General features: G+C 45.4%; 2 protein-coding genes across 2 annotated transcripts; both read left to right on the top strand.

Annotated features, from left to right (window-relative positions):
* The first annotated feature begins 33,252 nt into the window (after positions 1 to 33,252).
* On the top strand, positions 33,253 to 95,418 carry mettl1 (methyltransferase 1, tRNA methylguanosine). Its single transcript, XM_028798656.1, has 6 exons — positions 33,253 to 33,419; positions 62,256 to 62,419; positions 62,516 to 62,700; positions 92,869 to 92,982; positions 94,667 to 94,768; positions 94,859 to 95,418. Exons 1-6 carry the CDS (start codon positions 33,268 to 33,270, stop codon positions 95,003 to 95,005), a joined length of 864 nt encoding a protein of 287 aa, XP_028654489.1. The 5' UTR covers positions 33,253 to 33,267; the 3' UTR covers positions 95,006 to 95,418.
* A 2,711-nt stretch (positions 95,419 to 98,129) lies between these two features.
* Positions 98,130 to 111,982, top strand: LOC114649177 (25-hydroxyvitamin D-1 alpha hydroxylase, mitochondrial). The gene is made up of 9 exons (XM_028798646.2): positions 98,130 to 99,534; positions 101,925 to 102,115; positions 102,343 to 102,539; positions 103,119 to 103,319; positions 103,485 to 103,648; positions 104,914 to 105,080; positions 105,173 to 105,254; positions 105,337 to 105,534; positions 111,507 to 111,982. The coding sequence occupies exons 1-9, from the start codon at positions 99,226 to 99,228 to the stop codon at positions 111,618 to 111,620; spliced, it is 1,623 nt and encodes a 540-aa protein (XP_028654479.1). The 5' UTR covers positions 98,130 to 99,225; the 3' UTR covers positions 111,621 to 111,982.
* The last annotated feature ends 25,890 nt before the right edge of the window (positions 111,983 to 137,872 follow it).

Raw genomic sequence — 137,872 nt, 5'->3', positions numbered from 1 at the left:
AAATGTGAAGGTTGTATAGTGCCCCCTATCCTGGTATAACAATAAGCCAAAAACTTAAAGGTGCTATAGCGGTGGGTCCAGGGCCTCCAGGGTGGTCACTGAATGTGAAGGCTCTGTAGCGCCCTCTAGCCTTGTATAATATTAAGCACATTGCTCCCTAGGCTGGCAATTCAAAAGTAATTCTGTATAGAGCCCCCCAGCCTGTTACATAAAACCTAAGTGTGCTATAATGGTGGGCCCAAGGCCTCTGGGCATCAGCATGCCTGGTACATTAATGAACATATTGCTGTGTGGGCTGGCAATTTAAAATATGGCAATTTATAGCGCCCCCTAGCCTGATGTAATAACGAGCACAGAGCCCAAAGGTATTCAGGCCCCTGGGTTGGCAATTCAATGTAAGGGTGGTATGCCTCCTCCAGGCCGGGTACAGAAATGAGCACATAGGCCCCTAGGCTGGTAAGTCACTATAAGTCCTGTAGAGCGCCCCCTAGCTTGACATAAGAGCATGTGTACAACGTAATGGGTGCTTTACTGGAGGGTCCAAGGTAAAGGTTGTATAATGCCAACCGGCCTGGTATAAAATGAGTATGATGTCCACCTGGCACACTCTGATAGTCGATCCAGGGTTCTAAAGATATATAGCGCCTCTAGACCACCATACTACTCAATCAAGCATTTATGAGTTCAAGTTTAAATGTTAGGGATGTGTGCCAACCCACTGCAGTTCTGTCCTAGTAATGAGGAATGGTAATAAGCACACTGTCCCCGCAAGGCACTGTTATGGTGGTCCGGTTCCTCTGGGCAGATATTTCAATGCTAATGCTGTATAGCCCCCCCAAAGCAATTATGTTGCTGGGTCTCAAATTCCTGTTCCTTTAGAAAGGTTGTGTAGCATCCACCTGTCCTGGTAAAATAACCGGAACACCACCTATATCACCAAGGTGCTATAATAGGGGGTCCAGCTCCCTGGGCAGAGAAGGCGGTCTGCCATAGTAAAGAGCACATCACACTCTATGAGACCCTGGGCTGGAAGCCAATTGTAAAGCTGTATATAGCGCCCCCTAGCCTGATGTAACAATGAGCACACAACCCAAAGGTGCTAAACTGGCGGGCCCAAGGCCTCTGGTCTGGTCTGTGTGAAGGCTGTATAGCGCCTGCAGGCCTGGTACAACAGGGAGCACATTGTAAATCCTATATAGCGCCCTCTAGCCTGGCATAGCAATGAGGATACAACCTCAGGGGGGCTGATCTGGTGGGCCCAAAGACTCAAGTCTAGTAGTTTAACATCAAGGCTGTATGGCGCCTGCAAGCCCAGTGCAAAAATGAGCCAACTGCTCCCTAGGCTGGTAAGTCAAACTAAAGTCTGTATAGCGCCCTCTAGCCTGGCATAACAATAAGAACATGACCCACAGCCACAGAAATGTTGACTCCAGGGATGCTGGGTTAGTAATTTGATGTAAAGACTGTAGAGCAGGGGTGTTGAACTCCGATCCTGGACGGCCACAGTGGCTGCAGGTTTTCATTCTAACCATCTTCTTAATTAGTAACCAGTTTTTGATGCTAATTAACTTCTTTAGTCTTAGTTTTAATTAGCTTGACTCAGCCCCCTTAGTATTTTTTTCCTTAATTAGCAGCCAGACAGTAATGAGACACAAAACAAGCCTCCACATGACCAGCTCACCTGTACCCATCAAACAAAATGTGAAAATAAAGAAAGGTGAAGGTCTCAGTAAGGCTGATCTCTCAGGTCACCAAGAAAATAGTAGAATAGCAACAGTTTGGGAAATGTCTGCTGTGACAGAATGAGAGCAGCAACAAGCCATGGAATTGAATAACGGGTTTAATTAACAGCAACAACCAGCTTCTCATTAAGGAATTGTTTGGAGTGAAATTAACAGGAGTGTGAAGCTCAAATTTAGCTGGTCATTTGTTGGCTTGTTTCACATCTCATTTCTGTTTAGCTGTCATTTAATGGAGAAAAGAAACAATTCTGAACACTTAATCATTAAAAACAGGGCTATTAAAATAGAGGGAAAAGAAGTTAATTAGCAGTGAAAACTGGACATTGATTAGGAAAAGGGTTAGAAAGAAAACCTGTAGATAGATAGATAGATAGATAGATAGATAGATAGATAGATAGATAGATAGATAGATAGATAGATAGATAGATAGATGAGCACTATATGATAGATAGATAGATATGAAAGGCACTATATAACTGATAGATAGATAGATAGATAGATAGATAGATAGATAGATAGATAGATAGATAGATAGATGAGCACTATATCATAGATAGATATGAAAGGCACTATATAACTGATAGATAGATAGATAGATAGATAGATAGATAGATAGATAGATAGATAGATAGATAGATAGATAGATAGATAGATAAGCACTATATGATAGATAGATATGAAAGGCACTATATAACTGATAGATAGATAGATAGATAGATAGATAGATAGATAGATAGATAGATAGATAGATAGATAGATGAGCACTATATGATAGATAGATATGAAAGGCACTATATAACTGATAGATAGATAGATAGATAGATAGATAGATAGATAGATAGATAGATAGATAGATAGATAGATAGATAGATAGATAGATAGATAGATAGATCTTTATTGTCATTGTCACTTTTACAAAGGAACAATGAAATTAAAGGTGCACTCGACTCAGTGTGAGGCATAAAAACCAAACTCTGAGTCGGAGAGCACACAGCCGCAGCATCTAAGCGCGCCACCATTTTAATGATAGTGAGCACACTGCTTTCTGGGCTGATAATTCAATGTAAAAATTGTATAGCGCCCCCTAGCGTGGTGTGACAATGAGCACACAATTCAAAGGTGCTGAGCTGGAGGACCCAAGACCTCTGGTCTGGTAATCATCAGCATGTGTTCACCCTGGCGTGACCTAATAGCTCAATGTAAAGGTTAAATAGCGCCCCCTACTGGGTACCTATTATACTGGGTCCAGAAGTCCTCCACAGGTATTTAAATATCTGAGTTTTACAGTGAGCACGTTTTCCCCCCAAGTGTGCTCTGATAGTGGATCCAGGGTTCTAAATAAACCTAAAGGTTATATAGCGCCCCCTAGGCTTCTGTAATATTGCATGCAGAGTTCCTGAGTTCATGTTTAAACATTACGGTTGTGTAGCACCCAATATTCTGGTAAAATCATGGGCACACCATCCACATAAGGTGCTATACCAGGGGACCCCTAGGCAGATAATTCAAGGCAAATGTTATATATCGCCCCCAAAGCAACTTTAACAATAATAATAATAATAATTCATTACATTTATATAGCGCTTTTCTCAGTACTCAAAGCGCTAATAGTGGTTCTCAAATCCCCAAGCAGGTATTTTAATGCAAAAGGTTGTAAAGCACCCGATGTTCTGATAAAATCGTGGGCACACCATCCCTTAAATGTGCTATAATAAAAAAAATCGAATAATTCAATGCCAAGGTGGTAAAGTGCCAACTGCTCTGCCATGGTAAAGAGCACATCTGAAGTGCTTTAATGCTGCAATCAGAGTGGCAGGGCAGGGGCAGTAATGGAATGCAAAGCTGTATAGCGCCCCCTAGCCTGGTATAATAATCAGCACACACCCCAAAGGTGCTATAATACTGGGTCCAGGGGTCCTAAAGCAGGTGCTTAAATATTCTATTTGTATTGCAGCCATTGTTCTGATAAAATAATGGGCATTAAGTCCCCACAAGGTGCTATAAAGGGGGTGGGGGTGCAGGACCCCTTGGGCAAGTAGCTTAATATAAATGCCATATAGCACCCCCAAGCACTTATAATACTGGGTCTTGAACCCCTGAGCAGGTACTTCAGTGTAATTGTTGTACTGCACCCCCTCATCCCCCAATTATGGTAAAGTATTGGCTGCAATGCTCCTGAAAGGCGCTATAATAGAGGGTCCAGTACCCCAAGCAGATAATTCAACTTAAAGGTGGTAAAGCGCCACCTTTGCCATAGTAAGGAGCACATCTGAAGTGCTTTAATGCTGGGCAGGTATTTAAAGTCAAAGACTACATAGCGCCCCCTAGCCTGGTTTAACAACGCACACACAATCCAGGGAGGTCACTGATTCTTTGTAAAGACTCTATAGCGCTCCTCCTGGTATGGCAAATAATAAGCAGAACACCCCCTTAAGCTGGTATACCAATCAGAACAGAAACCCTCGGGGATCATTAATGGGGGGTCCAGAGCCTCTGGGCTGGTAAATCAACTGAAAAGGTATACAGTATAGTGCCAACCAGACTGGTATAACAGTGGGCATGGTGAGCTCTAATATAGTGGATTCCTGGCCCTGGGGCTGATAGTTCACCCCAAAATGCAATAATACCAGGTCCAGAGTTTCTGAGCACATTTATAAATGTGGTAGGTGGTCTAACATAATAACGAGCCCACCACCATCTGAGGAGTTATAACAGTGAGTGCAAAGTCTCCGGGTGACTAATTCAATGTAACGGCTGTATAGCGCCCCATAGTCTGGAATGACAATCAGCACACAACCCAAGGATGGTGGGTCCGGGACCTCTGGGTGGATAATGTGATACAAACTGGTATAAGAAAAAGGTAAAAGCCTAAAGGCGCTCTAATGGCGGGTCCAGGACCCCTGGGCTGGTAATAATAATAATACTTTGCATTTATATAGCAATTTTCTCACTACTTAAAGCGCTCAGCAATTGCAGGTTAAGGTAATTCAATGTAAAAGCTGTATAGCGCCCCCTAGCGGGTATAAGTTGGAGCACAAAACATAGAGGCGCTATAACGGTGGGTTCAGGGTCTCTGAGCTGGTCATTCAATATAAACGTTGTATAGCGCCCCCTAGCTGGTATAGCAATAATCTCATTGTCCTTATTCTGGGAATTCAATGGAAAAGCTGCATAGAGCCCCCAAGCTGGTATAAGTTGGAGCACAAAACATAAAGGCGCTATAATGGTGGGTTCAGGGCCTCTGGGCTGGTCATTCAATATAAACGTTGTATAGCGCCCCCTAGCTGGTATAGCAATAATCACATTGTCCTTATCCTGGGAATTCAATGGAAAAGCTGTATAGCGACCCCTAGCTGGTATAAGTTGGAGCACAAAACATAAAGGCACTATAACAGTGGGTTAAGGGACTCTGGATTGGTCATTCAATATAAATGTTGTATAGCGCCCCCTAGCTGGTATAAGTTGGAGAATAATAGATAGATAGATAGATAGATAGATAGATAGATAGATAGATAGATAGATAGATAGATAGATAGATAGATAGATAGATAGATACTTTATTAATCCCAGGGGGAAATTCACATACTCCAGCAGCAAAAAATATTAAATTAAAGAGTAATAAAAAATGCAGGTAAAAAACAGACAATAACTTGAATAATGTTCAACGTTTACCCCCTCTGGTGGAATTGAAGAGTCGCATAGTTGATAATAATAACAAACCGAATAGTAATAAATATACAAATTGCACTTGTTGACTTAAGGTCTATATTGCACATTGGGAGAGTGATATGGAGCAGTTTTATTCTGAGTTCAGGGCCATGATTGTTTTCGGATAAAAGCTGTTTTTAAGGCGGTTTCTCCTGGTTTTCATAGCTCTGTATCTCTTGCCCGATGGCAAAAGCTGGCAGAGGCAATGACCGGGATGTGATGAGTCCTGTGAAATGTCCATTGCTTTTTTGCGGCTTCGGGAGGTGTAGATTTGTTCCAGAGTGGGGAGGGTACGACCAATTGTTCTCTCCGCTATCCTGACGACCCTGTGTAGCGCTTTCTTTTCTGAGGAAGTGCAACTGCCGTACCACACACACAGTCCGTACGTGAGCACACTCTCGATGGAACAATGATAAAAAGCAAGGAGCAGATTTTTTGGGAGGTGGTTCTTTCTGAGAATTCTCAGAAAATACAGTCTCTGCTGCGCCTTCTTTAGCAGCTCCTTGGTGTTGGCACTCCAGGTCAGGTCATCCTCCAGCTCCATACCCAGAAACCTGAACACCGGGACCCTCTCCTCACAGGCCCGGCAATGATGAGTGGCTGGATGTCAGTTTTGTTTTTCCTAGAGTCAATAACAAGCTCCTTCGTTTTTTTGTTGTTGAGGAGCAGGTTATTGACTGTGCACCACTCTGACAGCCGCTCCACCTCGTCCCTGTATGCCAGCTCACCCTCCTTGCCGAGATGAGTCTGACCACCGTTGTGTCATCCGTAAACTTTATAATCTTGTTGCTATGGTGAGTGAGGACACAGTCATATGTGTAGAGGGTGTAGAGGAGCAGGCTGAGCACACAACCCTGCGGCGTCCCAGTATTGAGGCTGAGAGCAGTGGATGTGTGGAGACCCAGCCTGACCCTCTGGGAGCGACCAGACAGGAAGTCCAGTATCCAACTGCAGGTGAGTGATGGAAGTCCCAGCTCTGCCAGTTTGGACACCAGTCGTTGTGGGAGGATGGTGTTAAACAACGAGCTGAAGTCTACAAAGAGCAGTCTGGCATAACTCCCCTGCTGCTCCAGGTGGGTCAGGGCAGCATGAAGGGCTGTGGCCACAGCATCCTCCGTGGATCTCTTTGCTTTGTAAGCAAACTGAAATGGGTCCAGGTCTGCTGGCAGGCAGGCGATGATATGACTCCGCACCAGTTTCTCAAAGCACTTCATGATGACAGATGTGAGTGCCACTGGGCGGAAATCATTCAGACTGTTCATGTTGGATTTTTTCGGCAGCGGAACAATGATTGAGGACTTGAGGCAGGATGGAACAGTGGCCTGGGACAGGGACTGGTTGAAAACAGTGAAAACAGTGGCCTGGGACAGGGACTGGGACTGGGACAGGACATAAAGGCGCTATAACAGTGGGTTCAGGGCCTCTGGGCTGGTCATTCAATATAAACGTTGTATAGCGCCCCCTACCTGGTATAGCAATAATCACATTGTCCTTAGTCTGGGAATGCAATGTAAGAGTTGTATAGCGCCCCCTGGCTGGTATAAGTTGGAGCACAAGACATAAAGGCACTGTAAGTGTGGGTTCAGGGCCTCTGGGCTGGTCATTCAATATAAATGTTGCATAGCGCCCCCTAGCTGGTATAAGTTGGAGAATAAAACATAATGGTGGGTTCAGGGTTCAGGAAGTAGGAATGGAGTAGGAATGGGAGCTGTGCCCAAAGGAAGCTGCCAACTAGCGTATTGGGGGGAATAAACAGCCCCCCAGAGACAGTCCTGGCCCTGACTTTCAAGAAAGGTACTGACAGCACATCTATCCGGGATGCCTGTCCATCTACCTGGGGTCTCCCATCTGGGTAAGGAACCCACTTTATAACAACAGGAGTTGAACCCCAATATGCTCTACAAACCACAAACCAGGCAACACAATAAAGTAAGAATTTAAATAGCAATAAATAAAAACAAAGGACAGGCCATTTTAAAATCAGGATTGGGACGGGGGGACAAACAACACCTAAGCTGAGTTAAAAGCCAGGGATTAAAAGCGAAATTTAAGGCGTGATTTAAAAACAGGCCAGCCTAACATTCTGGGGTACATCATCACACACTTTCAGAGCCAGGACAGAGCCAGAAACAGATGAGTGGACCTGAGAGACCATCGCTGGGGTGTTCAGAATAATCAGGTCATTAAGTTAGGGGGGCCCAATCCTTTGATAGCTTTGAAAGTTAAAATAAGGACCCTAAACTGTACTGGAAGACAGTGGAGGGATGCGAGTGTTGGGGTGATATGGTCAGGCTTCTCACGCTTTCTGTGCCAGCTGAAGGTGGGAGAGGACCCCCAGAATGCTGGGCACGACAGTGATCGACCCCCCATAAGATAACAGCACAGACACCTTTCTCAGATTCATCAAATGATAAAAAAAAAGGGCTTGACTTTATCACCGAGTGAATTCGATTGTCCATTTTAATATTCATCCTCCATTTTCACACTCAGATTCCTTGTGGAGGACGTGGCATTGGCATAACAACAAGCCCCCGCACTCCAATATAGAAACAGACGCACTTCCACTTTGGCTCATAAAGCAGTTGGCAGGCTACGAGAAGCCCACCTCCTTCTGGGCTGGTATGGTAGCCATCATTGCACAAGAGGTCTCCCACCACTACTACAAAGACCGACACACGATGTGGACCTTAACATCCATCGTGCAATGGACGCTGAAATTACAGCCCATGGGATTATGGAATGAGAATGAAACACGGGAGACCCCCCCCCCCCCCAAACATAATGAAACCCACCGATGCAACACAGGCACCAACCGAAAAAAAAATGACAGCTAAGGAAAACTTAAAGCCAAGGTGCATTTTGATATTTTGAAAAAAAAAAATGAAAAAGGAAGTGATGCCCAATGAAAGAGGTGCCAGTCACCTGTTGGTACCATCTGTTCCTTTATGAACCTTTTTTTAAATTTCTTGCATGGCATAAAACAGAGCCAGGAGGAATGGCATCAGGGGTTCCTGATGGGGTATAGTAATGGGAAGGCATAGATGGGCAATGTGAAGACCCACAAAGTGGAAGGTGACACGACACACGGACCCCTTGGCAGCATGTGGCAGGGCACGAGTATGACCAACAGAAACGTCCCGCCATGTCTGCTCCCACTAAACTGGTGCAGGAGCTACCAAGACTGTCTGAAGACTTGGCATACAATGCGAGGGCCTACATTTTGTGCCCTGTGGTGGACACAATAAAGCGTTTGAGGTGCCAGGCACTGGGCTGCTACCTAACTGGGCCCCCACCGTGGTTTAAATGGGAATGCTGGTTTGCATTTGTGTCAAGGGGGGAGCAGCAGAAAGTGCTTCACTTGTCATGAACTTATTAAGGAGTGTACTGGCAAATATAAGATTCACCACAAGAGGGCGCTGGATCACAAAGTGAAAACCTCTGCTCAGGCCACTGGAGGGCCGAAATAATAAAAATGGAGCAATGGAAACTGTTGGTGTGTCCCAGTAGTGAAGAGATTTCTGCCCTCTCACACCTTCATGGAGTGAATGCGGGGTCCGGTCTGGCCTGCTCTGACCCATTGAGTCTCTGGTCCCTCTACAGCTCCCTGTCACACTGTCACACTCACTGCCATGTCATCAGATAGCCATATTCTAGGAAACGTGGACCCTGTGCGACTCAAAGCACATAAATCCCAAAATGTCACCGGCATGCTCACTAGTGCTGGATCGGTACTCAGATTTTTACTTTTTGGTATTGATACCATCAGTTCCAAGTCCAAAGAGACCCCCAAACCCCCCCATCTTACTCCAGCTCCCCCTGGTGTGCCAAGATTCGTTTTCAGTGTGGAGATCCAATCTGATGTGGTCATCCGAGGGAATGACAGGCAGCTGATATACACGTTGTCACAAAAATGACGCCAAGAAGTCATAAACAAGGTTTGGGGCAGCCACCCGTATATTGTCCCTGCCTGCGAAATGGGTTATTGTACTGATGTGCACAAGTCAGAGTCCAACACAGAACCAATCCTCTGGATTTAAGATGGCGGCTTTAAAGGCCAAAACAGGATATGACATCATCAAAAGGGCCGGAATCAGAACGATCTTCCTCCATAGGCTCGGACCCGGAAGTGACGTCATCAAAAGGGCCACAATCGGAAGGGTCTTCTTTCATAGGCTTGGACCCAGAAGTGACGTCATCAAAAGGGTCGGAACTGGAAGGGTCTTCTTCCATAGGTTCGGACCCAGAAGTGACATCATCAAAAGGGCCGCAATCGGAAAGGATCTTCTTCCATAGGCTCGGATCCGGAAGTGACATCATCAAAAGGGTCGGAACTGGAAGGGTCTTCTTCCATAGGTTCGGACCCGGAAGTGATATCATCAAAAGGGCCAGAAATGGAAGGGTCTACTTCCATAGGTTCGGACCTGGAAGTGACGTCATCAAAAGGGCCGGAACTGGAAGGGTCCTCCTCCTATGGATTTGGGACCAGAAGTGACATCATCAAAAGTGCACCAGGAACCAGAAATGAGACATCAGGGCCAGGTGGGATTTCCCGTGAACGGTCTGCAGGAAAGTGAGAAAATGAGTCAGCGCTCTCTGCCACCCCCTGGTCCGGCATGGGATTACTCTCTTTCAGGCCCTTTAGCTGCCTCCCATGCGCACGTGTGTGACAACAGATACATTTTGGGGCACCAACCTGGCCGTTCTCGTTTGTAACAAAGAACAAAGAAACACAAATTCCTGCCCCCAAAATAATGTGCCAATCACCATAAAGACTGCCAAGAGGTAAGACTGGAGCTCCTTTGCTGGGGTCGCTTTGGCTAAGAAGTGCCGCCTCCTTTTAAATGCCCAGGCACTGGAAGGGGCGGAGTCAGTTGCCCTGATTGGGTGATTTCTCTACACTGCGGAAGAAGCAAAAGAAGACAAGTGAGTTAGCAGCAGTGCCCCCTTCTTGGTCCAGGGTGGTATCACACACCTGAGGGGAACTCGGAGGGAGACCCTCTGACACGCATGTGTGACACGGATTACTGGGGGGCAAACCAAACCCTCCCTCTAGCAACAATAATGAAGTAAGCAGCAACAGTCTGACGCTGAAGAAGCCATTGAAGGCATCCACTTACTCCAATGGCTGACAGGTTTTGAGTTTTAACTGTTGTCACTTTATCACCCTGGGGACACTGAATGTGGCTTGATTATATGATTGTAGCACAAGGCCATAACATAAGAAATTGTGAATGAGTGAAAAGGATGAAGACTTACTGAATCCACCGCAGCTGTTCTCCTCTATGCAGTGATGTGCAGTCAGACTGCTAAATGCCCGGGTATATTTACAGAATGGGTGAAGGAAAGAAAGCAGAGGTTTATGTGTTTTTTAAATGGCGCCTCCTGTTGGTGCTGCTGGCTGTCGCATCCACCATCCACACTGCCTCTCTGTCATTGTCCCTGCTCTTGTGAGTTGACAATTTCTACTTTTTGGGGGTCCTATTGAATTTCTAGAAGTGTGGTTGACTCCTTGCTGGGTTGCAATCATGAATACTGTCCTTGTATTTCAAAGTGGACAGTTCAGGGTGCTTAAAGTACGAAGAAAAGCCAACAAAGGAGGCGTTCAACCTCCAACACTCTCAATCAAAGCCCACCTAACACCCCCCCCCCACCAACATCGCAAAATCACACGATACTCATTTTTATATTAAAGTAGATAGCAGCACACAGGAAAACAAAAAATAGAACTGGGACCCCCAGGGTCAAAAGTTGGGGTTCTCATCTGTATGGTCACAGAGAGCAACTATGCCAGATTTGCTCCAGATTGGTCAAAGGGTGTAAGAGTGTAATACAGTATGCAATCTGTAGCACACAGCAATAACAAAAACACACTGGGACCCCCAGGGTCAAAAGATGGGGTTCCAAAATGTGGTCTACCTTGTCTTAATGCTCCTAGAGAGGAACAATACCAAGTTTCATTTAGATCCGTCAAAGAGTTTAGGAATGCAATACTTGATCTGAGCCAGCGGGTGGCACTGGTGTGCATACTGCAACACATAGGGAAAAAACCCACTGGGACCCCCAGAGATACAAGTTTGGGAGCCAAAGTAATATTTCTCATCTGTTAGGTCACAGAGAGCAACAATGTCAAATTTGCTGCAGATCGGTCAAAGGGTATAAGATTGTAATACTTGCTCTGAGCCAGCAGGTGGCACCAGTATGCAAATTGTAGCACACAGTAATAACAAAATCACACTGGGACCCCCAGGGCCAAAAGTTGGGGTTCCAATGTGGTCTATCTTGTCTTAATCCTCCTAGAGAGGAACAATACCAAATTTCATTTAGATCCGTCAAAGGATTTAGGATTGCAATACTTGATCTGAGCCAGCAGGTGGCACTGGTGTGGAAACTGTAGCACACAGCAATAGCAAAATCACACTGGGACCCCCAGGGTCAAAAGATGGGGTTCCAAAATGTGGTCTATCTTGTCTTCATGCTCCTAGAGAGTAACAATACCAAATTTCATTTAGATTTGTCAAAGGGTTTAGGATTGCAATACTTGATCTGAGCCAGCAGGTGGCACTGGTGTGCAAACTGCAACACATAGGAGAAAAACAAAAGTCCACTGGGAGCCCCGAGATATAATTTTGGGTTCCAGATATAATATTTCTTGTCTGTATGGTCACAGAGAGCAACTATGCCAAATTTGCTGCAGATTGGTCAAAGAGTATAAGATTGTAATACTTGCTCTGAGCCAGCAGGTGGCACCAGTATGCAAATTGTAGCACACAGTAATAACAAAATCACACTGGGACCCCCGGGGCCAAAAGCTGGGGTTCCAATGTGTTCTATCTTGTCTTAATACTCCTAGAGAGGAACAATACCAAGTTTCATTTACATCAAAGGGTTTAGGATTGTAATAACTGCTCTGAGCCAGCAGGTGGCACTGGTGTGCAAACTGTAGCACATAGGAGAAAAACAAAAACCCACTGGGACCCCTAGGAATACAGTTTTGGGTTCCAAATATAATATTTCTTGTCTGTACGGTCACAGAGAGCAACTATGCCAAATTTGCTCCAGATTGGTCAAAGGGTGTAAGATCTAGTGCCATCTAGTGTTACAATAGAGACGAAATCACGTGGAAAACCAACAAGTACGTGAATAGGCAGCCGTGTAGCCCGATGCACTGCCCCTTGGTGGCCTGTGTGGAGGACAATCTTCCTGCCTGGTTGTTCACCGTGTAGTAACTGGTGAAGCCAATTCTTTCCACTCCTGCAGCCCAAGTGAGCAGCGAGCGCGATGTCAGCTCAACAGGTTGTGCTCCACCATCGTGACGCAGCTCGCCGAGTCCTAGTACAGTGGACTCAACAACAACAGGTTATTTCTAGAGTAAATCCTCAAGAGGCGGGTGGACAAACAAAAAGCCACCAATTCTGATTATGCAAGAATGGGCGGCGGCCATCAGTCAGGATTGGGCCCAGAAGTTGATTGACAGCCTGCCAGGGCGAATCACAGAGGTCTTGAAAAAGAAAGAAGGGCCAACACTGCAGATATGGACACTCTGTGCATCAACTTCATGTCATTGTCAATCAAAAGTGAGAAGTGAGTGGCTTGGGGATCAAATCGACATTTGGGGTCCATGGCCAGGAAACTCCCCATTTGAGGATTTGGGGTCAATCCTCAAGAGGCCAGGGCTGTCTTAACGCATGGGTACGCTGGGCAGTTGCCGGGGGTCCCATGCTAATCTATGAATGTTGTGACTTGCTGAGTGGTTGTGTAGGTAGGGGGCACAGTGTACTGCTTTGCCCGGGGGGGGAGGTTTGGGGGCCTATAATGCTGTTAAGATGGCCATGCAAGATGCGGATGGACAAACAAAAACCCACCAATTCTGACTTTGCAAGAATGGGCGGCGGCCATCAGTCAGGATTGGGCCCAGAAGTTGATTGACAGCCTGCCAGGGCGAATCACAGAGGTCTTGGAAAAGAAAGAAGGGCCAACACTGCAGATATGGACACTCTGTGCATCAACTTCATGTCATTGTCAATCAAAGCCTTTGAAACGTCTGAACTGCTTGTCATTCTGCTTCAGTATCTCATCTGATACAAAGATCTAAAAACACTGAAGCAGCAGACTTTGTGAAAACCAACACTGGGGTCATTCTCAAAATGTCTGGCCACGACTGTACAGCTGTCAGGTCTCAGTTTCCCTGGCAGTCCTCTCTCTCAGCTGAATTCCATGGATTTGTGACATAAAAGCCATTGGCCCAAATAATCTTCTTACTACAGAAGGCCTGCCTCACAATCTCCATTGCAGTTAATCCCAAAGGTGTTAGATGGGCTCTGTGCTCACACATCCCACCATATCTTTATGGACCTCACTTTGTGCATGGGGGCACAGTCCTGCTGGAATAGACAAAGGCCTTCCCCAAACTGTTGGCACAAGGCTGGCAGGATGGCGTTGTCCAAAATGTCTTGGTATGCTGAAGCCCTTCACTGGAAGCCCAAACTCTGATAAAGAGACCCCCACCATCATCCCTCCTCCACCAAACTTCACAGTTGGCACAGTGTGGTCAGGCGGGTAACGTTCATCCTCAGACTCGCCCAATCTGACTGCCTGACTCATCACTCCATAGAATATGATTCCACCACTCCATCCGACGCTTGGTGAGGCTGGCATGCAGCTGCTTGGGCACGTAAACCAACTCCATGAAGCTCCCGCCACACAGTTCGTGTCAGTGAAATCAGCAGAGCGCTGGTGACTTTTATGCACCCTGCACCTTAGCAGTCGATGACCCCACTCTGTGACTTTAGGTGGTCTTCAGCTTTGTGGCTGAGTTGCTGTTGCTCCTAAGCATTTCCACTTTCCATTAATCCCACTTACAGTTGAATGTAGAATGTCCAGCAGGGATGACATCTCACAAAGCGTCTTATTGCAAAGGTGGCATCCTATCTCTGTACCACACTTGGAGTCATTGAGCTCCTCAGAACGACCTGTTTGGTTTCACAGATGTCTGGAAATGGAGACTGCAGGGCTGATTTTATACACCTGTGGCAATGCGTCTGATTGAAACACCTCAGTTCTAGGAAGAGTCCCGGTGGTTTCGAACTTCTTCCACTTCTTCCATGGATGATGGAGGCCACTGTGCTCATTGGGACCTTCAAAGCAGCAGAAATGTTTCTGTAACCTTCCCCAGATTTGTACCTCGAGACAATCCTGTCTCGGAGGTCTACAGACAATTCCTTTTGACATCATGCTTGGTTTGTGCTCTGACATGAACTGTCAACTGTGGGACCTTCTATAGACAGGTGTGTACCTTTCCAAATCATGTCCAACCAACTGAATTTACCACAGGTGGACTCCAATGAAGCTGCAGAAACATCTCAAGGATGATCAGGGGAAACAGGAGGCACCTGAGTTCAATTTGGAGCTTCATGGGAAAGGCTGTGAATACTTATGGACATGTGCTCTTTCTCCGTGTTTTTTTATTTTAATAAATTTGCAAAAACCTCAAGTAAACTTTTTTCACGTTGTCATTATGGGGTGTTGTGTGTAGAATTCTGAGGAAAAAAATGAATTTAATCCATTTTGGAATAAGGCTGTAAGATAACAAAATGTGGAAAAAGTGATGCGCTGGGAATACTTTCCGGATGCACTGTAATCCTCAATACAATATATTTTTTTAGTAAAATAAAAATATTACAAGTACAGAGCAGAGTTCAACAGTAGATGATATCACACAATCACATGGACCCCGTGATCATCAGAGGTGACTGTGTGCAGATGGTGCAGACCTACAAATACCTGGGAGTGCAGCTGGATGATAAATTGGACTGGACTGCCAATACTGATGCTCTGTGTAAGAGAGGACAGAGCCGGTTATACTTCCTTAGAAGGCTGGCGTTCTTCAACATCTGCAATAAGATGCTGCAGATGTTCTATCAGACGGTTGTGGCAAGCGCCCTCTTCTACGCTGTGGTGTGCTGGGGAGGCAGCATTAAGAAGAAAGACGCCTCACACCTGGACAAACTGGTGAGGAAGGCAGGCTCTATTGTTGGCATGGAGCTGGACAGTTTGACATCTGTGGCAGAGTGACGGGCGCTGAGCAGACTCCTGTCAATCATGGAGAATCCACTGCATCCACTAAACAGGATCATCTCCAGACAGAGGAGCAGCTTCAGTGACAGACTGCTGTCACCGTCCTGCTCCACTGACAGACTGAGGAGATCGGTCCTCCCCCAAACTATGCGACTCTTCAATTCCACTCGGGGGGGTAAACGTTAACATTATAAAAAGTTATTGTCTGTTTTTACCTGCATTATTATCAATCTTTAATTTAATATTGTTTTTTTGGATCAGTATGCTGCTGCTGGAGTATGTGAATTTCCCCTTGGGATTAATAAAGTATCTATCTATCTATCTATCTATCTATCTATCTATCTATCTATCTATCTATCTATCTATCTATCTATCTATCTATCTATCTATCTATCTACAATATGATTCAGATTTGTTCAACAAGCCAACAAGCCACACCCCCTACTGGTCATTCCACAGCACTGGGCCAGCCAATCAGATGAAAGGACCCCTCTACCTGACGATCAGCGAAAGGTGGGGATGACAAATAAAAGACTTGTGTTTGAAGCCTGAACTGCATTGAGTGAAATTGTGTCTGAGGTTTGGGGCTCAGTGACACCCCCTTGTGGTCACAGCTGATACAAATAATGTGATGAAGAGGCTTAGAAGTCCAGAACGATAAAAAAAATAAAAGAGTTAAATCTTAAAAGACAACATAAAGAAAACAAATTCATCACAGAGTAAAACGCATACATTTACTAAACCCGGATTGTGATTTCTCCAATGAAGCAAATAAAGGTATAAACTGCGTAATAACAGCTGGCTTAATGGAGGGCTTTGTGGGCAGCAATGCAGGGTTAGGGTCCACCATTGCCCTGGAACAGTGAATTGGATCGAGTCGGGTTGAGAATATTTGACTTTATACGCTGCCACTGAGAGTCCAGTTGTCCTCTTCGGCACATTACCTGGACAATGAGAAGCGGCGATGACTTCAGTCGTGCCAAAGGCCATGGCTTAGATGACCGCATTGAGCAGTTTGTAAGTTCACCCCACAGAAGCCCAGCGCGAGAAGGCTGTCAGAGGTGAGGGTCGCGACTGTCCTATTTGCAGACTTTTAAACATGACACAGCACACGGCTGGACTTTGGGCACCAAACACAGCTGCCGCCAGCTTCTTATCAATTTTCCAAAAACAGGTCTTTTCAGTGTAAAGTAAGAGTGGGCACGCAAAGCACAAGGCCACCTGAGGTTAGTTTGGTGCCCCATGGGGGAAGGGTAGGGACTGGGGGGGGGTTAGGGGAGGGTTGAAAAATTCCGAAGCCACACTCAGAAGGCTGGCACATGACCCACGGCTTTGGGAGCTGTGCAGGGGGCCAAGCTCACTGTGCGTTGGTCTTCTGCTTCTTCTGCTCTCTCACAGCAGACTGTGATTAACTGTATTACTGCCAATTACTGAACTAAAGAGCATATTCCTTTGTAAGATCAGTTTGAAAATATTTGTATCTTCATATTTCTCTCAAAAAGTTGTTTGTTTAAGAACATTCTAGACAAGAACAGGCCACTCAGCCAAACAAAACCTGCCAGTCCTGTCCACTTAATTCTGCCAAAATGACATCGAGTTCAGTTTTGAAGGTCCCTAATGTCCTACTGTCTACTTGGTCACTTATTCCATGTGGCTGTGGTTCTCTGTATGAAGAACAATTTCCTAATTTTTGTTTTTTGTTCTTTATTTCGCCTTATACAATATCTTGTATTAGGAATTTGTTAGTTTTCGGGTCAGAGCGCAGGGTCAGCCATTGTACAGCACCCCAGGACAATTACAGGTTAAGGGTCTTTCTCAAGGGCCCAGCACAGTAGGATCTCTTTTGGCAGTGATGGGGATTCAAACCGGCAACCTTCTGGATACCAGCACAGATCCTTAGCCTCAGAGCCACCACTCCACCCCAATTTGTGCAAAATGTATCCTTTACTGCCCAGCTATGTCCCCGTGTTCTTGATGACCTCGTTATAAAGTCACCGTCTGATCCACTGCATTAATTCCCTTCCTCATTTTAAACACGTCAGTCAGGTCTCCTCTTCATCACTGTAAAGGCTCAGCTGTTTTAATCTTCATAACTCACCCCCTGTAGCCCCTCAATCAGCCTCGTCGCTCTTCTTGGACTTCCTCCAGTGCTGCTGTGTCTTTATGGAGTCATAAACTGACCACAGGACTCCAGATGAGGCCTCACCAGTGTGTTATAAAGCTTGAGCAGAACCTCCTGTGACTTGTACTCCACACATCAAGGCGCTATATAACCAAACCTGCTATCAGAACATTAGAACACACTGGACGAGAACAGGCCATTCAGCCAAACAAAGCTCGCCAGTCCTGTCCACTTCCAAAAAAACATCAAGTCAAGTTTTGAAAGTTTCTAAAGTCCTGCTGTCCTACGCACTACTAGGTCTCTTATTCCAAGTGTCTGTGGCTCTCTGTGTGAAGATTAACTTCCTAATGTTTGTGTGACATTCGCCCTTCACAAGTTTCCAGCTGTGTCCCCGTGTTCTTGATGAACTCATTTTATTGTCCCCGTCTCGACCCACTGCACTGATTCCCTTCCTCATTTTAAACCCTTCAGTCAGGTCTCCTCTTCATCACTGTAAAGGCTCAGCTCTTTTAATCTTCATAACTCACCCCCTGTAGCCCTCAATCAGCCTCGTCGCTCTTCTCTGGACTTTCTCCAGTGCTGCTGTGTCTTTATGGAGTCATAAACTGACCACAGGACTCCAGATGAGGTCTCACTGGTGTGTTATAAAGACTTGAGCAGAAACTCCTTGGACCATGAGGACTGATTGAGATCATTTAGGTTAGGTAGAATGCCTAGTGGGGGCTGGGTGGTCTCATGGCCTTGGTACCCCTGCAGATTTTTTTTTTTTCTCCAGTCCCTGGAGTTTATTTTTTTCTGTCCTCCTGGCCATTAGACCTTACTTTATTTTTGTTACTTAGTATTGCCTAATCCTATTTTTCTTTTTTCTTTCTTCATCTTGTAAAGCACTTTGAGGTCCATCATTTGTATGAAAATGTCCTAGTAAGTAAAAACTGTCTGGAAGTTGATAGCGCTGAGTCCACTACGACTCCTAAATGCTTCTCATGAGGTTGTCCGCTCATACAGGTCACCCAGCCCCACCTCGCTCCATGTTCCCAGGGTCATAGGTAACACACATGACACACTGTCCTCGGGGTCTGAGCCAATCCAAGGGCAGGGTCTGCCTCTGAGGCCAATGGGCTTTTAGCAGCTGGGAAGTGCTCTCTAAGTGCTGTGTCTGCACCCCCACCACACCCATTGCTCACTGGGGCTGTTTTACTGCTAGCTTCTCCAGGTATTTCCACCCTCTCAGACAAGTCTCAACCACCTGAGGATCATGTCCCTCTCATATCCAGACCCAGGGGTGCTACACTGATCCCTCTTTTTAAGCTCTTGCTCCTCGGGTTACAAGGTGATTTGGTCAAGAGCTTGATCAAGGAGTCATCAGTGCTAAACCAGTCCTCCATCTAGGGAGCCCTTAGCCTGTTCTCCTCCCAACCACTGGTACCAGTGTAACAACCCGAGGTACAGTGGGAGGAAGGGCTGTCACCACAGACACAAGTAGCTTGAAAACCTTGAAAGGACCTTAAGTTAGCCTTAGGAAACTCTGATCATCCTCTTCAAGGAGGATTGCTGTCGTCACGAGCATTCACACTCCCTTGGACTGGTCTCACCCACCTGAGGAGGTTTCTCCCACTTTCATTTGGACCCAGGGGTGCTACAGTGTTCCCTTTTTTTTACTGATATGCAGATGTAAATAACATAGAAGCTGTTACTTACCATTTAGTAGCGGGGTGTTGGATTGCCATGGAGTATTACAGCATTGTGAATCGCACACACATGAATGAGGACAGGGGGTCCCCCGTGGAGTTTTGGGAGTCACCGGTGCACGGTCCTTCCAGAGTGGGTAAGTGAGTGGGTGCACAGCTGTGTGGCACCCAGCAGTAGGGAACCAAGACTACGATATACATGGGCGCCGGATACAATCTGGGAAAAGAGTTACATTACAACACTTTATAATGTACTAGCCAACCCGTGGCGTAGCATACGCCGCATAATTATGTATTGATGGGTGAACACTTCCTGAATGACACAGTTGTTCAAATGGCGTGGGTTTGGGGATACGACTGTGAGTGAATGAAAAGACAGACCTCTGGAGAGAGCAACTTATAATTGTCCGTGACTGAAAGCGGGATCGTCTGTGATGAAGAAGGCATGCTGGTGAAAGTTACTTCGTCAGTAGGGATAAGTGTCAGTACTTGTAGATTAAGGTGTAGCGAGTCTTCATTGTTGACGCTTAATATGGCTTGTATACTGAGATGTTCCGGAGTCACAGTTGAGAAACACTTTTTTAATGTCTTTTAAGCACAGGGGAAAAAATGAACATGTGGAACATCTGTAATGTAATAAGCCACCATGAAAAGTAACAACAATGCTATCTACGACCCGATCGCTGTAAACAGAAGTGAAAACAAAATCGAGCCTGGTGCCTTCTTTAACTGCCTTGTGGCGCTGTAGTAGTGCTGCTGCTTTGCAGTAAGGAGACTGTGGAAGATTTTGGGTTCGCTTCCCGGTTCCTCCCTGTGTGGATAGCGCTTTGAATACTGAGAACACCGCTATATCAATGTAATGAAGTATTATTATTCTTATGTGTCCAGCGCTCTGTCGCTCTCTCGCGCGTGCCTGTGTGTGTGTGTGTGTCGTTCGCTCGCTGCACGTGTTCCTGCAGGCATACCAGTAAGTGAATGAAAAGATGGAACTCTGGAGAGAGCAACATACAACTGTCCGTGACTGAAAACTGGTTTTGGCAGATACACACACATCTTTTTGAAAGTTTAGCCCTGTGCCTTTTTAATTGTCATCGCAAAGGCAAATCTAACAGGAAAGTGTCTTCGTATTAAAGTAAAAGGCAAATTATCCGCGGCAAACTGTTTCACACGCTGCATACCAACTACGCCGCATAATCACGCCGCTTTTTAAATGTTTTTTAAGCAGAGGGAAAAAAAATTAACATTTGCAAAATCCGTAACGCTGCTTTCAGTAAGTACAATGCACACGCGTTTAATTTGTCGGCCACTTTTTGCCAGCCGTCTTTTCTGGTTTGGGCTGCTTTTACAGTGTTATCGCTTGTGCATATTAAATCTTGAAATCCTTCAAGTAACAAATTAATTAACTAACACCCACCAACACACCAACTCATCTTGTGTGAAAAAAATGCGCCCGTTCTTTCATCATTTTGTTGCAGCCTATCAAAGACTTGCTGATCATGTTTTCTAGACTTAATATACATATGGCTTTTCACTCAGCGTGGGGGCGGGCATTCATCTCGGATTATTACATCCTGCTAAACTAATCTGCTACACGGCTGCGTTTGAAAAACCGACTTATCCTGGATGAGTTTCACCGGCATTAATGATTAGGAATCTGGTTGGAACAAAACCCTGCATCCACAGGGGTTCACCAGGACCGAGTTTGGGAAACACTGCTGAACAGAGACGAAACCGACTCAGGTGAGGAGTTGGGGCAGGCAAAGTAGTTGCAGCTATTGATTATTCAGTGTGTTCAATGGGATCAGAAATAAAAGGAAAACAATGTGAAGGCAATGTCACAGGTGATCCTGTGGTATAGCAGGTCCACAGCTCCCCTTCAGAAGGCCATTTTTAAATAAATAATCATCGCACTCATAGCGTAGCGAGGGGCGTGGAAGTGTGGCTGAAACGGTTTCTGGGTGGAGTCGTGCTGCAGGCATTTCTCCCCTGTGCAGTGTGTGAGCGAGTGAGTGAGGAGAGAGAGAAAGCCGGTACGTTAGAGTGAGCGAGAGCAGGCTCGAAGGCAATGTGTTCCTGTGGTGTAGCGGGTCCATAGCTCCCCTTCAAAAGGCCATTTTTAATCAGGCGACTGACAGTAGTGGAGTCAGGCACAGAGAAGGTCAGCTGCTGAGAGAGCGTCTCGACTGTTGCAGGGCCTGAAGCAGGTGAGACGCTAATGAAAAAGAGGCACAGGGCTTATTGGTTTTTAAAGACTGCTTCCTTCATTGTGTTTTAACCTCAGTTTTAAAGGATTGTTTAAAGGATCCCATGGGATACCCCTCGCAAACTGTTTTACATGCTGCATACAGCGATTCACATCCGCGAGAAACATGCCTTTATGAACAGTCAACGTGGCTCAGAGGAGCATGTGGACTCCAGCACAGATGAATATAAATGACACCGTTTTTTCTGTGTTGTCGCGTCCGAGTTGGTGGGCGTGGCTCTGCGAGTTGTCGTCGTATCCAATGGTCTTAGAGTTGCTGGGCGTGGCTCCGTCCTGCATGCTTCCGTGGGTGTCTTGCTTGCTCTGGCGGCGGCTTTGTGAATTATTATTAAATAGATAGTAAAAAGTTTAGGAATGAACAGCTGAAACTAACAGATTAATTCATTGAAAAAGGAAAGCCTTCCATTCATTTTAGTTGTGTTGTCAAGATAACTACTGTATAGAGAACAGATTTTTATCAAGATCATTTATGATGCGTTTAAATGATACAGGAAAATATTAGGGAGGCTAAAAGGCAGAGAGGAACATAGCAGATAAGGTAAAAGACGAACCAAAGAGATTCTTTCATTATTTTAGTAGTAAAAGAACAGTCAAGGAGGAGGTGAAGTGCATCAGAAATAGTAAAGGGGAATTAAAAGATACAGACAGTGAAATAGCGGACACCATAAACTCACATTTTTCACAAGTGAAGAAGTGAATAACCTCAGAGCAGTAACAGGGACTACTAAGGAGCTACTGAGTGAGAAACTGTAGAGGGAGAAGAGCTGCTCAGATTAAATAGGCTGACATCAAACAAATCACCAGGGGCCTTATGTATAACGCCATACGTAGAACTCACACTAAAACATAGCATAAGCACAAAAGCGGAAATGTTCATATGCACAAAAAAATCCAGATGCATAAATCTGTGCGAACTGCCACTTCCACGTTCTTCCACTCCATAAATCCCGGTCAGTGTGAAAAGTAACACACATGCATGCGCCTGCTGTCCTGCCCCATCTCCTCCCAGAATTACGCCTCTGTGAATATGCAAATCAATATAAATAGCCTGTAAGCTCAGCCTTCTGAGAAAAGACAATGGCAAAAGCACGAGGGAAAATAGAAGAATTTCAGCAAATACCAAGTGGAGGCAAAGAAAAATGTACAATTTGTTGGTTTAAACAGTGGAATAAACAACAAAAGGAAGTTGATCGAGGGACATAAAGTGTCGGAGAAACTCGAAAGCTCAAGTTCACAAAGTCGCATAGTGCCCGAAATAAAAAAGTTGTCAGATATCAAAGTCGCTGTGAAAAGGCGAGACATAGCCCACCATCTGAGTGTCATATGAAAGCTTATTAGGGTACAGAGAAAAAAAAAATAGGCACACAGTGGGGAAAAAAGCACGAAATGTCAACTTTAATCTCGAAATTTCCACTTTAATCAAGTAGTTTATTTTGTCATTAAAGTAGAACATCATAAACTTCATCTTAAAATCGCTTAATTTACTAGTTTCTCAAATCCCATCGTAACTAAAGTAGGACGTTAAATGCTTTGTTTTGTATTTGATTTTCTATGTGCTCTATGTGTGTGAATCACTACCTGCTTCTTAAACGGACTTTCTCTTTCTCCTACAGGACACAGAATCCATTACATTCGTGATATTACAGCTCTCTGAATAATTTAAATACTGAGATGTAAATGTGATATCATTTTCATGATGATAGGAATGAAAGCATGTTATTAAACATGGGAACTTGGTGGCGCAGTGCTTGTTCATGTCTCACGCGAGAGGATTGCTGCGCCATACGCGACGTTCGATGAAATACTTTACTGCAGCAGTACTGTCTCTTTCAAACGTACTAACCTCCAATTCCTGTCCTTCCTTTTCTTTCTCCAAATACCTAATCGCTACACAATCAGCTCTGTAATAGACGTGAAGCCATCTGTAAGCTTAGAACACCGATTCTTCAAAACTTTTAAGGAACATTGAAATATCTTCGTAGTACGTGTTTAATTATTCTATCCGTCTATCCTTCCAGTGTCGCGTCAGCACCAGCAATAATACAGCGTGAGGCAGGAACAATCCGTGAACTAGCCGTGTGCCACCATGTCCTCACATGTTTAATTATTAACAATATAGATTATTTAAATGAAGTTAAAGTTTTATCTGTATAATATAATAAACATATTTTGCTGCATTTCATCTTAAAAATGATATCATCATCATATGTAAATACGCGCTTTATAAAGTGGCGCAGGTTGTGCAATATTATAACTGTATCGCAAGTTTACAGTGAGGTAACTGTACTTATAAGTACTAACAGGTCTACAAGGAGCACTTGATGGACTGATTGAGTGTGTTTAGAGCTCTTGGGATGAAACTGTTTGTGAACCGCGAGGTCCGAACAGGAAAGGCTGTGAAGTGTTTGTCATATGAGAGCAGTTCAAATAGCGAATGGCTGAGGCAGCGTGTGCTTGATGCTGTATCCCAATAATTCTCTTTCCGATCAGCTGCTGTAGAGCTGTGATTCACACTCAGATACAGTGATATAAATACACGAGTGGTGCAGTGAGAGTAATATGGAAAAAGATGATCCGCTGTGGCAACACCTAACGGGAGCAGCTGAAAGAAGAAGAAGAAGGTGCAGTGAGAGTAACAACGCTAAAGCAGCTATTGTATTTAGAATACTTTGGCCATTCTGTGGACCATTATATTGTTATAGGTTAATTACAATCAGATGCCTTAAACTAATAAACAATATGCAGTTAGTTTCAGAGTATTTGATAAAGCTGGGTCAGGGATGTGGATCTATAAAAGAAAGAATAACCACACAGAAACAGTAGCACTGCTTTGACACTGGGTGCTGCCAGTCTGCAAAACCGAGCGGAGAACTTGCGTGTGCCAGGGTGGGAGCTACCGTGAAAATGTGTGTGGCTTTACACCAAGTTTAGGTTTTATACATCGCGATTTGAGCATGGAAAGGTTCTTACGCAACATTATTGTGCGTACGCATCGTTTATACATGAGGCCCCAGGAGCGGATCAGATTTACCACAGAGTGCTGAAGGAGGTCAGCGGGTACAGATACAAACCTGCTTATTTTTGGGAAGTCACTGCACACCGGGAAAACTCCAAAGGACTGGAAAATGGCAAATATATCATCCCGTCTATAAAAAGGGTGACAGGGCAGATCCAAGCAACTATAGGCCAGTAAGCTTACCGGGCATCATGGGAAAATGAATGGAAGGAATTATTAAGGAGAAGATTGAGCAACACCTGGCAAGGACAGGAGTTTAACTGAACAGTCAGCCCATTTTTAAAAGATGGAATTTGTGTTTTGCTAACAGACCACCTTGGCCAAAGGGTGACCCTTAATGAGCTTGATGGCTGAGGGCAGACATGACCTAACACGGCACTCATAGGAGTTGTCTCAGTCTATTAGTAAATATCACAGAAAGACCTGCCCTACGGAAGATAACCAAGGAAGGAACGCTAGCAAGGACGATAAAGAATCACTCAAAGGTGTTAATACAATAATAGCCTGTATGCTGTGTTCTGAATCAGAAAGACGACGTCACTAGGTTGACATGTCCATTTATTTTAGTTCAGTACTTGAAAAGCTGCAGGTACGGTATGATGAAACTGGAAGAGGAGCCGATACCATGTACTGGAGCATTGATTCTAGGGACTCTAAGGGCCCTCGATAAAAATCTCCATGGGACCCCCTAAGTCTCAACACGGTAGAATTTCTTAACACTACTTTAGTGCAAAGTCTAAATAATAAGATAAGGTCATCAGGGAGAAATTAACAAACACAAATCCTTTAATTTTGTGAGAAACAGATTCATAAGTTAGGACATCTTGCCTGAAGAAGGGGCCTGAGTTGCCTCGAAAGCTTGCATATTGTAATCTTTTTAGTTAGCCAATAAATGGGGTCATTATGCTCGACTTCTCACTAAAACACAACAATAAATACATTTGTAGAGAAATCAGAAAAACAATAATAATACATTTTAAAAATCTAAATGAGTGAAAAAGCCAATAAATGTAAGGTGCACATGGTAATCAAAAAAAAAAAAAACGGATACAAGTTCCATCCAACCCGCTGAATCTAAACACAGGGGTCTGCTGGAGCCAATCCCAGCCAACACAGGGCACAAGGCAGGGTGCCAACCCACCACAGGACACACAAAAACACCAAGCACACACTAGGGCCAGTTTAGAATCACCAATCCTCCTAACCTGCATGTCTTTGGACTGTGGAAGGAAACCCACGCAGACACAGGGAGAACATGCAAACTCCACGCAGGGAGGACCCGGGAAGCGAACCACAGGTCCCCCAACTGTGAGGCAGCAGCGCTACCCACTGCGCCACCGTGCCGCCCATGGATACAAGTTGCACATCCTAATATTTAAAAAAATGAAAGTGCACATAATGGAATTTGTTTCAAATATTGCTCATAAAGGTATTATTTTATCTTTCAAAATCGCTGTTTGCAAGCTTTGGCTACAGCAAATGCAGCCATTATGTCCTCCATGGTCCAAAGACCCTCAAAAATGGAGCTCAATTGAAATTAGAGCTTGAACTGAAAACCTTTCCAGGAACACCTGGTAGATCTCAAGTAAGATTCAAATCCTATGATGGGATGTCATCTCCTGTTGAATTCTGCTCTGTCCTTGTAATATTTCTATTGTATCGTATTGAGGATGACTTGTGTTCTGTTCTGTATATTGTATTATATTGTATTAACCCCTCTCTTTTTGACACCCACTGCACGCCCAACCTACCTTTTTTGGGAGTTTTTCTTGTCTTCTTAGAGAGTCAAGGCTGGGGGGCTGTCAAAAGGCATTGCGGCACTTCTTGTGTGATTTTGGGGTACATTTTGGGGTATTGTATTAAAGGGCTCGGAAAGTGACAATTCCATGTCTGACCAGGGGGTGGCGAGATGCATTGACTTTTTCTCTCCGCAGACCATTCACAGGAAATTCCACAGGGTTCCTGTGCCAGTGATGATGTCACTTCCTGCACAGACGACGTCACTTCTGTTTCCAGTGCCTTTGATGACGTCACTTCCTGCACAGACGACGTCACTTCTGTTTCCAGTGCCTTTGATGACGTCACTTCCGTTGCCTGGTGCCTGTGATGATGTCACTTCCAGTTCTGCCATCCATGATGATGTCACTTCCTGTCCAGACCTTTAAGGCTGCCATCTTTGCCACATGTCATCAGTTCTGTTTTGGACACAACTTCACAAAATCCAACCCTTTTGCAGCCAGGGCATAATAAATTGTATTGTATTGTATTCAATCAGCTTTAAAGATGAACAACATCTCTCACCACAGGCAACAGGAATAGAAATAGTCAGGACTGCTGACGGAGTGCATTTGGAGTTTTTAGCCCCATCAACCACCCACCCCACAGCTAACCATGACTAATGCTCACTTGTGAAAGTTCATTTAACATTTGCTATATACTGAACGTCAAAGTTAGTGTGTACATATCACGCTGAAACAGTGATGGCATCAAGAGGACGCACCACATGCACTCTTCATTTTCATGGCGTTTCATTGGGTGCCTTGATCATTGGTCTGGGCAGCATGGGTGGTGCAGTGGGGTAGCGCTGCTGCCTCGCAGTTAGGAGACCCGGGTTCACTTCCCGGGTCCTCCCTGCGTGGAGTTTGCATGTTCTCCCCGTGTCTGCGTGGGTTTCCTTCGGGTGCTCCGGTTTCCTTCCACAGTCCAAAGACATGCAGGTTAGGTGGACTGGCGATTCTAAATTGTCCGTGGTGTGTGCTTGGTGTGTGGGTGTGTGTGTGTCCTGCGGTGGGTTGGCGCCGTCCCCGGGATTTGTTCCTGCCTTGCGCCCTGTGTTGGCTGGGATTGGCTCCAGCAGACCCCCGTGACCCTGTGTTCGGATTCAGTGGGTTGGAAAATGAATGGATGGATCGTTGGTCTCATACTGACCTTTAAGGATTTTGCACACTGCACTTTGACACTCTTGATATCGTTCTGCTGTGAAACATTCTGACCTGTCATTGTTTACATATGTCTTAAACAACTATTATCATACACTGATCATTTCTGTATTATCTATACTATTTATTTATTATATTACATATTTATTGACTATATTTATGTATCTAGATTGCATAATATCATACATTGCATCAATGTTCACATTGCTCACTACACGTCAATACTGCTGCTACTTCTTTGTCTTGTCTTTGCACAATGTCTCATCTTGTTTGTGTTTTAATTTTACATTTTAATTTAATTCTATTTTTAATTTAATTTTAATTTTTTATTTGCACTTCATGTTGTTACACTGTGGACCCTGAGCTTCGCAATTTCGTCTGTCTGTACACTTGTATATGGTTGAGATGACAATAAAGTTCGCTTTGACTTTGACTTGACAGGGCACTAAGGTTCACTTCTCGCCCCCTCTGTGTATGTTTTCATCAACCCAATCACAGGTGAATGGACATCTTTTTACTTCCTCACATACAAAGTATAGAGAAAGTATAGTAATCATAATAAAATCTGACCTCGAGATTTTTGATAAATCTTAACGTTTTAGTCCTCTGGGAGTCCAAAAATAGCATTTGTGAAATGATGTCCGTGTGTGTGTGTGTGTTGTCACACACGTGCGCATGGGAAACAGCTGAAGGGCCTAAATACTTGTAATTCTACGCCAGGCCAGGGGGTGGCAGAGTGTACTGACTATCTCTCTGAGTCCCTTGCAGACCTTTCCTGGGAAATCCCGCCTCTTGCCGGCCCCAAGGATGACGTCACTTCCAGAGACGAGGACGCCACTCCCAGTTCCTGCAACGCTGATGTCATTTCCTTTCCAACTCTTTAAAACTGCCATCTTGCCTCAGTACAGGCAGTTCTGTTCTGGACTCTGACCTATACACATCGTGTACATAAAAAGAGCAATTTTGCAGCCGAGCATAATATACGGGTGGCTGCCCCAACCCTTTATGATGTCTCCGATTCATTCTTGTGACAGTGTAGACACAATAACTCAAAAACGCAACAAGATAGATGGATGAAATTTGGCATGTGGTTGCTGCACCAAAATTGTAGATCTGTATTAACGTTCGGGCCAAATCCATCAACCGGAAGTGGTTCGTTACCTGAACACATACTTGATTTTTGATGCAGCTGCAGAGTCTGATTTATTCAACTTTACTTTTATAATAATTGTTTAATAAATTATTAATTGGATTTGATTTGTTGTTGATGTACATAAGCTTCTTATGTAATATGCTACCGTGGCTGTCCGTTTGTCTGTCCTGGATTTTTAATCACCTGTAGCTCGCAAACTGTTTGAACTATGCATCCATCCATCCATCCATTATCCAACCCCCTACATCCTAACTACAGGGTCACGGGGGTCTGCTGGAGCCAATCCCAGCCAACACAGGGCGCTGCCCACCGCAGCCGTTTGACCTGCAATTTGGTACACTTATACTACGTGACGTCTACTATCCGCTTCCAGGGTGATGATTGACCTCCAAGGTTATTCCTCTTTTTATTTTTATTTTATTTTATTGTAGAATCAACTCTCAGCAGCGGCCAGCAGGGCAGCACATGCATACGGGCGCCGTTCTCATTCCCTACCACCTTTGCCGTCACTTCCCCTACCTCTTCATATCTTAAATCATTCTTGAGGCAGATTGAAGACTAAAGTGCCAGCTTAAGCGAAAAATTATGAAAAACATACTAAGTAATTGCAACACAAACACTGACTTAATCAATTTTAATTTGAAAAGATGCCGATGGAAGAAGAGAAGAAGCGGGCCGCTAGGGTGGAAAAAAGAAGATCTGCTCAGGAAGCAGCAAGCGCATCAACCTCTGAGCAAACGAATGATAAACGTACAGAGAAAGAGAGAGGAGGAAAACTAGCAATACTCAAGTCAAGGGGATTCACTTCACGTTATCATGCAGAATGCCGTTACTGATATAAAAAATATAATCACTGTATTGCGATTTATTCCTCAAATATCCATCCCCGTATCTGAGTGTGCGAGAAAGTCTAGGGGAGACGACTCCTGATTTTTTTTTTTATGGCAAGCCATTTTAACATTTAATTCCATTAATTTGATATCTTCTTTCAAAACGTTGATGTCATGAGTTTTAAATTTGATATCAGCACTAGGATGTTGTACCGTGTTAGTCAGTCATTGTCCAACCCGCTATATCCTGACACAGGGGGTCCACTGGAGCTAATCCCAGCCAGCACAGGGCACAAGGCAGGAACAAACCCCGGGCAGGGTGCCAGCCCACTGCAGGGCACACACACACACACCAAGGACAATTTAGAATCGGCAATGCACCTAACCTGCATGTCTTTGGACTGTGAGAGGAAAACCACGCTAACACGGGGAGAACATGCAAACTCCAGGGAGGAAGGACCCGGGAAGCGAACCTGGGTCTCCTTACTGCGAGGCCGCAGCGCTACTGTGCAGCCTTCACTACATATCAATACTTGGAAATTTGATATCAAGCTGTTGAAGTTTGATATCGACTCTTATCGCTTTGATGTCTGTTTCTGGAAATTTGATATCAAAACAGAGTGATTAAATGTTAAAATGGCTTGCCACATATTATGACGTTTATTATTTTGATATAAAATGTTGTGCCTTTGATATCAATTTTTTAAAATTATATATCAAGCTTATAAAATTTGATATCAGGTTTTTGACATTTGACAAAGTTTTTAAAATTTGAGATCAAGATTTTGAAATCTGATAACACTGTTCCTAAATTTTATAACGGTTTTAAAAATGGATATCAACATTGTTAATGTTTGATATCAAGCTTTTAAATGAGATGGAGGGTATTAAATATGATACTAACCCTTTCAGATTAAAGATTTTGATATTGCCTTTTAAAAATTAGACATTTCACGATTTAAAAGTAGTACCAGTCTCTGTGATGCAAATAGCATTGCCAGATCATTTTGTGGGGCAGGCTTTTAAAATTTGGTATGGAGCTTTTGAAATTTGATATCCAGTTTGAAGGTGTTGATATCAAATTTCATAAATATGATATCAAAATGAAAAAATAGGATATGAGAGTTTAAAATCAGCAGGTATGTTAGCATTTAAGCTCTCTTTTTTGATACCAAGTTTCAAAGTTTGGACATGTGCTGTGAAGAGATGCTGGGTATATTGGGAGGAGGGTGCTAAGGATAGAGCTGCCAGGTAAAAGGAGAAGAGGAAGGACTAAGCGAAGGGTAATGGATGTGATGAGAGAGGTGAGACATGCTGGTGGGGGGTGTGACAGAGCAAGATGATGAGGACAGGAAGAGATGGAACAAGATGATCCGCTGTGGCAACCCCTAATGGGAGCAGGCAAAAGATGAAGAAGAAACAATGCAGAAGAGATAAGCCTGTAGACGTACTCTGAGATAAACTAACCGCAGCTTATGTTCATATACAGTGGTGTGAAAAACTATTTGCCCCCTTCCTGATTTCTTATTCTTTTGCATGTTTGTCACACAAAATGTTTCTGATCATCAAACACATTTAACCATTAGTCAAATATAACACAAGTAAACACAAAATGCAGTTTTTAAATGATGGTTTTTATAATTTAGGGAGAAAAAAAATCCAAACCTACATGGCCCTGTGTGAAAAGTAATTGCCCCCTTGTTAAAAAATAACCTAACTGTGGTGTATCACACCTGAGTTCAATTTCCGTAGCCACCCCCCAGGCCTGATTACTGCCACACCTGTTTCAATCAAGAAATCACTTAAATAGGAGCTGCCTGACTCAGAGAAGTAGACCAAAAGCACCTCAAAAGCTAGACATCATGCCAAGATCCAAAGAAATTCAGGAACAAATGAGAACAGAAGTAATTGAGATCTATCAGTCTGGTAAAGGTTATAAAGCCATTTCTAAAGCTTTGGGACTCCAGCGAACCACAGTGAGAGCCATTATCCACAAATGGCAAAAACATGGAACAGTGGTGAACCTTCCCAGGAGTGGCCGGCCGACCAAAATTACCCCAAGAGTGCAGAGACGACTCATCCGAGAGGTCACAAAAGACCCCAGGACAACGTCTAAAGAACTGCAGGCCTCACTTGCCTCAATTAAGGTCAGTGTTCATGACTCCACCATAAGAAAGAGACTGGGCAAAAACGGCCTGCATGGCAGATTTCCAAGACGCAAACCACTGTTAAGCAAAAAGAACATTAGGGCTTGTCTCAATTTTGCTAAGAAACATCTCAATGATTGCCAAGACTTTTGGGAAAATACCTTGTGGACTGATGAGTCAAAAGTTGAACTTTTTGGCAGGCAAATGTCCCGTTACATCTGGCATAAAAGGAACACAGCATTTCAGAAAAAGAACATCATACCAACAGTAAAATATGGTGGTGGTAGTGTGATGGTCTGGGGTTGTTTTGCTGCTTCAGGACCTGGAAGGCTTGCTGTGATAGATGGAACCATGAATTCTACTGTCTACCAAAAAATCCTGAAGGAGAATGTCCGGCCATCTGTTCGTCAACTCAAGCTGAAGCGATCTTGGGTGCTGCAACAGGACAATGACCCAAAACACACCAGCAAATCCACCTCTGAATGGCTGAAGAAAAACAAAATGAAGACTTTGGAGTGGCCTAGTCAAAGTCCTGACCTGAATCCAATTGAGATGCTATGGCATGACCTTAAAAAGGCGGTTCATGCTAGAAAACCCTCAAATAAAGCTGAATTACAACAATTTTGCAAAGATGAGTGGGCCAAAATTCCTCCAGAGCGCTGTAAAAGACTCATTGCAAGTTATCGCAAACGCTTGATTGCAGTTATTGCTGCTAAGGGTGGCCCAACCAGTTATTAGGTTCAGGGGGGCAATTACTTTTTCACACAGGGCCATGTAGGTTTGGATTTTTTTTTCTCCCTAAATAATAAAAACCATCATTTAAAAACTGCATTTTGTGTTTACTTGTGTTATATTTGACTAATGGTTAAATGTGTTTGATGATCAGAAACATTTTGTGTGACAAACATGCAAAAGAATAAGAAATCAGGAAGGGGGCAAATAGTTTTTCACACCACTGTATAACCGGGGGGTTAAACGTTAACATTATTCAAAGTTATTGTCTGTTTTTACCTACATTTTTATTACTCTTTAATATTGTTCTTTTTTTTTGTATGAGTATGCTGCTGGAGCATGTGAATTTCCCCTTGGGATTAATAAATCATCTATCTATTGCGATTACTTGTGAGTTAATACTGAACACCATACCGTTAAAAAAGAAATACGAGACGAGCCTCGGTGCCTGCCATCGGCAGAGCCCGTCTTATGGTGTACACACGGGTATTTGAAACGTATTCTTTAGCGCATAAGTTTCAAGTAGAATTCCATTTAATAATTATGGAAAATGCAGCAATACGCAAACACAACTACAGTATTGTCGACCCTCCATAATAAGTTTCTGCCCAATATAGAAACTCTCACTGGGTCATTTACTAACACTTCTGGTTCGCTTGAAAGTTTGCAGTATGAAACGCAACCGTAGAATCTAGAAACTGAAGCATACTAACGAAACATCCCCTGATTCGGAACAAAGCCAACGGGCTTTCATTACTCAAATTTTATTGCGCGCAGGTCTCTCTCTCACTACTTCTTAAAACGGCGCGAGCGCAACTGCTTGCCGATGACGACGATTTAGCGCGCCCAGAGAATGAACGCAGCGTCGCCTTGTTGTGACGTCATTGACAGACCGCTTCCAGTTTTCCACGTGTCGCTCGTCAACATGAGTACCTCTTTACCGCAGAAGAAATATTATCGACAAAGGGCGCATTCCAACCCCATGGCTGATCACTCGTTTGACTAGTAAGTGTTTGTGTCTGTCCGTCCGTCCGTGTCACGTCAGGGTCTGGAAGGCTACGTGTGCCGGTGCACCCGCGTGTTGCTGCTCGGTGAACCTAAGTGTGAAATGAGCGCCGCTGCGTCTGTGACCATCAGGGGATGGCCGAGTTTCGTGTTGCCATCCCGGGGTATGTGACGTGCGTGTGACTGACTAAGCAAGTGTGTTACTCCGTGAAGCGCTGCACGCTCGCGTGTCTGGGAGTTTCTATGAATAAGACACCCACCCTTGGGGAGCCGGGCCAGTCAGCGTCACAATGGATACGTGTGACTGACCTACTCATTTACTTTGACGTTTTACTCTAAAACAGGGATTTTTAAGTTTTGTCCCGAAGGACCACCCTGTAGTGGTTCAAGGGGGGGTTTGGGGGCAAGGGCAAAATCCGCACAGCATCCATTGGACATTCTGCCTAACATAAATGTTCTCAAGTCGTTCTTTATTCAACTGTATAATGTTGCGTTTTAGTCTCCTGCAGCCACCATATAAACGTAACCTCAAGTTTTATTTTATATTATCTCAAACCAAATTTCTACACTCTGGTTCTTTAATGGAACTTTGTGGTTCTTTACTGGGTTGTGTGGTTCCTTATAGAACTGTTGCTTGGCAAAGAACCTTTTCATTCTGGGAAGGCTTCTTTACATAAAAAGTTTATTCTTTGTGCACTGAAAAATTTCCTAGAATCCAGAAGAAACCTACAGTCCTTAATGTATGATAGGCTACCCAGCAGGACACTAACAGATTAGGAAAAATCTGACTGCAAGTCTTGAGTTACTGTGTTCAGCCTGTTATATACAGTACTGTGCAAAAGTTTTAGGCAGGTGTGAAAAAATGCTGTAAACAAAGAATGCTTTCAAAAATGGAAGTGTTAATCATTTATTTTCATCAATCAACAAAATGCAGTGAATGAACAAAAGAGAAATCTATCCATCCACCCATTTTCCAACCCGCTGAATCCGAACACAGGGTCACGGGGGTCTGCTGGAGCCAATCCCAGCCAACACAGGGCACAAGGCAGGGAACCAATCCTGGGCAGGGTGCCAACCCACCGCAGGACACACACAAACACACCCACACACCAAGCACACACTAGGGCCAATTTAGAATCGCCAATCCACCTAACCTGCATGTCTTTGGACTGTGGGAGGAAACCGGAGCGCCCGGAGGAAACCCACGCAGACACGGGGAGAACATGCAAACTCCACGCAGGGAGGACCCGGGAATCGAACCCAGGTCCCCAGGTGTCCCAACTGCGAGGCAGCAGCGCTACCCACTGCGCCACCGTGCCGCCCAAGAGAAATCTAAATCAAATCAATATTTGGTGTGACCACCCTTTGCCTTCAAAACAGCATCAATTCTTCTAGGTACACTTGCACACAGTTTTTGAAGGAACTCGGCTGGTAGGTTGTTCCAAACATCTTGGAGAACTAACCACAGATCTTCTGTGGATGTAGGCTTCCTCACATCCTTCTGTCTCTTCATGTAATCCCAGACACACCTGATGTTGAGATCAGGGCTCTGTGGGGGCCATACCATCACTTCCAGGACTTCTTGTTCTTCTTTACGCTGAAGATAGTTCTTAATGACTTTGGCTGTATGTTTGGGGTCGTTGTCCTGCTGCAGCATAAATTTGGGGCCAATCATATGCCTCCCTGATGGTATTGCATGATGGATAAGTGTCTGCCTGTATTTCTCAGCATTGAGAACACCATTAATCCTGACCAAATCTCCAACTCCATTTGCAGAAATGCAGCCCCAAATGTTCAAGGAACCTCCAGCATGCTTCACAGTTGCCTGCAGACACTCATTATTGTACCGCTCTCCAGCCCTTCGATGAACAAACTGCCTTCTGCTACAGCCAAATATTTCAAATTTGGACTCATCAGTCCAGAGCACCTGCTGCCATTTTTCTGCACCCCAGTTCCTATGTTTTCGTGCATACTTGAGTCGCTTGGCCTTGTTTCCACGTCGGAGGTATGGCTTTTTGGCTGCAACTCCTCCATGAAGAGCACTTTTGGCTGCAACTCCTCCATGAAGAGCACTTTTGGCTGCAACTCCTCCATGAAGAGCACTTCTGGCAAGACTTCTCCAGACAGTAGATGGGTGTACCTGGGTCCCACTGGTTTCTGCCAGTTCTGAGCTGATGGCACTGCTTGAAATCGGAAAAGATGTCCAAGGGTAATAATCTTGATGTGTCTGTCATCTGCTGCACTAAGTTTCCTTGGCCGACCACTGCGTCTACGATTCTCAATGTTGCCCGTTTCTTTGTGCTTCTTCAAAAGAGCTTGAACAGCACATCTTGAAACGCCAGTCTGCTTTGAAATCTTTGTCTGGGAGAGACCTTGCTGATGCAGTAGAACTAACTTGTGTCTTGTTGCTGTGTTCAATCTTGCCATGACATGAAATTGTCTTCCACAACCTCACCTTGGTAGAAGTGTGTGGCTGTTCCTCACCCAGTTTTAAGCCACCCCATTTGGACAGCTGTGTCTTTCAGGAAGTGTTCACCCATCAATACATAATTATGTGGCGTATGCTACGCTGCGGGTTGGCTAGTACTAATTATTTTTTGTGATTTCACCAGTAAATGCAGATGGCCAAATATAGCCTTCTAGATGTTTGTGAGATTGTGAGTCTGGTGTTTCATGTGTAGGGTTTTTGGTGCTGGGTGCCCTTTTGGCCATGTGGTTAATCTGGCCCTGTTGGAAGCAACATTGAGTGCTAAGAGAGGTCTATGAATTCACTGCCATAATTAAAGGAATTAAAGGAATACTCTACCCAAAATTATATATATTTTTAAACGTTACACCATGTAGTTTGTAGTGATGGCCAAGAAAAAAGTTTTTAAGCTCATGTTTTTCGTGGAGAGCTGAGACAACAATTATTTCTGATAGAATGAGAGTCAATGGGGACCAACACTAGATAACTGCAAACCATATTAAAATGTCCATGAAAACATTTCATGTTAAGCCAGGGTCATGTCTGACATGCCCCAAAAGTCATGTAAGTTGCTGACTGCAGTCACTAGACCATGTGAATTTAAATGACTGAAAAACCGATGGGTGTGTCACATTTACCGACAGCCAATAGTGTGATGCCTGACGGAGCTGACGTTGTACAAAAGGTTAACTGGTATGGTGAGTCAGGTCTTAATCTCCGCCCCTCCCTTCTGTCATGGTACGTAAGACATTAGATATCAGATTGACTTAGCAAGGGTCCTTATTCCTTATTGCTTCATTATATGAAGTGTACTTCCAGATGACCATTCATTTGTTGTCCACTCTCTTACACATAGAGCCACCTCTATGACCAAACACAAAATCAAAGGTGAGTCACGGAGTGAGTCGCTGGATACGTCCGTCTGTACAACTGATAGTCACAGGAGCACACTGCCGACTGCCTATGACTTGACAAGATTACATAAATGAAGGCAGCACAACAATTAAAAAAATGCTGGAAAAGTCACATAATTTGACATAACATTTATTGGTGGTACATAAGCCAAATATCAAGTCACTCCAGTCATGTGCTCACAACGTGTAAAATACCTACATTCCTTGCTGAAATATTGTTAAATAAACAGAACACCCATTCACATGGGTGAAGACTGGACACTTAACCAGTGAATGAGCGAGAGGGGGACAGGTGGGTCTTTGGTGCAAAAGCACAACCCCGTGTGAAGGGGCATCCTGTCTCTGGACTACTCTAGTTTTACAGAGGTTATTTATTTAGCCTTGTTTTATTAAAAATATCCATCCATCCACCCATTGTCTCCCGCTTATCCGAGGTCGGGTCGCGGGGGCAGCAGCTTGAGCAGAGATGCCCAGACTTCCCTCTCCCCGGCCACTTCTTCTAGCTCTTCCGGGAGAATCCCAAGGCGTTCCCAGGCCAGTCGAGAGACATAGTCCCTCTAGCGTGTCCTGGGTCTTCCCCGGGGCCTCCTCCCGGTTGGACGTGCCCGGAACACCTCACCAGGGAGGCGTCCAGGAGGCATCCTGATCAGATGCCCGAGCCACCTCATCTGACTCCTCTCGATGCGGAGGAGCAGCGGCTCTACTCTGAGCCCCTCCCGGATGACTGAGCTTCTCACCCTATCTTTAAGGGAAAGCCCAGACACCCTGCGGAGGAAACTCATTTCAGCCGCTTGTATTCGCGATCTCGTTCTTTCGGTCACTACCCATAGCTCATGACCATAGGTGAGGGTAGGAACATAGATCGACTGGTAAATTGAGAGCTTCGCCTTGCGGCTCAGCTTTTTTTCACCACGACAGACCGATGCAATGCCCGCATTACTGCAGATGCCGCACCGATCCGCCTGTCGATCTCACGCTCCATTCTTCCCTCACTCGTGAACAAGACCCCGAGATACTTGAACTCCTCCACTTGGGGCAGGATCTCGCCACCAACCCTGAGAGGGCACTCCACCCTTTTCCGGCTGAGGACCATGGTCTCGGATTTGGAGGTGCTGATTCTCATCCCAGCTGCTTCACACTCGGCTGTGAACCGATCCAGAGAGAGCTGAAGATCACGGCCTGATGAAGCAAACAGGACAACATCATCTGCAAAAAGCAGTGACCCAATCCTGAGCCCACCAAACCGGACCCCCTCAACACCCTGGCTGCGCCTAGAAATTCTGTCCATAAAAGTTATGAACAGAATCGGTGACAAAGGGCAGCCCTGGCGGAGTCCCAACTCTCACTGGAAATGGGTTCGACTTACTTCCGGCAATGCGGACCAAGCTCTGGCACCGATCGTACAGGGACTGAACAGCCCTTATCAGGGGGGCCGGTACCCCATACTCTCGGAGTACCCCCCACAGGATTCCCCGAGGGACACGGTCGAATGCCTTTTCTAAGTCCACAAAACACATGTAGACTGGTTGGGCAAACTCCCATGCACCCTCCAGGACCCTGCTAAGGGTATAGAGCTGGTCCACTGTTCCGCGACCAGGACGAAAACCACACTGTTCCTCCTGAATCCGAGGCTCGACTATCCGACGGACCCTCCTCTCCAGGACCCCTGAATAGACTTTTCCAGGGAGGCTGAGGAGTGTGATCCCTCTGTAGTTGGAACACACCCTCCGATCCCCCTTCTTAAAGAGGGGGACCACCACCCCGGTCTGCCAATCCAGAGGCACTGTCCCTGATGTCCATGCGATGTTGCAGAGGCGTGTCAGCCAAGACAGTCCTACAACATCCAGAGCCTTGAGGAACTCCGGGCGTATCTCATCCACCCCCGGGGCCCTGCCACCAAGGAGTTTTTTGACCACCTCGGTGACCTCAGTCCCAGAGATGGGGGAGCCCACCTCTGAGTCCCCAGGCTCTGCTTCCTCATTGGAAGGCATGTTAATGGGATTGAGGAGGTCTTCGAAGTATTCCCCCCCACCGACCCACAACGTCCCGAGTCGAGGTCAGCAGCGCACCATCCCCACCATATACAGTGTTGACACTGCACTGCTTCCCCTTCCTGAGACGCCGGATGGTGGACCAGAATCTCCTCGAAGCCGTCCGAAAGTCGTTCTCCATGGCCTCCCCAAACTCCTCCCACGCCCGAGTTTTTGCCTCAGCAACCACCAAAGCCGCATTCCGCTTGGCCTGCCGGTACCTGTCAGCTGCCTCCGGGGTCCCACAGGACAAAAGGGTCCCGTAGGACTCCTTCTTCAGCTTGACGGCATCCTTCACCGCCGGTGTCCACCAGCGGGTTCGGGGATTGCCGCCACGACAGGCACCGACCACCTTACGGCCACAGCTCCGGTCAGCTGCCTCAACAATAGAGGCACGGAACATGGCCCATTCGGACTCAATGTCCCCCACCTCCCTCGGGATGTGGTCGAAGTTCTGCCGGAGGTGGGAGTTGAAGCTACTTCTGACAGGGGTCTCTGCCAGACGTTCCCAGCAGACCCTCACAACACGTTTGGGCCTACCACGCCTGACCGGCATCCTCCCCCACCATCAAAGCCAACTCACCACCAGGTGGTGATCAGTTGACAGCTCCGCCCCTCTCTTCACCCGAGTGTCCAACACATGTGGCCACAAGTCCGACGACACGACCACAAAGTCGATCATCGAACTGAGGCCTAGGGTATCCTGGTGCCAGGTGCACATATGAACACCCCTATGCTTGAACATGGTGTTCGTTATGGACAATCCGTGACGAGCACAGAAGTCCAATAACAAAACACCGCTCGGGTTCAGATCAGGGGGGCCATTCCTCCCAATCACGCCCTTCCAGGTCTCACTGTCATTGCCCACGTGAGCATTGAAGTCTCCCAGCAGAACGAGGGAGTCCCCAGAAGGTATGCCCTCTAGCACCCCCTCCAGGGACTCCAAAAAGGGTGGGTACTCCGAACTGCTGTTCGGTGCATACGCACAAACAACAGTTAGGACCCGTCCCCCCACCCGAAGGTGAAGGGAGGCTACCCTCTCGTCTACCGGGGTAAACCCCAATGTACAGGCTCCAAGTTGGGGGGCAATAAGTATACCCACACCTGCTCGGCGCCTCTCACCGGGGGCAACTCCAGAGTGGTACAGAGTCCAGCCCCTCTCAAGGAGATTGGTTCCAGAGTCCAAGCTGTGCGTCGAGGTGAGTCCGACTATATCTAGCCGGAACCTCTCAACTTCGCGCACTAGCTCAGGCTCCTTCCCCTTCAGAGAGGTGACATTCCACGTCCTAAGAGCCAGCTTCTGTAGCCGAGGATCGGACCGCCAAGGTCCCCGCCTTCGGCCACCACCCAACTCACACTGCACCCGACCTCCTTGGCCCCTCCCATAGGTGGTGAGCCCATGGGAAGGGGGACCCACGTTGCCACTTCGGGCTGTGCCCGGCCGAGCCCCATGGGTGCAGGCCCGGCCACCAGGCGCTCGCCATCGAGCCCCACCTCCAGGCCTGGCTCCAGAGTGGGGCCCCGGTGACCCGCGTCCGGGCAAGGGAAAACGCCATCCAAAATTGTTTTTCTTCATAGGAGGTTTGTTTAACCGCTCTTTGTCTCATCCCTCACCTAGGACCAGTTTGCCTTGGGTGGCCCTACCAGGGGCATAAAGCCCCGGACAACAGAGCTCCTAGGATCATTGGGACACGCAAACCCCTCCACCACGATAAGGTGACGGTTAAAGGAGGGGTTATTAAAAATATGAGTTATTAAAATTAATATTTAAAAAAATACATCAATTTTTTCACATTTTCAGCATACAAATGGAGAAAGCCGGACAAGTGGATTATGCACTATGTTTAATGTGAGAGGTTTTTTCCTCATGGACTTTTGCATACTGTTCAGGAGGTCACTGGAAAAGGGGTGTGTGGCGTTTCCAATATCTATGCAAAAGGGCGAAGATCCAAGTCTTTAGAGTCCTGGTGTTTCCTGTTTGTGAGACATGGACGCTATCCAGTGACCTGAGATGAAGACTGGACTCCTTCAGTACTGTCTCTCTCCGGAAAATCCTTGTGTCCCGCTGGTTTGACTTTGTGTTGCTCATGGAGTCCCGAATGAGGCACATGACCTGCATTGTGAGGGAGCATCAGTTACGGCACTATGGCCGTGTGGTGCGTTTCCCAGAGGGTGACCCGGCTCGTAAGATCTTCATTGTTGGGGACCCGAGTGGGTGGACCAGGCCAAGGGGTCGCCCACGTAACACCTGGCTGTGGCAGATAGAGGGTCACTTCCGGAGGGTGGGACTGGACCACGTGGCTGCCTGGGGGGTTGCCAATCGGGATCCTGAGTTGTTTCGTCGTGTAGTGGGTGCAGCAACGTGCTGTACTGGTGCATGCTCCCCAACTCGACTTGACTTGATTTTTTCATATTGTTTGGTGTTGAACACCTTTAACTATCATTCTGTCAGAAATATTCTATCCATTCTCCATGAATACATGAGATTTTTTTTTTCTTGGCCATTACTATAAACTACAAGGGTGACTTGTCACTACATTCATAATGGCTGACACGGTACAACACCCTAGTATTCCTACTAACTACATGGAAGTCCAGAAAAGAGCGACGAGGCTGATTCCAGGGCTACAGGGGTTGAGTTATGAGGAAAGATTAAAAGAGCTGAGCCTTTACAGTTTAAGCAAAAGAAGATTAAGAGGTGACATGATTGAAGTGTTTAAAATGATGAAGGGAATTAGTCCAGTGGATCAGGACTGTTATTTTAAAATGAGTTCATCAAGAACACAGGGACACAGTTGGAAACTTGTTAAGGGCAAATTTCGCACAAACATTAGGAAGTTTTTCTTTACACCAATAATAATAATAATAATAATTCATTCATTACATTTATATAGCGCTTTTCTCAATACTCAAAGTGCTATCCACACAGGGAGGAACCGGAAAGCGAACCCACAATCTTCCACAGTCTCCTTACTGCAAAGCAGCAGCACTACCACTGCGCCACCTGTGAGGACAAAGAACGATAGAAACTTGGAATAAGCTACCAAGTAGTGTGGTAGACAGTAAGACGTTAGGGTCTTTCAAAACTCGACTTGATGTTTTCTTGGAAGAAATAAGTGGATAGTACTGGCGAGCTTTGTTGGGCTGAATGGCCTGTTCTCGTCTAGAGTGTTCTAATGTTCTAAGTAGCATTTTCAGTCATTTTCTAATTCACTTAGGCCTGAACAGAGTCATGTGGGATGCTGGAGCCCATCCCAGCCAGTATAGTGCGTAAGGCAAGAACAAACCCTGGACAAGGTGCCAGTCCACCACGGGGTGAACACACACACACACACAAGGGTCAAATGAGTATCTCCAGTCCATCTAACCTGCGTGTCTTTGGACTGTGGGAAGAAACGAGAACAACCAGAGCAAACCCATGTAGACACTGGGGGATCATGCAAACTCCACGCAGGGAGAAACAGTCTTTAAAAGAATGCTCCACATAAAAATGAAATATCGTTTTTTGGATAGAGTATTTATTTAAGGGAAGTTTCTTAAAAAAGGAACAGAGCAGTGAATTACAGTGGGGGAAATAATTATTATTTAAGTTTGCTCACTTAACAAAGAAATGAACAGTCTCTCTTTTTTATGGTAGTTTCATTTTAATGGACAGAGACGGAATATCAACCAAAAATCCTGAAAAAAAAAAACACACATTAAATGAAAGTTATCAATTGATTTGCATGTCATTGAGTGAAATAAGGATTTGATCCCCTACAACCTAGTCTAGAATTCTGGCTCCCACAGATCCTCCTGATCTCAACTTGTGATGTGTTGTCACAGGAGGACCCTGCCGGGACGCCTGGAAGGACCGGGAGGTGTCTTATACGTTCCCCAGGCCATGAGGGGGCATCCGCCCTGGATAAAGAGGGGACCACGGGGAAGGAATAAGGAGCCTCAAGCCCACTGGTGCCCGTGGACACTGCCAGGGGGCGCCCGAAGCGTCATAGAGCCCGGGAGATCGACACTTCCGCCACACCTGGGAGGGTGGAGGAAGGACCTTCCAGGGACGCCCAGAGTGCTTCCGGGTGCAAGGGCAGCACTTCCGCCACACCAGGAAGTGCTGCCGGAAGAGAGTCAGGAGTGGGAGCAGGACGAAGCTCCTGTGAAGAGAGGAAAGGCGGCCCACGGACAGGGAGAGAAAGGCCCGTGTGCAGGGTGATTGATGCTGGGAGCACCGTGTGCTGTGCGGGACTGTATTTAATTAATAAATGAGTGGTTCTTATAAAGAAACGGTGTTTTTCTGGTGGTGTTCGGACCCGTGTCTCTCAGTGTATAAAGCCCACCTGTCCATAGAATCAATTTCTTCCATTCCCACCTCTCCACCACCATGGGCAACACCAAAGAGCTGTCCATTAGAGACCGTTCATTTCTTTGTAAGTCAGCAAACTTATAAATTCAGCAGGGGATCAAATACTTCTCTCCCCCCACGGTATAGCACTGAAGTCAATGCCCTCCCTTAGCATTCAGTGCTGTCAGATTGCAGATACAACTGAGGGAGACGAGTGTATAGGAAAGGGTGAATTAAAAAGTAAATGGCAAAGAAAACCAAAGCAGTTCAGTGTTTTGCCTAAAAAGACACATTTCAGAATTTCTTAGTATAAGAAGGACTGAACTTAAGAACCACTGTGCTTTAAAGATATTCGAATCGACTTTAACACTTTAGTTTCAAAGCAGTTTTCCAGACGCTTGGTCTTTTTTTTTCACATCTAGTAGTTCTATCAACACGTGAATCAAATGTTTTCCCCAAATTGAAGATGCTACACCAATGACCTGTTCAGTTTTTATTTTATTTGACGTCCTTAAAACTTCTCAGCAGAGTAAATTTTGAAGCGGCATGACAAAGTAAGATCCTTACTTATATGATAGGTGATAAGATAACAAACCAGGCGTTTAGTCATGTTCAGCTGATAGTACGTGGGACTGGAATGGCAGTAAGCGATGACAAAATGGTGCATTTTGGATCAGTAAGGTGGGTACAGCAATTTCATATTGGCGTAGTAGTAGTAGGTGAAGTGTGTGCAGAGTGTTGTGAAATTTCTGAATGGCCAGCTACTGTAACATGCGACACATCGCCACACTTCAGAGTCATGATAGCCAGCATGTAGTGACATCATTTAACTGAAAACACAGATCGGCTTACTCAGTGTTATCCTTACTCCTGACACTTTATAGAGAGAGAAAAAAAACCCTGAGGTAAAAAAATTAAATAAATAAAAATCAAAAAAACAGCCCTAAAGTTGGTTTATCTGATTAAAGTGCAAAAATCTGGTACGTTTTGTGATTTGCTTGTGAACAGTGAATCCTTATGTTCGGACTGAGTAGGTGTAATATGTCACTGTACTCTGTGCAAATATATCTTACTAGTCATTTAGCCCGTTACAATAACGGGCGCTAGAACAGTAGTGCATAAACATTAGGAACAGTGTATATTAAATGGCAAGGGACTTTGACCTCATTCTGTTTGTTGGTCGTATTTTTCTTTCTTTCAGCCTTTCTTTTGTTGATGTTTACTTGCTGAGCTGACCGTTCTTCGTCGGCTGCCGCCGTGTATTGTGTGTCTTTAATTTTCTGTGACAGTAATACTGTCTTGTACGTCCGCTGGCTTATACGTCCGTAATATACCTTTAATTTTCTCTGGGGGTAATACAGGCGTGTGCGTCGGTGATATGCCTTTAATCTCCTCTGACAGTAATACTGGCTTGTATGTGGCTGTAATATGCGTCACTGTATTGTGTACCTTTAATTTCCTCTCGCAGTAATACTGGTTTGTATTTCCGTAAAACGCCTGTAACTTTCTGTGACAGTAATATCGCACATCGCACCGTGCCCCACGCATGCGCACTTCACCAGAAGACATACACACACACACACACACGGACACCTGGACGCACATAGGGATTTTATTAAAGAGGATAAATCTGCCTTTTTCTACTCGCATGCACAGTTGACACAGAGCCAGATTTAGCACAGGGGTTCACCATATTGAACTGCAAGGCAAGCATTATATGACAAGACAGATCGAGACAACTGGGAAATGGGCAGACAGACTGAGGACTGCTGTATACTATTTTTTGTCTGTCATGTCAGCATGAAATTGTATCCCCATTGCCTTGTTTGGAACTGCATGTTCACCTGAGTGGGGGCCTGCACTTGGAAGAAAGAGGATAAAGCCTTGGAACATTGCCCAGCACACCTTTGAAGCCGACGGACAGATGGGAGATAACGTCATCCGATCCTCAAAATCCTTCCAATGCACCAGCGAAAATGGCCGACTCTACATGTCGGGGGGGGCCCCCTCATGCCTGAACTGGGTTTTGCCATTGGCTTCCTTAGTCTGTTATGCAGCGTAAGCCGTCATTAAACAAAACTAAATTATTTCTCCTATGTGATTTCTTACCACCGTATCGCTAAGGGAAGGGTATCGCCTTGTAGTACAGTGGGGCAAAAAGTATTTAGTCAGCCACCAATTGTGTAAGTTCTTCCACTTAAAAAGATGAGAGAGGCCTGTAATTTTCATCATAGGTATATCTCAACTATGAGAGACAAAATGAGAAAAAAAAATCCAGAAAATCACATTGTCTGATTGTTGAAGAATTTATTTGCAAATTAGGGTGGAAAAAAAGTATTTGGTCAATAACAAAAGTTCATCTCAATACTTTGTTATATACCCTTTGTTGGCAATGACAGAGGTCAAACGTTTTCTGTAAGTCTTCACAAGGTTTTCACACACTGTTGCTGGTATTTTGGCCCATTCCTCCTCTAGAGCAGTGATGTTTTGGGGGTGTCGCTGGGCAACACGGACTTTCAACTCCCTCCAAAGATTTTCTATGGGGTTGAGATCTGGAGACTGGCTAAGCCACTCCAGGACCTTGAAATGCTTCTTACGGGGCCACTCCTTCGTTACCCGGGCGGTGTGTTTGGGTCATTGTCATGCTGAAAGACCCAGCCACGTTTCATCTTCAATGCCCTTGCTGATGGAAGGAGGTTTTCACTCAAAATCTGACGATACATGACCCCATTCATTCTTTCCTTTACACGGATCAGTCATCCTGGTCCCGTTGCAGAAAAACAGCCCCAAAGCATGATGTTTCCACCCCCATGCTTTACAGTAGGTATGGTGTTCTTTGGATGCAACTCAGCATTCTTTCTCCTCCAAACACGACGAGTAGAGCTTTTACCAAAAAGTTCTATTTTGGTTTCATTTGACCATATAACATTCTCCCAATCCTCTTCTGGATCATCCAAATGCTCTCTAGCAAACTTCAGATGGGCCTGCACATGTACTGGCTTAAGCAGGGGGACACGTCTGGCACTGCAGGATTTGAGTCCCTGGCGGCGTAGTGTGTTACTGATGGTAGCCTTTGTTACTTTGGTCCCAGCTCTCTGCAGGTCATTCACTAGGTCCCTCCGTGTGGTTCTGAGATTTTTGCTCACCGTTCTTGTGATCATTTTGACCCCACGAGGTGAGATCTTGCGTGGAGCCCCAGATCGAGGGAGATTATCAGTGGTCTTGTATGTCTTCCATTTTCTAATAATTGCTCCCACAGTTGATTTCTTCACACCAAGCTGCTTATCTATTGCAGATTCAGTCTTCCCAGCCTGGTGCAGGTCTACAATTTTGTTCCTTTGACAGCTCTTTGGTCTTGGCCATAGTGGAGTTTGGAGTGTGACTGTTTGAGGTTGTGAACAGGTGTCTTTTATATTGATAACGAGTTCAAACAGGTGCCATTAATACAGGTAACGAGTGGAGGACAGAGGAGCCTCTTACAAAAGAAGTTACAGGTCTGTGAGAGCCAGAAATCTTGCTTGTTTGTAGGTGACCAAATACTTATTTCCCACCATAATTTGCAAATAAATTCTTCAAAAATCAGACATTGTGATTTTCTGAATTTTTTTTTCTCATTTTGTCTCTCATAGTTGAGGTGTACCTATCATGAAAATTACAGGCCTCTCTCGTCTTTTTAAGTGGGAGAACTTGCACAATTGGTGGCTGACTAAATACTTTTTTGCCCCACTGTATATCTACCATATATACTCGTGTATAAGTTCTCTCATGGATAAGTTTTACAGTATAATTTCTGGTGTTTTATAATGTCGGTTGTATAAGTTGAATGCGGAAAACTCACGCTATTGGTACAAGGGATTACGATATGCGAACGCCTGCCTGAGAGAGTAACCACGGAGCACACAGCCTTTATTTTCTATGTGGGTGCTGTATCAGTGTGTGCTCCTAACCTCCCTCTCTCTCTCTAGTGTGCATACATGACCACACGATAATACCTGAACTATTCCGAAGCGACGTTTGTGCTGTTTTGTGTTTTTTGTATCTCACACCCTCATGCACTTTTATCATAAGAGCATCCCTTATCTATGATGGAGTGTTCGATCAGAAGAAAATATGAAGCTGGTTTTAAATTAAGTGTCGTTGAGGTAGCGAAAGAAATTGGTAACTGCGCTGCTGCAACAAAATTTGATGTGTGAGAAACTGATGTGAGATTGGAGGAGGCAAGAAGATGTTAAAAAAAAAAAAATTTGTGTCGCATTTTTGAACGGGTGTATAAGTCGGGGTCTGATTTTATGATCGTTATTTCGGGTTTCAAGACACGAGTTTTATATGTGAGTATATATGGTAGTTTTGGGATATGTAACATGCCGTAATTACAAAAGAACTCATTCCAAGGGAGTTAACACCCCCTGCTGGACACGGAAAGTGAATTCGGGTGTAAAATGCCATCATTCAGTGAGAGCCGTACCCCAGGTCTTTGAGGTGAAGGAAAAGGTTAATAATAATAATCCATCCATTTTCCAACCCGCTTAAACCGAACACAGGGTCACGGGGGTCTGCTGGAGCCAATCCCAGCCAACATAGGGCACAAGGCAGGAACCAATCCCGGGCAGGGTGCCAACCCACCACAGGACACACACAAACATACCCACACACCAGGGCCAATTTAGAATCGCCAGTCCACCTAACCTGCATGTCTTTGGACACGGGGAGAACATGCAAACTCCACGTAGGGAGGACCCGGGAAGCGAACCCAGGTCCCCAGATCTCCCAACTGCGAGGCATCAGTGCTACCCACTGCGCCACCTGTGAGGACAAGGTTGGCATCAGAGGATTGTGGGTGACTCTCCGGGTCCATATTAGGCAAGTACTCCTAACAGGTAAGCTGTAATGTTGAAATTTGAAAGGAGACTTTTGAAAATATTCTGACATAGGATAGGAAATCAAGTGGAGGAGTGATGTGTTCTTTATTCTTGGCCTTTGTCAAAACGCAAGCAAGTAGCATTCTGAACCTGCTTGTTGCTGGAATAGAGGAGCAGAAGGTTTGGATTTGAGCAGCGTGCTGTAGGTGGTAGACAGATGGCCTGACAGCTGTAGAGATAGATGTGACTTTCTTTTTCTTCAGTTTTTTTTACCTTATTTAAAACCCAAAGAATTCTTGACAAGACTGCAGACGGTGAACAATTGGAAAAATGGGTCAACGCCGAGTTTTAGAGATATGTTACAATTTCTGAGTGCAGTTTGATTTTGTGTTAAGCTGTAATAAGTTAATCGCATGTCACGTTCGGTGCTGTGCATGGCGTGACTAGTAACTGGAGTGATGCATTATAGAGCCAATTTAAAAAGTCCTCAGACCCCTTCAGGTTTTTTTTTACATTTTGTTATGTTGCAGCCTTGTGCCGAAATCATTTAAATTAGTTTCTTCCTTCATGTCAAGTGACACTCAGTACCTCAGAGTGACAAAGCTTGAACAGGATTTTAGAAATCTTTGCAATTTTATTAACTACTAGCTGTCCCCCGCAGCTCTGCCCGCCTGGTAGTGAAACGGGACAAAGTTTAAAATTCAATGAATAAACAGGTATCGCTAGCTAAGCGGAGGCAAGATATGCTCCAAAACGTGTCCAGAGATACCATAGACCGACTCCAACGGAGGCCGACGTGTGAGTGAGGAGGGCCTCACCCAGCTCCCCACTCCTGACGTCATGTGTTGTAGTGAAACAGGGCAAACTTTAAAAAACAATAAACAAACAGGCATTGCTAGCTAAGCAGAGGCAAGGTACGCTCCAAAACGTGGCAAGTGGTAGAGCAACTCGAACGGAGGCTGACGCATGAGTGAGGAGGGCCCCACCCAGCTCCCCACTCCTGACGTCCCGTGCTGTAGTAAAACAGGACAAACAATTAAAATCAATAAACGGGTATTGCTAGCCAAGTGGAGGCAAGTTACACCGACTCGAACGGAGGCTCGCGCCCGAGTAAGGAGGGCCCTGCCCGGCTCCCCACTCCTGACATCACGCTTCCCCCCCTCCCATCGGCCCGCAGTCTCTGTCTCAGATTTGTGAGAATAAATCGCTCATGCAAGCGAACTATACTTCGTACGATGAGAGAAGTCGCAAAATCAACTGGAATGTTCAAGCAAATTATAGATAAAAACCTGATCTAAATCCATTAAGTAGTTCTCTCTTGAAAAGCAGGCAGACGTTGGATTTTTATATAGTGTGTTATAGAAAATAATCCCCCCCCCCCCCCTTCGAAATATTCCCATTTTTTTTTGCTTTACAGTCGTAAATGAAAACACACAAACTAATATTTTTTCCAGCTTTACTTAAACAATACAATCAATAACATCCAAATGAAAGATATCACAGCTACAGTTCAGAAGAATTTCCATCCATCCATTTTCCAACCCGCTGAATCCGAACACAGGGTGACGGGGGTCTGCTGGAGCCAATCCCAGCCAACACAGGGCACAAGGCAGGAACCAATCCCAGGCAGGGTGCCAACCCACCACAGTCAGAAGAATTTACAAAAATAAAAAACAAGAAATACTGAGATTGATAATGGACCTCTCCCCCCAAACTCAATCAGGTGCAAGTGCCCACCATTTCCATTGCAGACCATGGTTACTGGCTGTGATCAGTTGTAATGAGTGTGATTAGTGAAGCTGTTCCTGGAGCATTCATTCCCTTCCTTGGTAGAGCAACTGACAGCAAACAACTGACTATGGGTGGCAGGCCACTTTGAAAAGATCTCGGGGATAGAGTTGTGGACAGACATAAGGCAGGAGATGGAGACAAAAAAATCTCAAAGGCTTTAGCAATCCCAAGGAGCCCAGTAAAGTCCATAATAAAGAAGTGTTTGGTACTACTGGGACCTTCCCTGGATCCTCAACTGGATGGAAGAGCAAGGAGGAAACTGGTAGGAGAGGCTACCAAGAGGCCAATGGCCACTTTAAAGGAGTTACAGGATGTTATGGCATAGTGGTCATTGTGTGCATGTGACAACAATTTGACAAGCGCTCCATGATTATGGCTTGTTCAGGAGGGTCGCACTTCTCAAGAAAGGCCACATTAAGGCTCGTTTGAGCTTTGCCACAATGCACCTTGAAGATTCTGATGCCAAGTGGAAAAAGGTCTTATGGTCAGATAAGACCAAAATCGAACTATTTGGCCTCAACGCCAAACAGTACACCAGTGCAGTTCACCACACACAACACACCATGCCTACAGTAAAGCATGGAGGGGGCAGCATCCTGTTGTGGGGGGGGATGGGGCTCTCTTTAGGGTAGAAGGGAAAATGGATGGGGTAAAATACTGTCAAATTCTTGAGGAAAACCTGCTACCCTCTGCCAGAAAGTTGAAGATGGGCAGAATGTTCACCTTTCAACACGACAACAACACGAAGCACACAGCAAAATGGACCACACAGTGGCTGAAGGAGAAAAAAGTGAATGTCCTGGTGTGGCCAGTCAGAGCCCAGACCTAAATCACAGTGAAAATCTATGGAAAGATCTGAAGATAGCAGACCACCAACGCTCACCATCCAATTTGACAGAATTTGAACAGTTAAACTGTAAAGAAGAGTGGGGGGCAAATATTGAGTGGGCTCAATCTAGATGGGCAAAGCTGATAGAGAAGAATCACCACAGACTCATGGCTGTCATTAAAGAAAAAGGGGGGTCAACAAAATGATGTTGACATCGGGGGGGGGGGGGCGCAGTGATCCTTTATTAATCTCAGTAGGTCTTGCTTTGATTTTTTTAAATTTTTCTGAACTGTAGCTATGATATCTTTCACTTGGATGTTAAGAGGTGGCATTGAGTAAGTAAAGCTGGAAAAAATATTAGTTTGTGTGTTTTCCTTTAAGACTGTAAAGCAAATTAATGGGAATATTTCAAAAGGCGGGGGGGGTTCTTTTCTGTATCCACTGTATATGTATAGAGAGAATGCTGTGTGACTTTCAAGTCAAAAGGAGGTTATCCACACTGGTGAGGCCTCATCTGAAGTACTGTGTGCAGTTTGGTCTTCAGACTACAAAAATAGCTCTGAAAAAAAGTCCAAACAAGAGTGACTAGGCTGATTCGGGTATGAGCTATAAGGAAAGTTAGAAGGAGTTTAAGAGGTGACATGATTGAAGTTTTTAGAGTTACAAAAGGAATTAGTCCAGTTGGTCCCAGCGGTTATTTTAAAAAGAGTGGAACAAGAACACGTGGACACCATTGGAAATTTATTTAAGGGTAAATATCGCACACGCTTAATGTTTTTTCCTCATAGAGCATGGAAGAAATTACCAGGTAGTTTGATAGAGCTTGAGGAACCTTCAGAACTCAATTTGATGTTGTTATGGAGAAATTCAGTGGATGGGATTGGCACACTTTGTTGGGCCTGTTAGCCTGTTCTCGTCAAAATTTTTCTAATGTTCTATGGGGAGCAAACAAAATGAAAAACGTTCATGTAAAAAAAATCTTGGCTTGTCTTGAATAATCCACTTGTCAGGTATCCTGTTGTATGTTCATAATGTGCACAATGAGTGATATTTTTGATAAAATATTGTCTGGTAAATTACCTCCAGAAAATGTCAGCAGTGCATTATTCATTTACATGGTATGTAAGTAGTACTAGGGTGTGATTACACCTTGCCTGAAGACGGGGCCTGAGTTGCCTTGAAAGCTTGCATATTAGACCATTAGAACACTCTCGACGAGAACAGGCCATTCAGCCCAACAAAGCTCGCCAGTCCTATCCACTTATTTCTTCCAAAAAAACATCGTCAAGTTTTGAAAGTCCCTAAAGTCTTACTGTCCACCACACTACTTGGTTGCTTATTCCAAGTGTCCTTTGTGTAAAGGTAAACTTCCTAATGTTTGTGTGAAATTTACCCTTAACAAGTTTCCAACTGTGTCCCTGTGTTCTTGATGACCTCATTTTAAAGTCACCGTCTCGATCCACTGCACTAATTCCCTTCATCATTTTAAACATGTCAGTCAGGTCTCCTCTTTATCTCTGTAAAGGCTCAGCTCTTTTAATCTTTCCTCACAACTCACCCCCTGTAGCCCTCAATCAGCCTCGTTGCTCTTTTCTGGACCTTTTCTTGTGCTGCTGTGTCTTTATGGAGTCAAACTGCACACAGGACTTCAGATGAGGCCTCACCAGTGTGTTATAAAGGTTGAGCAGAACCTCCTGGGACTTGTACTCCACACATCAAGGCGCTATATAACCTAACATTATGTTTGCCTTCTTAATGGCTTCTGAACACTGTCTGGAAGTCGATAGCTTAAGAGTCCACTATGACTCCTAAATCCTTCTCATAAGGTGTACTCTCAATTTTCCAACCGGCCATTGTGTATTCAAACCTCATATTTTTACTTCTGTTGTGTAATACTTTACATTTACTGATATTAAATTTCTTCTGCCACAAATCTGCCCAAGCCTGTCTGCTGTCCAAGTCCTTCTGTGATGATGTAACAGATTCCAAATTATCTGCTAATCCACCTATCTTGGTATCATCCGCAAATGTAACCAGTTTGTTACTTTTATTCCTATCTAAATCTCTCTCTCTCTATATCTATCAATATCTATCTACATCTATATACAGTGGGTACGGAAAGTATTCAGACCCCCTTCAATTTTTCACTCTTTGTCATATTGCAGCCATTTGCTAAAATCATTTAAATTAATTTTTTCCCTCATTAATGTACACACAGCACCCCATATTGACAGACAAAAAAAAGAATTTTTGAAATTGTTGCAGATTTATTAAAAAAGAAAAACTGAAATATCACATGGTCCTAAGTATTCAGACCCTTTGCTCAGTATTTAGTAGAAGCACCCTTTTGAGCTAATACAGCCATGAGTCTTCTTGGGAAAGATGCAACAAGCTTTTCACACCTGGATTTGGGGATCCTCTGCCATTCCTCCTTGCAGATCCTCTCCAGTTCTGTCAGGTTGGATGGTAAACGTTGGTGGACAGCCATTTTTAGGTCTCTCCAGAGATGCTCAATTGGGTTTAAGTCAGGGCTCTGGCTGGGCCATTCAAGAACAGTCACAGAGTTGTTGTGAAGCCACTCCTTCGTTATTTTAGCTGTGTGCTTAGGGTCATTGTCTCTTTGGAAGGTAAACCTTCGGCCCAGTCTGAGGTCCTTAGCACTCTGGAGAAGGTTTTTGTCCAGGATATCCCTGTACTTGGCCGCATTCATCTTTCCCTCGATTGCAACCAGTCGTCCTGTCGCTGCAGCTGAAAAACACCCCCACAGCATGATGCTGCCACCGCCATGCTTCACTGTGGGGACTGTATTGGACAAGTGATGAGCAGTGCCTGGTTGTCTCCACACATACCGCTTAGAATTAAGGCCAACTCCCGCATGGAGTTTGCTAAAAGACACCTGAAGGACTCTGAGATGGTGAGAAATAAGATTCTCTGGTCTGATGAGACCAAGATAGAACTTTTTGGCCTTAATTCTAAGCGGTATGTGTGGAGTACTTGTTTTCTATAATTTGTTTGAACTTTCCAGTTGATTTTGCGACTTCTCTCATCACGCTAAGTACCAGAGTTCGCTTGCGGTACCGATGTGTTTATGTAAATCCAAGAGAGTGGCTGTAGGCCGAGAGCGGGGGTGGTGGGGCCTTCCTCATTCACTCATCGGCCTCTGTTCAAGTTAGTCTGCGTCTCACCACGTGTTGGAGTGCACCTTGCCTCCGCTTAGGTAGCGATACGTGTTTGTTCAACAGACATTATCATCTACAGATTGTTAAGGAGTAACGTTTGACATTTTTTAAGAGGGAGATCAGAACTCCATGTGTGTTAGAGGGTATCTGCTGATTGCCAGAGATATCACAGCCATGTGCTTTTCTCCCCACGTGGGAAAACGCTCTCCGATCAGAGCTGAACATGATCAGATATAGTGCCAACGTCTATTGATTTTTAAAGTTTGTCCTGTTTCATTACTATGTGGGCACAGCCACGGGGTACAGCTATATATATATATATATATATATATATATATATAGTGGAACCTCGGGTTACGACCAAAAAGTTCACCAAACTTTTGTATCTGTTCACGACAACAACATTTATTTCTATAGCACATTTTCATACAAATAATGCAGCTCAAAGTGCTTTACATGATGAAGAAAAGAGAGAGAAAAAAGACAAAGTAAGAATTAAAATAAGACAACACTAATTAACATAGAATACGAGTAAGGTCCGATGGCCGGGTGGACAGAAAAAACAAAAAAACTCCAGACAGCTGGAGAAAAAACAAATCTGCAGGTTTTCCAGGCCATGAGACCTCCCAGCCCCCTCTGGGCATTCTACCTAAGATAAATGAACAGTCCTCTTTGTATTTAGGGTTCTCATGGAAGGACTTGATGATGATGGTTATGTAGACTTCTGGCTTTTAATCCATCAATGTAGGAACATCACGGTGCTTTGATTAGGTGGTGGTGGCGCAGGTTGCCACCACAAAAATCCGGGAAAAGAAGCAGAAGAGAGAGTTGGGGTTAGTACGGATTCTAGAGCCACCATGAATAGTTATGATAATTAATTGAATATACAGAGCATCAGGATTAAACTAAAATGAAGTTATGAGAAAGCCATGTTAAAGTAATGTGTTTTTAGCAGTGTTTTAAAATGCTCCACTGTATTCCAGATTTTAGGTGCATAACAGCAGAAGTCCGCCTCACCACTTCTTTTAAGTTTAGCTCTTGGAATTCTAAGCAGACACTCATTTGAAGATCTAAGGTTACGATTTGGAATATAAGGTGTCAGACATTCTTTCCATGTTTGTGGTACCAGCTTGAGAGGATATGTCCTTTGTGGCTTGGAGTATTTATTCATTTTATAAAAGGTTGGACTATGACCATCTTGAGATAGTCAGTCAGTAAGTCAGTCAGTCATTGTCCAACACGCTATATCCTAACACAGGGTCACGGGGGGTCTGCTGGAGCCAATCCCAGCCAGAACAGGGCGTGTGCAAGGCAGGAACAAATCCCCCCAACACACACACCCACACACCAAGCACACACTAGGGACAGTTTAGCATTGCCAACGCACCTAACCTGTATGTGTTTGGACTGTGGGCGGAAACCCACACAGACATGGGGAGAACATGCAAACTCCACGCAGGTCTCCTTACTGCGAGTCCGCAGCACTACCATTGCGCCACCGTGCCGCCCATCAAGAGATAGCACCTTACTAGTTTAGTGTTAGGTACCCAGTGGCATTCAGGTGACACTTCGTTCATATCTAGAGGCCTGATGTGGGCAGAGCGAACGCCCAGAATTACACCATCAGTCACCCAGCGCTGTTGGTACGAGACCGGATGGAGCCATGGATTTGCACTGTCCATATCAAACTCTGACCCGGCCATCTGCAGGTAACATTGTCCAATCTTCAGTTGTCCGTTGTTGGTTATCACCTGACCAGTGTAGCCTCGTCTTCCTTTTCTTGGCTGACATGAGTTGAACCTGGTGTTTTTCTGCTTCTTCAAGACAGGCGTATATATATATATATATATATATATATATGTGTGTGTGTGTGTGTGTATGTATGTTGTTTTTCAGTGCCGTCCTTCAGTAGAAGGGTTCACCCCAAGTCTTCTGTCGTCTGTACCACTTTGTTGATTCCCATCTCGGTCCAGTCAGAAACGTCATCGGTCCATTTTCTCCTCTGTTGCCTTCTGCTGTGCTTGCCTTTTACTCATCCGTTAAACATGTCTTTCTCCATACAGCTAGCTTTCCTTGTGATGTTCCCCAAGTAGCCAAGTTTTAACTTTTCTTACTTAATGGAGTAGTTGCTACTTAAGAACCCATCTGTTAGTACAATGGTCTTTCCATGACTCTCAGAGCATCCATCTGTAGCTCCACATTTCGAAAGCTTCTATGTTCTTTGTGTCTTCCTGTTTGAGGGTCCATCCTTTGTTTCCATATGTTGCATTTGGCCAGATAAGGGCTTTTACCCAGCCTGACTTTTGAATTGTTAGATCTGTATCTACTTCTCCATATTGTATTCAGTGTTGTCATCGTCGACCAACCCATTGCTAGGCGCCTTTTTATTTCCCGACTACATAAAAAACAAAAATGTAAAGCTGAGCCCAAGAAGTGTAGACCGAAGGCTAGAATGGAAAACTGGCCCTGGACTACATGAGTCCTCTTGTGGTAGACCACTTGGACCCACGGCGGTTTCCCTATTGGACGCAGAGTGGAATGGAGGCTGCAATTTTCCATCTGCTCCACAAGACTCGACAAAGCTGGCAGTACTAGGAGGATTCTGATTTTTGATTTTCTCCAGTGCCTTCAATACCATCCAGCCATCTCTTAAGGAGTCAACTCAGAGACATGCAGGTAGATGAACCTGAGGTGTCAGAGATGATGGACCATCTGCTGGGCGGACTGCAGTTTGTGAGGCTCAAGAACCGTGTGAGCAACATTGGAGTACTACGAGGATCAGGCCTGTCTGCTTTACTCTTCACTTTGTACACCTGTGACTTTAAATACAACATCAGCTCATGACACCTGCAGACATTCTCAGACAATTCTGTACTTATAAGGTACATTGATAAGAGGAATGAGACAAAGATCTATTTATTGTGATCCCCCAGGGTGCGTACAGCCACCCTAACCTGGACACAAACAGACAGGTGACAGATTTTGCCACACAACACCCTTTTATTTACAATTGGGGAGTGTTTCACCCTGCTCCCCACAGCACAGTGCACCAATCACCAGACAGCACAATAGACAGTCTAGTCCTTTCCTTGCCGCCATTCCTTCTGCCTTCACTGCTTCTCAGGCTTTGTGCTCTTCCTCCTGACTCTGGCCATCGAATGGTGGGACTGGCCCTGGGAAGGACTCCAGGTGCCTAACGAGCTTCTTCCAGCACACTTCCCGGTGTGGCCAAATAAGGCCCTGGAAAGGGCCATGTGCACCCTGGCGGTGGCCACGGGTTCTAACTGGATTGAGCTCCCATGCTCGTGGCCCGTGACCCTGCTGGAAACCAGGGGAGCTGCCCTCTGTCAGCCGGGGGAGAAACTGCCCTTCCACACTCTGGGTGTCCCGGCCGGGCAAGAGTTCTGGCCAACCACCACACTATCTCCTTCATATCAACTGTATCTGTTAGACAGATTGGAAAGACACTATCTATTATATAGTGTCCATCACACCTATCCTCTATTTATTTCTTATATAGTACATTTTCTATCTGTCTATATATTATATGTATAGTGCCTTTCATATCTATCTGTTTTATATAATGCATTTCTTATCTAGCTAGCTCTCTGTTATATAGTGCCTTTCATATATGTCTTATCTATTATATAGTGCCTTTCATACATTTCGGTCTATTTATTATATAGTGCCTTTCATATATGTCTATCTATTATATACAGTGCATCCGGAAAGTATTCCCAGCGCATCACTTTTTCCACATTTTGTTATGTTACAGCCTTATTCCAAAATGGATTAAATTCATTTGTTTCCTCAGAATTCTACACACAACACCCCATAATGACAACGTGAAGAAAGTTTACTTGAGGTTTTTGCAAATTTACTAAAAATAACAAAATTGAGAAAGCACATGTACATAAGTATTCACAGCCTTTGCCGTGAAGCTCGAAATTGAGCTCTGATGCATCCTGTTTCCCCTGATCATCCTAGAGATGTTTCTGCAGCTTAATTGGAGTCCACCTGTGGTAAATTCAGTTGACTGGACATGATTTGGAAAGGCACACACCTGTCTATATAAGGTCCCACAGTTGACAGTTCATGTCAGAGCACAAACCAAGCATGAAGTCAAAGGAATTGTCTGTAGACCTCCGAGACAGGATTGTCTTGAGGCACATATCTGGGGAAGGTTACAGAAAAATTTCTGCTGCTTTGGAGATCCCAATGAGCACAGTGGCCTCCATCATCCGTAAGTGGAAGAAGTTCGAAACCACCAGGACTCTTCCTAGAGCTGGCCAACCATCTAAACTGAGCAATCGGGGGAGAAGGGCCTTAGTCAGGGAGGTGACCAAGAACCTGATGGTCACTCTGTCAGAGCTCCAGAGGTCCTCTGTGGAGAGAGGAGAACCTTCCAGAAGGACAACCATCTCTGCAGCAATCCACCAATCAGGCCTGTATGGTAGAGTGGCCAGACGGAAGCCACTCCTTAGTAAAAGGCACATGGCAGCCCGCCTGGAGTTTGACAAAAGGCACCTGAAGGACTCTCAGACCATGAGAAAGAAAATTCTCTGGTCTGATGAGACAAAGATTGAACTCTTTGGTGTGAATGCCAGGCGTCACTTTTGGAGGAAAGCTGGCACCATCCCTACAGTGAAGAATGGTGGTGGCAGCATCATGCTGTGGGGATGTTTTTCAGCGGCAGGAACTGGGAGACTAGTCAGGATAAAGGGAAAGATGACTGCAGCAATGTACAGAGACATCCTGGATGAAAACCTGCTCCAGAGCGCTCTTGACCTCAGACTGGGACGACGGTTCATCTTTCAGCAGGACAACGACCCTAAGCACACAGCCAAGATATCAAAGGAGTGGCTTCAGGACAACTCTGTGAATGTCCTTGAGTGGCCCACCAGAGCATAGACTTGAATCCGATTGAACATCTCTGGAGAGATCTTAAAGTGGCTGTGCACCGACGCTTCCCATCCAACCAGATGGAGCTTGAGAGGTGCTGCAAAGAGGAATGGGCGAAACTGGCCAAGGATAGGTGTGCCAAGCTTGTGGCATCATATTCAACAAGACTTGAGGCTGGAATTGCTGCCAAAGGGGCATCGACAAAGTATTGAGCAAAGGCTGTAAATACTTATGGACATGGGATTTCTCAGTTTTTTTATTTTTAATAAATTTGCAAAAACCTCAAGTAAACTTTTTTCATGTTGTCATTATGAGGTGTTGTGTGTAGAATTCTGAGGAAAAAAATGAAATTAATCCATTTTGGAATAAGGCTGTAACATAACAAAATGTGGAAAAAGTGATGCGCTGTGAATACTTTGTGGATGCACTGTAGTTCCTTTCATATCTGTTTATCTATCCTGGCATATTTAAGCTGGTCAACTGCAGATATCCAAACGGATAGCATAGACCAGTAATAATAAGCCTGATCAGTCCCAAGAAGCTGTTTAAAGAGGTGTTGTATTAGAAGGAGTGACGCTGAGGTCATACACACCCTAATTAACACCTTGTAATCCTGATGGCAACACACAGTGTGTGCACTACAACACCATAAAAGCCCCTCTGACCAAAGATGCTTTTCCATGCACACAGAGTCATTCTGTGACAAAATGCATGCATCATTAGATAGATAGATACTTTATTAATCCCAAGGGAAAATTCACATTCTCCAGCAGCAGCATACTGATACCATTAGATCGTACGGATAGAACTGTGCAAATATATGAGCTCAGAAGTGGCTACATTTAAATTTTTTTTTCAATTGGAAAAGTCAGTTGAGAACATTTACTTCACTTATTTTGCAATGGACCGCCGATCTGTATAAAAATGTAAAATCCTCATTTCAGAGCGCATCATTATTTAACAATGTGCAGCTAAACATTTCCAGAACATTTTAGTCTTTTTAGACGTCATAGGTGGGATTCACATAACCTGTTCCCCATGCAGCACTTCTTCTTTCATGTTCTGTCCATCCATCCATCCATTTTCCAACCTGCTGAATCCGAACACAAGGTCACGGGGGTCTGCTGGAGCCAATCCCAGACAACACAGGGCACAAGGCAGGAACCAATCCCGGGCAGGGTACCAACCCACCACAGCATGTTCTGTCCTATCATTTCTATCTTTACCTTACTTTGTTATCAACAGTCTTGTGCAGTAAATACTTGTGTCACATACAGAAACTCTACTGTGCATTCTTGCCAGCGAGAAACCAATCAGCTCTGTTAGTCTTTGAGTCTCAGTGCCGCTGTGTGTGTAACCAGTAAGCTCCATGTCCAAGCATGCTGGACACAATGAGATCTCCATGGGTCAGTGTTTTATGTGGCTGGGAAACCAAGTGTGCACCTGGGAGCGCCGTGTTTGCAGTGTGCATAGGCCGCATTGCACTGCACTGAGGGTGTTTAAATGTAGATTGAAAATCCGAGGTTTATGGTGATCACGTTAAGAATCTGGGAGTAACAAGGGTGGGATAAAGATAAACTTTGGGATCGAAAACCAGAAAAAACACAAAGATCAAAAAGTCAAGGAGATGTGCAGACTCACAATCAACAACCAAAAGAAGCTAGAAACCCAAAAAGAGCCATTCCTAGCTCAAGGTTTCCACCTAAATTGCTCTAACATTGTGGATTGTTCTTTGATCCTCCAAGGTATACCTGACTGTGTGCAGTGCTGCCATTTTACCCTGAAAGGCCTGATGATGTCACACACCACGTCACAATCAAGTCCTAGGAACCAAAACGGCATGGCAACCTCTTTTACCCTTACATGATGAAGAAAGAGAAAAAAGACAAAATAAATAAGAATTAAGATAATCTGACCTGATGGAAGCATGTAAATCGAAAAGAGCAGCAGACCCAGGGTAGAGCCTTGTGGACCACCATATAAAATATCATGGGTCTTTGAAGTATAATTACCACAACTTACAAAGAATTTCTTTCTCAAACCAATTTAAGACCCTGCCACAGAGGCCCAGCCATTGACAAAGGCAATTTCTAAGAATATTGTGATCAATGGTATCGAATGCGGCACTCAGATATAAGAGGATGAAAACAGATAAACGACCTCTGTCTGCATTTACCCACAAGTCATTTACTACTTTAATGAGTGAAGTTTCTGTACTGTGATTTGTTCTGAAACTTATCAAGAATAGCAGGTTTGTTAAGGTGGTCATTAAGCTGCATAATGACTGCCTTCTCTAGAATTTTACTTAAGAAAGGCAGGTTAAAAATAGGTCTAAAATTTTCAAAAGCAGAGGAGTCAAGATTATTTTTCTTGAGCAGGGGTTTAACTACAGCATTCTTAAGACAGTCTGGGAAGACCCCCGTATTTAATGACGCGTTTACTATGTCAAGAATGCTATCAATTAGTACGCCTGATACTTCTTTGAAAAAACGTGTTGGTATTAGGTCGAGGACGCAGGTGGAGGGTCTCAGTTGAGAAATTATTTTATATAAATCAGGTAAATCTATCCTGGTCAAAGAATTTAATTGTTTGAAATGGAGTACCGGGGTTTAAGTGGTTCAGTATTGGAGAGATGTACTATATTACTTCTAATATCATTATTTTTTTGATTCAAAAATACAGCAAAAACCTCACAAGTTTCACTGAAAAGTTCAAACAACATTGCAAAATTACAAAGACACAAAACTGGTTTTCAAAATCTGAGCAAAAAAAAAGAGGCCACAATGCTAAAATTATAATGGAGTGTGTGTGTGTCTGTACAGATGGGGGCTCCCTTGTTTTGTTTTGTTTTGTTTATAGTGGACCACCAGGGGGCGTACAGCTCCCTAACCCCAACACAGACAGGCAGACACACAAGGTTTGCTAGACAACACGCCTTTTATTTAAGAGGGGAAGCGCTTTTCTGTTGCTCCTCACAACACAGCACAATACAAACACCAAATGTACAAATGAGCACAGTCCCTTCTTCTTCCTCTCTCTTTCTCTCTGTCTCTGTCCCCACTCCTCCTCCTCCTGCATGCTTTGTCTACCTCTTCCCGACTCTGGCTCCTTGTCTGGGGGAGAGGCAGCTCCTTGCATAGTGCACCCGGAAGTGCTCCAGGTGTTCCTTGACATTTCGGGTGTAGTGCCACAAAGGGCTTAGCTCTACCTGCAGCACCCCCTGGTGGCACCCAAGGAGCCTAACAGGGCTGCTCCAAACTACAACTCTCCCACCATGCCCTGTAGGGACCCGTGGTGCTTTAGCAACGAAGGGGGGCTGCCCTCTAGCATCTTGGGGGTGATAATGTCCCAACCTTGCTCTTTTTCCCTTTCCTTCCACCCGGCTGGCATCAGTCACAATATATATTATTGAAGACAATGTGTGCCACTGAACACTCTTCACTGGAGAGCTGAGTTTCTCAATTTTTGGATGCTTCCTCAGGGTAAAAGGCTCATCTTGTATGACCAGTTTGTCACTTCTGTTTTGTTTCAGCCCAATAAAGCCAGAAGAGATGTGTTGGGACCAACACTACCCAGAGTTCTTCAAATCTCAGACTGAGGACAGTTGCCTTGATGAAGAGAACATTCTGGAGCAGCCAGTGCCTGCTGCACAGGTGGAGTTTGCAGACATTGGCTGTGGATATGGAGGCCTGTTAGGTAAACTGGGCCTATGGACTGTTTGAACTAACCAAACCCACTTTTCATTTCTTTTTTTTATTTTTTAACCCTCATCTCCCTCTTTCTCTCTGGCAGTGGAGCTCTCGCCGCTCTTCCCACAGACGCTCATGTTAGGTATGGAGATCCGAGTCAAAGTGTCAGACTACGTCCAGGACCGAATCCGTGCCCTACGAGAGAGCCATCCAGGCTGCTATCAGAACATCGCCTGCATCCGTGGCAACGCAATGAAGTATCTCCCAAATTTCTTCAGAAAAGGCCAGGTAAAGCAAGTAGGGGGCTTGAAAGATAAGACGATCTTTAATGTCACAGCTGTGCACAATACTCAGTACATGTGTATACAAACACATATAACTGTTACTTTATAATTGTGACTATAAAATGAGTTTGACAAGAACACGGCAACACAGTTGCAGACTTGTGAAGGGTAAATTTCACACAAACTTTAGGAAGTTTTTCTTCACACAGAGGACCACAGACACATGGAATATGTGACCACGTAGTGTGGTGGACAGTAGGACTTTATGGACCTTCAAACCTCAACTTGATGTTATTTTGGAACAATTAAGTGGATAGGACTGGCGAGCTTTGTTGGGCTGAATTGCCTGTTCTTGTCCAGATTGTTCTAATGTTGTAATAGTAATGGATATCATAAATGAACACTACTATATAATAGCAGTATACATTGCCCTCCATATTGTTTGGGACAAAGACACATTTTTTTCTTGATTTCCCCCTTTGCTCCACGGTTTAAAATGATAAATCCAACAATTTAGACATGATTAACGTGCACATGGCGGACTTTTATTTAAGGGGATCTGCATACATTTTAGTCACACAACGCTTTATGTACATTGTTCCATTATTTTGGGAGCAGCACCATAATGTTTGTGGCACAGCAATGGCAGGTCTATTAAAGCTGCCATATTTAGGACTTTGTCACATAGCCCTTGCATGCAGTGACTGCTTGAAGTCTGCGATTCATAGACATCAGCAGCAGCTGAGGATCTTCTCTGGTGATGCTCTGCCAAGACTCCAGTGCAGCCACCTTCAGTTCCTTCTTGTTTCCAGGGGCTTCTCACCTTAAGTTTTCTCTTCAGCATATGGAAGTCCTGCTTAGTAAGACTGAAGTCATGTGACTGACTTGGCCATTACAGAATTTTCCTTTTTTTTGCTGCCTCAGCAGTCTGTGTGGATCATTACCTTGTTGTAAAATGAAGCGCCATCCAATGAGTTTGGAGGCATTTACTGGAACTTGAACACATTAGATGTTTCATTACACCTCAGAATTCATTGTGCCGTCAGCAGTTCCATCATCACTGAAGAAAAGTGTGCCAGGACCTGTGGTGGATATACATGCCCAAGGCATAACCCCCTCCCCAGCACCATGTTTAACAGATGAGATGGTCTGCTTTGGATCTTGCTTGGTTCCTTTTCAGTCTCCACTGTTTGCTCTCGCCATCACTCTGATGAGGTCCATCTTTGTCCCATCTGTCCACAAGACTTTTTGCCAGAATTCTGCCGGCTCTTTGAAGTCCTTTTTCCACAAACTGTAATCTGGCCTTCTTGTTTTTGTGGTTTTCATCTTGCAGTGTGTCCTCTTTGTTTCTTCTCATGAAGTCTTCTGCTGATAGTTGTCTCTCAAACACACATACACACACACACACACACATACACATTAGCCCCCTGAAGACTGTCTCTGATCTGTCAGACAGGCATTTGGGGGCTTTTTCTTGACCATAGTGAGGATTCGTCAGTCATCAGCAGTGGAGGTCTTCCTTGGCCTACCAGTCCTTTTGCGATTACTGAGCCCACCAGTGTGTTCTTTCTTCTTTATGATATTCCAGACAGTCGATTTTGGTCATCCAAAGGTTTTACCGATGTCTCCAATGGTTTACTTCTTGCTTTTCAGCCTTATAATGGCTTCTTTGACTTTCACTGGCACAGCCCTTGTCTTTGTGCTGAACAATGGCAACTACAGACTCCAATGGGTAGAAGCAAACTGAGGTATCTTAGGAAGCAATGAAACACACCTGAGGACTCACAAACACCTGTGATGCCAATTGTCCCAAACATTATGGTGGCATGAAATGGGGAGGTCCATGTAGAAAAAGTGTGGTGTAACTGAAATGTCTAAAAATTCCCTTAAATGAAAGTCGTCAATGTGCACTTTAATCACAACATCTGAATTGTTTGATTTGTAATTTTAAACCCTGTAGCGGGACGGGGGAAATCTAGGGAAAAATGTGTCACAAACATTATGGAGGTCACCCTAGATATTTGCCTGCCAATTCCCCTAAACCCAACCCACTCTTCTTTATAGTTTAACTGTTCAAGTTCGGTCAAATTGGATGGTGAGCGTTGGTGGGCTGCTATCTTCAAATCTATCCATAGATTTTCAATGGGATTTAGATCTGGGCTCTGACTGGCCACATGAGGACATTCACTTTTTTCTCGTTTGTCTCCATCTCCTGTCTTATGTCTGTCCACAACTCTGTCCCTGAGATCTTTTGAAAATGGCTGGCCACCCATAGTCAGTTGTTTGCTGTCAGTGGCACTACCAAGCAAGGGAATGAATGCTCCAGGAACAGCTTCACTAATCACATTCATTACAATTGTTCACAGGTAGAAGGAAGCCAGTAACCATGGTCTGCAATGGAAATAAATGGTGGGCACTTACACCTGATTGAGTTTGGGGGGGGGGGGGGGGTCCTTTATTAATCTCAGTACAGTGGACCCTTGACTTACGAACTCAATCTGTTTGCGAGGGCTGGCTGTAACTCAAGTTGGTTGTAAGTCAAGACTATTTTTCCCATAAGAAATAATGGAAATGCCCTTAATGTGTTCCGAACTCCCACAGCAACACTTACTTAACTTTTTTTAATAAAAAAGGGTTGTATAGTGTGCATAATTTACCAAAAACACCAATAATTATTCTAATGTACTAACCAAAAAATTATAAAAAGTGCCTAGCCTACCAGAAACAACAATTTCATACTGTACTCACCATTTAAGTTGACATCTTTGGCTTGCAGGAAGGAAGGAGTAGGAGAATGAAATGGAAGGTGGTTATTGTTTGGAAGGAGTTTCCTTATGCAAATCTTTTCTTTGTAAAATTGTTGAGATGGTGGATTTCGACATGCTGTACATATTAGCGAGATCGGTCACACGAACGCCACTCTCATATTTCCACACAATTTCCTTCATCGTTTCGATTGTGATTGCTTTCTTTACCTTCTCTTCGTTCCTTAGCAATTATCGAAATAAATTATATAAATGACTGCACTGACCGAAATTACGTCCACAAACACATGTATCTGGGCTCTGACTGACGATTACAAACGATGTCGGCTGTTTGTTTACATTCGCACAAGCGGATACACGTGACCGCATTCGGGTCGTAATGTTCGTTGTAATTCAAAACAAAAATTTTGGTTGTAAACCAAGTTGTTTGCATGTCAGGCCAGTCGTATATCAAGGGTCGACTGTATTTCTTGTTTTTGATTTTTAAAATTTCTTCTGAACTGTAGCTGTGATATCTTTTACTTGGATGTTATAGATTGCATTGAGTAAGTAAGGCTGGTTTGTGTGTTTTGATTTAAGGCTGTAAAGCAAAAGAAATAGGAATTTTTCAAAGGGGGGGATTCTTTTCTATACCCACTGTATATAAACAGACAGGTATACACATAGAAAGAGAACAGATCTGAGCAGGATTGCAATCAAGGGGGTTTTTGCACGTGTTAATATGTAATTGTACAGGTTATTTAGAAGTGTGTGCAAAATTGCACAAAGAAATTATATGGGGTTTGGGGGGGTGGGGTGTTGTCCATCCAGTTGGGCCAGAGTGAGTGGAGTGTTGTGCAGGATGCAGGACAGCTTTTTTACCTTCTGTCAGAAAGAAGCTGTTTTTAAGTCTGGTGGTTTGTGTATGGATGACCCTTTAGCATTTGCCAGAGGGCAAGAGATCAAACATTCAGTGTTGTGGGTGGAACGATTCTACAGTGATACCCCGTAGCCGTAAGGATCACCAGGTGTTCAACCTTTGTTTATATAAATGATATTTTATTTCACATATTAACAAAACTTAACGGTATGAATCTAAAGTCCTAATTAGGATTCACTCTTCCGGCTTTATTCTCTCCTTCTCTGTACATTAGGAATGAGTGTTAAGAAATGCGTCAACATTTTAACCAGTTTGAGGTTGAAAACCAATTAGGAAAATAAAATGGCCACCTTGTCAAATTGCAGGTCAATTCTGTAAATAACAACTGAATTGGAGCAAGTGCAACAAGAAAGAGACCTCTGACAGACCCCCAGTAAAACGGAGTAGCACTTCAGAGAGTGTAGTAACACTGACCGGTCCAACACCTCTTTAAGAAACACAGAGGGGTTTTAAGTATTCAGCAGAAGTCGGCACACCTGTGCAAATTGTTTGCTTCAACTTGTAAGGTTTCACTCACTTTAATTGCTGTAGAACATCTGTAGGTTGTAACCTATTAGTTCTTCTCTGAAGAAGAGCCATTTATAATTTTCTGAAGTTTCCTTTTTTCAGTTTTTGTTAATCTAAACCTTACATTTAAACCTCTACCGGCTTACCTATTCAACATTTTTGGTCATTCTTTCTGATTAAATTTGAAGAAAACCTGGAAAAGCTGATGTGTTCTAAAACATCTGACCGCTTATGTAAATAGGTTGTGTCTAGCCGAGTATCGTTTACCTTGTCCACTGTTCAAATTCCTTTTTTTCTTTATTCCCCTTATCACATGGTGAATTGACATGGCTAAAAACAAATTTAAGCAGGCAGAATCGAGCTGTGCCATTAGCTGCTTTGTGCCTACCCAGCATGGACTGAGCAAGCAAGCTAGCAACCGTAAATAGTTGTTATGTAGCCGAGTAAAGTTCGCCCTGTTCATCGTTCCGTTTCTTTTTTTTTTTTTTTTATCTTTTTTTCTTTTTATTCCCCTTTCTACACTTTGTGCTTGCATCGCACCTTGAGAGAGAGAGTGCACGCTCAGCGAATGGGCAAAACCAGAAAAAAGATTGAAATGCCAAACAGGGGAATGATTGCTGCACAGTGTGGTCCACATGACCTTCCAGTACTTAACAGAGTTTACCAAGAATAAGATGAACATTAAATCTGCTTATTTTTGAGTTGCTGTAATTTGACACTAACAAGTTTAGATTACTGTGTAAACGCTTACATGCTTTTTGATTCTTTATATAAAACGTTTACCAGATTCCTTGGATTTTAACATCCCTAGTGTACATTAACACAAAGTAGTTTGGGATTAACCAAACTTTTAATATCTAAAGGTAAATTTAATTTTTAAAGGACAACTTTGATACTGTTGACTGAAATCCACGCATCCCCAAACCCCATACACAACTCTCCGCAGGACACAAGCTGTGGTCCAAAAGACCCTTTTTTTATGTAAAACAGTAAACTTTTAACATCTCTGCCAATACACACAGACAACTGACTGCCTCCTCTGCAGGAAAATGTTGCCTCTTTCCTTCACTTCCAACTCCAGTTCTCCTGTCTGAGGTGTGGGGGGTACCTTTTATTTTTAAGCCCAACCCACAAGTACTTCTGGTTCGTCAATGGGTGTAGCCAGGATGCACTTCCGGGTCAGGTGGAACCTGAACCCAAATACTCTCTCCAGTGCCACCCAAAGACCTGACAATGCCGCCTATTGGAACTAGAACTCCCAACTAGCCCCCTGCACACAGATACTCTCTCCAGTGCCACCCAAAGACCTGACAATGCCACCTATTGGAACTAGAACTCCCAACTAGCCCCCTGCATATGTCCTAGTGGCCGGTTAACCTGAGGGATGCCGCCACCAGGCGTACCAAGAGAATACATGGCTCCGGTGCATACCCTTTCACTGCAGGCCTCCTAGCTGGCATAGGGAGCACCGTCTGTCCTAGCTGGGATCCCCGTCCGTCCTTGTCTTCTGTGACAATACCTAGTTGTTCTTTTGTCTGTGCATGACATACTGTTCTTTAATCCTTTTTTTGCGTCCTGCAAAATGCTTATTTTTTCATTGGTTGTCAATGATTTCTTTGACTCCCATAATATCTTAAAAGGTGGTGTTCTGATTATTGCTGTTTCCATTTCTGTTAGTGACATGTAGAACTTGTCATACAGCATTTTTCCTTTATTAATGTTAAATTGCAAATAATAGTTTTTTTTAATTAAACAAACAGGAGAAATTTGACAAACCAGAGGATACCAATCTGTCTGTCTAGCTCATTTGGTTAGCTAATAGCTAACTGGCCCCAATATCTCATCCAGATCCTTCTTAAAGATTGTCAATGTTCCTGCTTCAGCTCCATATTTTCCGTAGTTTGTTCCTAATTCCCACACCTCTTTGCTTCCTGGCTTCAACCCCAAATGCACTTCTCTTTAATATGGGATTCACCGTATAGTTGACAGACTTTGGCTGAATCTGCTCCATCGATACCTTTAAAACTTTTGAAGATTTGGACTAGGTCCCTATGCAGCGTCCTTAGTTGGAGGTTTCATTGTCTGAGCCTATCAGAGTAGGACTTGTCCTTAAGCCCCATAATGCACCTGGTTGCTCTCTTCTGCACAGCTTTAGCTTCTGCGCTGTCTTTGTGGTAGAATTGTCACCGGCACTGCACACAGTTATTTTTTTTCCACACATTTAGGACATATTTATACCTCCAAATAATGCGTTCAGCATCTTCTACACTTTACACTCCCAGTAATGTGAAAAAATATTTGCCCCTTCCGGATGTTTTCTGTTTTTATGTATTTTTCACAATGAATGGCTTCAGTTCATTGCCTCCTTAGTTACTCACTAAAACAGTTGACCAAGTTCACTGATAGTTTGATTGTGCTAACTGAACACAGCCAGACTTACTAGTGTACACTTCTCCATGTACGAGGTGAGACACAAAAATAACCCGATTCGTTAAAAAAAAAAAAAAAAAAAAAATTATTGATAAATTCCAGCATTCTAAACATTGTCACCTTCTCTATACTCCCCCTCCCGATCTCTACACCACTCCATACATATCTTCCATTGATTGAAACAGTGCTGGAAGTTTTCTTACTTGAGGCTCTTCAACAGGCTTGCCGATTTTTGTCTGCACTTTATCCATTGAAGAAAAATGTGTTCCCTTCAGGTTACTTTTGATTTTCTGGAACAAGTGAAAATCACAGGGAGCTAAATCAGGCGAATAGGGAGGATGATCGAGGACAGGAATGTTTTTGTCGGTCAAAAACTGCTTTATGGAAAAAGAGAAAATTCACGAGAAATTTGATGTTGATTCGCTGTTTGATTTTTTTCATCCGACATTATCGGAGCAACTCGTGTAGCGATGGTTGTGCAAATACTGACTGGGCTATTCACAAGATATACCGGTGGTTTGAGAGGGCGTGTAGGAGGGGATATAGTTCTATGATTCACATCTGGCCGACCTCCAGACGGTTTTCCAGGAAAGCCCCAAGCCCAGTCACTCGTATTGATCCTCAGTGTGTGAATGGAGTCCTTGCCACAAGGTTTCTAGAAGAACACTAGTCCTTGGTCAGAGGACATTCCAGAAGTGATAAGGAAAAAGTTTTCGAATCATAAAAGGGCGACCAAACCTTTTACGTATAAGACACCACAGTGACAGGCATTACTTTCACATCGAGGATACTTGGAACAGTGGAAAATCTTCCCAGGAAAAGCCATCCTGCCAAAATGATGCTAAGGGCACAGTGACAACTCATTCAATAAGTCACAGAGGATCCCAAAAGAGCATACGACCTGCGGTTCAGGACAGGTCATCCACCTGAAGCTAAGCATGTTAGAGTCCGGCAAGTACTTGGAATGGAAACCATCTAGGAAGGAGTTGCTGCTGGACGATGTATTGGTCAGGCCAGTAGGGGCCTGCTTTGTCTTGGTAGAATTCTCTATTACTCTACTTTCCCCTTTCATATTCTTTAATGTGTAGCTTTTGTCAGAATGCCTCATATCTCAAAAGACTTGCCAATTTTTATAACATGTTGTTCTTTGTAACTTCTCCCCATTTATAACTTCAGGCAATTACATGAAGTAAACGACAGGCAGGAGTTAAGTTACAACTTTAAATGATGTGTTATTGATAATATTCATAAAATAATAACAATAAGCAAAGTGCAAGTGAATATTGGCAACCACACAACCTGATAAATGCTGATGTGTACTTTCAGGTGGCACACAGACTTGTTAGTTACTTAAATTTCTTTAGTTAAGTCATCATTTGTAGCTTTATTCAGGACAGGCCACCTGCCTGTCTCAATATGGCTGCTGAGCTGTGCTCTTCAGTGTGTTGTCCTTTTCACGGTAATGGTGTGTGTGTGTGTGAGAGAGAGAGAGAGAGGGAGCGGTAAAGCAACTGAATTTATACATCCAGCGGCCAATAGGGTGTTGTGGTACAAAATGGCTTCTGATTCAAACTTTAGACCAATAGAATTCTAGTGTGACACATTCCCCCGCCCCACCTCCCAAACCCCAGTTCCTGGCTTATTTTCACACCTGCCCCCCACCAAACCATTTGTTGAGTGAAGCTTGCCAGCCAGGTAGTTTGGCCTTCCCATTCCGCAGAGAATCGCTTGCCAAACCAGTCTGAGGCACTCATCCCCCTAACCACCCTGCCATAAAATTCACTTCCGGAGTCGGCACTAAAGACTCATGGGTTGATTAGAAATGAAGCATATCAATGAAATAAAACACTAATTACATTTGCTTTGTCTACATACAAAATATTTATCAACTTCTACACAAAATTTCACATGACAACAGGGGCACTTACCCAGTGGTCTGAATGTGGATCCCAATGCCCCAGTGCAGTGAGAATGACGCTGTGCTCCAAATATGGTGCTATCTTGCCGATGAGACATGAAACCGAAGTCATTGAAGAACCTTGGGCATCTTTTGAAAAATGTAGGGTTTATCTTGTTGTCCTGGCTAAACTGCCCATCACGGCCTCATCCATCCTGTCCCCGTCTAATTAGCTATCTCTCTCACCACCTAATAGCTAATGTGTTGAGAGCGTAGTGGCACAATCATGGCTGCCATTGCATCACCCAGGTTGGTGGTGGTTGAAGTGGTTCCCCTATGTCTATGTAAAGTCCTTTTGAGTAGTGAGAAAAGTGCTGTATAACTGTAAAGAATTATTATTACTTGTATGTACCAACTTTTTTGTATTGTATTTACCCCTTGTTTTGACACCCACTGCACGCCCAACCTACCTGGAAAGGGGTCTCCCTTTGAACTGTCATTCCCAAGGTTTCTTCCATTTTTTCCCCTACAAGGGTTTTTTTTGAGAGTTTTTCTTGTCTTCTTAGAGAGTCAAGGCTTTGTCAAAAGGCACGGCCTGTTAAAGCCCATTGCAACACTTCTTGTGTGATTTTGGGCTATACAAAAATAAATTGCATTGTATTGTATTATTATGAACATCCAAAGAACTGCAGGACTCTCCAACCATGGCTGTGTTCAGTTTTCAGAATTCCATGAGAAGATAAAGAGACTGAAGTAAAATGGGATTAATGGGAGGATAGCAAGGATTACAATCACCTTAATGATCCCTTAGCCTTCTGAAATAACAGCAGATGAGTCCAAATTTAGACATCTGAAGACCACACAGTTCCCATTATGTCTGCCACTGCATAGTAAGAACATCAGACCTAAAATAAAGCATGGGGTGCTGGTGTGACGGGTTGGGGATGCGTTGCCGAGTTGCCATAATTGACTAGAATGTTCATATGAGAATGTCCAGTCACCTGTCGGTGACCAGAAGCTGCAGCATCATTGGGTTATGCAGCAGGACAAAGAGGCAAAACACTAAAGCAAGTCTACATCTGGACGGCTCAGAATTTTTAGAGTTCTCTCGTCAGAGTCTTTTTTTTTTTTTTTTTGATCTTTTATTGAATTTATTAAAAGCATATAATATTCTATACGATCAAGTCAAACTTAACAAAACTAAAGTCAAATGAACCCTCACCCATGAGAAAGATAGGAAGGCCAACAGCCAGAGCAAAGAGAGTAGTAAAGAGAGAAAGGAGTCTTTTCTCCCAATATAAAAGCTCATTCTAAAATGTTATTGATTATGTCCTGCCAGGTTTTAAAAAAGTTTTGCACAGATCCTTTAAGTGAGAATTTGATTTTTTTCCCAATTTCAAATCGTATAGAACATGAGTTACCTACTGACTTAAAAGAGGAGAGTTAGGATTCTTCCAGTTGAGCGAGACAAGTCTACGTGCTAATAGTGAAGTAAAGGCCATTACAGTTTGTTTGTCCTTCTCCACTTTAAGCCCACCTGGGATTCCACCAAACACAAGTCTAGTCAGAGTCTTTACATGAATAAAACCCAATAGAGAGAACCAGGAACGGTCCATTCAGGCACACAGACTGGCCAATACGTCTGAATGAAAGCAGTTCTGCAAAGAAGAGTGATGGGAAAGACAGACATTGAATTATTGCAAGCGTTTTGTTAAATTGATCCTTGCAATGTGTATTGAAGCTTATTGGGGAAATTACTTTTCAAACAGGTGATTGGGGTATTCATCCATCCATCCGTCCATTTTCCAACCCGCTGAATCCGAACACAGGGTCACGGGGGTCTGCTGGAGCCAATCCCAACCAACACAGGGCACAAGGCAGGAACCAATCCTGGGCAGGGTGCCAACCCACCGCAGGACACACACAAACACACCCACACACCAAGCACACACTAGGGCCAATTTAGAATCGCCAATCCACCTAACCTGCATGTCTTTGGACTGTGGGAGGAAACCGGAGCGCCCGGAGGAAACCCACGCAGACACAGGGAGAACATGCAAACTCCACGTAGGGAAGACCCGGGAAATGAACCTGGATCTCCTAACTGTGAGGCAGCAGCGCTACCACTGCGCCACCGTGCCGCCCTGGGGTATTCAGTAATTTGCATTATTTTTTTTTTTAAAAAAAGAAAAGCATTGTATATTTTGTGAGGTTTCTCTTTCTCTAATATTGCATTCTGTTTTAAGGCCATTCATTGTGTCGGATATGCCAGAATTGAGGATATTAGGAAGGGGGCAAAGTCTTTTCCACGGCACTGTAGACCTTTGGCATTTGGCACTCTGCACCTTCTTCCTTTATATCTCCATTTTTGTGTTTCAAAAATATTGTTTGCTGTTTCCCATGCCAGGTCTGACACACCATTGAGTATTATTTGTTGATGATCATTTTCCAAGTATTCCAGGATTTGCTGCTGTTTTATTGTGATGAAGGCTTTTGAGGGATACCTTTTCTTAAAAACGTATTTCAAATGCACAGATTCTTTTATTCTAGCCCAAAGTTATCTATGACACCACGGTCACTGCTCACGTTTGCCTATTCTTAAACTTACTAGCCATCAGAGATCTACAATTCACAGCATTAATGCACTTACACCCATGACCACCATCCACTGGCCTTCAGACTTCACCCAGGCATGACTGTCACTGTAGCTTAGACACCCTTGATTGACCTACAGTAGCCGAGGAAGAACAAAACTGTTTCTCCACTGCCTGCAATAAAGTACAGCAAAACATACAGGTTTAATTAGTCTTTAGTTTTAATTTTAAAATAGTATAGCTAGTGGCACAAACAAAAGCAAATAGAGAGGTGCCAGTCAAAAACCATACCACCTGAAGTGCTACAGTGCCCTTTATAATGTTTGAGGCAAAGAGACATTTTTCCGTGATTTCTTCCTGTGCTCCATAGTTTAAATTACAAATCAAACAGTTCAGACATTGTGACTAAAGTGCACATTGCAGGCTTTCACTTAAGGTTTTTTTTGTACATTTCTGCATCACTGTGTGGTTTGGGAAACAGCAAAGCCCATGAGCACAAGACTGTGCAGCGTGTAGTGATCACTGCTGAGAGGATCATAGGGGTCTCCCTCTCCTCAATCTAGGACATCTTTCAGACATGCTGTCTGCGTGGAGCCTATTGTGAAAGGCGTCTCTCACCCATCACACGTATGGTTTGACCTCCTGCCGTCAGGTAGAAGATACTGCATCATTAGAACCAGCATAGCCAAGTCCCATAACAGCTTCTTTCCCCAAGCTGTCAGGCTTTTGAACTCCTACATGTCAGCCAGTACCATTTCTGTATAACATTCCCTCAATTATGCACTGTCACTTTGCACTCTACACTTTAATATTGATATTGAGCATTGTACAAGCAACTTTTTTCTCATTTCAGTTCTGTACATTACCACAATGAATTTTAAATGAAACAACTCAGATGCAGTTGAAGTGTAGACTTTCAGCTTTAATTCAGTGGGGTGAACAAAACGATTGTTTAAAAATGTGAGGCAACTAAATCATTTTTTGAACGCAATCCCTTCATTTCAGGGGCTCAAAAGTAATTGGAAAAATTAAATAACTGGAAATAAAATGTTCATTTCTAATACTTGGTTGGAAACCCTTTGCTGGCAATGACAGCCTGAAGTCTTGAACTCCTGGACATCACCAGATGTTGGGTTTCCTCCTTTTTAATGCTCTTCCAGGCCTTTACTGCAGCGGCTTTCAGTTGCTGTTTGTTTGTGGGCCTTTCTGTCTGAGGTTTAGTCTTCAACAAGTGAAATGCCTGCTCAATGGGGTTAAGATCAGGTGACTGACTTGGCCATTCAAGAATTTTCCACTTCTTTGCTTTAATAAACTCCTGGGTTGCTTTGGCTGTATGTTTTGGGTCATTGTCCATCGGTATCATGAATCAATTTGACTGTATTTAGCTGGATTTGAGCAGACAGTATGTCTCTGAACACCTCAGAATTCATTCAGCTGCTTCTGTCCTGTGTCACATCATCAATAAACAGTAGCGTCCCAGTGCCACTGGCAGCCATGCACACCCAAGCCATCACACCGCCTCCACCGTGTCTTACAGATTATGTCGTATGCTTTGGATAATGAGCTGTTCCACGGCTTCTCCATACTTTTTTCTTGCCATCATTCTGGTAGAGGTTGATCTTGGTTTCATCTGTCCAAAGAATGTTTTTCCAGAACTGTGCTGGCTTTTTTAAATGTTCTTTAGCAAAGTCCAATCTAGCCTTTCTATTCTTGAGGCTTATGAGTGGCTTGCACCTTGCAGTGCACCCTCTGGATTTACTTTCATGCAGTCTTCTCTTTATGGTAGACTTGGATATCCATACGCCTACCCCCTGGAGAGTGTTGTTCACTTGGTTGGCTATTGTGAAGGGGTTTCTCTTCACCATGGAAATGATTCTGCGATCATCCACCACTGTTGTCTTCCGTGGATGTCCAGGTCTTTTTGCATTGCTGAGTTCACCAGTGCTTGCTTTCTTTCTCAGGATGTACCAAACTGTCGATTTTGCCACTCGTAATATTGTAGCAATTTCTCCGATGGGTTTTTTTCTGTTTTCGCAGCTTAAGGATGGCTTCTTTCACCTGCATGGAGAGCTCCTTTGACCGCATGTTGTCTGTTCACAGCAAAATCTTCCACATGCAAGCAGCACACCTCAAATCAACTCCAGGCCTTTTATCTGCTTAATTGATAATGACATAATGACAGACTTGCCCACACCTGCCCATGAAATAGCCTTTGAGTCAATTGTCCAATTACTTTTGAGCCCCTGAAATGAAGGGATTGTGTTAAAAAAATGCTTTAGTTGCCTCACATTTTTATGCAATCGTTTTGTTCACCCCACTGAATTAAACCTGAAAGTCTGCACTTCAACTACATCTGAGTTTTCATTTAAAATTCATTGTGGTCATGTACAGAACCAAAATTAGAAAAAAGTTGCCTCTGCCCAAATATTTATGGACCTAACTGTACTATGTATGTGAATGAATAAAAATTAAAAAAAAAAAAAAAATTGAGTTATTTCACTAACAGCATGTAGAAATGACAACACTTTGTCTATATGACCCCCCCCTTTCAGGGAAACAATGTTTGGGACAGCTGGTGTCACAGGTGTTTGTGATTCCTCAGGAGGGTTTCATGGCTTCCTAATATACCTTGGCCTGCTTCTACCTAAAGGTGTCTGTAGGTGCTATTGTTCAACATGAACACAAGAGCTGTGCCAGTGAAAGTCAAAGAAAACATTATGAAGTTGAAAAACAAGAAGTAAACCTTTGGAGACATCAGTAAAACCTTAGGATGATCTCAATCAAATGTCTGGAATATCGTGAAGAAGAAAGAACGGATTGGCTAGCTCAGTAATCACAAAGGGACTGGTAGACCAAGGAAGAAATCCATTGCTGATGACAGAAGAATCCTCACTGTGGTGAAGAAAAAGCCCCAAACTCCCATCTGACAGACCAGAAACAGCCTTCAGGAGGCTGATGTGATGTTTTAGAGACGACTATCAGCAGAAGACTTGACATAAACAGAAACACAACAGCCACACTGCATGGTGCAAACCACAAAAACAGGATAGCCATATTACAGTTTGTGAAAATGAGCCTACAGAATTCTGGGAAAAGGTCTTGAGGACAGACGAGACAAAAATGAACCTCATCAGTTTGATGGCAACAGCAAAGTGTAGAGATGACAAGGAGCTGCCTGAGATCCAAAGCAGACCATCTCATCTGTTAAACATGGTGCTTGGGGGTGTTATGGCTTGGGCATGTATGGTTACCACAGGTGCTGGCACACTTCTCTTCACTGATGGTGAAACTGCTAATGGCAGACAATGGATACTGAGTTATGTAGAAACCTCTGATCTGCTTAAGTTCCAGTAGATGTTTCCAAACTTGCTGGACGGCGCTTCATCTTACATCAAGATAATGATCCAAACAGACTGCTGAGGCAACACAGCAGTTTTATCAAAACTATAAAATGGAAACTTCTTGAATGGCCAAATCGGTCACCCAATATTAATCCAATGGTGCAGGCCCTGAAGATGGTTGCATTAGAGGCTGCATCACCAGAGAAGATCCTCAGCACCTGATGATGTTGATGAATCGCACACTTCAAGCAGTTGTTGCATGCAAGGGATATGTGACAACGTCCTAAATATGATGGCTTTAATAGACCTGCCATTGCTGTGTCCCAAACATTATGGTGCCCTGAAATGGTGGGACCGTGTGGATAAAGTGTTTTGTGAAAACTCCTTAAATGAAAGTCTGCAATGTACACTTTAATCATGTCTGACGTGTTTTATATGTAATTCTAAATTGTGGAGCAGAGGGTGAAATCCAGGAAAAATGTTTTTGCTCCCAAACAGTATGGAGGGCACTGTACTGTAGATATATAGTCTCACTGGCGGCCATTAATTTTGTGATTTAAAATAAAGACTTCCTTCTCTCTGGTCCGCTAACTGGTCATCTTCGTCTTCTCTGTGCTCTATTCCCACTCCCATGCTTCATCAGAGCTCCCATAGGTCTTGGCTAAATCACCCTTCTATGGTTTTGGATCCCAGTCAGATCCCGTCACTACTGTGCTTCAGTGTGCGTCGCCGCAGTGAACTGTATCTCCCTAAAGGTTGGTAAATGTAAGAATAGACAAACTGGAGTAGCAGCAGAAGTAGTGTAACATAAAACTGTAATCTGCAGGAAAACATTTTGTGTATTTGGTGGGTTTACTGTACTGTATGCTTCAAGGAAAACTGTCCAGAAAAGCCTGTCCCATGTTAGAACAGCTCCTTGGTGTTTCTTTGTCCAGATCACTTCTTGTTTTTTCACTAGAATTTTCTTTCAGAGTTTTCCTTTGTGCCAGCCTTGAGCAAGGCCCTTAACCTGCAATCTCTTCGTCCTGTAAATGACGTTAATCTGCATCCAGCGCTGCTTCTTCGCATTATAGATTGTATAATTCCAAACATCTTTCGATTCTATTTAAGTCAGGTGTGTCCAACTCCGGTCGTGGTGTGGGTCACAGTGGCTGCAGGTTTTCATTCTACCCTTTTCCTAATCCGTGAGTAGTTTTCACTGCTAATTAACTCTTTTTCCCTTCATTTTAATAGCCCTGTTTTTAAGGATTCAGTCCTCTGAATTGATTTGTTTCTTCATTAAATGGCAGCCAATCAGAAATGAGATGTGAAATGAGCCAACAGACGACCAGCTAAACTGGAACGTCAAACTCCAGCCAATTTCACTCCAACCAGTTTCTTAATGAAAAGCCAATTCTTGCTGTTCATTACAGCCGTTATTGAATATCGTGACTTGTTGCTGCTCTCCTTCTGCCACAGCAGACTGTTGATTTTTCTGTTTTTTCTAAGATGTTTTGGTGATCTGAGCCGACCAACATGACCCGGGACCTTCACCTTTCTTTATTTTTCAGGTGAGCTAGTCGTGTGGTGGCTTGTTTTGTGTCTCATTATTGTTTGGCTGCTCATTAAAGAAAAAGAAACAACTAAGGGGTCTGAGTCACATTAATAAAACTAAGGCAAAACAGCAGCATAAACAGCTCACTAATTAAGAAGATGGTTAGAATGAAAACCTGTAGCCACTACAACCCACCAGGACCGGAGTTGGACACTCCATCGATTTTTAGCTCAGCATTCAACACTAAAAATCTGACAAAAGTTAATTCTGATTCTCGGTGGACTAGGCCCAAAAACACTACTGTGTAACAAGGATGGTGGGTCTCCTTAATGTACTGTCAGTTCAGATAGGCACTCTCACTTCCAGTTCAATCACACTAAGTACACTGGGCAGCACAGGTCTTGTCTCCTCTCCTGTTCACTTTACCGACACACAACTGCACAGCCAAGTGTTGTTCCAATCACATCATCAAGTGTGCTGATGATACAACTGTGGTAGGCCTCATCAGTAACAATGACGAGTCGGCATACAGAGAAGAGGTTAATGAAACTCTTGACGAGTTGGTGCGCAGACAACAATCCCTCTTTCAGTGATTAGAAAAACCCAAAGAGATGATTCATGACTTTAGGAAGTGTCATTCTGCATTCAGCCCACACTACATGCATAGCTCAAATGTTGATACTGGTCAAAGTATCAAGTTCCTTGGAATGTATGTTACAGAAGACCTCACTAGGAACTATAACTCCTCTTCGCTTGCTGCAACAGCTTTGCTTTCTGAGACAGCTGAGGAAAACAGCCCTCCCTTTCTCCATCCTGTCCTCATTTTATAGAGGGTGTTAAAGAGAGCATGCTATCCAGCTCTGTTTACTGTGTGTGGTTTGGGAAGTTGCGGCATTACTGATCATAAGATGCTACGGAGGATTGCGAGGACCGCTGAGCACATCATTGGTGCGTCCCTGCCTTCCCTCCAAGGCATGTTTAATAAACTACACCACTGTAAAGCATTCAGTGTTGTGGCCAGTTCCACCCACCACTCACGGAAGTTTTGCTGCCCCCATCTTGTTTGGGAAAAATATGTTGCGTCCGTCCATGCCCACACAACCTCGCTGCTTAACACCCCCAGGCTGTCAGGCTCCTTTAATTTTATTTTATTTTTATGTGATTTTCAAACCCATTTAGTCCTGAACAGGGTCACATTGTGTGCTGGAGCCTATCAAAGCTAGCGTGGGGATGCAAGACAGGTCAGGGCGCCAGTCCATCGCAGGGCAAACACACACACTCTAGGACCACTTTAGTGCTGCCAGTCCACCTAACCTGCATGTCTTTGGACTGTGGGAGGATACCCAAGCAGACATGAGGATAACATGCAAACTGCAAGAACCGAGGACCCGAGATGAGAACCCTGGTCTCCTTACTGCAAGACAGCAGCACTGCCACTGTATCACCCAGGCGCCTTAATGCCTCCAGTAACTCCAGCTGAACTGTTAATTTTACAAAATTTTTTTCCTTCCTTTTAACCTTTAACTCTGATTATATTCTGATTGTTAGAACTAGGTTAGTGTAATAAACTCATTGAAAACTTAAGAAAATAACGTAACAATTTCTTACACGCACCTTGTTTTGCAGTGTGTTGTCTTCTGCACTTTGTTGTGACACTTGATGCTATCTTGTGTTGTTGCACATTACACCATAAGCCTCATGGCACGCAGTTTTTTCTCTCACCATGTCCTTGTATGTGGCTGTGATGGCAATAAAGAATACGTGACTATCATTGGATTTCTTCAGCAGTACCTCTCATCGACCAGTAGTAAGGACAGGAACTCAGATGAAATGTCGTCACCTTGTTTGCTATGATTACGTATTGTGGTGATTCAGCCCGACTACAGACAGACACAGGACTCCCAACGTCCAAAGCACACACGTTTTCTTCTGCCACCTCCACTCCTCTCCTCACAAACTCCATCCTGTGCCTCCCGACTCCGGCTCTCCGAATTAAGTGAGGCGGCCCCTTTTATGTTGCACAAAGATGTGCTCCAGGTGCACCTTGATGATTTTCCTACAGCACTTCCTGGTGTGGCGGAAGTGCTGCAGTCCAGGTGCCCCCTGGTGGTGGCCACGGTCCCCAACAGGGTTGAGTTGCCAAGCTCCAAGTCCGTTGGCCCCAATGCAGTCTAGGAGGGCTGCCCTCTTGCATCCCGGAGGAGATATTGCCCCTCTCCGTGGCCCTTCCCTTCTCCAGGTGTCCTGGTGGGGCAAGGTCCCCCCGGTCGTCTGCGACAATATGAAACAAAATAACAAGTGCTCGATGGCATCAAATATAACGGAAATAAAATGTATCCACAAACTATTATAACGTTCAAAACTTAAAGGCATCATGTATGTCATCAGACTTCCTTCTCTAAGCTTGGTCGTCTTCCAAATGAGCCACCACCTCCCAAGAGTGCCCCATCTTTATAGCTCCTGGATTGGAAGGGGCAGAGTTAGTTGCCCTCACTGGACGGCTCCTTCAAGATGTGGGAGGAAAAGGAGACTGGGTGGTTAGTGATTGAGCCCCTCCTTGGTGTCCTGGGGTGGTAGTGCTTACCTTTGTGAAGAGCCAGGATGGTCGCCCTTTGATGCTCACACGTGATACACCACAGCTGCTTTTCGTTTGAATTTTATTTATTTGTTTATTTATTTATTTGTTCCAGTTCTGTTATGGCTGCCATATATTTTAGAAGCCGCAGGTCCTGGCAAAGTACTTTCCATCCTTTCTGCTTTGTCTTCATAGATAGATAGAAATTTAATTTTCCCCAGGGTGAGATTTAACTTTATATAACGGACATTCAGAATTTATTTATTTATTTATTTTTTAACTCTATTAAGAATTTTGTAAACAAATGACATCACTTTTCTACATAGTCACCTTTGTTTGCGATGCAATTTTCCCAGCGTCGTACCAACTTTTTAATGCCCAATTACTACTCCTGCTGTGTTCACCATTTCCAACGAAAATATATAAGGGCGGAAACATTTTGAACGTCCCTCGTAGAAGCTCAATTAATAATATTATGATGGTCAGTCAAAAAGTAAAGGTAATTTGAAAATTGCCACAACGGATGAAAGTTGACACAATACAACACATTTGTGATGGATTATGGGTAGTTTAATAAGCACAGCGCAGCTCTTTGCCGTGAGTCTAGTTGAACCCATGGTCCCGTGAACATGGACTGGTTGCCCCATTGCTGAACAATGTGCCATAGTGAGATTTCTTTGGGCAGAGGGAGTGAAACCTGCTGAAATTCACCAAAGAATGTTGACTCAGTACAGGAGTGGTGAAAACTTCAGGAACTCGACAAAAAGTTTATGAATGAGTAGACATGTTTAAAGCGGGAAGAACAAGTGTAACCGACGAAGCTCCAGCTGGTCGACCATCAACATTATGCACACAACTCCACATCAACATGGGAAATGTCTTCATCAGATAAGACCGACGGATTACATTGTCCAGTGTTGCTGCACGTTTGGATATTCACTGTGGAACTGCACAGGCCATAGTGCAAGTTGACTTGGGGTACCGTTAAGTTTGCAGAAGATGGGTACCCAAACAGTTTACTGACCTGCAGAGCCAACATCCTTTGGTGAATTTCAGCAGGTTTCACTCCCTCAGCCCAAATAAATGTCACTATGGTGCGGTGTTGAGCAATGGTGCAATCCTGCAGCAGAGTAACTATATTCATTTGAGCTTGGCTTCAACCTCGTCGGTGACATTCATGTCTCTGGTGACTCTTCCTATGAAGTCAGTAGATGGATTGGGAGCGCATAGGGGGGTCATGAGGTCACTGGAAAGGGGTGTGTGGCGCTCCTGATAGCTCTGCAAAAGGATGAAGGCCCAAGTCTTTAGAGCCCTGGTGCTTCCTGTTTGCGAGACATGGACGCTATCCAGTGACCTGAGATGAAGGCTGGACTCCTTCATCTGTGTCTCTTCAGAGAATCCTTAGGTACCGTTGGTTTGACTTTGTGTTGCTCACGGAGTCCCGATTGAGGCACATGACCTGCATTGTGAGGGGGTGTCAGTTGTGGCACGATGTGGTGATCCAGCTCATTGTTGAGGACCCGAGTGGCTGGACCAGGCCAAGGGGACGTCCACGTAACACCTGGCTGTGGCAGATAGAGGGTCATTTCCAGAAGGTGGTCTGCCTGGGGGGTTGCCAACTAGGATCCTGAGCTGTTTCGTTGTGTGATGGGTGCGGTAACACACTGTACCAGTGTACACTCCCCAACCAGACCTGACCTGAACCTTGGCATCGACTAAACTAATGGTACAGCGCTGTGCTGTGCTTGTTCAAATTACCCGTAAGGCATCTCAAACGTGTTCTCTTGTGACAGCTTCTATCTGTTGCAGTTACCACGTCATTTTCAAATTGCCTTTACTTTTTGATTTACCCTCATATTACATTATGACAAAGAATGCAGTCTCCTAAGAAAAAAGAATTTGCTCTGTCCTTTCCAACATAGTTCCTCTGTGTTACAAGACCAGTCCTGCCTGTCATTAATGTGGACCCCCCAAATACTTGTAGCAGCGCACCACCCTCCCATTCACTCTTTGAATAGTGACCGGACATAGGAGCTTTTTGATGTGGGGAAAGTCGATAACCAGTTCCTTGGTTTTGCTGATGTTAAGAATTCAGACGACTCTTTCTGCATCAAGAGACAAAGTTTTCCACCTGACTCCTCTCCTCTGTCTGATCCCCCTTATCGATACACCCCTGTAATTGAAGAATCATTTGAGAATTTCTGCAGGTGACTTGACCTGCTGTTACATTTATAATCTGAGGTGTACAGAGTGAAGAGAAAAGGAGACAGGACTCCATTGTTTCTGATACAGTTCTCAAGTCTCCTCACAGATGGTGGTCTCCTGAACAGTTAGTCCATCATCCAGGACACCATAGGCTTATCTACTTGCGCATCTCTAAGTATACCCTTTTAACAGGAATGGCTGGATGATACTGAAGAAATTTAAAAACATCATCCTTACAGTGCGGCCAGCTTTGTCCAGCCTTGTGGCGCAGACAGATCATGGCATCCTCCATTTCCAGTCTTTGCCTGATAGGCAAACTGCAGTGAGTCCAGGTGGTCTACCACAAGAGTACTCCTATAGTCCAGTACCAGCCTTCATGGTGATGAGGTGTAAGGGCCAAAGGTCTGTAATCATTAAGTGAATACCTTCTTTAGAATCCCAACATTCCTCCTAGATAATTGTTCACACAGGGAGAGCCAAAAGAAGCGTTCACCTGTGCCAGCTATTGTGTGATATGTGCCAGCTATTGTGTGATATGCTGACGTTTTGGTCTCAGTGTTACTTCAAGTTAGAAAGAATTCAGCTACCCCTTCTGTACGGTACTTTGCTATGTCACTGATGCACATCCTCTTGGCTTCTTTGTATCACACCTGCATCAGGGCCAGAGATTCAAGTTGGAATAATGCGCGGAATCTGCATCAATTGGCTCAGTCAGGCAGCCAGATGCCCACTGGCCATTTGAAAATAAATCCAAAGACGCGGGTCAGTAGGAAGTAGAAATGCTGACAGGGACTGCCTGTCGCTGCACCCGCGCTCACAATGAAAGGACCCGTCTCCTCCGAGGCCAAGAGGCCTACCTCAGCGATGTTTCTGCTGATAGGAAGGCATGCTGACTCGCTAGCTTGGAGCTTATCTGCTGTCAGTCAGGCCAGAGCTGCGTTATTCTGGTGCCACAGGCCCGTTGGCGTATCCACCCAGGTTACTGAGGCACTGATGGGCTGCTGCTATGGTCACCCAGACTCTACTGAGAATTGGTGGGGATGAAGCACCAGTGGGAGACAGGTGGTCATTGTGAATTGGCAGTGGACACTGCTGCTGTTTGTCCGGCTCTGGTCAGGTCAGTGACACCAGTGAAGGTGTGACTTAGAGTGCCCTCCATAATGTTTGGAACAAAGGCACATTTTCCCCTTAATTTCCCCCTCTGCTCCACAGTTTAAAATTACAAATCAAACAATTCAGACATTGTGATTAAAGTGCACATTGCAGACTTTCATTTAAGGAGATTTTCACACAACACTTTTTCTACTTGGTCCCACCATTTGAGGGCACCATGATGGCATTTCTGTTAAAGCTGTCATATTTAGGACCGTGTCCCACATATGCAATGAGTGCTTGAAGTCTCCCATTCACAAACATCACCAGGTGCTAAGGATCTTCTATGGCGATTCTCTGCCAAGCCTGTAATGCAGCCATCTTCACCTCCTGCTTGTTTCTCTGCAGAATATAGAAGGCCTGCTCAGTTAAATTGACCATTCAAGAATTTTCAATTTTTTAGCTTTGAAGTGTGTTTGGCTCATTATCTTCTTGTAGAATGAACTGCCGTCCAGTGAGTTTTGAGGCCTTTACTAGAACTTGAGCAGATCAGATGTTTCTGTACACCTCTGAATTCACTTGTGCCACTGCCATCAGCAGTTCTATCATCAATGAAGAGAAGTGTGCCAGGACCTGTGGTGGCCATACATGCCCAAGCCATGACACCCCCAAGCACTGCCATGTTTAACAGATGAGGTGGTCTGCTTTGGCTCTTGAGCAGTTCCTTTTGGTCTCCACACTCTGCTCTCACCATCGCTCTGATGAGGTTCATCTTTGTCCTGTCTGTCCAGAAGACCTATTCCCAGAATTCTGCAGGTTCTTTGAAGTCCTTTTTCCCCAAACTGTAATCTGGCCATCCTGGTTTTGTGGTTTGCACCATGCATTGTGGCCTCCTCTGTATTTCTGTTCATGAAGTCTTCTGCTGGTAGTCATCTCTGACACACATGCACCTTGCCCCCCTGAAGACTGTCTCTGATCTGTCATACAGGCATTTGGGGGGGCTTTTTCTTGACCATAGTGAGGTTTTGTCATCAGCAGTGGGGTCCTTCCTTGGCCTACCAGTCCCTTTGTGATAACTGAGCCCACCAGTGTGTTCTTTCTTCTTCATGATATTCCAGACGGTTGATTTCGCTCATCCTAAGGGTTTATCGATGTCTCCAATGGTTTACTTCTTGTTTTTCATTCCTCATGATGGCTTCTTTGACTTGCATTGGCTTGTTTTTCAATAATAACTGCAGACTCCAAAGGGTAGAAGCAAGTCAAGGTATCTTATGAAGCAATGAATCCCACCTGGGGAATCACAAACACCTGTGTCAACAATTGTCCCAAACATTATGCTGCCCTGAAATGAGGAGACTGTGTAGAAAAAGTGTTGTGTGCCCGAAATGTCTGCAAATCCCCTTAAATGAAAGTCATCAATGTGCATTTTAATCACATTGGAGTTGTTTGATTTGTCATTTTAAACTGTGGAGCAGAGGGGAAAATCAATGAAAAATGGGTCTTTGTCTTTGGAGGGCCCTGTAAGTTAATTGTGGAACTCCCAAGTAGGTATGGTTGAGGAGTTGTTTTTTTTTTGTACCAATTATTCATTTTTTCAATAATGAAAACGATATTCAAGACCACCAGACTTTTTCGGCACCGCCTTTACCAATGCATTCTTTGCAGAAGTAATTTGGAGTTTCTCAGTTTACAAAGATATTTCTCAAATGTATAATTCACGTTAACGGTTGGTGGGGTTTTTATCTTTACTATTTTTTCCAGTTTTTTTTTTTTGCCTTTTGAAAACAAACAAAGCAATGGTCTCCACAACAGTAAATCAACTCAATACGTCTGTTGCTGCATGCCCTGGCTACTGTTGGTGCCTGTTCGATGTCTCTGGCAGCTGCGCGGGGTTGGCAGAAGTGCTGGCTTTTCTGGTTGTCTTCACCTGGCAGGTGGGCAGCGGTGCCAGCTGCAGTGTGATGTAATCTGGTTTGTACCTTGTGGACCACCCAGGCTGGCACTGCCACCTGAACCCGACACAGGCAAGCGTGGGATACAACAAGTTCAAGGTACACACAAGTTTTTTTTATTTTCTTTTTACCTTGTGGGAAACGCCTTCCCCGTTTCCCACAGGCAATACACAGTCCAATACAACAAGTCTTTCTTCACTCTTTCTTTTCTCCTCCACTCCTCTGGTCAAGCTTAGTCTTCCACCTTCCGACTGTGGCTCGCCGAGTAGTGGATGCTGGGTCCTTTTCTACGTTACCCGGAAATGCTCCAGGTGCTTCATGACTTCATTTCCAGCAGCACTTCCGGGTGTGGTGGAAGAACTGCACATAAGGGCTCAGCAGCTCCTGTTGCAGCACTCCTTGGCAGTCTCATGAGGCGCTGTGGGAGTACGAGGCACCGCTGCAATCCAGGGGGGTTGCCATCTAGCGTCCAGGGGGAGGTAACGCTTTGGCCACACTTGATCCCCCGGTCATCAGTGTGGGCGTCCGCTACAACCTCTTGTCATCATAAGTGCCTGAATCCTCCCAGGCAAATATGGCTGTAGGCACATCAGCTACACGAATGAGCTCAGCACCGCGGTCAGCTGGGAACCCCATGAGGCTGATGGCGAAATCTGACTTTAGTGTTTGGATCACCTGCATCTAAAATCAGAGTCCGACAAGTCAGAATCGGATTCAGCGATAATACACAAAACGTCACCCCGTGAAGTACTTTGCTTTGCGCATTCGCTTGAGTCTCGCGCCAGATGTCGATACTGTTTTTAGAGGCTGCTTGCTCTTCGCTACTCATGCACGTGCAGGGAGTGGAGGTCAAACCAACGTAGCTTAACTTTCCCTTTGGCAAAGAGAGTCTCGGTAAAATGCAACAGCGAGTTTTGTCGCCGTTTACAACCAATTACCGTCATTCGACAAAAGTCGACATCCGCCCTGAAAGAGTTAAGTTTGTCTCCTACACGTCAGTGCTTTTTACTCTTTATCCTGATGTTTTGCATAGACTTGCCTGCAATATAACCTGTACTGGGATTAGTTTTCTTTTGCAGGTGAAGACATCTGCTTTCCCACAACAACACTTCTTTTACGATGTGTATCTCCCTCCAGCACCTGCTTCTTTGATCCTAGTTAATTTCTTCATTATAACGACCATAAATATCCACGTTCTTGTCCAATTTTATTCCATCTTATCGCCCTTTTGTGTTCTTCTTCATATCTTTTGTGAATCGGCACCTTCCCCTAAGGCAGGGGTCTCCAACCTTTTTTCCCCTGAGAGCTACTTTTACACAATGTAAATGGCAGAGAGCTTCTTGTGTTTTTTTACGTTTATTCTCACAGCTTATTTCAACCCAAACACACTGAATAAGCTTGTTTTGCCTGGACATTTACAAAATGTTGGTGTCCACAACTCACATTTTGCATTAAAACATCCATCCATCCATCCATTTTCCAACCCGCTGAATCCGAACACAGGGTCACGGGGGTCTGCTGGAGCCAATCCCAGCCAACACAGGGCACAAGGCAGGGAACCAATCCCGGGCAGGGTGCCAACCCACCGCAGGACACACACAAACACACCCACACACCAAGCACACACTAGGGCCAATTTAGAATCGCCAATCCACCTAACCAGCATGTCTTTGGACTGTGGGAGGAAACCGGAGCGCCCGGAGGAAACCCACGCAGACACGGGGAGAACATGCAAACTCCACGCAGGGAGGACCTGGGAAGTTGAACCCGGGTCCCCAGATCTCCCAACTGCGAGGCAGCAGCGCTACCCACTGCGCCACCATGCCGCCCTGCATTAAAACATCACAAAAATATTTAGTTCACCTGCTATGTATGTCTGTATGCATTTTCTAGTGTATCTCACACTATTGGATTAAAACATGAATGCTGTCAAAACAAAACAATACATTCATTTGTCATTTTGTCACATGACACTGTGTCACTTTATTCACAGGTCCAGTCGCATGTGTGACGTGTTGTTTAGTTAGTCAGATGACTGGCACTGAGGTGTATGGTGGAGTGGAGCAACTGAGGTTCACTCTGATGGAGTCATTTCAATGTCCGTCTGTCAGTCTTGTTCTGAACTTTGATTTCATGACATTCATGTCAGACTCACAGAGGTATGGAGACCCAAACAAAGCAGACATTTTCAGAGCTGCTTGGTGAAGATTCTTATAGTTATCGGGCTCTACTAAGCTCCAGAAATGTTGAGAATGCTGTTGATACTTTAACTGCACATTATTTTGAAGGTTTACTAATATATAATATACAAAATCCAATGTCTGTATGTCTGTCCGCTTTTCATGAGAGAACTACTTCACGAATTTAGATCGGGTTTTTTTCTAGAATTTGCTTGAACATTCCGGTTGATTTTGCGACTTCTCTCATTTTGCTATGTATCAGAGTTCGCCTGCAGTACCAATTTATTTGCATGAATCCAAGAAACACGCAGAGGGCCGAGGGGCGGGGCCTTCCTCACTCATTTGCCAGCTTCGGGGCGCGTTCCTTAACTCCGCTTAGCTAGCGAATGAGAGAACAATTGAATTCAACTTTGTTTGATATTAAAATAAAGTGTTACTTAGGTCTTGATGAGTTTGAGTCCGGATATTCTCTTAAGTGTATGCCACATTGAAAAGAGAGATTGCAATTCAGTTTGTGGATCGTGATTTTGTGTTAAAAGGATCGTGATGTGATTTTTTTGGAAAGATCACCCACCCCTAATGTGACTAATCAAGTTTTATGTAGGATTCATTAACCCTTTGGAAAGCTACTTGGAAAGGGGTGGCGAGCTACTGGTAGCTCACGAGCGACATGTTGGAGACCCCTGCCCTAAGGTGTATTCCAATGTTTCTCTACTTCTCCATATGGAAGCTGTGGCTTGTGACTCCCTTTCTTTTCTGGAGGTCACCATTTGTGTTTACAGATGTCCACACCAGATCCTTTTGTTTATTGGTTAAGTATTTTTTTTTTCATCTCTTTCCCAAATCTATCCATAATTGCTTCTTGGAAAGATTTGTACCCACATTGATTGTTTTGTGTCTTCTATTGCTTTTTCTATTAACTTTCTCTTGCTTTGTATTTTAGCATCGTTTTTCCCCAGTCCATGTTTTTCTATAAATCCTATTACCTCCAATGAATGATTGCTTCTGGACCAAGGGCTGTGCTAATGTATGGGCACAGTGCCCAAGATCTTTCTGATGCCAATGTATGTTTCTGTTTTGCTGTCAAAACAGGGGCCCCAGTGCACTACTTTGCCCTGGGGCCTATGATGTTGTTAAGAGGGCCCTGCCTGGACCCAGCACACCTCTTTCTTAGTCAAAGAAGGACAGAAGTAACTACACTTCCTACAGGGCATGAGCAGCACCAAGTCTGCCATTACCACCCTCCCTGCTTTCTACAGAGACAGTGTAGAGAGTGTACTGACCATCTGCATTTCTGTCTGGTATCTGGTCTGTACTGCCCTAGGCTGGATTTCCCATCAGAGAGTGGCGAGTGTGGGGGCTGAGAAGATCATTGGGACGTCTCTCCATCCATCCCGTACAGGAACTTTACAGCAAATGCTGTCCAAACAGACCCACCAACATTATCAGAGACAACACTTGACCCCACTATGCACCGGTGGCTAGTCTGCCCTCTGGCAAGTGGTGCTGAAGTATACAGTGCAGAGCTTCCAGATTTCATAAAGATTTTGTCCCACAAGCCATTTGATTCTGTTATTACAGTTCAATAAATAATTTGTGCAATATTACACCGATCAGCCACAACAATAAAAACCAGTGACAGATGACAGGAATACCATTATCACATTACAATGGCACCTATCGAGTGAACAGTCAGTTCTTGAAGGGAATATGTTGGAAGCAAGAAAAATGAGCAAGCATAAGGATCTGAGTGACTTTGATGAAGGACAAATGGTGATGGCTAGACAAACAGGGCAGAGCATCTCCAAAATGGCACGTCTTGTGGGGTGCCCCTGGTATGTAGTGCTTATTACCTACCAAAAATGAATAACTGGTGAACCAGTGACACCACCATGGGCACCCAAGTCTCATTGGTGTGTGTGTGAAGTGAATGGTCTGATCCCTCAGAAGAGCCACTGGACCAAAAATTGCTGAAAAAGTTCATGGTGACCATGAGAGAAAGATGTCCGAACACACGGTGCATTATAACTTGCTGTGCAGACACAGACATGCTGACCCCTGTCCACCACCGAAAGTGTCTTCAGATGTGTACGTGAGCATCAAATCTGGACACTGAAGCAATACAAGAAGGTCCCCTAAGTCCGATGAATCACATTTTGTTTTAGATCATGTGGACAGCCAGGTGCGTGTGTGTCATTTGCCCGAGGAAGAGATGACAGCTGGATGTTCTATGGAAGGAAGACAAGCCAGTGGAGGCAGTGTGATGCTCTGGTCAATGTTCTTCTAGGGAAACCTTGAGTCATAGCATTCATGTCAATGTTAATTTAACATGTACCAGCTACCTAAAGATGTTTGCAGACTGTGTACACTCCTTCATGGCAACAGTATTCCCTAATGGCAGTGGCCTCTTTCAGCAGGGTAAAGTGCCCCATCACACTGCAAATATTACTCAAGAATGGTTTGAGGGGTATGGCTGAGGTGCCCGGACTCCTGACTTTTCTTGGTATCCCTGCCTCTGCCTACTTGAAACCCCCTAAGATAAAGCTGAACTGAAACGTTCTGGTGGACCTGCATTATGGCTTGGCTGCTCAAATTTGTTGATTTGTAAAGCTCAAATACATTATGGGAGAACCATTGAAACCTGATGGGTTTGGTTGAGGTGTATTGTGAGATGGCTGCTTAATGTCCCTGGTGGGTATATCTGAGGTGCAAAGCATGATGGCCGCTTGAACCCCCTAATAAATAAAGCTAAAGTGAATTGTTGGAGAACCACTGATACTTTCTGGTGGGTATGTCTGAGATGCTGTGGGTGGGCTGCCCACACTCCTGACTTTTTCTTGGCCTCATAGGTAATGCTGAAGTGCATGATGGGAGTACCACTTAAACTCCCAAGTAGGAATGGTTGAGGTGCATTGTGGGAGAGCTACTCATACACCCTGGTGGACATTTCTGAGGTGTGTTGTGATATGGCTGCTTAACTTCCCTGGTGGGTATATCTGAGGAGCAAGGCAGGTTGGCTGCTTGAACCCCCTAATAGGTAAAGTTAAAGTGAATTACTGGAGAACCACTGAAACTTTCTGGTGGGTATGCCTGAGGTGCATTACGGGATGGCCAATCCAGCTCCTTGCACTGTGGGTGGGCTGCCCAAATTCCTGACTTTTTTTTTTTTATCATCTCTTCCTGCCTGAACCTCCTGATAGGTAATGCTGAAGTGCATGATGGGAGAACCACTTAAACTCCCAAGTGGGTATGGTTGAAGTGCATTGTGGGAGAGCTGCTCATACACCCTGGTTGACATGTCTGAGGTGCGTTGTGGGAGAGCTGCTCATACACCCTGGTGGACATTTCTGAGGTGCATTGTGGAACGGCTGCTTGAACATAGTGATAGGTAAACGCTAAAGTGCATTGTGGGAGGACCACTGAAACTTTCTGGTGGGTATGGTTGAGGGATGGCTGCTTAAAATCCTCTGTGGTTATGCTTGAGGTGCATTGTGAGATAGCTGCTTCAACTCCTCTGTGCATAACCCTGAAATGCATTGTGGGAGGTAGCCACTCCAGCTTCCTGTTAAGTTCAACAGAGGTGCATTGTGGGTGGGCACCTCCAAATTCTGGACTTTCTTGCCATCTATGCCTGCCTGAACCTCCTGATAGGTAATGGTGAAGTGCATGATGGGAGTGCCACTTAAATTCCCAAGTGGATATGGTTGAGGTGCATTGTGGGAGAGCTCCTCATACACCCTGGTGGACATTTCTGAAGTGTGTTGTGGGATGACTACTTGAACACAATGATAGGTAAAAGCTGAAGTGCATTGTGGGAGGACCACTGAAGCTTTCCGGTGAGTATGGTTGAGGGATTGCTGCTTAAAATCCTCTGTGGTTATGCTTGAGGTGCATTGTGGGATAGCTGCTTGAACTCCTCTGTGCATAACCCTGAAATGCATTGCAGGTGGTAGCCACTCCAGCTCCCTGTTTGGTTCGACTGAGTTGCATTGTGGTGGGCTTTTTTTTTTCGTTTTTCCTTTGTTTTTACAGCTCATGATGTGGCCAGACGCATCCTCTGACTTCAGAGCCCCACATAGACATTGGTGTACACCAGGGAAGGGGCTACAGTATATAAAGTAGCTCATGTCTGCCAGCTGCTGACCCCACAAGTCCCAGTGATTTGTCTCTTTGTTTTGCAGCTCAGCAAGATGTTCTTCTTATTCCCGGACCCTCACTTCAAGAAAACCAAACACAAGTGGCGGATCATCAGTTCCACACTGCTGGCTGAGTACGCTTACGTGCTACGCTTGGGGGTGAGTTGATGATAAGAAAGCCCCTCACCGGGGAACACTTTGTCAAAAAGCTGAGTCCTTTAGCAGTTCTTGGGCAGTGCTGTGGTAAAGGCTCATGTTCTTTTTATGTAAAGATTCCTCCATACGTTTTGTGTGCAGACCAGGCCCTGCAAGGCATGGACTGCTTGATGTCCAGTGTGTCCTGCCATACACCACCCCCCACTCACCACCAGGGGCTGCTCTTGACTGCTGGAGGTGGTGTCTCCTGTCAAACATGGCTGCCGCTCACTAGACGGCCCTTTTGTTGCCCCGCCCCTGAAGGCAGGTGTGCGGTGACGTGAGTCAGGTGCAGTGAGTCACCCGCGACATGCTCTGCTCCAGAACAACAGACCCTCTTTCAGAATTTCCTGACATGAGCGCCTCCAGCAAAACCAGCCAGCGCCTGCATGAGTGTGCGGCAGTCTGTCTGGGGCCAAGGACTTCTGGTAAGTGCTGCTGAGATGGTGCCAGACGGCACAAGGAGGCGGATCGCCTTTGGTATACTGTTGGTCTGCAAATGGAGAGCCGTCCTTTTCATTTTTCTCAAGTGTGCCCTTTTGTGAAAGTGCCTGGTGTTTGTTGCTCGCCACAAAAGGTGCTTTAGAAAGCAGGGATGTGTTGATTGATGCTTCCTTTTATTTGCTTTAGTAGGCGCTTTTATCCAAAGCAACTTACAAAAGAAGTCAGTGTAACTGAGTAAATATCAGTCTGGGGAACTGTTTAGGACCAAGTGTTACAGGACAGGGGTACAAAACTGATCATCACAAACAAAGTGCTCAAGCTGGTGACAATTCCTAGGGTTACAGACAAGGCCATCTTCAGAGCATTATAGCAGCCCAGGCAAAGCAGTGCACTGTGGTCCCTACCTACACAACCACTCAGCAAGTCACAACATACATAGATTAGCAACTGCCCAGCATGCCCATGCAATAAGATGGCACTGGTTACAGAAACCTAACAAAGCCATCATCAATTGGATATGAAGTCCCCAAAGGAGAGTCTCCAAACACTCCATAAACACATTGAGGAAGTCAGCTGTTAAGATGGAAGGTGGACAGCTCAGTCCGCCAGCTAGGGGCCTACACATGACAAGGAGTCTGGACTCAGATATGACACCACACATTAGTGGCATTACCAGGTGCCATTCCTCAGCAGGCCTGAGTGGTCATGAAGGAGCAGAGGACCTCACAGGTGTCTCCATGTCCATAGATGCTGACCCACTGACTACTCTGTAGGCAGGCATCAAGGATTTGAACTTAATGTGTGCTGCTAGGGGGGGCAGGCACTTGTCACTCCTTGAACACCAGACGTGCCACTGCATTTTAAATTCTGTTCGGTGACACAGTGCCAGCAGAGAGTCCAGATGTGACAAGACCAAAACCTGGGCCAGGAGCTGTGCTGCACAGTCCCCTCATCAGATACGGTCTGATGGATAGGTGTGAAAGATACAGTATGTTGGGGGCATTTATCCCAGGGTATACCAACAAAGGGTTGGTCCCTAGACATCTGTCTGTAGTGACACAGTGGGCTGCCTTCCTTGAGGGGTTAGGGTGGAACAACTGAATGCATGATGTGAGTGGAGGACAGGGTGGAGATCCAATACAACTTCCTGGGGAGATATGGGTTGGATGGCACCACTCACCCCGGGACATATTTTCTTCCCCAGGGCCTGGTTTACACCATCACAGACGTGGAGGAAGTTCACGAGTGGATGGTCAAGCACTTCACTGAACACCCTCTGTTTGAGAGGGTCCCACGTGAGGAGCTGGTAAGTGTCATCCTCCCCTCCCTTCCGTTCTTGTCTCTTGTACACAAGCAGACCCCAAATGTTTGTCTTCTCCATCTCCACCTCCCTAAGGCTGACGACGTTATCATTGACCGCTTGGGCTCCTGCACCGAAGAAGGCAAGAAAGTCCAACGGAAAGGAGGAGAGAATTTTCTGGCAATTTTCCGCCGCATCGAGGACAAAGTTGGCTCTGCCCACCGGGAAGGCCATACCCACTAGAGGTGCTTTCAGTGCTTTTGTGTGTTAGACCATGAAAAGAGAACATGAGGACCTCTACCTTAAACCACCCACCCACCCCACCCCCCCCTCTATTATTGTGAGAGAAACATCTCCACAAGATGACATTAACCACCACAGAAACAAAGTGACGTGGTGGTGGAGAAAGCAAACGTCCATATCCTGCATGGGGGGAAATGGCCGGCAGGAAGTGACATCATCTGAATGAATGATGAGTGGCTGGGGCTGGGTGTTTAGCTGGCAATGCCAATGGGTTTTGGACGGTATTTTAGGAATGTGCTTCCCAGCAGTACGAACAGGGGGAAATCACAGCATTCTGTGGAAAAATGAAGCATCAAAGGTTAACTAAGTTGTATATTTTTATGTTAAAAATATTAAAAGATACTTCAAACTGGGCTTGTTTTCAGAAAGTAGGACCTCATCTTGGGACTGGCAGCACCAGTGTTAGGATGACATAGCCCAAGTCTCAAAGCCCTTCACCCACCAGTGGATGTGGTGCGCCCTTTTCTTCACAGCTTCACATCACATTGGGCCATAGTGTGCAGCCAATCTGATGAGGTGCTCAGTGTGGCCTGAAGGTGGTAGCGCAATGGGCATTGGGCCACGAAGGAATAAATGTTTGTGGAGAAGTGGCTGTCTCAACAACTGGTTCCTCATTAGATGGGTAAATTGGGCACAAATGCCACCCACTTGGGCATCACCTGGCTGATGGAGATACCAGTATGGAAGTACTTAACTGCTCCTGAAAAAATCCCAGGGGGAGATGTTGCAACAGCTATGTCATGCCCTCACCAGTTTTGTGGAGATTTTTTTAAGTTGCAATCAAGGCTAGACAGGAGCGGACATGAGTTCTCTGGTGTGGTGCCTCTTGGCACTTTACTCCATTGCCTCCAGTGGGGGCACCCGACTCTTTGTTTCTTTGGAGATCTATTGTGTTGGTGTAGGTCTGGGTGGGGCCTGTTCAGAAGTTCCTGTCCGTGGCTGTCACTTTGATGTGCAGTGCTAAGATGAGCGGTTGGATACCCAACCTCAATCACTCCCCCCAACACACACACACCCCATTAACGGGCGGAAGCCCCGCCCCTCCTGCGTGTCATTAATGTGTGCTAGTGAAGTGCGTTGTAACCACACCGTGCGAGGTGCATATTTTATACAAAACAACAACATTTATTTATATAGCACATTTTCATACAAAAAGTAGCTCAAAGTGTTTACATAATGAAGAAAAGAAAAATAACGGACAAAATACAAAAAATAAGACAACATTAGTTAACATAGAAAAGGAGCAAGGTCCGATGGCCAGGGTGGACAGAAAAAAAAAAAACTCCAGAAGACTGGAGAAAAAAAATAAAATCTGCAGGGGTTCCAGGCCACAAGACCGCCCAGTCCCCTCTGGGCATTCTACCTAACATAAATGAAATAGTCCTCTTTGTAGTTAGAGTTCTCACGGAGTCACTTGATGCTGATGGTCATACAGACTTCTGGCTTTTAATCCATCCATCATTGTTGGAACATCATGGTGCTTTGGGTAGATGGTGGTGGCGCAACGTGCAACTCAAAATGCTTTTCACAAGATCCCCCCCATTTTCTATACCCACTTATCCAGAGCAGCGTTGCGATGTTTTAAAAAATGCGGGTAAAAAAAAATAATTACATGAATTAATAAATAAATGAAATATATAAAGGAATAAATAAGAATACATCAGTTCGCGTTTTAATGGTAACGGATCAGTTTGAGTCCTTAAATTATGGATTAAATAAACCACATTCTTTTTTTAATCTCTAATTGTCTAAGGTAATAGTCCAAAATTGACTAGATTACCAAAGGACTAAGGAGCTAACGGGCGCTATAAAAAAGGCAAGATCGTTTTCCAAGACTTTTGGTAGTGTAATAAGAGGCTAATCCCGAAAGGCACTATATGAAGAAATGCATTCGTTTATTTGGACTGTTCCCGAAAGTTGCTATATAAAAGTCGGCATTCGTTCTATTTCAGCTGTCCTGAAAGGCGCAGTGAGGTAGCGTTCTCCCCGTGTCTGCGTGGGTTTCCTCCAGGTACTCCGGTTTGCTCCCACAGTCCAGAGACATGCCGGTTAGATGCATTGGCGATTCTAAATTGTCCCTAGTGTGTGCTTCGTGTGTGTGTGTGTGTGTGTGTGCGCGCCCTGCCTGGGGTATGTTTCCTGCCTTGCGCCCTGTGTTGGCTGGAATTGGCTCCAGCGGACCCCGTGATCCTGTAGTTAGGATATAGCGGGTTGGATAATGGATGAAAGGCGCTACATACACGTAAGCATTCGTTCTGTTTAGAATTTCAACATCCACCCATTTTTTAAACCCGCTATATCCTGAGTAGGATCGTGAGGAAGTTGGTGCTTATCCCAGCAAGTAGTGTATTAAGAGGCTGATTCTGAAAGGCACTATATAAAAATCGTCCTTTGTTCTATTTGGACTGATCACAAAAGGCGCTATATAAAACGTAATATTCATTTTATTTGAACTGATCCCAAAAGGCGCTATATAAAAAAGTCAGCATTCGTTCTATTTGAAATTTCAACATCCATCTATTTTCTAAACCCGCCTTATCCTGAATAGGGTAACGGGAAATTTGGCGGCTGTCCCAGCAAGTAGTGTATTAGGAGGCTGCACCCCGAAAATTTAAAAGTCGGCATTCATTTTATTTGGACTGATCCTAAAAGGCACTACATAAGTCAGCATTTATTGTGTTTGGATTGTTTTCAAAAGGCGCAATGTAAATGTGGGTGTTCGTTCTATTTGGAATTTCATCATCCAACCATTTTCTAAACCCGCCTTATACTGAGCAAGACAGAAACAATCCCCGGATGGGGCGCATGGCAAACGCACACTTGGGCCATTTTAAGTATCGGCAGTCCATCTTATTTGCGCTCTTAACGTTCCCAATACAATAAGGTAGATGGTAAAAAAAAACGCCCGTAAAGGGCACTATATGAAGTTCTGCAATAGCGCTTAAGTTCCGGGTGTTTTCTACAAAGGCGCGTGAGGTCGCGTGCATCCTAGTCATAACCCAGATACCATATGGGGGGCGGCGGAGTTTTTTTTTTTGTTTGTTTTGGTTTTTTTTACTAGGTAGGGATGTAGGGGTGTATGTGATGATGAAAACTACTGGGAGACTGGCCGTTGTGTGACCTATTACATCAGACAAGCAAGTAGCGATGTGGTGCAATGACACGCAAGATCATCACCGGCTGTGTCTCGTCTTGAGCCGACGTCATTCCGGCTGCTCACAACTTCAGATTTCTGGAGTAGAAGTCGTGAGTGGGAATACGAAACGAATTAGAGCAATTTGGACGAAAATGTCCTGCGATGAGCCGGCGCCTGATATTGCGGAGCTAGACTGCGATTCTTCGCGATCCTGAACTGAATTGAACTGACGTGCACGCGTATGACATGCACGAGCCGCAATATTTAGAGTAAAGGGCAGCGGGAGCGTCTCAGTCTCCAGATGTGCGCGCGAGCACGAGGCAGAGTTAAGGGGGAGAACTGAACGCGATGCTTGTGCGACAAGCACAAGAGGTTCGGACAGCAGGCCTGTGTATGGACATTCGTTTTAAACTGAGGGTTGGACGAGAGCGTGGATTCTTTTTATGCGCCCAGGAGGAGTAGAATACAGCTCATCGGGTTGTGTGTCCATGATTGTGAACTGATTAGGTATGAATGTTCGAGTAAACAGGTGTGCGTCTGTACAATAGTGTCAAAGTAGGGGCAGGTAGGTAATGGTCCCAAATCCCTCTACTGACAAACACTGTGTGACCCTGAGCAAGTCACTTCACCTGCCTGTGCTCCAGTTGGGAGAAACAAAAGAAATGGAACTAATCGTATGTCAAATGTTGCAAGTCGTTTGGATTAAGCGGTCAGCATAAGTAAATAATAAAAGGAGTGTCATTTTATGGGTTCTCAAAATAAAGGGGGACTGTTGTCAGGAGGTCTATATGAAGGGACACGAGTCAGCAAATGCGTGTTTTATAGGGTGAGAATGGGTGTCCCCCCTTTTCTTTTGACGCCGCTGCAGCCCGATCTTGTGCATTCGGACATGTCGTCACACCCGATGGACTTGATCGTTTATTTCTTCGCTTGGATTCCTTGGTCTCCCTGGCGCGTGCTGAGTTCGCTGGAGTAGCCCGCATGTGACCTGCAAAACACCCGAGATGAGAGGTGGGTGGTGTGCATGTGTAGGTGTGTGTCTGTATGTGACCCCACCCCTTCACGGGGCGTGGCGAACCGAGAGCCGTTTTGCATAAGTAGAGCGGGAGACGACAGCGGCGGCGATGATTGTCTCGTAGCGATGCTGCAAATGATGAGACTGCCAGCCAGGAGCAGCTGGACGCTCCTGCGCTGCGCGGACAACAGCGCGGGGTCTCTGGGGAAAGGAAGAAAAGAAGCGCTAACCCTGGCGGACATGCCAGGACCGAGCCTGCCTGGATTCATCTATGACCTGTTCTGCAGGAAGGGAATGTCACGTCTGCATGAGTTACAGGTGGGTACCTGGGGTCCGGCAGGATATTTGGAAGGGGGGGATTTGGGCTGCGGGTCGTCTGCTGCTCACATATTTTGCTGTTTGTGAGAACCCAACACAAAGGAAGGGTCCCCCATCCCCGAGAGAAGTTGTCACTTTCTGTGGTTACCGGAGTATTTTCACATTTGTCTTCCCTCCGCAAATATAGCGGCTGGCGTCCAGCTCACTTAATTTTGAAAAACTTTTCACGGGTCTTCTTTTAATTATGACTTTTTATTATTTGGGTGACGCCTTCATCCGAGGCAACTTGCAACATTTGAGAGATCCACTTAGCTGCATTTCTTTTCTTTTTGTTTTTCCATTTGGAGCACAGACTGGTGAAGTGACTTACTTCAGGTGACACAGTGTCAGTAGTGGGATTTGAGCCCCCAAACTCGGGGTTTGAGGTCCGAACACTTAACTATTACACCACACTGCCTGCCATCTATAATCTCTATAATCAATCAGCAATTGATGAAGATGGAAAGGTCCCGTTCTAGCTTCCCCTCACTACCCAGTCTTCAAGATTTATTTTATATAGTGCCTTCCCATCATTATTATCATTATTCTCCCATTGCTAAGGGCCCTCAGGGTTCACATGTTTCGTCCCCAATACTGAAGTCCAAGACTCCCAACCAGAGAAACTATCTCATGCACCTTGACCAAGTGGACAGCGCCATTTCTGTACTTTCTGTTGACCACTTTGGAGTGAGGAGGGCATTCAGATTTAACTAAAGCTCACACAGTGACCGAGTACAGTAAGCTCTGTCAATGTAAGTTATTAGATAGGCAATGTGGCATAAGGGTTAAGGCTTGGACCTGAAAACCTGAGGTTGTGAGGTCAAATCCCACTACCGACACCTGTGTGACCCAGAGCCGGTCACTTCACTTGCCTGTGTTCCAATTGGAAAAAACAAAACACATGTTAATTGTATCTCAAATGCTGTAAGTCACCTTTGTAGGATTATATTAAAAGAAGGGCATTGTGGTTATAGATTTGGACTTCAGGTTGTGAGGTCAAATCCCATGATTGATGCCAGTGTGACCCTGAGCAGGTCACTTCATTTGCCTATGTTCCAATTGGAAAAACAAAACAAAAGATATATAAGCAGTTGTCTCGTCAGATGTTGTAAATTGCTTTGGATTAGTGCATCAGAAAATTAATCATTTCAGGGTTATACAAAGATGGAAGCAAGTCCAGCAGATTGAAGGACCAGTAGTATGGCATAGTGGTTTAGGCTTTGGACTCCAAACCCTTAGGTTATGAAGTTCAAATCCCACTAATGACACCATTTGACACGGAGCAAGTCTCTTCACCTGCCTGTGCCCAGTCTGTGTCTCAAATGTTGTAAATTACTTTGGATGAAGGTGTCAGCCACCTGTCTATTATATAGTGCCTTTCACCCCTATCTGTCTGCCTAGGCAGTGTGGCTTAGCAGTTATAAAGCTTTGGACTTCTAACTCTGAGGTTGTGAGGTCATATCCCACTTGTGACCCTGAGCAAGTCCATTCACCTGCCTGTGTCCAATCTCGAATGTTGTAAGTCACCTTGGACGAAGGTGCCAGCCATTATCAATCTATTATATAGTGCCTTTCACCCCTGTCTGTCTAGGCAGTATGACATAGCAGTTAAAGCTTTGGATTTTGGATTGTGAGGTCAAATCCCACTACTGACACCATTTGACACGGAGCAAGTCTCTTCACTGCCTGTGCCCAGTCTGTATCTCAAATGTTGTAAATCACTTTGGATGAAGGTGTCAGCCACCTATCTATTTTATAGTGCCTTTCACCCCTATCTGTCTGTCTAGGCAGTGTGATGTAGCAGTTAAAGCTTTGGACTTTGAACTCTGAGGTTGTGAGGTCAAATCCCACTGCTGACACCATGTGACACTGAGAAAGTCACTTCACCTGCTTGTGCTCCAGTTGTATGTCAGATTGGATAAATGTGTCAGGCTTTAATAATTATAATAATATTCTAATAATATAATAATAATATAGCACCTTTTATGACGAGCATGCCCATGTCCATTGGATTAGTGGAGCGAGGGATAAATGTGTATGAGCCACACTGTCAGGGTAAAATGCAGTGTGAGGTGTTTCTGTCCACAGATGTGCACTCAATGGGGAAGGCGCTATATTTCTAATGCCCTGGTTGGCATTGGTTTTGAGGTGGCGTGGCAGAATATGAAGTGGGCAGGTGGGTGTAGAGATTCTCCTTATTTTGGCACTGCTGTTTGTTATTCAAACTGTGCATTCAAAGTGGGCACAGCATTTGTATCATCCCCATGATGTGCTGCACCCACCTGGGCAACTACTCTCTCCTAAAGCCCCTAAAAATGATCTGATTATTTCTCTCTCTCTCACCCCCCAAGCTGGAGGGCAAGGCAAAGTATGGTCCCATGTGGAAGGCAAGCTTTGGCCCAATCTTGACCGTGCACGTGGCAGAGCCCACCCTGATTGAGCAGGTGTTGCGCCAGGAGGGGCAGCACCCGATCCGCTCGGACCTGTCTTCATGGAAGGACTACCGACTAAGCCGTGGCCATGCCTATGGGCTGCTCACCGCGTGAGTTCCTTTCTGCTCTATAAGTCTGGGGGGGGGTCTTGACCATGGGATGTTACCCTGGCTGACCCTGTGATATTACTGATGGGGTGGCATGAGTGTCCGATGGTAGTGCCCAGGTGCTTGGCAATGGCAGCCTACACGATGGAGCACAGCGAAGGGGGTGGATGGTGACGACATCTGCTGATGGCATCTAGCGGGCTCCTGATTTTCAGTGTCATCTCCTGCAGGGAAGGAGAGGAGTGGCAGTCGATCCGCAGCATGCTAGCGAAGCACATGCTGCGGCCCAAGGAGGTCGAGGCATACGGAGACACCCTGAACTCAGTGGTCACGGACCTCATCGGCCGGCTGGAGCACCAGAGGGGCCAAAGCGATCGCAAAGTGGTGGCTGACGTCGCACACGAGTTTTACAAGTTTGGACTTGAAGGTACATGGGTGGGGTGTGTGTGTGCCCTGGGGACATTTCTCAATCTCATCTGTGTGTACGAGCCCATGATGGCCTGCGTGTGTGTGAGGTCAAGTCCACCTGAAATGCAGATCTTTGTGAAGTGTGTCTGTGTGTGTCCACTCTCACTGTGTCTGGACATGCGGTAGGACGTGGTCTGTCCATAGTGGTCCACGTGTCATAGTGACATGCACACACCCAGACACAGCAGTTTCTTGTACATGTTGGTGTGGGGTGGGCACGTCCTGTGATGTGGGACCTGTCTTACTGAGATGGACGTGTCCACACGTATCTTCATGTTGGCATCAGCTTATACGAGGGGGGCACCTTCTGAATGGTCAGTAACATGGCCTATCCACACCGGCCACCTTTCTGCAGCTCTCTGTGGCTGTACGTATGCCTGATATGTCCACTTCACATCAATACTAACCCATCTGTGTGGACAGCGGTGGACACCATGCACTTCCAATGCCAATCTCTTGCCAGTCTTTCAGAGCCCCTTCTCTCTCTTTCTCTCACCTGGACCCCTGAGTGACACAGATTCTCGTTTTCATGTCCCAGGGATCTCCTCGGTGCTCTTTGAGTCCCGCATTGGCTGCCTTCAAGTCACTGTCCCCAGGGAGACGGAAGAGTTCATCCAGGCCATCAACACCATGTTTGTCATGACGCTGGTCACCATGGCCATCCCCAAGTGGCTGCAGTGTGTCATCAGAAAGCCCTGGACAAAGTTCTGCCAGTCCTGGGACAGCATGTTTGCCTTTGGTAAGATTCTCTTACTCTGTGCGTCTTTGTGATGCCTGTTGGTGATATGGACACCAATGTATCCGAGGTGACACATTCTCTTTACTTTTTGATGCCACCTTAACTGCTTAGTCCAGATTTTGTTACATATCCACAAAAAAAATCTCATTTTGTCATTGTCCTCAGCAAAGAAGCACATTGACCAGCGCATGAAGGAGATCGAGGACAAGCTGTCCAGAGGAGAGACCATCGAGGGCAAATACCTGACCTACTTCCTGTCCAAGGAGAACCTGTCCATGAAGTCCATCTATGGGAACATCACTGAGCTGCTGCTGGCCGGTGTGGACACAGTAAGGCCCACCCTTCACTGACTCCACTGGGGGTCTCTTCTCCTGCTGCCCCTAAGCTCTGCTGGCACTTCACGCTTTTCCTTAACATGTCACCTTTATCACTATTGGTCCTTGGACGCCCTTGGCATTTTTGGGTCCCTTGGCACAGCTGGTTGTTCCCCATGTTGCCCTCCCCCCACTCTGCCCCACCACTTGTTGGTTTTGACTTTGTTGTTGCCCCCTTATCTTGTACATGGAGTGTTTGTCCCCACCCCTGTGCCCCTCATTGGTTTTGCCCTTATTGCCCCGGACCCCCTTAATGGTTCTGTCCTCATTGTTCTCCCTGTTAACTTCCAAATTAATTCTTTGCTCGCCCCCCCCATTAGGTTTGACCTCTTTATTGTGTCTTTGCCCCTCCCCCACATTGTTCCTTATCAGTTTTGATTCATTTGTCACCCCCCCCCCCTGCAGACACTCTGGTTGCCCCTGCACAATCACACGCTGGCCCCTCATTGTTGCCCCTGACCTTTCACATTAGCGGCTTGCGTCCTCCGGCCCCCCATTATTGCCCCCTCTAGTGTCCCATGCCTCTTTGCCTCCCAGTCCCTCACTGGTTTTGATCTCATTGTTGCCCCCTACCTTGCACCATTGCTCTTACGCCTCTTTGCCCACCCCACTCTGTATTGGTTTTGCCCTCATTGTTGCCCCATGCCCTATAAACTAGTGACCCCCCACATTTTGGATCCTTATTGGTTTTGCCCTCACTGTTGCCCCCTATCTTGTGCCATGCCTCTTATGCCTGTTTGCCCTGCCCCACTCTTTATTAGTTTTCCCCTCATGGTTACACACACACACACACCTTGCACGTTGTCTCTTTGCCCACCATCCCCTCTTTGTTGCCCCTTACCCTAAACATTGCCTGTTTGCCACCAAGTCTCTCAGTGGGTTTGCCTTCACTGTTGCCCCATCTCTTGCCTCATACCTCTAATCCCTCTTTGCCCACCTTGGTCCTTATTAGTTCTGTCCACATTGTTCCCCCTATACCTTGCACATTGTCTCTTTATCCCCCCCAGACCCTAATTGGTTTTCACCTATTATTGTTGCCCCTTGCCTGTTATGCCCGTTTGCCCACCGGTCTCCTTGTTACTTTTGACCCCTCTGTCTTATTCTCCATCACCCTTCTCAGTTTCTCTCTTCCCCCTGCCATGTTCTGATGCCCCCATTCCCTTATCTGTTTTTTCCTTGATGCCCCACTCACCCTCGCCTTTCTCCTCCTCCTTCTCCAGATCTCCAGCACCCTCTCCTGGTCGCTGTACGAACTCTCTCGACACCCCGAGGTCCAGAGCCGCCTCTACCAGGAGATCCAGGAGGTCCTACAGGGTCGAGCGCTGCCTTCGGCCGCCGACGTGGGCAGGATGCCCCTCATGAAGGCCGTTGTGAAGGAGGTGCTCAGGTAAGGGTGCGCGCAGTGCTGGTAAGGGGCTTTTCCGGGGAAGTCCCGCAGGGGGTGTTCGAAGCTTATCGTGCATGTCGTGTCCCCCACAGGTTGTACCCCGTGATTCCCGGAAACGCGCGCGTCGTCGCCGACAAGGACATTCTGGTTGGAGGCTACGTCATCCCCAAAAAGGTGAGGCCCGCCCCTCTACAACACCCCCCAGCCCCAGCTTTGGTCCCCGAGCTGCTCAATGAACGTCTTTTTTGTTCCTCAGACGCTCATCACGCTCTGCCACTACGCCACGTCCCGGGACCCCGAGGTCTTCCCCGAGCCGGACAGCTTCCAGCCCGAGCGCTGGCTGACCCGAGACGAGAGCCGCCATCCGTACGCCTCCATCCCTTTTGGCTTCGGCAAGCGCAGCTGCATCGGGAGGCGCATCGCTGAGCTTGAGGTCTACCTGGCGCTGGCACGGGTGAGTACAAAGGTGGGCTCCTCTATGGGGGGGTTAGCTTAAGACGAGCTTTAGGTAGGACAAGTGAACCTGCGAACGGTGCCAAGAGTGCAATGACTTTATACCGAAGTCCACACGTTGTGTGTTGTTGTTTTTTTGAAATAGTCGAAGCAAGTCTTCCTGCGTAACCGCTCCCCCTCAGTGCGCATGACGTGTATATAGCGACTTTCGTGACCCGCACAAAAGCTCATGAAGCGAATAAAACTACAAGCGACATTCGACTGTTTTTACATCGTCAGCACAGTGCCAAGCAGTTTCTCATATCCGACCGATCCACCTGAGGGTTAAGGCAGGAACAATTCCGGGACGGGACGCCACGCCACGCCAACATCTAAATAAAGAGAAAGACCAGCAGCATCGGAGGGTCTTTGACAAGGCGGCGTACAAATGAAGCAGCAGTACAGGAGGCCAACGTGCATAGAAAAGAAAAGTCATATGCAGTCTAAACCGGTGGAGGGGCGGAGCGCTGGGCGACATTGAATACATAAAAAAAAAATCAAAAGACCATGAAAAGGAGGTCATGTCAAGTTGGGTCCGTTATGAAGGAGAGGTGCACTTTGGGACGGTTGCTCAGATTTATGCATTCTAGTCGGGTGATCAAACTGGACTTTTTTTTTTTTACTTTCAGCTAAATTTTGAAATTGAGTTCGGCAAGCGCACAGACATAAAGGGGCATATAAGGCTCGGCCAATCAGAGCTGCGGGATTTTTAGGGTTGGAATGTAAAAAGGCACGAAAGAAACGAAACATAAATCATGCACATGTATCCACCTTTCAGAACTGTGTCCTTGTTGAGATGAATTCGATATGATTATGATTGTGACATTATTGGTTAGGCCATATTACATTTTCTTGTTTGGCTCATGCCTTTATCCAAAGTGACTTACAACATTTAGGACACATTTTTTTGGTTTTTCCCAGTTGCAGCACAGGCTATTGGAGTGTGGCTGGGGTGTATGCGTGCCTTTCCGTCCAGTCCAGCTTAGGTAGATTCCGACAACTTTGAACGGAAACTCCACTGGAAAAGAAAAGGGTACTTTTCTATTATCGTGACGCAAATCGGTGGGGCTGCCGCCTCCACTGTCTTAAATTATTAGACTGGCTTACCCCAACCACAAATACTAACCTTAAAGTTAGTGGGGGTGGAGCACAGTTACCTATATAGGGCCCTAATGTTAATGTCCCCTTTGTGTCATCACGGTCACACGATTTGCGTCACGGTAATAGAAAAGTTTTGAAGAAAGACGGTAAAAAAAAAACAAACGCGAGTAGGAGAAGAGCAAACGGAACTGAAAATCGTCACGCGAGGGAACAGCCGACCAGCACGCGCGGCTAATCCTGAGCAGTCAGTGTGCGCGCTTCCGAGCGAGCGTTTGTACCTGAGCTGTCCGCTCGCTTCTTTTTATTATTATTGTTGTTATTTATCCCAGGTGACTCAAAAATCGAGTTATAATAAATAAAAGCATGAAAAATCAGCTGAAAAGAAAATAAAAACAATAAAGAGAAAGCAGTTGGCCTGCTTTATAAATGCAGCCAGAATAGAGCACAAATCAACGTCCTCAAAGTTTTGTCAGTACAACAGGAATAGAGAAATCTCGAGTAGTTCACTATATATATATATTATATATATATATATATATATATATAGTACATCAGGTGCATCAGGTGTTGAGTGCATCAGGTGCATTTTGCATAGAAGCTTCCAGGCAACAGTTTGTTAATTGTGCCGTGCGCGCGCTTCCATCCGCACCGAGTGCGCGTTTATGTCCGAGTTGTGTGCGCGCGCTTACCAGCGAGCGTTTGCGCTGGAGAAGTGAGCGCGATTCTTCTTCTTCTTAATATTATTATTATTATTATCAGACGTTATTATATCCTGAAAATATTATTTAGTTCAGCAACCATTACTTAAGACAATCTACATCTTCCTCTTAATAAAACAACCTTTTCAGATTGACTTAAGATGCAGTGGATTAAACTCTGAACTTGGAGGAATTCCAACGTGAAACACCCAACGTAGTTTTTTTTTTTAAACAGTCATGTGACCTGCTTTCTCCACACGCTCCCACCAAAGCGCGTTCTCAGAGTGGACCTCCTGCAGGTGCGGCTGATTAACGGTGGGCATGGAGGAGCAGAACGCTTTTCGCATAGTCTTCAGGTTTGAACTAAACACAAACCTACCTTCCATATTTTGGAACCGAATAATTTATTTATTTTTGTATTTTTGGTGTTTTGACACCGGAACAAAACTATCAATGCCATTTTTTAACCTGAAAATATGACATTTTTATATTCTTTTTTTGTGATAATGACTCGCGCTGGCACACTCACTCAGAAAATTAACTAATTGGAATGTTTACTCTACATCTAATTGACGTTAATGTAACCTAAAATGAACACGTTTTATTTACGCGACTATTTTGCATTAAGCATGATATTTTGTATAAAGGCCCACCCCTTTTGTTGATCACGTGTTGTAGCGCACGTAAAAAAGGATTTCCACACATTTGCCCAAGTAGAGAAAAAGCTGAAGAGTTACAGTGATGCTGATATTAAAACTTATTTTCCAATGCAACACGGAAGTTAATTCTAAGATTACACAAAAAGTCACGTCATGTCGTTTTCTAACCCGCTTAATCCAGTGCAGGATCGCGGGGTGCTGGAGCATAACACAGCCGGCATAGTGCGCAAGGCAGGAACAAACCCTGGAGGGAGCGCCAGTCCATCGCACGGCGAACACACACACACAGCACACAGGGTCAGTTTAGTGTTCACCTAAACCTGCTCGTCTTTAGGCAGTGGGAGAACCCCGGTATCCTTACTGCGAGGGAGCACCACAGCGCCACCGTGCGTAGAAAGTGTAATCAATAAAAGTGAAAAGATGTTAACCTTAACGCGTAGCCAGTGCAGGATTTACGTATAAGCTACACAAGCTATAGCTTAGGGCCCCCGCCTTCTTGGGGGCCCCCAAAACAAATTGTCCGAGTGAGCAATTGTCATATATACTTAAATATACTACAGCATTATTTGTCCCAAATTAGCATAGGAATCGTTTCAAATATTTGCCAGTGAGTTTTATAGCCCACACAAGACGTTGTCAACAGTACATACAGTATTCACATTTAAGCCATGTTTTGCACACTAATTAATAAATAAATAAATAAAGCTGGAAATTGCAAGTCGGTGCCGCTTAACTAATTGAAGTGTCTCAAATGTATCGAGTTCAATTAAAAACTTGCAATGAATTAAGACTTCGTTTTTGTGTTTTAGTTGAGTTAATATTAAGAAAGTTATTCAGGCTAACATTTCGACTTTGAAAGTATGCATTGCAAACGCACTTGTTTTTAGTATACTTTAAACAGAGACTGAGTTTACTTTTAAAAGGGCAAGCAAAATAGTGGCATTTAAACAAATCCAATTCATCGTATTTTTCAGCATACAAAGCAAGAATGATTAGAAGGTGCCAGCATCAAGAGCAACAGAAAAAAAACTGTAGTAGCACGAAGGAGTCTCCCTACCCCAAATACTCGTGCTATCTAATTACAGACGCGCATCAGCATCCTCAAGTCTCTGCTACGAGCAGCAGGTATCCTGTAGAAGAGACGCCAAGCGGCTCCATAACATTTCATGAAGAGGCGATGTTTTAAAAGTCGCAGAATTTTACATGCGAGCCTTTGTACCGGAGCTGTGCGCACGTACAAAAGTGACCGTTTGTGTCTGAGCCGTGCACGCGCTTACAAGCGAGCGTTCGTGCCTGAGCTGTGCACGCGCTTACAAACAAGCGTTTACGCAAGAGCTGATGCGCGTGCTCATCGTTTATTTATTTTGCAGACGCCTTTATCCAAGGTCACATACAAAACGTGTTATAATACACAAAACAATTATTAGAAAGACCTCGATAGAGAAAAAGATAAAACGAGTTACTGCTAATACAATTATCCAATTATACCTGCAACTATCTGTAGACTAAAACGTAAACCAGTATCCTAAACTCTTGTTGACTACAAGAGCAGCCATCCAGAGACGCCAATCAGTTCCAAAATATTTCACGAGCAGGTGCGTTTTTAAAAGTCCCCCAAATATGAGCAGATTGGGTCAAGTTCGAAGAGAATTTTACAAGAGAGCCTTTGCACCAGAGTTGTGTGCGCGCGTTCACCTGTATCAAGCCCCCGTGGCGTGTGCGCGCTTACAATCGAGTGTTTGCATTGGAGCTGATGTGCGTGCATTTAGTTATTTAGCAGACGCCCCTTTATCCAAGGTGACTTACAAAGCGTGCTGTAATACACACAACAATGATTAGAAGGTGCAAGATAGAGAAAAACATAAAAACAGATCAACATCGTAAAATAAAATCTTTGTCAGTACAAGAGCAGCCATCCCGTAGAAGCAGTTCCACAACATTTAATGAAGAGGTGCATTTTTAAAAGTCGCCCAAATATGAACAGACTGAGTGCAATTCGAATAGAAGCTTACAAGCGAGCCATTGCACAAACCGCAAGCGAACCTGGCGTGTGCGCGCTTACAAGTCACCGTTCGTGACTGAGCTCATTACTCATTAGTATTATAATTTGTATTCTTTTTATTTATTTGCCACGTGTCTTTATCCAAGGCGACGTATAAAACATGTAACGATACACGTAAGAAAGCTTGGAAGGCACAAAAGGGAGAAAAAAATAAAAGCCGACCTTGAGGGAGTAGTATCATCTAATTATACAGTATGTGCAGGTAGGCAAGACACAAATCGGTGTCCTAAAATAAACTTTTTGTAAATGCAAGAGCTGCCGTCCTGTAGAAACGGCGTCAAACGAGTTCAAAATATCTCATAAAGAGGTGCGCTTTTAACACTCGCTTAACAATGAGGAGCATAGAAGTTTACAAGAGAGCTTTTGCGCACCAGAGCTGTGTGCGCGCTTACTCCTTCACCACGCGGGCGAGGCGTGTGCGCGCCCCCTACAAGTGACCGCTTGTGCCCGAGTTTTTCGCACATGCTCATTATTATAGTATTGGTATTAGTATTAGCATTAGTATCAATGTTGGCATTTATGTATTTATTTAACAGATACCTTCAGCCGTGGTGAAATACAAAGCATATCATAATACACACACGAATGATTAGGAGGAGCAAGACAAAGAAATAGTTAAAACCCGAGCGTTAGGCAGTAGCACTACTACTAATTAAATGCTCAGGTAGACAAAAACACAAATTAATATTCTAAGTTCTTTATCAGTGCAGCAGCGACCATCCAATAGCAGAGAAACTAAGAAAATGCAAAATATTGAATGAAAAGGTGCGTTTTCAAAAGATGCCTAAAGTTAAGTAAGCTGGGCGCGTTTCGAACGTTTGTGCCTGCTCGGTGCGCGCGCGTTCAAGCTGGCGTTCGTGCCCGAGTCGTGCGCGCCCTCGGCCCTCTCCAAAACGTTCCAGCCTACCGGGGATTGACGTCAGACACCACTGTCGACCATACGAGCGGATCAGCTTTCTCGCGGGTTCAGGGCACGTCCCTCCTTGGGGCTCTGGATGCTGTGGGTCCACGCTGAAACCATGGTTTACTAGGGGGCGTGCAGGGGATTTGCACCCTTTCATTAAATCCCCAACTCCACGCACTCCCAATGGCTGCTTGAGATGCACTGTCAGTATTTAGTGCTTGGGGCTGATGGGGGTCAAGGCGCTATAAAAAGTCCCCTCTCCCCCGACGGTCTCACAATCCTCCCATCGCCCCTTGGTTGTTCCTCTTGCATCTTTCTTCCTTAGATGGGTTGAGTTTTTCCCATCCATCCATCCTTCCATCCTTTAATGGCGGTCTATAGACGCCGGAGCCCATCCGGAACACGGTGGACACGAGGCAGGAGTTACATGTTGGTTGTTTTTGGCTTTACCTTCATCCTAAATAACCCCACCAGCCTGACCAGTGTCCCCCTCCTGATTCTGCCTTTCAGATCCTGTGCCGTTTCGAAGTCAAGCCAGACACAGAGGGCTGCGTGGTCCGGCCGATGACCAGGACCCTGCTGGTGCCAGACAGACAGATTGACCTGCAGTTCACTGACCGATGACCGAGGTGTGGAGGGAGGGGGGTCTTTTTCTCTTTCATCCTGGGACGAACTTGGACGACTTACCTGCTGACTACTCTGCCCTTTCATGACTTCCAACAGCCCACCTGAAAAGCTGATCCCAGTGGTAATGCTGCCTGGGAGGGAGGGGGTCCAGCCCCACCCCCATAGAAGCCCACCCAACCAAGCTGGAGACCTGACACCAAGCATATTGGTTTTGGGGTTCCTTGTCCGATATTTATTAACGTTTTATTTAAGTTGCTCTTTTATTTATTTATTTTATTACAAAGCCAGCGATTGGCTCGTGTTCTCTCTGTGGTGCACTTTGACCTGTGGAATGTGAATAAAACGCTTTGTTGACCTCATCTGGCTGGTGGTCCTTGTGCTGGCGAGGATAAGGCAGGATGGTGCGGACTATAAAAGGCGCTATATCAGATCACAATGGTAAGGGGAGGGCTGTGCCTGACATACTAGGTGGAATACCCATCAGCGTTCACTTAGCCCACCCTGGAGTAGGCACACCGAGAAGCCAGAACCTCACCGCCTCTGATTAAGTGATTATGGGATGTCAGCTAACTCTGCCCCTCACCCACCTGGTGCAGCTGGGTGACCTCCTGGACTGGCAGGTGTCACCGTGTGACATAATCGCCCGATGTGGACTGCTGAGCTGCTGACTTGCACTTTTGTGCTGACGAGGAGTTGTGCCAGATGGCCTCGTCCGACTTTTACTACTGGACCGTGACTGACAGCCCGACAAAATGACACAAATCCAAAGGGGTGGGCTTGTATGTTGGAGCAGATCAAGGTCCTGAAAGACTGGGGGGCTTGTAGTGGGGGGGTCACAAGCCAGTCCCACTGACATAACAAAGACATACACGGGCTCAGTCCCACTCAAATGGTGCCAGTCATTGTCCAACCTGCTATATCCTAACACAGGGTCACTGGGGTCTGCTGGAGCCAATCTGAGCCAGCACAGGGTTCAAGGCAGGAAACAAACCCTGGGCAGGGCACACACACACACACACCAAACACACACCAGGGACAATTTCAGGTCACCAATGCACCTAACCTGCATGTCTTTGGACTGTGAGAGGAAACCCACGCAGACACGGGGAGAACATGCAAACTCCACATAACCCGGGAAGCGAACCACAGGTCTCCTTACTGCCAGGCAGCAGTGCTACCCACTGTGCCACTGTGCCACCCAAACCTCAAATAGACTCCTGTTTAATTAGCTTGTCCTTTTTCTTTTCTCTTATTCTGCATTTTGGAAAGAGAGCATTAGGGGGAAATTCCAGGCCTGCACAAAGCAGAGCCATTTGTGTTTTTGCCGGCGTTTGAAGTTCTTTCCTGTTAATTCTCATTTTTCCGCAGACTTTCCTCTTTCGTCATCTCCTAATAATAAGTTCAAGATGAGCGGGGTGAGCGACTCTGACGCGTACAGAGCCAGGACTGGTGACGGGAAAATGCCCCTGATATTCGTGTCAAATGTGATTCTGCGAATTGTGAAACGTGAAACTCACTAAAACCAATTTCTGCAGGGTCTTCCAAGAATTTCTGACTCGTAAAAGATCATTTGGCCGCCCTGAACGTCCAACACTCCTTTGTCGCTCCTCCTGCCTACACAGCACGCACGGCGCCAGGACCACCCATTTGGGGGGCAGGTAACAGCAGTTGTGTAAGCCGGTGGTCACACACCCACACTCTTAAGAAGCCCCCCTCAAATGGCATGTCAAGTGTGTAGTCGGATTTGCTGTTACTTGTTGATATTTCTCCACTTTGTCACACTGAGCCTCATCACATGACCATCAATAAAGCCCACCTGTCCAAAGGGGCACATCCCATCCTGAATTACTGAAGTCTCACACCATGAAGCATCTCACGTTGAAGATCTGCCGGTGGTCAGTTGTGAAGCCACAATGTCCTCGCAGTGCTGTGATCTCTGTGCTGAACGAGCTGATAGAAGAAATGACTGACACTCAACTCCACTCAGTTATCATCTTCTTCTTTCGGCTGCTCCCGTTAGGAGTCGCCACAGTGGATCATCTTCTTTCATATCTTTCTGTCCTCGTCATCTTGTTCTGTTACACCCACCACCTGCATGTCCTCTCTCACCACATCCATAAACCTCCTTCTCCTCTTCCCTGGCAGCTCTATCCTTAGCACCCTTCTCCCATTATACCCCTCATCTCTCCTCTGAACATGTCCAAACCAACGCAATCTCGCCTCACTGACTTTGTCTCCGAACTGTCCCACCTGAGCTGACCCTCATTTCTAATCCTGTCCATCCTCCTCACACCCAATGGAAATATCAGCATCTTTAAGGCCAGGTTTATACTTCACACAACACAACGCGACACACAATCCAGCGGACGCTTCTGCTACGCCAGCGTTGTACTGTGAGGTGCGAGGTGCATCCAGAAAGTATTCACAGCACATCACTTTTTCCACATTTTGTTATGTTACAGCCTTATTCCAAAATGGATTAAATTCATTTTTTTCCTCAGAATTCTACACACAACACCCCATAATGACAATGTGAAAAAAGTTTACTTGACGTTTTTGCAAATTTATTAAAAATAAAAACATTGAGAAAGCACATGTACATAAGTATTCACAGCCTTTGCCATGAAGCTCAAAATTGAGCTCAGGTCCATCCTGTTTCCCCTGATCATCCTTGAGATGTTTCTGCAGCTTCATTGGAGTCCACCTGTGGTAAATTCAGTTGACTGGACATGATTTGGAAAGGCACACACCTGTCTATAGAAGGTCCCACAGTTGACAGTTCATGTCAGAGCACAAACCAAGCATGAAGTCAAAGGAATTGTCTGTAGACCTCCGAGACAGGATTGTCTCGAGGCACAAATCTGGGGAAGGTTACAGAAAAAAATCTGCTGCTTTGAAGGTCCCAATGAGCACAGTGGCCTCCATCATCCATAAGTGGAAGAAGTTCAAAACCACCAGGACTCTTCCTAGAGCTGGCCGGCCATCTAAACTGAGCGATCGGGGGAGAAGGGCCTTAGTCAGGGAGGTGACCAAGAACCCGATGGTCACTCTGTCAGAGCTCCAGAGGTCCTCTGTGGAGAGAGGAGAACCTTCCAGAAGGACAACCATCTCTCCAGCAATCCACCAATCAGGCCTGTATGGTAGAGTGGCCAGACGGAAGCCACTCCTTAGTAAAAGGCACATGGCAGCCTGCCTGGAGTTTTCCAAAAAGCACCTGAAGGACTCTCAGACCATGAGAAGGAACATTCTCTGGTCTGATGAGACAAAGATTGAACTCTTTGGTGTGAATGCCAGGTGTCACGTTTGGAGGAAACCAGGCACCGCTCATCACCAGGCCAATATCATCCCTACAGTGAAGCATGGTGGTGGCAGCATCATGCTGTGGGGATGTTTTTCAGCGGCAGGGACTGGGAGACTAGTCAGGATAAAGGGAAAGATGACTGCAGCAATGTACAGAGACATCCTGGATGAAAACCTGCTCCAGAGCGCTCTTGACCTCAGACTGGGGCGACAGTTCATTTTTCAGCAGGACAACGACCCTAAGCACACAGCCAAGATATCAAAGGAGTGGCTTCAGGACAACTCTGTGAATGTCCTTGAGTGGCCCAGCCAGAGCCCAGACTTGAATCTGATTGAACATCTCTGGAGAGATCTTAAAATGGCTGTGCACCGATGCTTCCCATCCAACCTGATGGAGCTTGAGAGGTGCTGCAAAGAGGAATGGGCGAAACTGGCCAAGGATAGGTGTGCCAAGCTTGTGGCATCATATTCAAACAGACTTGAGGCTGGAATTGCTGCAAAAGGAGCATCGACAAAGTATTGAGCAAAGGCTGTGAATACTTATGGACATGGGATTTCTCAGTTTTTTTATTTTTAATAAATTTGCAAAAACCTCAAGTAAACTTTTTTCATGTTGTCATTATGGGGTGTTGTGTGTAGAATTCTGAGGAAAAAAATGAATTTAATCCATTTTGGAATAAGGCTGTGACATAACAAAATGTGGAAAAAGTGATGCGCTGTGAATACTTTCCAGATGCACTGTAGATCTAAGGAATCTAAATGTGCAGAGAGTTGGAATATCAGAAATGTGACGAGTTCGGTGTGGTGATCTATTGCTGTTTGCCGCTACTGTCAGGTCAGGAGGAAAGCCCAGAAGCTCGTAGCGATTAATAATTATAATTCTTTGCATTTCTATAGCGCTTTTCTCACTACTCAAAGCGCTTAGCAATTGCAGGTTAAGGACCCAACAGAGCAGAGTCCCTCGATTAAAAACTGGGATGACGTTTACGACATTGTGCTTTAATGATAAAGTAAACTACGAGGTTAAAGTGGACATTTCGAGATTAAAGCCAAAATTTTCACTTTAATCACAAAATACACCTTTTCACCGTGTCATTAACTTTTTTTTTCTCTATGGCTGTACATTATGTTGCTGTTGTGAAGTTGCAAAAAAAAAAAAAAGACGGCACAAAAGACGGTACGTGTGACTTTTCAAATGTGTCGTGTCATTACGATTGGGAATATGTGACGCTTGAATATAAAAGAATGACGAATGCATCTGTATGTCGGCATTTTGCTTCACCACATCAAACATCGAAGGGTGCACATCAATCTTATAAGATCTGGAAAGCAGCTTTCTGTCACATGTAGATAGTAAATGGAGACTCTGACGTCACGCCCCCCGACTTTTATCACACTGCACACCCCGACTTTTTGCTGGTACTGCAACTCACGCACACGTCACGTTAATTTCTGAGGACCTGCTCAGAGGATGCGTCAAATGAACGCTGCAAACGCGTGGCAGCCGTGATGTGTGTGCGTATGCGTTCTGAGCGTGTAGTATAAACGAGCCTTAACTCCGCCACCTCCAGCTCTGTCTCCTGTGCCACCGTCTCCAGCCCATATAACATAGCTGGTCTCACTACCGTCCTGTAGACCTTCCCTTTCACTCTTGCTGATACCCATCTGTCACAGATCACTCCTGACACCCGCTCCACCCTGCCTGCACTCTCTTCTTCACTTCTCTTCCACAATCCCCATTCCTCTGTACTGTTGATCCCAAGTATTTAAACTCATCCACCTTCGCCAACTCTACTCCCTCATCCTCACCATTCCACTGACCTCCCTCTCATTCACACACATGTATTCTGTCTTGGTGGTCCTACTGACCTTCATTCCTCTCCTCTCATATCTCCACCTCTCCAGGGTCTCCTCACCCTGCTCCCTACTCTCTCTACAGATCACAATGTCATCAGCAAACATCACAGTCCACTGTCTAATCTCGTCTGTCCACCTGTCCATCACCATTGCAAGTAAGAAAGGGCTCAGAGCCGATCCCTGATGTAATCCCACCTCCGTCACTTCTACCGCAGACCTCACCACAGTCACACTTCCCTCGTACATATCCTGTACAACTCTCACATATGTCTCTGCCACTCCCGATGTCCTCATCCAATACCACAGCTCCTCTCAGTCACCCTGTCAGATGCTTTCTTCAGGTCCACAAAGACGCAATGCAACTCCTTCTGGTCTTCTCTAAACTTCTCCATCAACACCCTCAGAGCAGACATCACATCTGTGGTGCTCTTTCTTGGCATGAAACCATCCTGCTGCTCACTAATCATCACCTCACTTCTCATCTGAGCTTCCACTACTCTTTCCCATAACTTCATGCTGTGGCTCATCACCATTGGGATTAATAAAGTATCTATCTATCTATCTATCTATCTATCTATCTATCTATCTATCTATCTATCTATCTATCTATCTATCTATCTATCTATCTATCTATCTATCTATCTATCTATCTATCCCCCTGTAGTTACTACAGTCCTGCACATCCCCCTTATTCTTAAATATCAGCACCAGTACACTTCTTCTCCACTCTTCAGGCATCCTCTCACTTTCCAAGATTCCATTAAACAATCTAGTTAAAAACTCCACTGCCATCTCTCCTAAACACCTCCATAGGTATGTCATCTGGACCAACGGCCTTTCCATTCTTCATCCTCTTCATCGCTGTCCTTACTTCCTCCCTGCTAATCCGTTGCACTTCCTGATTCACTATCTCCACATCATCCAACCTCTTCTCTCTCTCGTTCTCTTCATTAATCAGCCTCTCTAAGTGCTCTTTCCATCTTCTCATCACACCCTCCTCACTTGTGAGTATGGTTCCATCTTTATCCTTTATCACCCTAACCTGTTGCTCATCTTTCCCAGCTCAGTCCCTCTGTAGCCCACTGGTCCTTTTCTCCATCTTTAGTGTCCAACCTCTCATACAACTCATCATACGCCCTTTCTTTAGCCTTCGCCACCTCTCTCTTCACCTTGCGCCTTATCTTCTTGTACTCTTGTCTACTTTCTGCATCTCTCTGACTATTCCAGTTCTTCTTTGCCATCCTCTTCCTCTGTATACTCTCCTGTATTTCTTCATTCCACCACCAGGTTTCCTTTTCCTCCTTCCAGATGTCACGCCAAGCACCCTTCTTGCTGTCACCCTTACTACATCTGCTGTAGTTTCCCAACTGTCTGGTGACTCTTCACTGCCACCCAGTGCCTGTCTCACCTCCTCCCTAAACTCAACCTTACAGTCTTCCTTTTTCAACTTCCACCATTTAATCCTTGGCTCTGCCCTCATTCTCTTCCTCTTCTTGATCTCCAACGTCATCCTACAGACCACCATCCTATGCTGCTTAACTACACTTTCCCCTGCCACCACTTTGCAGTCCTCAATCTCCTTCAGATTGACTCTTCTGCATAGGATGTCATCTACCTGTGTGCATCTTCCTCCACTTTTATACGTCACCCTATGTTCCTCCCTCTTCTTAAAATACGTATTCACCACAGCCATGTCCATCCTTTTGGAAAAATCCACTATCCTCTGACCTTCTTCATTCCTCTCCTTGACACCATACCTACCCATCACCTCCTCGTCTCCTCTGTTCCCTTCACCAAGATGTCCATTGAAATCCGCTCCAATCACCACTTTCTGTCCCTTGGGTACACTGTTCATCACTTCATCCAACTCACTCCAAGAATCTTCTTTCTCATCCATTGCACACCCAACTTGCGGTGCATATGTGCTAACAACATTCATCATCACACCTCCAATTTCCAGCTTCATAATCATCACTCTGTCTGACACTCTTTTCACCTCCAAACACTCTTGACATGCTGTTCCTTCACAATAACTCCTACTCCATTTCTCCTCCTATCCACACCATGATAGAACAATTTGAATCCCCCTCCGATCCACCTGGCCTTACTCCCCTTCCATTTAGTCTCTTCACGCACAATATATCAACCTTCCTTCTCTCCATCATATCTGCTAACATTCAAAGTTCCTACCCTCAGTTCCACTCTCTTTACCTTCCTCCTCTCCTCCTGCCTCCGGACACGTCTCCCCCTCTTCTTCTTCGGCCAACAGTAGCCCAATTTCCGTCAGCACCCTGTTGGCTAACAGTACTGGTGGCGGTCGTTGTTAACCCGGGGCTCGGCTGATCTGGTATGGAAATTTGTATTGTTGTCCGCATATTGATTTGGAAAAATTTACTACAGCAGAAAAAACAAATACTTCTGAATTTCATCAGAAGAGAGAGAGAAATAAGAAAGGCACTACATAGTAGATAGATAGATAGATAGATAGATAGATAGATAGATAGATAGATAGATAGATAGATAGATAGATAGATAGATAGATAGATATGAAAGGCACTATATAACTGATAGATAGATAGATAGATAGATAGATAGATAGATAGATAGATAGATAGATAGATAGATAGATATGAAAGGCACTATATAACAGATAGATAGATCAATATTAAAGGCACTATATAACAGATAGATAGATATGAAAGGCACTATATAACAGATAGATAGATATGAAAGGCACTATATAACTGATAGATAGATAGATAGATATGAAAGGCACTATATAACAGATAGATAGATAGATAGATAGATAGATAGATAGATAGATATGAAAGGCACTATATAACAGATAGATAGATCAATATTAAAGGCACTATATAACAGATAGATAGATAGATAGATAGATAGATAGATAGATAGATAGATAGATAGATAGATAGATATGAAAGGCACTATATAACTGATAGATAGATAGATATGAAAGGCACTATATAACTGATAGATAGATAGATATGAAAGGCACTATATAACAGATAGATAGATAGATAGATATGAAAGGCACTATATAACAGATAGATAGATAGATAGATAGATATGAAAGGCACTATATAACAGATAGATAGATCAATATTAAAGGCACTATATAACAGATAGATAGATAGATATGAAAGGCACTATATAATAGATAGATAGATAGATAGATAGATAGATAGATAGATAGATAGATAGATAGATAGATAGATAGATAGATAGATAGATAGATATTAAAGGCACTAAAGTCATCTTTAAGATTTGCCACAGCAAAGTTGCTCCCCACAGTGGGTATAGTCAATGAAGTTTTGGGGTCCCCTGGGGGGTTTATTTAGTGACGCCACACCAGGTACCTCTGCTAGCACAGAATAAATAAACAAGTGCTTATTAAGCAAGGAGATCAGTCAAAGTCAAATCAACTGACTAACTGGGAAGCTGGTTGGAATAAAAACCAGCAGCCATGGGACTGCACTGGACAAGGACTGGAGACCACTGGCACAGACAGTCGAGTTTATTTTCAAGTTGTCACTGAACCTGAATAACTACACACACACACACACACAGACACACACGCACACCGCACCTCTCAAAACACCAGCAGAATGGGTGCCATCTGTCCTCTAGACTGGGTCCAGCATGACTGACTGTCACTGGTCTGTGGCAGCCCATTTTAATGTCACCTCATGTCCAGGCTGCAGTGGCCCACCCTGAAGTGCCTTTGTCTGTGATGGTATTTGAGTCAATTGCATCCATGAGCTATACGTACAATAAAAGACCATCAAAGATGTGCAATAAGTGCAAGGTTAACACGATTTATAAGAAAAATTATTGTTAAGAGGAAGGAGCGGCTGAAACATACGTGCGCCCACGGCCCCTCACCTGTTGATTTACGTGTCAGGACACATGACATGGCATGGCCTGCCTCATCCCCCTGATCTGCCAGCTCTGTTGGTCACCACAACTCCCAAGGTACCCAAGGTTGGTCACCACAGCTCCCAAGGTGCCATCCCCTCTCTCAGACGCTGCTTCGTCCTTCCTCCTGCTCCAGTGGCAATGGTGGCCATCAGTAATAAACAGAATTAGAATTCTTGTAGCTGGTCAGACTTAAAGGTCCTCCTGCCAGCGCTGATCACCCCAAGGTCACCCACTGCTGGCCTTTGTGATCTCCTTGTTATTAAGATTCCATGTGGAGGTCTACAGGAACCTTAAAAAAGTAAAATTGTGTGTAATTCTTCATTTTATTTCTTAAATGAAAAAGGCAGTAGGCTTTAGTGTCCCTCCCACCTTTGAAGATTGCCCCCCCCCATTGTTTTGTTCATTTTTTATATTCATATTACTGATCATTTAGTTTCTGAATGTCGATGTATGGGTGATGTGTTTTGAGGGAGGTCCTGAAAGAGGCGGGGCCAGCTGCCCATCACTGTCAAGGGACGGCCCCTGGCCTGTAAAGGCTGAGGAAAGCCACAGAGTCCCTTGCGGTTCATTAAATGCACTGACGTTCGGTGAGTTTTCTTGGATTTCTGTTTAACTTGGTGATGTTACAGAGTTTTGGATTTTTGACCCCTTTGCTCTGTTTTTTTTAATATTCTTTGTATCACACGTTGCCCTTTAAGACAACTCCTTGTTCCTTTTGTGCTCTTCAGAGCTTCCTTGTGCTACAGGACATATTTTGTGTAATAATTATATTTATTTAATGAAGATTCTATGTTTGCCCTCTCATTACCAGCCAGGGTTTGATGGTTTTCCCCCTCTAGTGGGCGTTTTGAGTCATTACTGGGACTTGCTGTGCTCAGGAAGCCCCCAAATTCACGACACACAGAATGACTGGATAAACAGCCACACCACCTGCGTGGCCATCTTCTTTACAGGCTTTTTCTGACCAGTGTATGTTTTTAATGTTTTGAGCCCACCATGATTGACCCCACAACAACTCCTGCTCAGGACTTTTCTTTTATGTAGCGCCTTTCATGCAAAGTGAGTAACGCTACAAACAAGATTCGGCTCCTTGGTACAACATGACACAGTTTCTTATATTCGACCAAACTGAGTGAAGTATCAGGCGCTAGGACAAGACCAGCCCTGAATGAGACAAAAGGGTCATCGGGGGGGGGGGGGGATTCTTAATACCTAAATGAAGAATATTGCAGCATAGGGGGGCTTCCACAATGCATCACTCAAGTGTATGCCTCACTGAAGGCAAAACACCTTTAGATTATGGTAGATGATGCAACACAGCCCTCATACCTGCTTATTCCAATCCCGGCGGCACTGGGGGGCTTTCACTACTTTTATTTACCGGAGTGACAAGAATAATAAAAAACACAAGCAGTTGTCCCAGCCGCTGGGAAGGGTGACGACCTCGGTGTTCACAGCTGTTTGAAGTTGTGCCCTCTGTCATGTGCTGGCTCTTATTCAAGGACATGTTTGCGCTTGGAGTGGTCCTGAGGGACACCGGTGTCCAAGGGGAGGGGGCTGTATGGGGTTCAGAAGTTACAGTGTGGACAGAACGGCTCGGGGGACCCCAGAAGTGAGACGCTACAGTGAGTGGGCTGTTCTGGTATCTCAGGGCCCTCCTGAGTGCTGTGCAAAGTTAGGGTTAGGGTTAGGGTTAGCACAGATGGGGTCAACAAGGTGAGGGGGGGGTGGTCATCTGAAATACTAGAGGGGGCAGGGTTTCATAAAGTCCACAACACTGACAACATTGCTCAATATGATATTTGGGGGGGGGGGGTTAGCTTGGCTTATTGCCCCCCTCCCTGAAGCCAGGCCTCCCTAAGAGACTCCCTATATGTGTGTGGGGGGGGGGGTATTGGGGGCCTCCACCTAATGTTCAGGTGGTACTGCATGGGATGATGGGTCCAGGACCCCCTGGTGTCTGGAGGATATTGTATGCCTTGCAGGACTTCCAGCTCCCCTGATATTCTGAGGGTACTGCATGGTCTGAGAGATCTGAGCCCCCCGGGTGTACAGAGGTCATTGTATACCCTGTAATCCGAGATACTACAGTGGGCATGGTTTCATTAAGTCCCCAAAATGCAACAAGCAATAGCATACTTGGCAGCATTACTCAATATGATAGTTGAAGGGGCTTAGCTTGACTTATTGCCCACCACAAAGAAGCCAGGCCTGCCTGAGGGACTTCCTATATGTGGTGGGGTATTGGGGGCCCCTAAAGCTCAGGAGGTACTGTATGGGCTGATGGATCTCAGAATCCCCCTGGTGTCCAGAGGACACAGTATGCACTCCAGGATTTCTATCTCCCCTGATGTTCTGAGGGTACTTCGTGGGCAGATGGGTCCCAGAACCCTCTGGTGTCTGGAGGATACTGTATGCCCTGCAGGACTTCCAGCTCCCCTGATGTTCTAAGGGTACTGCATGGTCTGAGAGATCTGAGCCCCCTGGGTGTTCAGAGGTCATTGTGTGCCCTGTAGATCCTCCAAGCTCCCCTGGTGTTCAGAGGACACTTAATGGGCTGTGGGGCCTGAGGTTCACCTGGTGTTCAGAGGGCACCGTATGGGGTTTGTTTTTTTGGGACCACCCTGATGTTCAGAAGGCTATGGACTTTGGAGCTTGGGGAACCTCTGGTCTGCAGATGATAATGTATGGGATGGGAGGTCTGCAGGCCTCTCTAGTTCTCACAGCACACTGGTGTGGTTTCTGAGGTCCCAATGATGTCCAAACAGTACTGGGTGGGCTGATGGGTCTGGAGTGCTGTGGTATTTTGAGCCCCCAAATGTTCAGAAGGCACTCTATGTGCTGTGCTTTCTCAGGACCCTTCAGGAGGAACTGCATTGGCTGATGAGTCTGCGGACCCCCTGGTGTTCAGAGGATGCTGTATGAGCTGTAGGCCCCCCGGGTTTCCATCTTTTTTTACAGGCTTTTTCCGACCAGTATATGTTTTAATGTTCTGAGCCCACCAGGATTGTCCCCATAACAACTCCTGCTCAGGACTTTTCTTTTATATAGCGCCTTTCATGAGAAGAGAGTAGCGTTACAAACGAGATTCCACTGCTTGGTACAACATGGCACAGTTTCTTTAGTGAAGCATCAGGCGCCAGGACGGGACCAGCCCTGAATGAGACAAAAGGGTCACCGGGGGGATCCTCAATACCTAAGTGAAGAATATCACAGCCTAGGGGGGCTTCAACAACGCACCACTCAAGTGTATGCATCACTGAAGGCAAAACACCTTTAGATAATCATAGATGATGCAACGCAGCCCTCATACCTTTTTATCCCGGTTCCAGCGGTCATCGGGGGGATTCTCAATATCTAAATGAAGAACATCGCAGCATAAGGGGGGCTTCAATAAGGTGCCACACAAATGTATGCATCACTGAAGGCAAAACTCTCTTAGATTATCATAGATGGGAAAAAATGTCATATTCAAGACGCAACGCAACCCTCAAACCTGCTTATTCCAATCCTGGCGGCTCTGGGGGGCTTTCAATACTTTACTTTTATTTTATCAAAAATAAAAAACAATAAAAAAACAGAAGCAGTTGTCCCAGCTGCTGGGAAGGGTGACGACCTCGGTGTTCACAGCTGATTGAAGTTGTGCCCTCTGTCACGCGCTGGCTCTTATTCAAGGACGTGTGTCATGTTTGCGCTTGGAGTGGTCCTGAGGGGCTCCAGTCCAGGGGGCACTGTATGTGGCTCAGATATTACTGTGTGGACAGAGCGGCTTGGGGGACCCCAGATGTGCAGACGGTACTGTGAGTGGGCTGTTGTGGTATCTCAGGGCCCTCCTAAATGCTGTGCAAGGTCTGGTGGTCATCTGAAATACTAGAGGGGGCATGGTTTCTTTAAGTCTCCAAAATACAAAAAGCAATATCATACTTGACATCAGCACTCAGTATGATATTTGGAGGGGCTTAACTTGGCTTATTGGCCCCTCCAACCATCCCCTTCCCGAAAGCCAGGCCTGCTTGAGGCACTTTTTGTGTGTGAAGTGGTATCAGGGTCCCCAAAAGGTGAGACCACCCTGATGTTCAGAAGGCTATGTATGGTGCATAGAAGATAATGTATGAGCTGTGAGCTCTGGATTCCCCCTCTGGTGTTCAGGGTACACTACTGTAGTATTTGGGGTCCCACTGATGTCCATACAGTACTGGGTGGGCTGATGGGTCTGGAGTGCTGTGGTATTTTGAACCCCCATAGTGTTCAGAAGGCCCTGTATGTGTTGTGGTATCTCAGGGACCTTCTGGTGTTCAGGAGATACTGCATAGGCTGATGGGTTTGTGGACCCCCTGGTGTTCGGAGGACACTGTATGAACTGCAGGGCTTCTGGTGTCACCAATTTTCAGAGTTTAATGTATGAACTTCAGGGGGAACCTCATGTGCTGCTGTATCTTGGGGCCCTTGGATGTTCAGAGGGTACTGCATGCGCTTAGTGATTTGGGACTCCCAGGTGTTCACTATGGAGCCTCTGGGTCCACCTGGCATTCAGAGGGCACTGAATGGGCTGTGGTATTTTGTGTCCCCCAATATTCATAAGCGATTGTGTAGACTGAGGGGTCTGGGGGTCCCCAGGTGTTCAAAGATCACTGTAAGCACTATGGAGACTTTGGACCCTCTGGTGTTCAGAGAACATCATATGGGCTAAGGAGTCTGGGACCCCCTTGGTGTTTAGAGGGCACTGTAAGCACTGTGGAGCCTTTGGACCCTCTGGTGTTCAGAGAACACCATATTGGCTAAGGAGTCTGGGACCCCCCTGTTGTTTAAAGGGCACTGAATACCCTGTTGTATCTTGGGGTGCCCTGATGTTCAGAAGGTACTGTATGGGTTGAGGGGTCCAGGACAGACATCATTTCTTCAGCTGTTTTGCGTCGTGCCTACAGTGACTGGCACATAATTAATTTTATTGTCAGGAAACCCTGAAGCCACTGGCAGTCAGACGCCCACGGGCACTGGCAGGCAGGCCCTGAGAGTGGCATGTGGAGGAGTACAGGGAGAGACCACATTCTAGTAAAGTGCTGTAGATGTTAGTAATAAAAAATAAGGTGAGTTCAGGAGCTTTGGAACAGAATTTGGGGTTGCAATAACACCAGACTCCAGTCTGTTAAGAATGTAAAGATCCATCAGGGCCTTACTCTGGATGGTGAACGCAGCCTTGTGCCCCCCTGCCCCAGACAGTCGTGCTGGTGCTGGCAGACAGGAGTGCCACCCCGCGGGGTCAGCACAATCGCTCAGCAAAAGTGCTCTGTCATCAGCGTGAGTGCTCTGCTCGGCAGCCCACCCTCCATCAAAGATTAACGGCACCTGGGCACGTGCCAGGACGCCCACTCTAGAAGGGTGAGCCCTTGGCTGGCTGTTCAAAGTCTGGCTCCTTTGTGCCGCTAGTTTGTAAACAGACGCTTCTCCACGTGGCCGGGGAGGCTCTGCTCGTTACTAAGATTCTGGCCAGAAGCCAAATAGGACAACAGCGGTCAGCCGTCCAACGGTCAGCAAGGAAAAACATTAACCAGCTGACAAAGGCGAGGCCCACCCCAACTCGAACGAGCAAGAACACCAGAGTGGACGTCGTCAGACATGAGAGTGCCAGGCAGGCGGCTGACACCCGCCATGTTAGAATGTGGCATTGAGAGCCTTGGGAAGAGGATCCACGGTGACAGGTGTTACATACTGGACGGCCCCTTTAGCCCCCTGATAGAACGATTTGGGCTGCCAATCGCTTTTGGAGGGCCGAGCCTTCCTCCTGATTGCTGGCTCAATATGTCAACCTGGGCTTAAAAATATAAGGGTGTTACAATAAATAAACGAATGAAGGCCAAATACGACTTCCTTGGTAGAACTCAAACCATAAAAGATTCAACTCAAGACTATCGATTGGCTCAAATTTCTTAAGTACTATGCGTTTATTAGAGGGTCTGACAGACCATCGGGCAGCTCTGAGCTGCACAACAAGGGAGGAGGAGTGCCCACCAGGACTGAGGACGATGTCTGGCGGTGGAAGGAACGCTTTGAGGGGCTTCTGAACCCGATGGACACACCCTCTGTGGAGGAGGCGGAGCCACAGGCTGATGCCCGTTTCCCTGAGGGAGCTCACTGAGGGGTGGATGAGACAGAAATGCTGAGGCCTCTGGACATTGTTGGGTTGTCATGGCTGACGTGCCTTTTCAATGATGAGGGGTTGTTGGAAGACGGGGATGGTGGTCCCCAGAGTCCAACTAATGGGGGGATCACACTCCTCACACGCCTCCCTGAGAACTCTTACGTCAGGGTACTGGAAAGGAGACCCCAGCCAGCCGTGGAATCTCAGATCCTGGAGGAGCTGTGTAGATTCCGTCCAGGCAGTGGAATGATGGCCCGGCTCTTTAATAATCATAAAATGAATTCTTTACGTTTATATAGCGCCTTTCTCAGTACTCGAAGCACATTAGTGAGTGGAGAGCCACTTCAACCACCACTAATGTGCGGCACCCACCTGGATGATGTGACGGCAGCCATTTTAGTGCCAGTCCTCTCGCCACACATGAGCTATTAGGAGGTGAAGGGGTGAGAGAGACAGTTAGCCAATCAGAGATGGGGGATGATTAGGGGGCCAGGAGGTGAAGGGGTGAGAGAGACAGTTAGCCAATCAGAGACAGGGGGATGATAAGGGGGCCAGCATGTTTAGGCTGTGGTGGGCCTTGGGATACACCCTCCACTTTAGTGACCACAGAGAGTCAGGACCTCACCTGAAGGATGGCACCATGTTTACAGCACAGGGTCCCCATTACTGCACTGGGGGCATTAGAATCCACATTCAGACCACATGGTAGGCACCCCAACCCCGCTGGCATCACCACCACCTCTTCTAGCAGCAACCCAAGCTTTGCTTAGATGGTTCCATCCAAGTGCTGGCCAGGCCTGAACCTGCTTAGCTTCAGGTGGATGTGCTCTACTGAAGTGCAGGTGGTGTGGCTGCTGACCCTCATGAGGATCCTGGAGGGGGCATGGGAGTCCACCCAATCGGTCTACATGTCTTGTGTGGACTTAGATAGATAGATAGATAGATAGATAGATAGATAGATAGATAGATAGATAGATAGATAGATAGATAGATAGATAGATAGATAGATAGATAGATAGATAGATAGATAGATAGAGAAGCCGTATGAGTTCCTCGAGGGATTCTGTGAGGGGTTCTGGGAGAGTGCAGGGTCCCTGTATAATCACAGTGAGTGCCGAGTCTGTGTACTCGGACAAACATCAGCACCGTTTCCAGTGGGTGAAGGGGGGCCACCGGGGCTGTGCTTTGTCTCTTGTCCTATTTGTGATTTTCATGGACAGGATATCAAGGCACAGAGGGAGTCCAAGTCAATGGCTTTAGAATCTCGTTGCTGCTTTTTGATGATGATGATGATGATGATGATGATGATGATGATGTGGTCCGGTTGGCGTCATGGGGTTGGGACGGTTTACAACCGAGTGTGACGCGGAAGGGGTGAGGAGCAGCACCTCCAAATCTGAGGCCATGGTCCTCAGTAGGAGAAAGGTGGGCTGTCCTCTCCGAGTGGGAGGTGAGTTTAAGTACCTCGGGGTCTTGTTCACGAGTGAGGGGCAAAGGGATGGTGAGATCGACAGACGGATTGGGGTGGCAAGTGCAGTTCTGTGGTCGCCATATCACTATGCACTGGTGATGAAGGAGCTGAGTTAGAAGGCAAAGCCCTTGATTTACCAGTCGATCTGCACCCCTACCCTCACTTATGCCCATGAGCTTTGGGTGAGGACTGAAAGAATGAGATCGTGGGTACAAATGGCCAAAATGAGCTTTCCCTACAGGGTGGCTGGGCCCTCACTTAGAGACCCCATGAGATACGCCAACATCCAGGAGAGCCCTGTAGGAGAGCCACAGACTCTCCACATCGAGAGAGGCCAGCTGAGGTGGGTCGGGCATCAGATACGGAGGCCTCCTAGTGGAGGCTTTTTGGGCACGAGCAGCTGGGTGGAGACTCCAGGGAAGAACCAGGGTCTGCTTGGAGGATTATAGGCCCTGGGGGGTCCTAGAATATGAGTTGGCAAACCGTGACTGGGGAAATGGACGTATGGGTCTCACTGCTAAGATCAGAGTCACGAGAATGTCAGCGCCTACCTGGACATCATGGGGCACAAGGCAGGAGCCAACCCTGGATGGGGCACCAGTCAGTCACAGAGCCCACCTGGACCCTCCAAACACAAACATCTTTATGGATGCAGACTGTGACGGGGAGTGAGATTTGAACCAAAGAATGCTAATCACTGTACCACACTGGCACAATAAGAAGATTGTGAGCGGCACGGTGGCATAGCGGTCAGCGTCACAGCCCCACGAATACGGTGTCCTGGACTCAGATTGCTATCCATGTCGAGTCTGCAATGACCTCTCTCTGTGTCTGTGGGGTCTTTTTCCTCCAGGGGTTTCCGGTGCTGCTCTCAAAGCCGTGGAGTTCGGTGGGTCAGACACTCTGCATTAGTCTCGCGTCAGCAGACCTTGTGAAGGTTTGAAGGTCCACCTTGATCCCCTGGCTGCTCTGAAACGCTCTGCTACCTCCATGACTCTGATTTGGAGTAAGTGGGTCTGAGTTTGTGAGGTTGTGCTTTCTTGTGGATCGAGCAGAGGAGCGGACTTAGCACTGCAGGCTCACACCCAGGTCCTTGTGGAGTCTCTCAGTGTGTGTGTGTGTGGGGGGCTTCTCTCCAGGTTCTTCCATGTTTCCCCACATCCCAAAGAAGGGCAGTTTCGGTTATGTGATGACTTCATTTGTGTGCACATTGGAGTGTCACCAGTGCTGATGGGCTTTTACCCTTACCCTTAATGTGACGACACAGGTTTGGAAAAGGGATGGAGGATAATAATAATAATAATAATAATAATAATAATAGTCATCATCATCATCATCATGGCGGCACGGTGGCACAGTGGTAGTGCTGCTGCCTCGCAGTTAGGAGACCTGGGTTCGCTTCTCGGGTCCTCCCTGCGTGGAGTTTGCATGTTCTCCCCGTGTCTGCGTGGGTTTCCTCCCGCAGTCCAAAGACATGCAGGTTAGGTGCATCGGCGATTCTAAATTGGCTCTAGTGTGTGTGTTTGGTGTGTGGGTGTGTTTGTGTGTGTCCTGCGGTGGGTTGGCACCCTGTCCGGGTTTGTTTCCTGCCTTGTGCCCTGTGTTGGCTGGGATTGGCTCCGGCAGACCCCCATGACCCTGTGTTCAGATTCAGCAGGTTGGAAAATGGATGGATGGATCATCATAATAATAATAATCATAATAATATGAATCATAATAGTAATCATCATCATCATCATCATTCTCCTCATAATAATAGTAATAATAATAATAATCATCTTCATCATAATAATCATCATCTTCATCATAATATTAATAATCCATCCATCCATTGTCCAACCCGCTGAATCTGAACACAGGGTCACGGGGATCCGCTGGAGCCAATCCCAACCAACACAGGGCACAAGGCAGGAACCAATCCTGGGCAGGGTGCCAACCCACCACAGAATATTAATAATGATAATCATAATAATAATAATAATAATAATAATAATCATCATAATAATAATCATAATAATAATAATCATCATCTTCATCATAATAATTATCATCTTTATCATAATATTCATAATGATAATCATAATTATAATAATAATCATCATCATCATAATCATAAGAATAATTATAATAATATTAATCATAATGATAATCATCATCATCATCATCATAATAATATTAATAATATTAATCATAATGATAATAATCATCATCATTATCATCATAATAATCATAATATCAATCATAATAATAATCATCATCATCCTCATAATAATAATAATAATAATTATCTTCATCATAATAATCATCATCTTCATCATATTATTCATAATAATAATCATTATTATAATAATATTCATCATAATCATAAGAATAATTATAATAATATTAATCATAATGATAATCATCATCATCATAATCATAATAATATTAATCATAATAATAATCATCATCTCTCATAGTAATGATCATCATCTTCATCATAATAATGATAATCATAATAATCGTCATAATCCTCCAGGTGTCCATTGTACCACTCATGCCTCACAATCCAAGCAGGTGGCCTTTTTTCCAAGCTGCTTCAGCCATCTTTTGGTGTCCCCATTCAGCCACCAGTGCTTCACTTGAAGATCATGAGGTGACGGACCTCCTAGTGACTGCCCAGGGGTCAATCTGGGGGTGCGGCGACACCTGCCGTGTGTGCGCTGAAGCGCGGCGCTGTTAACGTTAAACTGCGTCATCAGCCTACTAAACACGTGAAATCAGTTACTGTTTACACATACCCTCGCGTGTATGCCACTCTCTATGACGCCCGACCGTCACACCTATGTCAGCTTGGTGGGCAGAGCATTCCAAAGCCAATGAGTATTAACATGGCGTTGGCCCCTCCTCTTTCTGCAAGGTATTAGAGTGGATCGGTGGGCGTTTGTGTCCGTTCAGCCAAAAGTGCCTTTGTGAGGTGAGGTGGTCCTGATGTTGGACGAGGAGGTCTGACTCACCATCGACATTCCAAAGGGTTGAGGTGAGGGCTCTGCGCAGGCCACTCGAGTTCCTCCTTGTCTTTATGGACCACATGCTGGAATAGAAGGCGGTCTTCAAAAGCTGAGTACACACAGTTGTCTAAAATGTGTCTAAAATCAACAGGACCCTTCACTGGGACCGAGGTAACCCCCCTCCACCAGACTTTACAGTCCAGAAGGTACCCCCAAACCCAGACTGGTCCATCAGATGGTGACGGGTGACTCGTCACTCCTTGTTCCCACAGTTCTTGTGCTGATGTTGTTTGCTTCCAGGGGCAGTTTGGTGGTCTGTTGTGAGTGATGCCACAGAGGGCTGGCCATTTCGATGTGGCCGGCCCCACTCTGTGAGTTTGGGTGGTCCACCACTCACTTCATGGCTGGGATGTTGTTGCTCCTCGACGTTTCCACTTCACAGTCACAGCGCTTACAGTTGGCAAGGGCAGAACTTTAACATACTGACTTGTGGCAAAAGGGGCATCCTATGACAGGGGCACACTTAAAGTCCCCAGGTTCTTCCGTTGGTCAATCCAGATGGCATGGCTGTGTGCTGATTGGAAGCACCTGAACTCCATCATTCGGAGGGGGGTGTGTTCACATACCTGTAATCAGATCTATCTACTGTATGATAAAACGTCACTCTAAGCAATCTGATTGGTCAGTTTGGCCGTGATGGCTCAGTGGTAGTGATGATGACACGATACTTTAGGGGTGCAAAGTTCTTTTTAAAGAGTTCAAATGGGGCTTCTCAACGACAACAGAGCAAATAACATGGCAAGTGACGCCGGGTCACTACACACCAGAGAGTGATCTTCAAACGCGGGATAGGGTCCCACAAGTCCTCGGGTAATGGGGGCCCACAGAAGGTGACAGGAGCAGAGTAAGGCGTCATGAAATGACAGACTCTGAGTAGCCGGCTTCACGAAAACATAAACGAGAGAGGAAGCAGGAAAAGCTGAGGAAAGGCATAGGGGGAACGCTGAGAGTCGGCTTCCACAACGAGACGTATCTGCAAGAATATGAGTGGTGTTTTTATAGTGGGGTGGGGGGGGTGTCACCTTGAAACGACAAAATCAAAGGTATCGGCTTTACGAAAATGCAATCGAGAGAGGAAGCGCCGGGCTGGAGAGGATGATATACGGAAGAAAGGCGTAGGAGGAAAGCCGTTTATAAATGTAAGCATTGCTGACAGCGTCTAAGTTATTCCTATTTTCATACCTAATTTCATTTGTTCTTCTTTTCTCGTTAACTCTTTCTTTCACGTTTTTCATGACAACGTGCTGTCGAACTAAATGTTGTTGGTGGCATTGAGTTTTGTTTTATTTTCCCATGGATCTCTTGCAGTCGGAGGGGTGGATCAGACCCCCCCCAGGGGGTCTCTGGACATTGCTGGGTTGTCATGGCTGACTTGCCTTTTCAACGTTGAGTTGCTTATCCCACACACTCGTGTTGGAGTCTTCGCCCTCCTCGACCCCATCTGATGCATCTTCATCCTCCTCACCTCACTCCTGCTCTCTCAGTCTCTTAACCGCCACACCTGCCAGCTCCAGAGCCAGAACTGCCCCAACCCGAAAATGTCTTTTGATGGGGGCCGCGTCCTGGGTTTTTGAGCTGCTTTTAGAAAGTTTAAATAAACTCCCAATAAAGTCCCAAGCAAAAGAATGCTGGGGGGCCAAATCGGTCGTCCGTGTTTACTTCACCCAATGATAACAAACACACAGGCAACAAAATATCCACAGACGGGTTGAAGTCAGGGGTTGACTTCAGGCCACATGGTAGGTTGCCGTGCTTTGCTCAGAGCTTCTGGCTCTCAATTATTCACGGAAATACAGGATGGGGCGGAGTCAGGTGCCCTCTAGGGGGTGGAGGAAAATAAGAGAGGATGTGGTTAGCGACTGCGCCCCCCTCTCATCCCAAGATGGTACCCCCTTAGAGGAGCCCTGAGGATGAACCCCATGCGATAAACTAAAGAGTTCATAATGACAAAATCACAAAATATCATAAAATGCCCAGTAGAGGGGGAAAACGGCACCAAACCCCGGCTAGTAACAATGACAAATACAGGAAAATAAGAGAGGATGTGGTTAGCAACTGCACCCCCTCTCATCCCAAGATGGTACCCCCTTAGAGGAGCCCTGAGGATGAACCCCATGTGATAAACTAAAGAGTTCATAATGACAAAGTCACAAAATATCATAAAATGCCCAATAGAGGGGGAAAACGCCACCAAACCCCGGCTAGTAACAATGACAAATACAGGATCTTTATAAATAAATATATATCTATTATCACAAAATTTCCCTATGTGTGTGTGTGTGTGTGTGTGTGTTTTCACCCTGCGATGGACTGGCGCCCTGTCCGGGGTTTGTTCCTGCCTTGTGCCCTATGTTGACTGGGATAGGCTTCAGCATTCCCCATGATCCTGGTTTGGATTAAATGGGTTAGAAGAAAATGACCTGACAACAAATGCTCTTGAACAATAATTAGCCCCATGGAGCACCAAAATGCAGAAGGTGTTGCCTGAAACAATTACAGCAATCCAAGGTCCAAACCGAGTCCAGTGCAGAGTCAAAAAGTGAGCAGAAGGTAAGAAAATCCAGAAAATCGTTAAAAAACCCAAAAAAAAGTAACAAAGAGAAATGAACAAAACTCACCAACTCCAAAGTGCATTCAGAATGACTGAACTGCAAGGGACTGTGGGATGGCCCCGCCTTGAGGGCGGTCCCATGCAGGTGATGGGCAGGTGGCCCCACCCCCAAACCATTCACAGCATACACTTGGACATAAACTAATCATTCAATCCTGGTAACGCAGAATACGAAGAGAAGAAACATAACAGCATTTGAACCCCAGCCGGACGACCCCAGGTGAAATCTTTGAATATTCAAATTAAAACAGAAACGTTTGACGTAAATTCAGATTATATAGGTTAGATTAGCTCAGATACATTAGGTCAAATATACTTTATTAATCCTCGAGGGAAAACTGAAATGCTTGCTGTAACAAAATTAAGAAACATTAAATCAACAGATGTCTGACTCTAAGAACAATAGGAGACATCCATCCATCCATTATCCAACCCGCTATATCCTAACTACAGGGTCACGGGGGGGTCTGCTGGAGCCAATCCCAGCCAACACAGGGCGCAAGGCAGGAAACAAACCCTGGGCAGGGTGCCAGCCCACCGCCGGGCACACACACACACACACAATAGGGACAATTTAGGATCGCCAATGCACCTAACCTGCATGTCTTTGGACTGTGGGAGGAAACCCACGCAGACACGGGGAGCAATAGGAGACAATAAAATATAAAAACATAATGTTAAAACACCTGAAGTCTGGACTTTCCTCCTTTGGCTTCTGGTTGGAGTGAAGGACAAGATATCAGGTGGAACTGCCTAATGACTGCCGGCGTACAAGACCCCCAGAGACGCTTCTACTTATTACCCCGTGTAGGAACGAGCCCCCCAGGGCTAAAAGTGCTCCAACAGAGCGCCCCCTATGGGAGATGGGCAGAATTGTTCATGATGGCATCCCATTTTTGCCTCCATCTTCTTTTCCACAACAGCCTCTGAGGGGTGTTGTGTTTCAGCTGGGGGTCCCAGGGTGGGGTTCAAATTCATGTTTTTTTGTATTTGTGTTGATGGTTTGCTTCATTCTTTGATTTTTTTCATTATCCCTGTGCACGTGAATTGCCAGGGTTATGTTTCTGTGTGTTTTGTGGGCGGGTCCCCTAAGAGGTGGGGCCACCTGCCAATCACCGTCAGGAACCGCCCTCTAAATCCAGAAAAAATTGATTGATTCCTGGCAGTTCATTGTGAGTTTGGTGGGCTCTTGTGTCTTATCTGTGCTTCGGCAGTTTTGACATTTTTGACCATCATGCTCTGTTTTTGACTGCTCTTCTGGATTTCCCCCTTGGATGGCCATTTTGTTTTTAGGCAACTCCATTTTGCCGTTGTGCGTTACAGAACTTCTCTGTGTGGTGGAAAATTTTTGTGAAGCATAAAACCTTTTTGCTGTTTTATGAAGTGTCTGCGTTTGGCCATTTGTCTAGCCGTGGTTTGGCGGTATATTCCCCCTCTAATGCGCCTTATTAGAAGCGCTTTTGGGGACTTATGTGACTTGGGACTCTGCTCAGTTTGTCCAGAGTCAACCCTGTGAAGGAACTGCCTTCAATGATAATTTTGTTTCAATGTTTCCCATTGTGTCCTCAGCCCGTTCCAGTTTGCTGTTCATGTGGACCCCCAGGTACTTGTAGACTTTGGAGGTCACCCCGGAGTGCAGAGACTTCAAAATCCGAGGATGTGCGGCAGCCCTGGCTCTAGATATAAAAATGGTAAAGGGAACACGTGAAATAATAAGGGGGGGACAGGGAGTGATAAGATTCCTAAAATCCAACAAGCAACAACAGAGACAACACTATAGGGGGGGCAGTGGTCTTGACATAATGTCTGATGGGGGGGGCGGGGGCTTAGCCCAGCTTACTGACCCCCATAGTGGAGCTGAGTGTACACAAAGTGCCGCTTAGCCTCTGACTGCCCGGCACTGACAAGTTTGGTTAAACTTGGGCCAGGCGCGTGCAAATGTGGCCGGGGTTTGGCAGTGTATTCCCCCTCTAATGCGCCTTATTAGAAGCGCTTCTGCTACTTTTTGGGGACTTATGTGACTTGGGACTCTGGTCAGTTTGTCCAGAGTCAACCCTGTAAAGGAACTGCCTTCAATGATGATTTTGTTCCAATGTTTTGCATCCCCTGAAAACTCAAGCTCCTTCCCCAGGAGACCATCACGTAGAGCACCACACTGGACCGGGTAAAGATCTCCAGCAGCCTGGTGCACACGTCAAAAGACCTGAATCTCCTCAAGAAGTCCAGTCTGCTCCGGCCCTTCTCGTACGTCACTATTGTGTCCTCAGTCCGGTCCAGTTTGCAGTTCATGTGGACCCCCAGGTATCTTGTAGACTTTGGAGGTCATCCCGGAGTGCAGAAACGACAAAATCCGAGGATGTGCGGCAGCCCTGGCTCTAGATATAAAAATGGTAAAGGGGACACGTGAAATAATAAGGGGGGGACATGGAGTGATAAGATTCCTAAAATCCAACAAGCAACAACAGAGACAACACTATAGGGAGAGTGGTGGTCTTGACATAATGTCTGATGGGGGGGGGCGGGGGCTTAGCCCAGCTCACTGACCCCCGTAGTGGAGCTGAGTGTACACAAAGTGCCGTTTAGCCTCTGACAAGTTTGGATGAACTTGGGCCGGGCGTGTGCGAATGTGGCCGGGGTTTAGCGGTATATTCCCCCTCTAATGCGCCTTATTAGAAGCGCTTTTGGGAACTTATGTGACTTGGGATTCTGGTCAGTTTGTCCAGAGTCAACCCTGTGAAGAAACTGCCTTCAATGATAATTTTGTTCCAATGTTTTGCATCCCCTGAAAACTCAAGTTCTTTCCCCAGGAGACCATCACGTAGAGCACCACACTGGAACGGGTAAAGATCTCCAGCAGCCTGGTGCACATGTCAAAAGACCTGAGTCTCCTCAAGAAGTCCAGTCTGCTCCGGCCCTTCTCGTACGTCACTATTGTGTCCTCAGCCCGGTCCAGTTTGCAGTTCATGTGGACCCCCAGGTATCTTGTAGACTTTGGAGGTTATCCAGGAATGACAAAATCCGAGGATGTGCGGCAGCCCTGGCTCCAGATGTAACAATGATAAAGGAGACACGTGAAATAATAAGGGTTGGGGGGGGGCATGGAGTGATAAGATTTCCAAAATCCAACAAGTAACAACAGAGACAACACCATGGGGGGGCCGGTGGTCTTGACATAATGTCTGACAGGGGAGGGTGGGCAGGGGGCTTAGCCTAGTGGAGCTGAGTTGTACACAAAGTGCCACTTAGCCTCTGACCGCCCAGCGCTGCCAAGTTTGGTTGGACTTGGGCCGGGCGCGTGCGAATGTGTAACGAGCTCCGCCGCAAACGCGCACTCTGCTTATTTATTAATTGGAATTTTCTTTATGTAACGCGGTGATCGGCAGACTCGGAATGCAGACCAAGACGGAGAAACATTAAAGAGTAATAGACAGATGTGCGTGGAGAAATTGGAGATCTGTTCCGACGAGGGGCTAGTCAGTGTCATGGAGGTCCCGTCAAAAGGGCGCAGAAATCACGCAGAACATAATCAGACCCGAATGGGCCGCTGTTCATTTTTAAAAAAAATTCTCTTTATGAAGCAATACGAGATGTGGTGGTGGTGGTGGAGACAACAGCTACAATTAATGGCCCTCGGGAAGGTCACTCCCTCTTTCTTCATGGACCTCAGGGGACCCCCTAATAACGACACACTGTCCCTTTCTGTACCAACCTGCTCATGAGGTGGCCCACAAGCAGGCGCCTTCCTGCTTGTCACTTTGATCTTCTGGGGTTCGTGTGACTGTTTGGGTTGTGATGGCCACCGCACAACTCCTCGGACGCCTTTCACTTTCTTCATTGATTGTGTTGGAGATTTCATCTGAAATGGAGAATTCTGCAATG

This window comes from Erpetoichthys calabaricus, chromosome 3 (assembly GCF_900747795.2).
Source record: "Erpetoichthys calabaricus chromosome 3, fErpCal1.3, whole genome shotgun sequence".
Taxonomy (NCBI): domain Eukaryota; kingdom Metazoa; phylum Chordata; class Cladistia; order Polypteriformes; family Polypteridae; genus Erpetoichthys; species Erpetoichthys calabaricus.
This window is presented reverse-complemented; position numbering and strand designations above follow the sequence as displayed.

Coding starts and splice junctions, on each gene's coding strand:
- mettl1 (XM_028798656.1), top strand. CDS start 33,268: ATGAACGCAGCGTCGCCTTGTTGTGACGTCATTGACAGACCGCTTCCA. Junction 62,701..92,868: donor ATTTCTTCAGAAAAGGCCAG/GTAAAGCAAGTA, acceptor TTTGTTTTGCAG/CTCAGCAAGATGTTCTTCTT. Junction 92,983..94,666: donor CTTACGTGCTACGCTTGGGG/GTGAGTTGATGA, acceptor TTTCTTCCCCAG/GGCCTGGTTTACACCATCAC.
- LOC114649177 (XM_028798646.2), top strand. CDS start 99,226: ATGTGTAGGTGTGTGTCTGTATGTGACCCCACCCCTTCACGGGGCGTG. Junction 102,116..102,342: donor GCCTATGGGCTGCTCACCGC/GTGAGTTCCTTT, acceptor CATCTCCTGCAG/GGAAGGAGAGGAGTGGCAGT. Junction 103,320..103,484: donor GGACAGCATGTTTGCCTTTG/GTAAGATTCTCT, acceptor CATTGTCCTCAG/CAAAGAAGCACATTGACCAG.